This window comes from Chlorocebus sabaeus, chromosome 11 (genome assembly GCF_047675955.1).
Source record: "Chlorocebus sabaeus isolate Y175 chromosome 11, mChlSab1.0.hap1, whole genome shotgun sequence".
NCBI classification, from domain to species: domain Eukaryota; kingdom Metazoa; phylum Chordata; class Mammalia; order Primates; family Cercopithecidae; genus Chlorocebus; species Chlorocebus sabaeus.
The window spans coordinates 9102572-9218245 of NC_132914.1; the positions used below are offsets into that span (position 1 = coordinate 9102572).

Consider the following 115674-nt stretch of genomic DNA (forward strand, 5'->3'; position numbering starts at 1 on the left):
ATGCCTTAAATAGGGTGTGAACAGATAGATGACAGGAATCATGCTTTATGCTTTATTGAACTTTGTTTATTCATGGCCAAACAATATGATTGCCCTATAATAGATAAAAGCCCAATAAATAAATATAGAATGATATTATGAAAATATCAGTAATTTCCTATTTTTTACTTATTTTTGTTAAGCTTTGGTTACTTCTATGTCAAATAAAGAAGACAACATTATTACGGTGTAGAAAAACGCCAGGGCCTCTTGGCTAAGACATCAAGAGGAGCATTGTAAGATTTTAGTAGTGATTTTTATATTCTCCAAAATATAATGCAAGAGTTGTAGACTTTTAACCCCTTGCATTTTTTATGCCTCTGCACACAAATGAAGCTACTGGGGATAAAGGAAGAAGAAATAAGTCAGCTAAAATTTGAGCACCTGCTAATAGGTACGTAAGAGTGAAAAAACGTGACTTGAGACACCTTGCTTTCACTTAGATCTACAATTAATGAGCCATTTTCCTTTGGAAAAAAAAAAAGCTGTCTTATCCCTAGATCGTGTCTTTAGGCACTTGTGGTAAGTAACGTTACCAATTTAAGACATCTTCAAAATTCTAGACTTCTTTGATACTCGGAGCACTGAAGTAAACACAAAATCCATTTGAATCCAAGATGCAGAAGTCATTAAAGGCATCATTCCATTTACTAATGTGGAGATTACCACTCTAGCAGGAAATGAAAGGTTTAATGGCAAACAAATAAGCAATCAGAGAAAAGTAACCAGGATGCTAATAAAAAATATGATGTCATCTGACCTGCAAATCATGCGTGTAACTTACTTGAGAGCAATTTTTAAAAGTTACTGTTTATTTATGGCTATTTATGCACAATTATAAAGACAATACCAGAGTGGGAAAAAACACGTTTCTGTTCCATTATACTATATAGATTGCAATTAAACAAACAAAAAAATGGTGTGTCCTAGCATGAGTTAAGTTAATATAACACAAATATTTGCTAAAGATATTTCAAATGAATTGCTAAATTTTAGAATTATACAAAGTTTCAACTGAGTTGGGGCCAAAAAATCATTTAATCATTCCTGGTTTAGGAAGCTGTGCCAGAAAATACTAATTAATTGCCAAGATGATGACCTGTTTTTCCCCAAAGTATACATTCAAGATTTATGGAATCTCTGCCTTGAGTTCATATGATTACAAGACACCAGTTGATATTATATGTCAGTACGTAGCCCAGTATGTAATACCTAGCTGAATGCAAAATAGGTTCTGAAAATATATATATATATATATTTCTTAAAATGTTTGCAGACTTTTTAACTTTTACATTAGTCATCATTTCACTTCTGCTTCTGTATGCCCATGCATGTCCTGACGACACTGGGTGCACCACGGTGGTGTGGCCATAGATGCCCCTGCATATCCACAGACTCAGCTCTGTTCCTTCCACTCCCTTTTATTTTCTTTATTGTCCATGTGAATTTTAAAGATTTGTCCTTTTTGACATGTCTTTTGTCAATTCAAACACATTTACCAAAAGGTCAAGATTACAAAATTTTTGCTTGGCAATAACCGCACATTTTATGCTTTCCTATTTGGGCAAGTGTCCAGTAAACAGCTCAGACCACATCCAGTTTTAGTGTCACAGCTTGAAGCAAGCAACCTGCCAAACGCTCTGTTTCTCACCACAAACTTGCACTGCATGTTAAGTCTTTCCTGTGTACCAGAAGAGAAGGATTTTCTGAGACCACAGTGCAAGTTAGCTTACTGATCAAAAAGGCTAGTTGATTATTGACTCTTCTCAACTAATGAACGTAATTAAATAGCTTATTGTGGTGATGGATGTTCTCAAATAACTTAAGCCCAGGCTGTTTGCAAAATATTGTAACTTTTCTTCTAACAATAGTTTTTAAAAGTTATATAAATATGTCTATATGAAGTTTGTTCAGGTACTTTTATAGTCAAATTATTCTTTCTGCATAAATTCATTTGTGTGGGTTTTATTTCATTGGTTAGAAAATATTATCTCTGAAAGCTATGCTATGTCCTTTTGCAATTCCACATAGCATAAACCAGTACAAATGCCCAGCAAATCCCCAACAAGTTTACCATCATGACTATAGCAAAGAGAGTGTATGTTCAACATTGAGAAAGAAATTAGAGTTTTAACATACTATTTCTTTATCTAAGTAATTGTTTTAACTCAACATACAGGACTCCTTTTAGAATCTTCTTCTTTGAGGATCCTTTCCACACTCTGTCAGTTGGTTTAGGGTTCTTTATATATGACAGTATAAGGGCTATCCCGGTGCTTAGCTTTATCATGATATTTATTTCAAAAAACTTCTTTTAGGCATGTCTTGTGACTTCCCTGTTGGCTGTAAATTGCCATTTGAACTAAATGAAATAGGTAGGATATACAAATGTTCTTTTTTATCCTATTCCTATCCCCTTTTCTCAATTCTGTATTTAAGAGACAAATAATCTCTACTCAATTGAAAACTACATACATAAAAATAACTCTTCAGGAAACTGTGATTCAAGTTTTCCCCATAAAAAGCCAGCATTTAAACATTTATTCGTTTCCTTTCAAAAACCAAATATTTGTTAAAATGTGGTTGTAAGAAAATATCAGCCCAAATTTCCTCTATATAGATCTATTTTTACTATATAAAATAGTTAATGGAAAATGCTGATTAGCTGAAAAGAATCTTGGTATGTCAGAAAATAATATATTTTCTTCAACTTGTTTTATATTTACCTATCCTGTTTAATTTTGAATTTGTTTTGTACTTATTCATTTTCTATCACCTAAACTAAAAAGTAATTTCCAGCTGGGTGTGGTGGCTCATGCCTGTAATCTCAGCACTTTGGGAGGCCGAGGCAGGAGGACCACATGAGGTTAGGAGTTCGAGACCAGCCTGACTAACACTCGTGTCTACTCGAAATACAAAAATTAGTCACACATGCCTGTAATCCCAGTTACTCTGGAGGCTGAGACAGGAGAATTGCTTGAACCCAGGAGGCGGAGGTTGCAGTGAGCCGAGATCGCCCATTGCACTCCAGCCTGGACAACAAGAGTGAAACTCCATCTTTTTTTAAAAAAAAAAGGTAATTTCCATGTGGGCAAAAACCTTCTTTTGGATTGTTTACTTTGACATTCTCAAGACCTAGAAAAGTGTGTAGCAAATAGTATTTGCTAAATAAAAAAAAAAGTTGAATAAATTTATTGTCCAACTTTAACACATCACCACATGAAAGTTGTTTTTGAGATTAATAACTTTGGTTATTGTTAAAATTGTATAATGTGTTCATCTTATATTACTTTATATGATGTCTTATGTTAGTATTTTAAATTAATAAACAAATAAGATATATATTTAGCTATTCTTGTTCATTGGCATCAATTCATATATTCACTTATTTTTATGTATACTGAGGTATATATTTAAGTTTCTAATTCTTCTGCATATGATGTCTATATGACAGAGATGCAATTTCATGTTTTTATATTAAAATTTAACAATTCCCAGAACTAATTTTTTTAAACTTAAAGGCCAGTGTGATAGTAACCGAGGACTAATTATTGAATAGAAGCTAATTTTCCACTTTATCTGCAATGTTACCTTATATTTTTTAATCTATGTACATGACTTTTTCTTGTCTGTATTTTTTCCCTTCTCAATTTGTCTATCTATGTCCCACATGCCACTTTGCCTTTATTAATATGGTTTTAACATAGGTCTTACTATCTAATAAAACAAGGCTCCCACGTTTTCTTCATCTTCAATAGTGATTTTCCTAGTCTTGACTTTTGCAATTTAATGTATATTTAGAATTCTGCTTTGTAAGTCCCACAACAAAATCTGAGGTATTAACTGGAACTGAATTGAATCTTTAAAATATTTAGGATTAAATGGCATCATTTAAAATCATCATTTTCAAATCCTAAAATGCTATTAAAAATAATGGCAAAACTAAAATTACTTTTGCACCAACTGAACATTTATCCAACCATGGGTGGTCTTACCTCTTTTACCAAATTAACAATATTTCTATAGTGATAAGGCGGAAGTACTGTGGTTTATGTTTTTCCACAGGAAAGTGAGATTATAACATTTGTCACACCTTTCTCAAAGATAGAATTTCACTGAGTATCTCCACTTTCAATTCTAGATCAGAAACTGAGAACGTATCTAAATTTTCTAGTTTTATAGAAGACTTTTATCCACAAGAATCAAGATCTTCCCTCTCTGAGCAGGTGTGTGTATGTGTGTATGTGTGTCTGTGTGTGTGTTTATTATTCAAGATATGAGAAACTATATTTTGAACTCAAAAAAATAAAAATATTTACACTATAAGGTAATTCTAATTGTTTCTTAGATGCTTGAATAGAACTCCTGAGGATAGAGAATACTTATCATTTCTGATGTATATTCTATCACTGTATCTGATGATAGGGAATTAAGATATACCTATTGAAGAATCAGAAGTTGTAATATTACTATAAGAAGAAGCTTTGTCTCTAAGCTAAACTAGAAAAAATGAATCTTTATCTTTAGGATTAGAAGAATTGCGTTTCAATTGGAATTCTCAAATTTTTGAGTTTTCTGATGTTGTAGGGGGCACTTACTTTGATACACATCTCTACATGCAAGGTGAAACAAGTTACATCTGTGCTTTCCAACTATCATAATCAAATATGAAATAGCTTTTATTTTTAAAATCTAAGCACTATGCATATTTATTAAATAGTTTTTTTTCTGGAAGCTCTGCTGTGCATTGCTAAGATGTTACTAAATAAACATGTGAGATTAGTTTTGTTAATGATGATGGTGATGAGAATTTGTTGTTGATGATGATAATACGGGCACGTTGGATGAAAATGCACTAGAAAAGGACATTCAATAAAAGTGCATAAAACTTACCTGAGGTTAGCTAGCAGAAAGAAAACTAAATTATTGCCAGATAAAATAAACAACTACAAACACTTGGTCTTAGCTAAAAGGCCAAGAAGCAATAAATGACTATAAACACAAAACTGTGTGTGTGGTTATCTAATATCAGTAATGTAAAATATTTGTGTTAAATATCTCAATGTAGGTGAATTAATATATTCATTATATTCTTACGACATTTTGAAGTAATTGGCGATTATTTTACAACCAAAAAAAAATGTATAAAATTATTTTTGCCTGGCTTTATGTGAATTGTCATTTCTATTCTTTTCTTAGAGGCATGCACAGGGGGGAAGTTTCTGCATTTTACTTTTCTGTTCAAAATATTTTCTCTCACCACAGGAAAGAGAACAAAAAACAAACGCCCAATTTTATTTTATTCAGGAATCCTTTGTGCTTTGAAGACTTTAGATGCCTCTTTGAGGTAGACGTGCACTTACAATTATTTGATGGGGTGGATTCGTGGTCGGAGGCCTCGACACAGCTTGGGTATGGTTTTATCACATAAGTGTGTAGTTTTGTTTGTATACAATTTTAAGATACCAAGAATTTTATACAAGCATATAAGGCATAGGCAAGCAATTTACTCTGATTCTTTTCATGTTCTATTTATGTTGATTTCATGTTACGTCCGTATTGTATGTGAAATCAAGTCTTCCAAAACTTAAAAACTCTTTTTCCCTTTATTTTATTAACTATATTATGGTAAAGTCACTCACAATTTGGGCCAGCTTGAAATAGTGAAACAGATGTGGAGTCATACTTGAATTTTACTCAAACTTTTACCGCTCTCTAGATTTGAAATGGGGTCAATCTGCAACCTCTATGTAGTTTAGTTTAGTTTCTTTTTCTATCAAATACAGGCATGAAACATTCCACATTGATCTTAGTAGATTTGTGTAATATTCAAATCAAGTGACATGTATTTTAAAGCCCTTTTTATCCTAAAGGTGTTTATAAATTTATAACTTATTCACAGTTGGTAACATTATATTAAACAAGCTTTATGATTTTGGCCATCTCTAATATTCAATTTCTTCATCCATAAAGGGATACCTACTCTCTTTACTCCATATGTAAAATAACTGAGTTAGATATTACATGTGCAAACAATGTCTAAGTCTAATTTTAGCTATAAAAGATAATTCATATTATCATTTAATTTATAAAAGGCTTTTGTACAAACCCCCATGACATGAGTTTACATATGTAACAAACCTTTGCATACAGCCCTGAACCAAAAATAAAAGTTTAAAAAAAAAGCTTTTAAGAAAATATTAATCATCAGTAAATAATATTTCAAGAGAGCAAAATGATTCTTTCAGTATTTTGTTCAGAGGCAAGATTATCCGTCTTTGTTCTGAAGGGTTAGATCCTACTATTTTAGCCTATGTATGTCCTGCATTGTAAAGAAAATTAGATGGCTGGGCACAGTAGCTCACGCCTGTAATCCCAGAACTTTGGGAGGCCGAGGCAGGTGGATCACCTGAGCTCAGGAGTTCGAGACCAGCCTGGCCAATATGATGAAACCCCATCTGTACTAAAAATAAAAAAATTAGCCAGGTATGGTGGCACAAGCCTGTAATCCCAGCTACTCAGGAGGCTGAGGCAGGAGAATCGCTTGAACCCAGGAGGTGGAGGTTGCAATGAGCCAGGATCACGCCACTGCATTCCAGCCTGGGCTACAAGAGCGAAACTCTATCTCAAAAAATAATAAATAATAAATAAATAAATAAATAAATAAATAAATAAATAAAATTAGACACACTAGTATTTACTAAAAGCTTACTAAATGATTGATGTTATTGATGTTAAGTTCCTTATATTTTTATTTCATTTTTAAAATACCCATACTGGGTTGTAATAATATCCTTTTCTTTTTCATTTCTTTCTTCTTTTGCAAGTTAGGAAACTGGGATTCAAAAGCTAGATTATTTTTGAAGTTATATTAAGTTTGTATATGTGGATAGGTGATTTAAATACGTGTCTTTCTCCCTACATGTCCTTTCACTATACCAAGTCCCTTTCTGGTAATGTTAGGTTTCATTATACATTATGAATTAACTAATTTTAATAGTACATAGGATTTTGTTGAGGGTACTTTGCATGGCATAAATGTAATTTTATTTATATAGTAAAGTGTAAACATAATAATGTAGTAATATAAAGCAAAAGTAAATTCATGTTGTACTTTAAAAAGGATTATCATGAGAAGTACATAGATGGAAATGGCAAGTGGTATTTTTAAAATGTATGCCCCAAATAGCAGAAAGGTCATGACTCATATAAGCCTGAATTCTTTCTTTCTAGAGATGAGTGAATTTCATGATTATAAGTTGGGTCTAGCAAAGAGTGATTTTTCAACACGATGCCAAAAGCAAAGATGTCCAGTAATCAAAAGCAAATGTAGAGAAAACGGTAAGTCCTATGTTCCATTTGTCTGCTCTCAGTATATTCAAATGAATCTTGGAAACTATGTGATTAAATCAATGACAATCATTCAGTTTACTTTATCTTCATCAGAAAAGCAGGAATACCCCCATGAACTCTAATATAATATTAAAATATATAATACAATTATGGTATTAAAAGGTATTGAGTTTAGAATATTTTCATGGCCTAAAAAATGATTTTATTTATCATGATAATATAATCAAGGCAGGAATTTCTAAGAGATTACTGAAAAGAAAACTAAATAGAAATGAAAAACAGAAAAGATATTTTAAAAATCCTCCAGAGATATGTTCCTAAATATTATAGAAGTGATAGTTAGATTATTATTTGTAGAATTGCTTCTGAGTGCAGTGAAGAAGATGTACTCTCCAATGTCTTTTTTCAAAGCAGAATATTATTGATAATAGACCTTTATATAGTTTGTATGAAAAGCAAAACAAAATTTAATTCAATTTTGATTAAAAACTAAGAGACAAATTATTAACAAATAGCATCACTTTACAAGAATTAATTTAAGGAATGCAAAGTGCTATATGTAAAAATTCCTTTTTGGACTAAAATATTCAATTGTTACCAAAATTTAAAACATACATGCCTTTTCACTCAGCGATTATCATTGTGGGAATTTATCCCAGAGAGGGACTCAAAAATATGCACAGATGGGTATGAAATGTATCATTATTTCTAATAGCAAGACCTAAGAAACAAATTAAATATCCACTGGAAAAAAAATTCAAAGTCTGTCAAAAATTAGATTCTGTCCAGAGTTGTCAGTGAAATACAATGCAGCTATTTATAAATTTGGTATCCTTATACGCCATGAGAACTAATCACCAGGATATTGTCTTAGGTTAAAAAAAAAAAAATTCATAGGATATTTTGTATATTATAGTTTCTTTAAAATGTATTTTTAATATGTAGCTAAGGGGAATGGTAATTTTTATTTATTTTTAGTTGGCATGTAATAATTATACATATTTAAGGGATACAGTGATATTTCCATACAACTATACAATGTCTAATGACCAAATCAAGGTAATTAGCATATCCATCACCTCAAACATTTATCAGTTCTTTGTGTTGGGAACATTCAAAACCTTCTCTTCTAGCTATCTGAAAATATACAATAAATTACTCTTAACTGTACTCTCCCTACAGTGCTATAGGAACATTAGAAAAAGCCCACATGTAGCTATAATTCTGTATCCATTAACCTCTCCCAATCTTCTCCTCCTCACTACTCTTTCTAGCCTTAAATAACCACAATTCTACTCTCTAATTCTGTGAGCTAAAAGTTTGGATCTCCTACATATGAGTGAGAATATGCGGTATTTATCTTTCCATGCCTTATTTACTTTACTTAACATTATGTACTTCTGACGCATCCATGTTGGTGCAAATGATAGGATTTCATTATTTTCATTCCTTTTTTATGACTGAATGGTATTCCTCTGTGTGCGTGTGTGTGTGTGTGTGTGTGTGTGTGAGTGTACACACATTTTGTTTAGCCATTCATCTGTTAATGGACACAGGTTGATTCCATATCTTGGCTATTGTGAATAATGCTGCAATAGACATGGAGCTGCAGACATTATTTCAATATACTGATTTCCTTTCCATTGGAGAAAGACTGAGATTGCTGAATCATATGGTAGTTCTATTTTTGGTTTTTTAAGGAACCTCCATACTGTTTCCATAATGGCTATACTAATTTACATTCCCACCAACATTATATAAACATTAGCCTTTCCCTGCATCCTCACTGTCATTTGTTATTTTTTATCTTTTTAAATAATAGCTATTCTAACTTAGGGTGAGATGATACTCATTGTGGCTTTGATTTTCATCTTATTGATGATGAATGATGTTGAACTTTCAAAAAATATATCCATGGCTATTTGTTTATCTTCTCAGAAATATCTATTCAGATCCTTTTCTCATTTTCAAATCAGTCTTTGTTGTTGATGATGCTGTTGAGTTGTTTGAATTCCTTGTATATTCTGGATATTGTTCTCTTGTCAGAGGAATAATTTGCAAGTATTTTCTCTCATTCTACAAGTTGTCTCTTCACTCTGTCACTTGTTTCCTATGCAGCAAAGAAGTGTTTTAGTTTGATACAGCCTCATTTGTTTCTTTTTGCTTTTGTTGCCTGTACTTTTGAAGTCTTACCCATAAAATCTTTGCCTAGACTCATGTCCTGTGGTGTTTCTCTTATCTCTTCTAGTAGTTTTATAGATTCAGTTCTTACTTTTAAGTCATTAATCCATTTTGGTTGATTTTTGTATATAGTGTGAGATGAGGGTCTAATTTCATTCCTCTGTGTGGATATCCAGTTTTTTCAGCTCCATTTATTGAAGTGCCTGTCCTTTCCCAGTGTATGTTATTGGTGCCTTTCTGGAAAAATCAGTTGGCTGTAAATAGATGGATTTATTCCTGCATTGTCTATTCTGTTTTATTGGTCTAAATGTCTAGGTTTATGTCAATGCCATACTGTTAAAGTTATTATAGTTTTGTAGTATATATTGAAATCAGGTAATGTGATGCCACCAGTTTTCTTCATTTTTGTTCAAGATTGCTTTGACTATTCAGTCTTTTGTGGTACCATACAAATTTTAGGATATTTTTTCTATTTCTGTAGAGAATGTTATTAGTATTGTGATAGGAATTGCATTGAATCTATAGATTGCTTTGAGTCGTATAATTACTTTAACAATATTCTTTCGGTCTATGAACATGAGATGTCTTTCCATGTTTTTGCATCCTCTCTGGTTTCATTAGTCAGTATTTTATAGTTTTCACTGTAGAGATCTTCCACTTGTGTGATTAAATTTATTTCAGGGTATTTTATTATTTGTAGGTATAAATGGAATTGACTTCTTGATTTCTTTTTCAGCCAGTTTGTTATTGGTGTATAGAAACACTACTGATTTTTGTGTGTAGATTTTTGTATCCTGAAACTTTACTGAATTTGTTTATTTGTTCAAAGGCATTTTGTTTAATTTTCATGTATCTGTGCAGTTTCCAAAGTTCCTCTTGTTATAAATTTCTAGTTTTATTCCATTGTTGTCAGAAAATTTACTTGATATAATATTGAATTTTGAAAATGTGTTGAGACTTATCACCTAGCATATGGTCTATCCTGATGAATGTTCCATATGATGATAATAAGAATATGTGTTTTGCAGCAGTTGGATGAAATGTTCTGTACATTTAGTAAGGTTCATTATGTCTATATTATAGTTTTACTTGGATGTTTCTTTTCTGATTTTCTCTCTGAACGATCTGTCCATTGCTTAAAATGTGTGGTTGAACTCCTCTACCCTTATTGTATTAGTCTATTTCTCCCTTCAGATCTATTAATATTTACTTAATATATCTGAGTGCTGTAGTATTGGGTGCATATGTATACTTATAAATACAATATTATATTGCTGAAATGACCCATTTGTCATTATATAATGGTCTTCTTTGACTCTTTTTTACTCTTTTTGACTTAAAGTCTACTTTATCTAAGTATAGCTATGCCTTCTCTTTACTGGTTTTCATTTTCATGGAATATCTGTTTTCATCCTATACTGTCAGTCTATGTGTGTTTTTACGAGCAAAGTGAGTTTCTTGAAGGCAATATATTGTTCAGTTTTGTTGTTTTTAATCCATTCAGTCACTCTATGTCTTTTACTTGGAGAATTTAGCCCCCTTGCATTTAATATTTTATTGGTAAGTAAAAACTTACTATTGCCATTTTGTTCCTTGTTTTCTAGTAGTTTTGTAAGTCTTCCTTTCTTCCTGTCTTCCTTTGTGATTAAGTTGCTTTCTCTGGCAGTGTATTTTAATTCCTTGATTTTCATTTTAGTGTAATTTTAGTGTATCTATTATAGGTTTTTGTTTTGTCATTACCATGAGACTTACAAGGACATCTTATAACTATAGCAATTATTTTATACTGATGACAACTTTGAAAAACTTTGAAAAAGTTAAGTTTCTTTCTTGAAAACAAAGAAAAGAAAAACAAAACAAAACAAAAAACTAAACAACTCTACACTTTAACTCCATCTCCTCTCACATGTTGACTTATGTTTGCTTGGATTTACATCATTTTATATTGACTATCTCTTAACAAATTATAATTACTTTTATTTTGATAGAGTTGTCTTTTGATCTTTATAAGATCTGTGTGGTTGAGGTACCACAATTACAGTATTAGACTATTCTGAATTTGTCTGTGTACTTACTTTTATCAGTGAGTTTTATACCTTCAAATCTTTTCTTATTGCACATTTATGTTCTTTTTTTCTGACTGAAAAAACTCTCTTTAGCATGTCATGTAAGACAGGTCTAGTGGGAATAAATTCACTCAACTTCTGTTCGCCTGAGAAATATTTTTTCTCTCCGTCATGTTGATAGTTTTGTTGGGTACAGTATCTCAGTTGGCGTTTTTTTTTTCCTCGGGTCTTTGAATATGTCACCCCACTTCCTCTTGGCCTATAAAGTTTCTGCTAAGAAGTCTGCTAACAGATGTGTTGAAGCTTCTTTATATTTATTTTGCTTTTTAAATTTTGCTTCCTTTAAAATTCTGACTTTATCTCAAGCTTTGGACATTTAAATTTTATATGCCTTGTGGTAATCTTATTTGGGTTGAATCTGCTTGCTAATCTTTGACCTTCCTCTATGTGGTTATTCATATCTTTCTCTGGGTTTGTTAAGTTTTCTGTTTGTCCACAGCTTCCCAGACCAGTGCTGTGCCAGGGCTTGCCCAAGGGCCATGGTTGCTATGGCCTGCAACCACTGAAATTTTCCTGAGACCCAAGGCCACTTTAGTCAGCTGGTGATAAAATGGGCTGGGACTAAGGTTCCTCCTGCCTAAGCAGTGGATTCCTCTCTGGCCCACGTGGGTCAAAATGCTCCCCGTATGAGCACTGGTGTGGAATCAAAGGCCGTGGGGTCTCTGTCTTTTGCTGTGTTCCAATGTGGTGGGGCCAGGTCTAAGTTCCAACACAAAGTCTCACACTCTTATTTCCATTTACTGAGCAGGCAGTTTCTCTCCAAGCACTGCAGTATCTGGGTTTGGAAGAGGAGTGTTTAGGCAAGGCAAGACGGTCTTTTCTTACCTCTTTAATGTGTTTTTTCTTCTTATCATGCCAAAATCAGGGTACTGTGATAGCTCACCTAATTTCTTGAATTCTTTTGAAGGTACTTTCTTGCATGGATAGTTATTTAGTTTGATGTTGCTGTGAGAAGATAATAGCTAAAGGGTTCTTCACAGCCAGCTTGCTCTTCTGTCATTTTCTTCATTGTTCTCCGGTATACCTGTTGTTTTGCCTACCCATTGATTTTTTTTCTCCTCTATCATTATCTATCTTTGTGGTTTGGTGGTTCTCTGCAGTAATACGATTTGATTCCTTTCTCTTTCTTATTTGTGTATCTGCTCTACCAGTTTTATACTTCTGTGCATTTTTATGGTGATGGACATTGTCCTTTCGCTTCCAGATATAGGACTCCCTTAAGCATCTCTTGTGGGGCTAGTCTAGTGGTGATGAATTCCCTCGGTTTTTGCTTGTCTGGAAGAATATGTCTCCTTTATTTCTAAAGGATAGCTTTGCTTAATGCTTAATACAGTATTCTTATTTGGCAGAGGCCTTTTTTTTTTTTTTTTTTTTTTTTTTTTGGCATTTTGAATTTATCATCCCATGCTCTTCTGGCCTGCTGCTGGAGAAAGTGGGATTGCTGGCCGTGGTGGCCGTGGGCCCCAAGCAAGTGGCTCTGGGAATCTGGGGTGCACAAGCATGACTCTGTCTATGCTGAGGACAGACTCTCTACTTGGCTGCATCACCTGTTCCCTGGACAAAGGGCTCTGTATGGGCTTGACACAAGGGTCACGACTACACCATTGATTGGGATCACCTGGTGTTACTATGCTGCAGTCCTCTAGGTGGATTTGGTGGAATGTCAGCAGGGCCCCAGGGATGTGAAGATGCAGAAGCTATTGGGCCCCAAAGATGTGAAGATAAAGGAACTATTAGGCCCCAGGGCAGAGTGTACTTTGGCGGTGGCTACACTCTCAAAATGGTGCAGTGCTGCTGCAGCCTGTGTTCCAGAGAAGAGGAGGGACCCCAGTGTGAACCCCCACCCTGAAATAATGCAGTGATGTGGATTCCAGTCAACTCCCTATACCGGACTCAGGGATTGTGAGGAATATGGAGCTCTCCTATAACTAGGATAGCAGGTATTTATAATGGGAATGTGGACCGCGGGGGAGCTCCTGCTTACCTTTTCTCCTCAATGGAGAGTCCCTCTTGGCTCTAAGCTGATCCATGTCACCTGCTTCTCTTCCCTTTCTATGCTGTCGCCCTGAGCATTTGTGCCTCAGAGAGACTTGGTCATTTTCTTGCTGAATTCCAGCCTTCTCCCTTTAACACTCTATTCAATGTGTGGTTATCTACTTGTTGTTTTGGTCCCTTGTGGAAGTGAGTGCTAGTTGCCTGTAGTTAGCCACCTTGATGATGCTTCCTCCTTCTTTGTTTATGTTTATTATTGTATCTGCATAAAAATAATAAATCATAAGCATAATTTACTCTAGGGATGACTGGGGAACTTGCAGGGAAGTATAGAAGGAAATATTACAATGTTGTACTCCAGTTTTTGAACATTTGCAAAGTATTTATGTGCTGTTCTGGGAAAAATAATTAAGGCAGAAAAAGGATCAATACTACCTACTCATTAAAAAAAGAAAAAACCTCTAATGTTTATATTAAATACAAAGATACCCAAACCCTTTATGCTTCTTTTTCTGATCTGTTTCTTTTTTCTTTGACAGCATCTCCACTTTTTTTCTGCTGTTTCATTGCTGTAGCTATGGGAATCCGTTTCATTATTATGGTAACAATATGGAGTGCCGTATTCCTAAATTGTAAGTGATAACAGAGAAGTAGATTGCAACATGGTTAATTTAACAATTGTAATGTATTACTTTTGTTAGTATTCAGAAACACAGAAACATAAACTAGAAATATTAAATGTATCTTTGTCATATTTTTGCTATTAGTCCAGAAATTTGTAAACTATATTTGCTTATAGTATAAATTACTAATAATACAAACTTTTTAATACTTATGGTTATTTTAATAGCATTATTCAACCAAGAAGTTCAAATTCCCTTGACTGGTAAGTGAATTTTTTAAATGTTTTAGAACATATATTATATGTATCTACCTACACTATTGTGTAGGCATGTATTCAATGATGTAAGAAAAGGAAAAATTAAATAATTAATTCTAGTCTGTAATACACTATGGCTTCTGTTTTCCTTTTAACAATGAGGCAATACTTGTAAAAGTAGAGGATGCTTAGGTTTGATATCTTTCTCTCTCTCTCTCTCTTTCTCTCCAATACTTGCCAAAAGTAGAGGCTACTTAGGTGTGGTTTGACATCTTTCTCTCTCTTTTTTTTTCTTTTTCTTTTTGAGATGGAGTCTCACTCTGTCACCTAGGCTGGAGTGCAGTGGGTTGATCTCAGCACAGTGCAACCTCCACCTCCTGGTTTCAAGTGATTCTTATGCCTCAGCCTCCCAAGTACTTGGGACTGCAACCTCCACCTCCTGGGTTCGAGCAATTCTCGTGCCTCAGCTTCCCAAGTAGCTGGGACTGCAGGCATGCGCCACCACACCGGCTAATTTTTGTATTTTTAGTAGAAGCAGGTTTTCACCATGTTGGCCAGGCTGGTATCAAACTTCTAACCTCAAGTGAGTCACCTACCTTGGCCTCCCAAAGTGCTAGGATTACAGACATGAGACACCACGCCCAGCCTGGCATCTCTCTATGAATACGTAGAGATATGCCTTTGGTTATGACTATGATAATTTAATAATCTGAAATTTTAGAGTTAGAGTGAAAAAGACATTTAATTTGTCTAGATAAAGTCTGCTATAATGTTCAGATGTGTAGAATTAATAATATATTCTCCTTTTCTAGAAAGTTACTGTGGCCCATGTCCTAAAAACTGGATATGTTATAAAAATAACTGCTACCAATTTTTTAATGAGAGTAAAAACTGGTATGAGAGCCAGGCTTCTTGTATGTCTCAAAATGCCAGCCTTCTGAAAGTATACAGCAAAGAGGACCAGGTTGAGTATTTATTTTAATTTCCCATCCTATATTTAATCCTAACATCTGAGGCAAATCACTGGAATATGAACCTGGAACATATAAGGGACACTATGACTTGGTTATTCTAATACCAACCCTAAATCTTTCTTCATTGAAAATAACAAAGCATAGAAATTGCAGGTATCAGACACATGAAAAAATGCTCGTCATCACTGACCATCAGAGGAATGCAAATCAAAACCACAATGAGATACCATCTCACACCAGTTAGAATGGCAATCATTAAAAAGTCAGGAAACAACAGGTGCTGGAGAGAATGTGGAGAAATAGGAACAATTTTACACTGTTGGTGGGATTGTAAACTAGTTCAACCATTGTGGAAAACAGTATGGCTATTCCTCAAGGATCTAGAACTAGAAATACCATATGACCCAGCCATTGCATTACTGGGTATATACCCAAAGGATTCTAAATAATGCTGCTATAAAGACACATGGACACGTATGTTTATTGCGGCACTATTCACAATAGCAAAGACTTGGAATCAACATTCCACTGATGGAATATCCATCAGTGACAGACTGGATTAAGAAAATGTGGCACATATACACCATGGAATACTATGCAGCCATACAAAAGGATGAGTTTGTGTCCTTTGTAGGGACGTGGATGCAGCTGGAAACCATCATTCTCAGCAAACTATCACAAGAACAGAAAACCAAACACTGCATGTTCTCACTCATAGGTGGGAACTGAACAATGAGATCCCTTGGACACAGGAAGGGGAACATCACACACCAGGGCCTATCATGGGGAGGGGGGAGGGGGGAGGGATTGCATTGGGAGTTATACCTGATGTAAATGACGAGTTGATGGGTGCTGATGAGTTGATGAGCGCAGCACACCAACATGGCACATATATACACATGTAACAAACCTGCACGTTGTGCACATGTACCCTAGAACTTAAAGTATAATTAAAAAGAAAAAAGAAAAAAGTTGCAGGTATCATGTATGTGTGCTCAGACGGGAATTATGCCAGTTGGGGGACAGAATGCATGTTTTTACAAGTGTGAGAACAGATGAAATGGCTATGGTCTGGCATTTACTAAAATTATGAACACTGATTTCACTTATAGTGTATTTGTGATTTCAAACAGGATTTACTTAAACTGGTGAAGTCATATCACTGGATGGGATTAGTACACATTCCAACAAATGGATCTTGGCAGTGGGAAGATGGCTCCATTCTCTCACCCAACCTGTAAGTCTTTGACCCAATGGGTCTCCAGTTTTGAATTTTTTTCCTAAGCTTTCCCTGTAATAATTCTAATCACTCATGTCACAGAATCCCAAGACATTTGCACGTTCTAATAGATTTAGTAAAAAGTGCTTAGGCCCTAAATTTAGGAGAAAGTTGTATTCATTGTAGAGTAGCCAACACAAATACTAGTAAGTAATATAAATTGTTTAGTATATGCAAGGCAGGTCTAATATTATGTTCGTTTTCCAGAAAAAGAGACAGAAGCAGAGAGGTTAAGTATCACATACATTTCTTTCTGAATGTATTAGCAGACATGTTGAGATATAATTAACATATAATAAATTGCATATACATAAAGTACACAATTTAATAAGTCTCAAGAAATATATACATATACTCATGAAACCATTAAGAAATCAAGACAATTAACCTGGAAAACATTCTCTCAGCACGCACCTTTGTGATTTCTCCTCTGTGTCCCTACGTACTTACCTCTTTCTCTTTCCAGTCAATCAGTTTTCTGCCACTTAAGTTTGCAATTCATAGAATTTAATATAAATGAAGTCCTACAATATGTTTCATTTGCAAAGTCTTATTTTCACTTAGAAAAGTTATCTTGCGATTCAGCCATATCATTGCATGAGTAAAGAGTTAATTACCTTTTATCTCTTCATTTATTGATGTATATTTAGGTAATTCCCAGTTATTGATCATTACAAATAATGCTACTTGCTAATAATATTTGTATACAAGTATTTGTATCATATTAACAAAGTCTTTCTTTTCCTTAATATAAACACCTAGAAACAAAATGGCTGAATCATGTAAGTATATATTTAACCTTTTTAAAAGGGCCACACTGTTATCCAAAGTGGTGGTGATATTTTACAAATTTTACTTTCTACCTATCTGTATGTAAGAGAAAATCAGAGAGAGAAGTTGCTTCATATCCTAGTCAACACTTGCTTTGATCAGCCTCTTAAATTTTATACTGGCTGGGCGCAGTGGCTTACGCCTATAATCCCAGCACTTTGGGAGGCCGGGGCAGGCAGATCACCTGAGGTTGTGAGTTCGAGACCAACCTGGCCAATGTAGTGAAACCCTGTCTCTACTAAAAATACAAAAATTAGCTGGACGAGGTGGCAGGCACCTGTAATCCCAGCTACTCAGGAGGCTGAGGCAGGAGAATCGCTTGAAGCTGGGAGGTGGAGGTTGCAGTGAGCCGAGATTGCACCACTGCGCTCCAGCCTCAGTGACAGAGCGAGACCCTATCTCATAAATAATAAATAAATAAATAAATAAATTTTAGACACACTAAATGATGTGTTTTGGTATATGAGTGTAGTTTTAACTTGCATTTTACTAATGCAATGATGTTAAGTAGCATTTTTTTGTGCTTATTTGCCATTCAGGTAAAAATTTTCTTCTCACTGATTTCTGCTTTGATCTTTATTATTTACTGTCTTCTTATAGTAGGTTAAATTTGCTTTTTTAGTTTCTTATATTGAAAGCTGATATGTTGATTTGAAACTTTTTTTCTAATAAAAGTTATACTATTAATACGTGAGATGATTTGGGAACATCCCCACATATTTTAAGATACTATTTTTTAATTTCCATTCAGTTAAAAATAGTTTCTAAATTCTCTTTTGCATTCTTTGATTCATTGATTTTTAACATGTGTCATTTAGTTTTCAACATCTGTGAATTTTTCAGACATATTTTTATTGTTGATTTATAATTTAATTTCAATTTTATTAGAGAATTATTTTATATTGTAAGTCTGGCACTTTTTTAAAGTGCTCTTTTCGTTGATTTTTAAATTTACTTTGCTACTTTAATGATTAATTGACAATGATCAATGCACAACCTTTTACTCTCATGTATTCTTTTCAACTTTCCCCTTGTGTTTATTGTAGCAAGAACTCCTTACCTTCCTTCCTCATTATCTGTTTGTAATTTGGAAGCCCCAGTATACCTTAGAATTGATACAGAATGTCCTCATTTATGTATGGCTTGCAAGTTTATTTTTAACAGAAAAAACGTTGATTTTCTAAAAAAAAATATATATATAAGAGTTTGTATCTTATTTCTCAATATTTTCCTATCTACAAGGACAAAACTTTCTTTCAGAAGCAAAACGACTGGCATACTAACTTTCTGTTTATGCATGTAGTAATTATTTGTTGACTGCTACACGATTTCTAGGAATTATGCAGAGAAAACTACAGAGATGAGTAGAATAAAACTCATTTAGGAGCTTCAAACTCTAGTCAGAGATGTAGTTGTAAGCAAATAATCCAGTGTTGTTAGGTACTCTGGCAGAAGTGTGATGAAAGTAGTATGAAAAAACAGACACAGAAATCGAAGGAACACATGGACAAAGTGATATTAAAAAGAATGAGGCCGGGTGCAGTGGCTCATGCTTGTAATCCCAGCACTTTGGGAGGCCAAGGCAGGGAGACTACCTGAGGTCAGGAGTTCAAGACCAGCTTGGCCAACATGGTGAAACCTATCTCTACTAAAAATACAAAAAAATAGCCGGTTGTGGTGGCAGGCACCTGTAATCCCAGCTACTCAGAGGCTGAGGTAGGAGAATTGCTTGAACCCAGGAGGCGGAGGTTGTAGTGAGATGAGGTTGTGCCACTGCACGCCAGCCTGGTGACAAGAACAAAACACTGTCAAGAAGGAAGGAAGGAAGGAAGGAAGGAAGGAAGGAAGGAAGGAAGGAAGGAAGGAAGGAAGGAAGGAAGGAAAGAAGGAAGGAAGGAAGGAAGGGAGGGAGGGAGGGAGGGAGGGAGGGAGGGAAAGGGACTCTAATGTAGACTGAACCTAGTAAGAGCAGTTATTAAAAAATCTAGTCTAGGGCCAGGTGCAGTGGCTCACACCTGTAATCCCAGCACTTTGGGAGGCCAAGGTGGGTGTATTGCTTTAGGTCAGGAGTTCGTGCCCAGCCTGGCCAATATGGTGAAACCCCATCTCTACTAGAAATACAAAAATTAGCCGGATGTGGTGGCACATGCCTGTAACCCCAGCTACTCAGGAAACTGAGACAGGAGAATCACTTGAACTTGGGAGGCAGAGTTTGCAGTGAGCCAAGATTAAACCAGTGCACTCCAGCCTCGGCAGTGGAGCAAGATTCTGTCTTAAAAAACAAGCAAACAAACAAACGACAAAGCAAAAACTCTTTAAAAATAGTTTTCTTCCTACAGTGGTCGATTGTTCAATTACAGAACAGAGGTCATTACATTGTCCTTTTAAATAGGGATAGCATCAGACCATATTTCTATTTCTTGTCAGTTTTACATTGAAGTGACATCCTCACTCTTTCTTGAGCTTTCTATTTCCCATCTCTTATGAAAGAAAACAAATTATTATTAATCATGTAATTCCAAAAGATTAAAGATGCCAGAGTAAAACACATATATAGATATAGAAATCTCTACATGAAACGCCTAAACACATGCACGCATGCATACAAACACACACACTTATACACACTTGTGAATGTGTGTGTATTAGAAGATTTGAAGTTTTATTTTCATTTCCTTACCAAGTAAAATTGCATATATCTGAAGAATATGTTTTATTTTTCCACAAAACACAGTATGAAATTCTAAATTGAATTCTGAATTGATTTCTCACTTAAATATTTGTTTTAAAATAAACATTTTAAAGTTTTCATTTAACTTGGGTATACATATGAACAGATTTTATACTTCAGAATTGACTAGTTTCCAATGTATGATAAAAAGAGTGGCACATTATTTACAATTTTTACTTTTATTATCTGAGTTGGCTATATTTTGTTTATAAATTAGGACTAGGCATGGTCCTAAAATCTCCTAAAATGGCATTAAGTTCCTATATTTGAAGTTCAATAGGTATGATTCATTTTTATTTTCCTGCATTAATAAAATCATGTTTGTGATTTTTAATTGTCTCTCCTCTAGACTAACAATAATTGAAATGCAGAAGGGAGAGTGTGCACTCTATGCCTCAAGCTTTAAAGGCTACATAGAAAACTGTTCAATTCCAAATACATACATCTGCATGCGGAGGACTGTGTAAAGATGATCAACCATCTCCATAAAAGCCAGGAACAGAGAAGGGATTACACCAGCGGAAACACTGCCAACTGAGACTAAAGGAAACAAACAAAACGGGACAAAATGACCAACGACTGTCAGATTTCTTAGAGTTCACAGGACCAGACCATAGAACAATTTCATTGCAAACATGCATGATTCTCCAAGACAAAGGAAGAGAGATCCCAAAGGCAATTCAGATATCCCCAACACTGCCTCTCCCACCATAAGCCCAGAGTGAATGGGCTGGGGGAGGGGTGCTGTTTTAATTTCTAAAGGTAGGACCGACACCCGCGGGATCAGTGAAGGGCAAGAAGCCCAGCAGATCCCTGAGAGTGCAACCCCCACCTCCACAGGAAATTGCCTCATGGGCAGGGCCATAGCAGAGAGACACAGCATGGGCAGTGCCTTCCCTGCCTCTGGGGATCATGCTGCCACTTTTAATGGGTCCTCTACCATCCCCCGTCACTCTGGGTTGGATTAGTGGTCGGTCCCTGGGAGGTGATCAAGCTCCTCTTCGTCCCTATGGCACGGGCTTTCCTGCCTTGGGCCTTTACTCCTTACCTCAGTTCCTGAAGTGCTGGTATTGTCCTGCAGCCCCGTCCTGTTGCACTGCCAGGCAAGGTGCCAGCACACAGGGAGAGCCGGTCTCCATCCCGGTGAAGCTCACCTGCAGCACACCTTGCATGCCGGCTCTCCCCTGGCCCTGGGGCTCTGGTACCACAGGCAAAGGGGACAGTAAATCTGTCATCTCCAATCCTGGGTGAGCCCCCCAGAAATGTAGTGCAATAGATAAGAAATCAGAAAGACCAAGGGGTTGAGGAGGATATTTATTATTTAGGTGCACTGGACCAGTCAGGTTAACATCCAAAGGACTGAGCCCTGAACAAAGAGTCAAGTTACCTTTTAAGCATTTCGTGGGTGGGAGAAGATTTGTGCGGGGGAAGCATATTACAGAAACAAGAAACAAAGACAGTTATTCATTTGAGACTTGCATCACATCATTTCTTACTTTTCAAGGAAAAGCATGTTTTGCGACTTGAGTTTATCTGTCTAGTGACCTTGCAGCTGCACAGCTAGAGAAACAGGGTCTTCACAATGCCTGGGAAAGGGAGAGAGAAGGCTCATTAGCTACAGAAAAACAGGCAGTTAATTTTAAAGGACTCCAACTCTTTCTCTTCCTCAGGGGGAATTGGATTTTCTTACATACAACTCAGTTTTTGCTTACACATTCTTTAATTTATTTTGATTCCTGTTCCATGCCAACCACTTATGCTGCTGTTTTCCCCTCTCCTTCCCCTTCCACTAGGGGAGGGACCCGCAGCAGTTGAGCTATTCTTTCTTCCCCCAAGAAGAAAGGAAAGGGGGGTTCTGAATATTTTTCTTACTACCAGAGGTTTGTGTGAGGTTCAAGCCCCCTTATGGGGATTCCTCGCCTCTTTCTGAGGTTCAACAGCCCCCATGGGGATTTCTCACCTATTTTTAACCTCCAAGACATCCTGACTAAGGAATACTTTACCACCCCTGCGGTTTCTCTCTCTTTGGTATGTCCTAACTAAGGAATGCTTTACTGTCCTGAGGCCTTTTTTTTTTTTTTAAGTCCCGATCACCGAGGAAATACTTTACCGGCTCCCGGCTCCCGCAGCTTCTTCTTTCTTGGTCTGTGCACAGAGTCATCACCGCAGTATGTAAGGATCCTTTAAGCTAGATTGCTGGCCAGTTTCTTTCTTTCTGTTTTTTTTTTCTCTCTCTCTCTCTGTGTTGCTGAGAGTCCGGGTTTATTCTTCACACCGGGTGGGTCTCAATTTCTCATACCTGAGGGCCCCTTCAATGAGGTAGGGGAGCGCGTTCCCTCATGAGAGAGGACTGGAGACCACCCCTGGAAGAGAATGTATTCCCATAGGGTTTGCCTCCAAATTGTTTGAAATGCTTGTTCCCGGTGCTATAAAGAAACAGCACTTGAACATAAATTTAATTTATTTAGTAAGGCCATTTTTTACTTCCTGCAGAAAGGGTACACTCGCCAGCAGTTTTGCCACGAGTGTACACCGAACGAAGGAGACAGGGTCATTTATAACCTGTCGCATCCACCCTACTGCTGTATCCGGTTTCCACTGGCTGGAGCAGGACCTCGCATTCTGTATTTGTCCGGACTGGCTAGCAACTTAAGAACTTTTTAAAAGAGGCAAAGGTAGAGGAGAACAAAGGAAGGAGGAAGTAACTTGTGGAATGCTGAGAAAGGTAAAAACACTTTTAAATAAGGAAGAGAAACAGGCTATGACCTAATGCTTGCTTGGACCAGTATAAGGACGCCAGGACAAATATTTAGGAGCACAGGTCTTGGAATAAATTTTGCTTCTAAGAGAAGTTACTATTTATTCCTAATTAGATAGGGAGGAAAGTCTTTGAAGAGCAACCTCTACTTTACTTTTAGCAGAATAAATGCAGGTGAAAAGAACATAAACTTTGCCAGGGGCAGATTATTATGGACAGAATGTTTCTGTTCCCCTAAAATTCATATTTGAAATCCTAACTCCCAGTGGTATGGTATTGGGAGGTGGCCTTTGGGAGGTAATTTAGGTGTGAAAGTTGATTATAAGAATTGAGTAATTCTGTTTTTATGTCTACTTCTTCTTTGTCTAGCATCAGGATTGCAATCCCTTTCTTATTGCTACCAATTTGTCTTGTAAATCTTTGTTCATTATTTTACTGTGGTATACTATTACCTCTCACAGTTCAATTCCTATTTCATACCAACTTTATTTATTTATTTATTTTTGGCATTTGTGCTCTTATTTTTATGATTGTGTTAGAATGTCCAATTCAATTTGTGGCATTTATTACACTTTTCATCTGCTTAGTGATTGTTTCCTTTTTTGAGTGAGTGACTTTTCATAAGAAAAATATTTTATTTACATTATTTGAACTTTTGAGGTTTCATATAAATATGGTTTGATTTTTCCTGTTCCTGTTTGGTGGACAAGGATCCTAGTTAGAGAGCTCCCTCTTCTGTCAGTTCTGTCCTATTCAGCACAGCGTCTTCTATGGGTGGTGGTGATGATGGGAATAGGAAGGGCAAATGATAGTCATGTCTTTTATCTCTTTCTTTTCTGCAGGATTCTTAAGTTCCTCAAATTACTTATTTACTTTGATAGTCATATTTGTAAGAAGTGTCACCCCTTCTTTATTTTCCACTTCTCTCCCAGAAACCATTGCTTTCCTTTCCAAGTTTCCCACTTCTGGTCTTGCGTTTCAAGCCTTTTCCCAGTACTATGAACTACCAAGTCCCAAATTGTGTTAAGTACTCTGACATTTATTGTTGAAGTTGTATCTTTCAGGGTTTATTATATCTGTGATTCATTTACGTCCTCTAGTATTCTCTTCTGAGTATGTTAAAGACTAATCTCCCTACCCTCCACCGCAGGTGTTCAGAGGTAGGCAGGAGCAAGTGTTCTTCTGCAATTATTTTTCTCTATTTATAGGTAATTTGAAGGTTGTGGTACTCTATGTCTCCTAGAGATGTTGGAAGAGTAAGGTATTATGTGGTTTTATTTGCTTTTCTTATTGATTTTATGAGTTTGGGGGAGAGATGGGGGATATTTGGGATTAGGCAACCGTCTCTGCAATGTGAGAAACTGAGGATTTACTACTGTTATTTGTTAAAGTGCCCTTTCTCTTAGATCCTTACTCTGAAATCTATTTCACACTTCAAACCAGTCAAAGGCTGTATGGAAGACTTATTATAAGCTCTCAATAAATAAGAATTCTAAAGTGTTAACCTCATTAAGAACTGTGTTCTTAATGTACATGCGTACTTTCTTGTAGCCTGTCTATGTAATTTATTTAGTGTTTTAACAAACAGCTGTCACCTATGTTGGCTGAAAAAAAATGCAAGTCTAACCATTTTCATGTCGGAGCAATTAAAACCATGTATGAAAAAATATTACATTGGATTTTACAATATATGTGCGTCATAGCTAGAAACACTTCTGAGAATCAAGAAAACCTCAGTAGGTGAGTAGAAAATATCAGAAAGCCTACTTAGTACTATATGGGATTGTGTTATCATAGCTCCTACAGGATGTTTGATGGCATTGTGTACAATAGTATTTGTTCTCTCCATCATGAGATAACTCCAGCCACAATTTTTTCCATTTATGCATGGTAATGTTTTGTCCATTTAAGATGCAATTACATTTCATTGTGTTGTATTCTAATTTAGAAATACAGCAAATGTTTTTATATATACATTAAATTTAAAATATATATATACATACACATAAATTATAAATACGTATCTTATTTTTATATATGTAAATTATTTACAAAATGGTGGAGTAAAATTAGCAAGATAACAGAATGGGAAGCCCACCAATTCAACTAAAAATTCATAGACAAATTTTCTTTGTGAGACATTAAGAAACCACTTGAGATGCTCCGATGCTGTTGGTGAAACTACTCATGTTGAAGCTTTAGGGAAATCTAAGGCACACTCCTTCCCTAATTCTTATCTTTTCTTTATAAATTACCCAGTCTCTCAGGTATGTCTTTATCAACAGTGTGAAAATGGACTAATGAGTATCCCAAGGAACTAGAAAAGTAAAAAAGAACAAACAAAATTCAAATTTAGAAGAATAAAGAAAATAACAAAGATTATTTCAGAAATAATATAGTGAATGGAAAGGAAATATAAAAAGTAAACAAAACCAAGAGTTAGGTTTTGGAAAATATAAATAACTTGACAAACCTTTAGCTAGACTAAGAAAAAGAAGAGAGGCCTCAAATAAATGAAATCAGAAATAATAAGAGGCATTGCAACTGAAGCCACAGAAATATAAAAGATGGTAAGAGAAAACTAAGAACAATTATAGGCCAACAAATTGGATAACCTAGAAGAAATGAGAAAATTCACAAAAACAAGGACCTACCAAGACTTAATTATGAAGAAATAGAAAATATGAGCATATCTATAACTAGAATGAAGGTTGAATCAGTAATCAAGAAACTTACAACAAAAACTTTCCCAGGACAAGATGGCTTTTCTGGTGAAGTCACCAAATATTTAAGGAGGAATTAATGCACATCTTTCCCAAGCTATTATATAAAAATTTAAAAAGAATAAATACTTTCAAACTAATTTTATATGGCCAGCATTAACATTACACCAAAGCTCGTCAAAGATACCACAAGAAAACTGTAAGCCAATGTCTCTAGTAAATGTAGATGCAAAACTCCTCCACAAAGTAGTAGCAAAATTAATTCAACAATACACTAAAAGGAGTATATGCCATGAGCAAATGGAATTTATCCCTGGGATGCAAGGATAGCCTAACATATACAATCAATTGATGTAATATACCACATTAATAGAATGAAGGATAAATGTCACCTGAGCAATAGATTCAGAAAAAAAAGTTTTCACAAAATTTAACACCCATTTTGTGATAATGACTCCTGCCAACCTAGAATTTGAGAAAAATATTTCAACATTTTGAAGGCCCTATATGTAAACTGTATAGCTAATATTATGCTATGGAAAAAGCTGAACTTTTCCTCTGATATCAGAAACATGGCAAGGATGTTTGCCTTTGCCGTTTCTATTTAACCCTTGTCCTACTTAAAGCTCTTAGACAAGAAAAAGAAATAAACAGCATACAGATTGTAAAAGAAGAAGTAAAATGGTGCCTGTTTGCCCATGGCACGCTCTAAAGAATCCACAAAAAAGCCTCCTAAAACCAAGTAAAGTTGCAGGGTACAAAATCAACATGTGAAAATTCTCCTATATTCATTTCTTAGAAGACTTCATATAGTTAAAATGTTTGTATTTCACAATGTGATCTACAGATTTAGTGCAATTCCTATGAAGACCTCAATGGCATTTTAGAATTAGAAAAGCAATGAAACTAAAATGTACATGGAACCAAAAAACCCTAAATAACCAAACAAATCTTGAGCAAGAAGCAAAAGGCCAGAGGCCTCAAATTTCCCGATATCAAAATATATTACAAAGCTACAATAGTTGAAACAAAATGGCACTGGCATAAAGGTGAACATATAGACCAATTAAACAGATTGGAGAACTTGGAAATAAACTTTGCAAATATGGTTAAACAGTCTTTGGATGGCCGGAATACTTAAAAGGGGAAATGACAGTTTCTTCAACAAATAGTGATGGGAAAAATGAATATCCATATTGCAAAGAAATTGCTCATCTTACACCATATGCAAAAATAAATTCCAAATGGATTAAAAGCCTAAATGTAAGCAATGAAAATGTAAAGCCCTTCGAAGAAAGCGTAGAGGAAAACCTTTTGACATTGGTTTTGGCAATGAGTTCATCAATTTGATACCAAAAGCACAGGCAACAAAAGCAAGAATAGACAAGTAGGACTATAGCAAACAAATAGCTTGTTCACATCAAAGGTGTGAAAGGAAATTATCTTGGGCCCCCAAAATCACTAAACAAAAGGGAAAATTCAAGCTGGGAACTGCTTAGGGCAAAACTGCCTCCCATTCTATTCAAAGTTATCTCTTTGCTCACTGAGATAAATGCGTATCTGATTGCCTCCTTTGGAAATGCTAATCAGAAACAAAAAGATGCAGCCATTTGTCTCTTACATGTGACCTGGAAGCCCCCTCCTAGCTTCCAGTTGTTCCACTTTTGTTTTGAGTTGTCCCACCTTTCTAGACCAAACCAATATTCATTTTACATATATTGATTGATGTCTCATGTCTCTCTAAAATGTATAAAACCAAACTGTGCCCTGACCACCTTGGGCACATGTCAGCAGGACCTCCTGAGGTGAGGCTGTGTCATGGGCATGTGTTCTCAACCTTTGCAAAATAAACTTTCTAAATTAACTGAGACCTGTCTCAAATTTTCAGGGTTCACAAAGAAAACAACCAATGGAATGAAAAGATGATCTACAGAATGGGAGAAAATAATTGCAAATCATATATCAGAAAAGGAGTCAATATCCAAAACATATAAAGAATTCCTACAACTCAATATGAAAAACACAAGTAACCCAATTAAAAAATGTATCAAAGACTTGAATGGTCATTTCTCCATAAAAAACATACAAAGGGTCAATGGGTATATGAAATGATGCTCAATATCACTAATCATCAGGGAAATGCGAATTATAAGCAGCAAATATCATATTTCGCTTATAAGGATGGTTATTATCAAACAAACAAAAGACAAGTGTTAGGAAGTATGTAGGGTAATTAGACCTCTTGAACACTTTGGTGGGAATGAAAAATTGTGCTGCTTCTGTGGAAAACAGGATGGTGATTTCTCAAAAAAATAAAAATAGAACTACCATATGATCCACCAATCCCCCTTCCAGGTAATTATGCAAAAGAATTGAAATAAGAATCTCAAAGAAATATTAGTATACTACTGTCCATTGTTATACTAGTCACAGTAGCCAACATGTACATACAAATACAATAGAATATTATCCAGCCTTAAAAATGAAATCCTGCAATATGTAACAATGTGGATGAAACTTGAGGACATTATGCTAAATGAAGTAAGCGAGTCACAGGATAAATACTATATGATTCCACTTATGTGAAATATCTAAAGTGGTCAAGCTTATAAAATCAGAGAATAGAATGGTGGTTGCCAGCAATGGAGAGAGGAAAAAATGGGACATCGTTAATCAGAGGACATAAAGCCTCAATTATGCAAGATGAATAAATTATAGAGATCTACTATATAACATTTTATCTATTGTTAATAATACTGTACTGTAGACTTGAAAATTTGTTAAGAGGGTAGATCTTGTGTTTACCTCAATAAAATAGAATTTTAAAAAATTAGCAAATAGATGCAAAGATATGTAAAAAAGATGAACAACTGAGGTTTATAGCTGAGAAATAAAAACTATCTGATTTCAATAGAGGCAGAATAAAACATTTAATAAAAGCGTATGTCATATGTACTCCTTATAAAAATTATCATCAGACTAGGAATAAGAGGGAACTTTCTCAACCTAGTAAAGGTCATTTATGAAAATCCTACAGCTAAAATCAAGTGTAAAGATAAAAAAGTGAATATTCATCCTCTAAGATCAATAGCAAACCAAGGGTGTTTACTCGCCACTTGTATTCAACTTTGTGTTGAATGTTCCGGCCACTGTGACAAGGCTATAAAAAGAATTCAAGGCACACAGTTTTCAAAAGAAATAGGCAAAACTGTCTTTATTCATCTATGCAGATAATACAATGAAATCTACAGAAATGCTGCTAGGATAAGTGAGTTTAGGCAGGTTGAACAATAAAAGATACACTTAGAATCAACTGTGTAAATGAATATATATATATATATACACTTACAATTTTAAAAATAAAAAACTTGAGATTAGAAAATAAAATGTATAATAGCATTAAAAACAATAGACTACTTTGGGGAAATCTCATAAAAACATAAAAGGCCTGAATATTAAAAACTACAAAACATTACTGAGTATAATTTAAGTATATTGAGACGATGGACTAGGTAAAGAAAATGTGGTACATATACAACATGAAATACTATGCAGACATGAAAAAGAACCAAATCATGTCCTTTGCAGCAACATGGATGGAACTAGAGGCCATTATCCTAAGCAAATCAACGGAAGAAAAGAAAACCAAAAACCATATGTTCTCCCTTATAAGTAGGAGCTAAACATGGAGTACACAGGCACACACAAAAAAGGAAACAATAGACACTGAGGCCTACTTGAGGGTGGAGAGTGGGAGAAGGATGAGGATTGAAAAACTGCCTGTCAAGTACTATGCCGATTACAAGGATGACAAAATTATCTGTACACCAAACCACTGCAGCATGCAATGTACTCATATAAGAAGGCTACATATGTACCCCTGAACCTAAAACAAAAGCCAGAAGGAAAAAATTAAGCATATTGAAGTACAAGAAACATACTTTATTCAAGGATCAGAAGACTCTCAGAAATAAAAAGGAATTGGCTGGACATGGTGGCTTATGCCTGTAATCCCAGCACTTTGGGAGGCCAAGGCAGGTGGGTCGCTTGAGGTCAGGAGTTCAAGACAAGACTGGTCAACATGGTGAAACCCCGTCTCTACTAAAAATACAAAAATTAGCTGGGTGTTGTGGTGGGCATCTGTAATCCCAGCTACCAGTGAGGCTGAGGCACGAGAATCACTTGAACCTGGGTGGTGGAGGCTGCAGTGAGCCGAGATCGCACCACCGCCCTCTAACCTGGGTGATAGAGCAAGAGTCAGTCTCAAAAAAAAAAAAAGAAAGAAAGAAAGAAAAGGGAATTAACTATTGATACATGTATCAACATAGATGAGTATAAAAACTGTTATGCTGAATGAAAAATCCTGACAACAGATGTACATATTATATGACTCTATATAAAACATAGAACGGCAAATCTATAGTAACAGAATACAGTACAATACTCATCGGTGAGGGAAGAAGCAGATTTTTTATATATAGGGAAAAGGATACTTTTGAGGGTAGTATGTGTTTCATATATTGCTGAGGTGATGGTTTCACAGATGCATAGATATGGAAATGCATCAAATGTCATACTTTAAGCATATAAACTTTATTGTATCTCAATTATACTGCAACAGCGCTGTTAAAAATAAATAATGGCTAAAAGCTTAAATAAGCACTACATAGAAAAGGTTATAAAAATGAAAACTAAAAGATGTGAAGTAAGCATCATTATTCATTTAGAAAATGGAAATTAAATGTACAATTGTATGCAAATGCATAGTATCCAGAAGGTCCTTAGACTAAAATAATTCATAATACTATGTGTTTGTCAAGAACATAGAGTAACACTCACATAAACTGCCAGTGAAATTATAAATAAACTTTATAAATAAATTTTTACAAGTTTTTAAAGCATGAACTAAAGGGCCTAAATACACGACAGCTTATGACTTAGAAATTCAACTCCTAGGCATACACTCAAAAGATATGAAGCCACATGTCCCACAAGAGATATATTAAAATGTTTATAGTAATTTTACTCATAATAGTGAAAAGTGGAAATGACTCAAATGTTGAACAATATTAGAATAAATAAGCAAATTGTGATACATTCTTATGAATTCTACATGACAATAAAAGTAAGGAGCTACTGCTGCACAAATATATGGATGTATCTCACAGATGTAATGCTTAGCAACAGAAGCCACCAAGATCATATTTGCTAAGCTTCCATTTATATGAAATTCAAGAACAGGCTAAACAAACCTATATTTTCAAAAATCAGAGTAGTGGTTTTCTTGGAACAGGGGAGACAGTATCAATTAGCAAACAGAAAGAGAGTCTTGGTGGTGGTAGATAGTCTCTATTGCAATCTGGTAGTAATTGTGTAAGCGTAGACATAGCTTAAAGATTTACATGTAAATTTAAGATAGATATTCTTTATTGTGTTTTTGCTCAATTAAAAATATATACAGAGGTAAACCGTAATCAATGAAGTATTTAGTGTAAATGAGAAAATTAGTGAAGAAAAATTTCATGATGGCAGTTTGTGGAGCAGGTCTAGTAAGGTGCCAGTCCAAACAAAAGCAGGTGGGTAAGGCCTCTTGGAGGGTTAATTCCAATGAGAACAAAGTGACACTCATGGGTTATATAACATAACTGAGAACTAACACAACAAAAAACAAAAAACAAACAAACAAAAAATTTTAATCTGGCAGAAGAGTTGTTTTTTATTGTATAAGGGTTGTAACAATAGAACCTCAAAGAAGGAAATATAATCCTAGCTTACTATTGGGCTCTAAAATGTCCTCTATTTGACCGGATGCTATGGGTCATGCCTGTAATCCGAGCACTTCAGGAGGCCGAGGCAGGTGGATCACTTGAGGCCAGGAGTTGGAGACCAGCCCGGCCAACATGGCAAAACCCCATGTCTACTGAAAATACAAAAATTAGCCCGGCGTAATGGTGGGTGCCTGTAATCCCAGCTAGTGGGGAGGCTGAGGCGTGAGAATTGCTGGAACCAGGGAGGCAGAGGTTGCAGTGAGCCGAGATTGTGCCCCTGCACTCCAGCCTGGGTGACAGAGTGAGACTCCATCTCAATCAATAAATAAATGTTTTCTATACCTGAGGTCATGATGATGAAACACACTGTATTAGCTAACTACTATAAAGAACAAGTTATCCTCAAACTTGTGAGCTTAAAACAACAGAATATTTCACTTCACAGTTTGTGAGGTCAGGAATCAAGAGCAATTGTGCTAGCTGGTTCTAGCTCAAGATCCCTCATGAGGCTGCAGTTAAAATGTAGGTTGGGTTGTATTTTCTAAGGCTTGACACTGGCTGAAGAGTTGAACCAAGGAGGCTGACGCACATGGCTGTCTACAAGATGGCTGCAGTTCCTTGCTCGCTGTTTATAGGAGGCCTCGGTTCTTTGCCACATGGAACACTTCCAAAAGTTGCTCATGACGAGGTAGCTGGCTTCCTCCAAATCAAATGATATGAGAGAGGACAATGCCAAAGACATACTGTCTTTTATAATCTAGCCTCAAAAGTGACATGCCATAACTTCTGCCTTATTCTCTTGGTCACACTGATCAACCCGTATACAATGTAATTGATTATATCAAAAGTGTTAAATTCCAAGAAACAGGGATCATTAGGACATATAGGAAGCTGTTTACAAGAGTCTAATCTTTGGTCCCAAATGATTTATGTCCCTCCCACATACAAAATCCACACCAACTGCTAAATCTCATCCCGTTACAATGTCAGCTCAAAGTCCAGAAATTTGTCACACCCAAGTGTGAGTGAAACTCATCAGGTGAAGTTCCTTAAGTTTAGCTTCTTGAGTATAAGTTTTCTCTATCTGAAAGCTTGTGAAATTAACAATACTAGAGATTTGCTTCCCTTATACACTCAGCATCCAAAAGAACAAACTCTATACACATCCTTGTTCAAAAGAGGGAGGGGCATGAGAATTACAAAGGAGTCACTGATGCATAATAATGTAAAATCTAGCATAGCAAATGTTGGGACTCATTTGATTAGGACTCAGTCCTGTTTCTGCTATAAAATGACTCTTCATAACTCTTGGATCCACCTTACAGGCTCTTAGTTCTGTCCTTTGAATCATTCTTACTTTTTAATAAAAGGAAGCACTTCATTGTCATTTTTCTACTGACATAGTCATCTCAAAAATGTTTTGAGGTTTTCTATGAATTCTATTTGTAAAAACCACACACATAAATCTCTTCAATCTTCTCTCTACCTGGAGCTTCTGCTGAGATACCTGAGGGACAATGCCCTAGGGCTTCCTAGAAGCCCTGTTATTTGACCTTTATAGATCCTTTGTCTGATTGAATTGAGGCACTACCTGTGTTCTTTCTATGACATTTACAGGAAATTTTAGTCACACGCACACCTTCTTCTTTAGAATCATGCTTTCCTCAGAGCACCCTAGATTGGACCTTTGCTCAGAATCTATTTCTCAATTTTAGCATTTTTGACATGCTAACACTTGAGAGTCCAGGAATCTCAAAACTATCAAGTTCTGACTTCTTTTGCTCAACGGCCCTTCCATGAGGTTATGTGTCTTCTATAGCATTGTCATATAAGTAGTAGGAAGAAATCAGACAGTATCTTCAACACTCTGACTAGAAATCACTTTAGAGCATTCTCTTAATTCATTAAGTACATTTTCTACCCTCCACCATACTACAGACAAAAGTGTTGCTAAACTTTCTGGTACTAAATAGAAAGATTTTTACTTTCTCCAGTTTCTAATGTTTTCCCTTCCCTACTATAAGCTTGTGCTAGAAGGTTTCAGTCTTTCCTGTCCTTTTAGCCTCCATCCACTGCCTGTTTTCAAGCACTCCAAAATTTTAGTGTCTTTTTTTTTTTCTTTATAACAGTAACTTCATTCTGGGTACCAAAATATATATTGCTTATCTATTGCTGTGTGACACATTAATACGTAGCGACAGTTTCCAGAGGCTTCTCCAGCCCTGCAGAACTGTGAGTCAATTAAACCTCTTTATTTTATAAATTTCCCAGTCTTGGGTATATCTTTCTTAGCAGCATAAGAATGGACTAATACACTAATGTTGTGGGTTAGCAACAGCTATCTGGGCAGGTAGCATTGAGGTAAAAGAATTTACCAAGACAGTTGTAGGTAAAGAAAGGCAGATTTATTAAAGAAAAGTAGGAAAATATGTTTCCAGGGAGGTAACAGGCAGCATCAGGAGAAGAAAAACTGACTGCAAAGAAACAAGGCGTGCTGAAGATTTTATGGAATAGTGTTTATACTGTATGCTGCAGAGGGCTTTGTCCAGTACTGATAACGCCAAGGTTGCAGTGAGCTGACTTGCAGGTGTCTGGTGATAGGTTAGCACATGGCCCATATCCTGGACCTGAAGAAAGGCAGACTCATAGCTTATCTGCTTTCTCTTTCTGCTTTCCCTTGCTCCCACCATTCTAACTCCTTTTCCCTAATTTGAACTTCACAACTAATGGAAGAACCAATAATTAATGTATTGAGAAAAACAGAAAATAATTACTTGTCCTAGCATACGTGAATTAAGGAACCAAAAGGCAGTGTTTAAATTATATAAACTGGCCAGATACATTATGCCTGTAATTCCAGCACTTTGGGAGGCCAAGGTGGGCAGAACCCTTGAGCCCAACAGTTCGAGACCAGCCTGGGCAACAATGTGAAACCCCATCTCTACAAACGATACAAAAAATTAGCTAGGCATGATGGCTTGTACCTTAGTCCCAAGTACTCAGAAGGCTGAGGTGGGAGGATCACCTGAGCCTGGGAAGTTGAAGCTGCGGTGAACCATGATGGCATCACTACACTACAGCCTGGGCTGCAGTGGGAATGAAACTGTGTCTCAAAAAAATAATAATAATAAATAAATTAAATAAATGGCATAAACTATGAAGTAGCAGTTGTAACATATTTTTAGGATCATGGGGGTACAGTAGGCATAACTCTAAAGTGGTTTCTAATTGGTACACCAGTGGCCTAGCATACACCTGCATAGTCCCTTCCCCTTTAGTTTGAGTAGAATTTGGGATTATGATGGGATGTTACTCTGTGGTTAGAGTACACTAAATAACAAAGGTGAGGCAGTTTTTCAGATGCAATTAAAGTTCCAAATCCTTCCATCTGTTTTTTTTTTTGTTTTTTTTTTTTTTTGGAGAGGAGTCTTGCTCTGTCGACCAGGCTGGAGTGCAGTGGTACAATCTCGGCTCACTGCAACCTCCGCCTCCCAGGTTCAAGAGATCCTCTCACCTCAGCCTCCCAAATAGCTGGGATTACAGGCGCGCACTACCATGCCCAGCTAATTTTTGTATTTTTAGTAGAGAGAGTGTTTCACTATGTTGGCCAAGCTGGTCTCAAATTCCTGACCTCAAGTGATCCACCCACCTTGGCCTCCCAAAGTGCTGGGATTACAGGCATAAACTACCGGTCCCAGTTCAAATCCTTCCATCCTAAGTCAATCAAAATGAATTTTTTCATCCCGAAAATGATGAAAATAGACCAGCTTTGATTCATAACAGAGAAAACCACTCTAAGTGTTAAAATCAATACAGAAATGCCTAATGAGAGGAGGTCAGGGAGACAGGAGAGTTGGTGCAAAAAAAAAAAATTTATAATCGTTACATGCTTGCCTGTATTATTTTAAATTTTTTAATTAAAAATATATTATTTTGTAATCACATGGACAACAAATCCAAAACATTACAAATCTCCAGAAAGTGCAATGCATAAGCTCTTAGTTCAAATTAAACATTTGAAAGATATTACATTTCATCCTACATATTTTGTCAGTTAACTGAAGTGCATTTTTCCTAAATCAATCTTCATACAAGAATGTGAAGAGGGCCAGGGATGGTGGTTCACACCTGCAATCTTAGCACTTTGGGAATCCAAGGTGGCAGAATCCCTTGAGGCCAGGAGATCAAGACCAGCCTGGGCAACACAGTGAGACCTTGTCTTCACAAAAACTAAAAGTTAGCTGGGCATAGTGGTGTGGAGCCTGTAGTCCTAGCTACCTGGGAGGCTGAATCAGGAGGATCACTTGAGCCCAGGGGTTGAGGTTGCAATGAGCTATGATCTGGCCACTGCACTCCAGCCTGGGCAATGTGAGTTAAATTTTATTTTGTAAATTTTATTTGACGTGAATTAAATTTTATTGAAATTTGTGCCGAGAATTTGCAAGAATGTAAATAAAATTACATAAACGTGCAATAAAATGACATCGAATTTAACATTAGATACATTAAATCAAAATACTCATAAAATTCTTCATATTAATTTTATAATTTCAAATGTAGATATACAAATTTCATCAATTTTAAAACACATTGTTTCACATCTATGACAATTGTGTAAGACACTGTTTGAAAACATTTTATAGACTCCAGAAGTAGACAATTAGTAACAATATAACAGGTAACTGTGTCATTATTAGTAATGCTGGGTCTTTACTCTCCACCTTCTCTGCCCCAAGAAACATTTAAATGAGCTGTTGCTTACAGATATAACGATTTTTAGTTTCACAGGATTCGTCTAAAGCATTTCCCTTTGAATTATATGCTATGCAGTTCTTTGGATTAAAAGTTGCAAACGATGGAAATCTGTAATGAAGAAGAAAATGTTAATATGCACAAAAAGAAGTGAGAATGTTCAGATAATTTTTCAATTAAATGATATAACTTTTAAAAGCATTTGAGTGAGATATTAACATATTGAGTCCTTTTTTTCTTTCAGTAACCACAATTTTCATGATTCTCTAGTGTAATGCTACAAAATACCCAGTTGTTTTCTTACTAATCAATAGCATTGAGGCCAGGAGCTTTTCCTTGCTGTTTTCTGTTGTCATTAATGGTTTAAATATGTGATATGCTTTTCTTCTATTTTATTTAAGATGTATTATCTGATCTAGTCTAGGAAAACAAACAAGAGCATAAACTTTGTCCCTGTGTCATGCTGCAAATCTCATGTTTTTAAATGAAAATGAGATTCAAAAAGTACACACATACAGAAAATGAGCCTACAGCATATAAAACATAAGACAATGCTGAGAATATTGGGATCTACCAGAATAGATAAAATAATCAATATATTACTTTTTCTGGACTGCCTCTGTGGATATGAGTATCTGTACATGCACATATACTTCCAAGTGCTTGTACTAAGGCAAAAACAACGCATATGTTAAAAGTTCTTTTATGGCCGCAAATACACTAACTTTCACGTCACCTGACCATTAACTTGGATGTTCTAGGCAGATCTAAAATTGTCATTTTGTTGTACCTTTTCCTTTTTCTGTATTCTCATGCCCTAGACCAGGTCATTTCAGCTACAGTGCTCCTGGATGTTACCTTTACTAATCACATCTAACGACACATTCGTAAAGAGCAAACAAGGCCATGATTGCCAGAAACTCACAGATACTGGGAGAGTGCAGAGCCATTCTCCCACAACCAGGCGGTGTGCTCCTCACTGTAAGAGAGTCCAATCCAGTAAAAATGTTGACTGGAGCTCATAAAATCCTGCTTCGAGTAAAAGACAATCACATTAATCTATTTTTAATCTACTCTGGGAATAACATATTTTGAGGGCAAGTCAGTGTTTACAATAAGATTCAGCCTGTCCATTACACAAACGGAAATTATTTTTAACTTCCTCTTTAAAAGGTATAGTCACATAACTCAGAGTTCTCATTTATCAGGCCCATTCATATATGGAGAAAAAATACTACAAAATCTCACTTCTTGAAGAATTAGAAACCTTATAAAGGGAGATAGAGTCTTTATGGAACACTTTCTTCACAGGGGATCAATGATTAAATTTGATTCCAAAATAATGGTATTGTGAAGGATGAATCCCATAGGTATAATCTGCTCAACATATAATCGGCAAAGGTGGCTCATGCAGCAGGAGAATTTTTTTCACTTTTTCTTAAGAATTGGGTAATTAGGGGCCGGGCACGGTGGCACAAGCCTGTAATCCCAGCACTTTGGGAGGCCAAGGTGGGAGGATCACGAGGTCAGGAAATCGAGACCATCTTGGCATTATAGTGAAAACCCGTCTCTACTAAAAATACAAAAAAATTAGCCGGGCGTGGTGGCGGGCGCCTGTAGTCCCAGCTACTCAGGAGGCTGAGGCAGGAGAATGGCGTGAATCTGGGAGGCGGAGCTTCCAGTGAGCCAAGATGGCGCCACCGCACTCCAGCGACAGAGCAAGACTCCTTCTAAAAAAAAAAAAAAAAGAATTGGGTAATTAGGGCCAGGCGCAGGCTTGGTGGCTCATGCCTGTAATCCTAGCACTTTGGGAGGCCAAGGCGGGTGGATCACCCGAGGCCGGGAGTTCAAGACCAGCCTGGCCAACATGGCAAAACCCTGTCTCTACTAAAAATACAAAATGTGTTAGGCCTGGTGGCGAGTGCCTGAAATCCCAGCTACGCAGGAGGCTGAGGCAGAAGAATCACTTGAACCCAGGAGGCGGAGGTCGCAGTGAGCCAAGATCGCACCAGTGCACTCCAGCCTGGGCAACAGAGTAAAACTCTGTCTAAAAAAAAAAGAATTGGGTACTTTTTCTTACCATATTTTCCATGCTAGTTTATATCCCAGAAAGATGACAAAAACTATAAAATTATCAAAGAAATTATAAATTCAATTAAAAGAGCTAAAAATAACAGTCATGTAGTTGGTTCTTCAAATAAAATGGGTAAATGTAATGACCTATTATCTTCTTTGAATTCTTTCTGAAAAGTTTCTTTCACTTTATTTGGCACCTAGCTTGATTTGTATTCTCATGATATAAATCACTGAGGAATTTAATGTAGATTTTACAATGACTAAGGTACACAGAACAGATAACTCAATTCCAATGTAACCGTCCACTTACTATGTGATTAATGACTTAAAGTATTTAACTTGTTCAGATAGTATATTTTTTCTAGATCAAAGAAAATGTAGAAAATCAGACTTAGCACATGCCAGCTCATCTCTGTTTTGAAGCTGAAGCAGACTGGATTTCTGAGAAGCGCAGAAATGCCTACTTTCGTTCCATGTTTTCTCTTCACTGGAAATGAAGTAACAGTTGCATCGGTACCCAACCCATTTTTCGTGGCAAGAACAGCAGTCAGAGTCTGACAGAAAAGATAAAGCATGACTAATGACACTGGAGACTAGACATTTCTTTCAATGCTATTTAATTATTCAAAAATTATTTGCTGTGTATTCTTTTAACATTCTTTCAGAATCTACTGTATACACCACACTTCAGGGGCTACTAATGTGAACTAATTAGACATGAACATGATGCTTTTTCCTCATGGAGATTATATTCTAAAGATAGAATCACAATTATATAATTTTCAATAATTTATTAACGATATTTAGTGATGATTTGGATAAGTGCAAAAAAATTAAGTATGTTAGGCCGGGCGCGGTGGCTCAAGCTTGTAATCCCAGCACTTTGGGAGGCCGAGACGGGCGGATCACGAGGTCAGGAGATGGAGACCATCCTGGCTAACCCAGTGAAACCCCGTCTCTACTAAAAAATACAATAAACTAGCCAGGCGAGGTGGTGGGCGCCTGTAGTCCCAGCTACTCGGGAGGCTGAGGCAGGAGAATGGCGTAAACCCGGGAGGCGGAGCTTGCAGTGAGCTGAGATCCGGCCACTGCACTCCAGCCTGGGCGACAGAGCAAGACTAAAAAAAAAATTAAGTATGTTAAAACAGCATGTAGCAGAGTCTAAGATGAGGGCCAGTTACAAGAACCTCTTTTTGAGGAAGTGACCCAAAACTAAGTACTGTAGCATAAATAGGAGTTAATTAGATGAAAAAGATTTAAAGGAGGAAAACATTTTAGCATACTTTCTGAGTCAGAAAAGAATACGGTACATTTGGAGAATTGTTTGGATATGTTATTTTTGAAAAGGGAATATAAATAAACCAATTGTCTTGAGGCTTACTTATACATTTTATCAATAATAGTGTCTTCAACATTTGTTATTCACAGTAATAAAAAGCATGACACATCATAGGCACTCAAATCTTTGCCATATATGTGGTGCTGAAGATGTTGCACTATATTTTTATATTTTTTAATTGTTTTTGAGACAGAGTCTTGCTCTATTGCCCAGGCTGGAGTGCAGTGGCACCATCTCAGCTCACTGCAACCTCCACCTCCCAGGTTCAAGTGATTCTTGTGCCTCAGCCTCCTGAGTAACTGATACTACAGGTGCGTGCCTCCATGTCTGGCTAATTTTTGTATTTTTAGTACAGACGGGGTTGGCCCGTCTCAAACTTCTGACCTCAAGTAATATGCCTATCTCAGCCTCCCAAACTGCTGGGATTACAGGCATGAGCCACTGTGCCTGGCCAAGATGTTGCACTGTAAATGAAGCACTATATAATCACAGATGATGGTGAGACAACTTGGGGTGCATTCTGAAAAAAATATATTCAGAAAATCGCGGCCGGGTGCAGTGGCTCTGCCGGGTACGGTGGCTCATGCCTATAATCCCAACACTTTGGAAGCCCAGGCAGGTGGATGACCTGAGGTCAGGAGTTCGAGACCAGCCTGCCAACATGGCGAAACCCCGACTCTACTAATAACACAAAAATTAGCGGGGCATGGTGGCGGGCACATGTAGTCCCAGCTACTTGGGAGGCTGAGACAGGAAGGTGGGAGAATCGCTTGAACCTGGGAGGTGGATGTGGCAGTGAGCCAAGTTCACGCCACTACACTTCAGCTTGGACGACAAGAGCAAACTCTGTCTCCAAAAACAAAAATTGGACTTTGAGTTGGCTTTCACTGGATAAGTAAGGTTTAGAAATCTGTGCACTGTATTCTGGATTATAGAAGGTGCAAAAGGAAAAGTAATGAGATGCAAAAGTATAGGTTATAAGCATATTCAGGCAGGTAATAAGGATTAACTGTAACATTTCCTGTGGTTTATTTTTTGTTTCTTATTTATGAGCACTCATATAGGAAACATATCTTTCATTTCAGGCTACTATTTTCCTGATTAGTTAAATGTAAACATGATACACATTCAATGTAATTTAATCATTTTTACATTAGATTGAGTAATGTAAAATGAGACTATCCTACACTGGTAGGCAAATTTCTATTACTACGTATAATATTCCATCATGACTTTCTGTGTGAAAAACAAGAAACTGCTTGTGTAATCCCTTATCAATGCTAAGTTTTCCAAAAAATGTGACGTACCTTTCTGGAGTTCTATGTTGGGTCCTGGAGTATATGCTGGCTCAACACCCAGTTTAGTAAAAGCTATAAGACATGTTTAAAAATTTGTTTAATTAGGTATGGGTTTACAAAATAATAAAATATTACACATTAGTAAGATGAAGCCTTTATTATTAAATGATGTCATCACAGTTTTGATTTTTATGGAGACTTGCTTAGAAAAACTTACAATTTTTCAACAAAATTCCCAACGTAGCCATCAACGAAAGGCATATTATCCCTAAGGTCCCAGAAATTAACCTCCACAGAGTGGTCTTAAACACTGTAGAGAAAGACAGACAGAGTAATGACCTAAAGAGCAAACACAGGAGCTGAGTTCTTAAAAGCAGAAACTAGTGAGGGAGAATCCACAACATTCTTTCATTTGATAATAGAGTCATCTTGCCAATAAAACACTGAAGACTTTCCAATCAGGACTTCACCCAATACCAACATTTTTATGTGATGTATCTTATTCTTCAGGAAGATTATTCAAACATTTTCTTCTCTACCAGCTCTGTCGCAGTAAAGTAAATTTACCATTTATGTTTTAAATTGGCAGAGATGCTTAAAGAGCTGGAGGAAGAAGATGTTAACGGGCACCACGTTGTGTTTTATGGACTTACCTAACAGACATTTATTTTTATTCTCTCAACAAAATCACAAGAGAGATAGTATGATTCTCATTACATAGGTGAGAAAACATAAGGTCCAATAATGATGTTATTTTCTCAAGGTAGCAAAGCGAGTAAGTATCCAAGTCAGAAATCAAATGAAAGTGTGTCTAGCTCAAGAATCTTTCATTTAACATAGTCTACCATTGTCACAATAATACTACCGAGAGTATGTCGTCCCCTCATCTCAATGCAGGTTTTGCTCTGATAAATGTCTAGCTGCTCATGGGTTCGTAGAGATATTATAGGGAAAAGAAGACATAGGAACGTTCTGGACTTGGTGTGATAACTGATAACGACAAATATATGGGTAACACCTTGGAGGCCTGGCTTCATTTCACAGTACATTGAACATACATGAATAATCTTTTTTCCCCAAGAACATTACGTTTGTTCATACCCAAAATTACTTGCTTCTAGGCTTTTCACCTAAAACAGTTCCACATTAGGAGATTCTAACATGAACACACTCTCAAAGAGTGATGTTGTCATTAACAACAGTACAATGTGTCAAACCGTTCATTTGTGTAATTTTTGGATGTCACGACATAAATAGTAAATTTAAAACTTTTCAGCATTGTGTCATTAATATTTGGCATTTTCTCTTGCTATGCTAGAATACTGTTGCTCACAATTTAACTAGGTTAAAGTTCAGTTCTCATTCAGAATTTAAAGGTAGACCTGTCAGAAGTCACTCTTTAAACCTGTGAGAAAAACTTCCTGAAATCATGTCTAAGTTACACAATGAAGAATCAGGAAAATAAAATGAACGTGGAAAGTGCTAATGCATGAAAATCCTAAAAACATCCACTGTTAATCATGTCCTTTTCTCTTAAAGCATTACCCCAAAATTAGCCAATCCAAGAAATAGCTTTTCTGGTTATTTTTAATTTGTGACTGAAATCACACGTACCTGCCATGAGAAATTATGTTCCAAGAGCGAAGTAGAGAAGGCACGATGTGTACTTTTTCAGATAGAACAGCGTTGAATTGTTGGAGCTGAGCTGGAGATTAAAGAATCTGAAAGTTGAGTATGAAGAAATTTAGCCAAAAAAGAGAATGAAAAATTGTGCATTTAAATGATGTTCTTGAATCATCTATTGGTGAGACATGTATTTTAGTGTGAATAAGAAGCAGTAGAATCACAAGCCTCTGAAGTGTTCCAGGAACCACAACACAGGAAATTCTCACAGTACTTCTGTAATATTAACACTTTGGCAAGGACTAAAGAAGGTGAGAGGAGGTGAGAGGGAGTTTTATTGCTGTTTTGTTTTTTATTGTTTGAAAATCAAATTCATTTTAAAGAGTTATCTGGAACATGAAGGAAATGATGGTCAAACCAAAGGTAAATTTACTTAGTATAACAAAATTACTCATGGAATTTTCCTTTTTTAATAACAATAAACATTTATTACTTACCTTGTGCTTTACACAATTTAAAGCGCTTGGCATATGTTAGCTCATTTATTTCTGTAAATGCCTTGATAGTAAAGATATATAAATATTCTCAATCTGTCAATGAGAAAACTGAGGCATACAGAGCGAAGTAATTTGCCCAAGGTCACATAAATTGGGATGTCCATTTCTCACTCTGTTCTTCTGATCTCTACCTAATTATCCTGGCCATGACAGGCAAAGTTCAAAAAGGTAGAACTGGATGGGTTTCCCACTTGAATGCCTCATTCACGTTAGCCTTAAAAGCTTTTTCCAAACGTCAATTTTCATTTTCTTAAAGTTCTTTAAGCATGACTTCAGCTTCTTTATTTTCCTTATTTTTACTAATACATTATTATATTGTTTAGTGTGTTATCTACTTCAGATACTATACTGATACTTCAATATACACTTGTTTGTCTACAGAAGAGTAACCTTGTTAATGGGAATATCAAATGTGGAGCAGGTCAAATTTTCAATGTGGAAGGGATTGGCTATAATAAGAATCTTGAAAGGAGAGATTTTGATCCATGATGTAGTATCTGGAAATACAATCTACCATGCATCCCCAAACAAAAGCAGACACTCAAATAAACGTTTTGTGTATTGTATTTTGTATACTGTTTATGTTCAAGCATTATAACATTACTATAGATAAACCTTTTTGTAAAAGATGGGCTTTCAACCAACAACAGAAAAAAATGAAAAAAAAGACTACTTTGATTTCTCAGTTTTTATGAAATCTAAACTTTCCATCTTTTCAGTTTGCATTGTGTGCATAGAGCTGCTTTCATTGCACCACCAAATTTGTTGAGCTATAAATCCTCACTGAGGAATATAAGCATAAAAGCTACTTCATCCAGATGATATGCAAATCTTAATTGAAGTGATTTATTTAAAAATCCTTTGCTTACTTGAAATCTATTCATTTTTAGTTTTAGTGTTAGAAAAAGCTGATCCAGAAGAAACCTATCTGATATTGATTATTTTCTCCCCATGTAAAATTGCCTTAAACTATTGGAGATTAGGGGTTTGCTTTTAGTTTTTCTCTTGAGACAGTATAAATTTATGACAGAATGTGCAATAGGGATTATTACTACATTTTCAGTACTAAGAGAAACACCTTTATTTGGAAGTTATTCTAAGTTTTTAGAACCATGTTTGGTGAGAATACATCCATCGGTCATTGTCCTTTTTTTTTCATCTTAGTTCACTGACTTAGAAATAAAAATCCAACAAATATAAGTTTACTTCAAGAACTCCAGGCTTAAATATTTAAAATACGTAAACACACAGACACACACACACAGAGTTAAAAAAAAATTTTTTTATATATATGTATATATCTCCTTCCTTTAACTCTTTCTGAGCTGCCAACTCTTATTGTTCTTTTTTCTTCTTCTTCTTCTTCTTTTTTTTTTTTTTTTTTTGAGACGGAGTCTGGCTCTGTCTCCCAGGCTGGAGTGCAGTGGCGCGATCTCTGCTCACTGCAAGCTCCGCCTCGTGGATTCACGCCATTCTCCTGCCTCAGCCTCCCGAGTAGCTGGGGCTACAGGTGCCTGGCTAATTTTTTGTATTTTTTGTATTTTTTTTTTTTTTTAGTAGAGACGGGGTTTCACTGTGTTAGCCAGGAAGGTCCCGATCTCCTGACCTCGTGATCCTCCTGCCTCAGCCTCCCAAAGTGCTGAGATTACAGGCGTGAGCCACTGCGCCCGCTCTCTGTTCTTTTTACTTATTTTTGTACGTAGGCAGGTGAATGGTTTCCATGTACTGTATCTCTCCCACTCATCTCCACTTTTTCCTGAGGCCTGAGGTTATCATTGCCTCGCCTTTGTCCCTTGGAATATTTGGGGAACTATGGCCAACTAGTTATCGGTATAGCTGTATCTACGGGCTCTTTTTTCTCCTATAACTGCTGAAAGCCTTGCTGCTCTCAGACATGCTAATCCGGAAGTGCTGAATAATCATCACCAGAATGGGCCTCGACAAATGAATCTCGTGATTTGCTATATAGTCTAGCAGTCTCAGCCCTAAAGTCAGGTAATTCTGAACACTGTGTTTTGCCCCATTTCCCAGAATTACTCTATAGTGTTATGCTCTAGTCACCACCTCTAGAAGCTGGATTAAGAAAATAACCTTTATTGTGTTCCACCTGCCCTTTCCTATTGCACTTCCTTTCCTACCTTTATTCCATACACAATTCCAAATAAAGTTTCCACTCAAAGTATTCTCTGGATGTGCTGCCAAGAGAACCCAGACTAAATTCCGCTGACATATCCAACTTCACTTATATAAATTTGCTTTAGAAAAGTTAGGTATCCTGCCAAAAGAACATCTCTTTTTGCAGGATCTCCCATTCCCTAGTATCCGCTGCAGGAAGATGCCCTCTTCCTCCCCTGCAGTTTACTAGTGCCCGTGTTCAGAGCAAGTGATGACTTCAATAGCTAAGTCAACTTTTAAACCTTAGTCAAAAGCCGGAGAAAAGAAGCTAATGTTCACTTAACATATAAACAGTGATGTCTTTTCCCCACCTAAAAATTTATAACTAAAATGCAGAACACAATAATAGTATACATTCTAGTATCCCCAAGGGAAAAATTTATTTTGATCTCACTGCTTTTAGAAAATGCATTCTTTGAGCGGAAAGAAAATTGCTCACATCAGGCTGCAAATCATTCTTTTAACAGGGAGAGAGGGCTCCCTGAGAAAAAACAAAAGACGTTACTGACCTGGTAAAATCTCATTGTAAACATGCTAATAACAAACCTACTAGCTATAGTGGTTTTTTATATATAGTGGGTTTTGCTTGCAAAATCCTTATCAATGGAATGATTTTAGCAGGATGTATTAGATTGTCTAAAATTGTTAGTGGTAAAATCAAATAAAAACATAAAACGAAAGCCGGGCGTGGTGGCTCACACCTGTAATCCCAGCATTTTGGGAGACGGAGGCAGGTGGATCACCTGAGGTCAGGAGTTCGAGGCCAGCCTGGCCAATATGGAGAAACCCTGTCTCTACTAAAAATACAAAATTAGCCGAGCATGGTGGTACATACCTGTAACCCCTGCTACTTGGGAGGCTGAGGCATGAGAGTCTCTTGAACTCGATGAGCTGAGATCACACCACTGCACTCCAGCCAGGGTGACAAGAGCAAAACACACTGTAAAAAAAAAAAAAAAAAAAAAAAAAAGCGTAAAACTAGAAATTGTGGGTTCATGGAGGCTGGCTTCCTGGAAAAATGTCACATAAACTATGGGTAACCATAACCATGTAACCATCTGAACCATCTGAGTATAAAATGGAGATGTGACATGACCAAAACATCTCCTTTTGTGTAAATGGTACAGCCACAAACATCTTTAAGAGACCTCATATGTTTATCTGTTTCTCTGGGCCACAGTGTGTCCTAAGGGGAAAGTAAGAATGAGTAGGTGCTTTTGCAGGCCTGGGTTTTCCACTGTTTTGTCTGCATCTCACAATTATAACTAAAATTATGAGTAAAGCATGATACTGGGTGAAATCTCCGAGGATGCTTGTGATACTGATTTGACAATCCACTCCTTTGTGTTACCTTCTTGAAGAACTGGTTAAGTTTTGTCCACATAGATAATGAGAAATATACATACAATTACATGTATAGAAGCAAACACTCCTTGCCTTTCATCTTATAGCCCAAGTTATCATTGTCCCTCTCACATATCTAGGAACGTTTGTTGTACTTGAGCAGACTTTTGCATCTTTAGGCCTTGGGCCTTCTTTTCCCACTAGATCTGCTCAAAGCTTCGCCACCCTCATACCAATGGATCTCAGGACTCAATATATAAATATCCCAAATTATTCTGCTTATCTTATACGCAGGGGCTATTTGGGGATGCATGTCAGAAAAAGAAATGTGGTGTTGGGGCTCAGGACACATCACCCCAAAATATGATAGCAGGAGACTAGAATATGTCCCCTCAAAATATTTTTCTTTGTTGGCATGTTTCAGACTGATTATTTTGAGAAACTGCAGACACAGGAGTAGCTCATGTGAAAAGCTACCCTTTTGTAAAGGAAAATTACATCTGTAAAGGAAATTTATATTAGTAAAATTATCTATATCATGAAAAGAGCTGCTCCTAAACAATTTTTCCCCTGAAGGACTCTTATTTACATAGCAAGAAAATCTTTATTCAACATGTATTTCCTCACCTTCACCCTCCCACAACGTGTCCCTATTCCAGAAACCGCCTCCAGAAGCCCCGGTCCCTACTCTTTTATGCAGTTCAGGATGCCATTCAAGTGTCAATCATGCAGCCCTTCAATGAGTTGCATATTTTTGTGGAACCCAAGACTAAGGAAACTTCCCTAATATGAAGGAAAAGAGGATAAGCACAAAGGTAAAATGGTAAATGAGAGTAGGAAGATAAAAGAGGTCAGAGAAGCAGGACAGAGTGCTTCTGACACGAAGGTTCTCATGCCATGAGTGAAGCCACCTCTGCAAAATTATGACAGTGAAAGAAATCTGACATAGTTGATTTGATCTTGCTTCTGACTTCCAAGCTGTCCTTGGTCATTACTGGGTGTAGGTCAAGCGAACTTTGGGAGGAATTTAGTTTATAGTTTAACCTTAAGGCAAGAATGATAATAGCTCTTCTCAAAACTCAACTGCTTTTGATAAACTAATAAAAAGGTCACAAGGTTAGGGTTATGACAGGGGCCTGAGCTCTGCTAAAGTGTGGGTGGTTTCTATAATCACTTACTGCTCAGGTGTCATGTGTCTAGTGACCTTCCCAATTGCCTCTATAGATAGCATCAATACTGTAGAAGTTAAGGTTGGTTTTTTTGAGGTGATTTTTCAGACCAACCCCACCTGGACTCCTGGCTCATGACTCGACTAATCCTGTGGCCTAACCCAGAGGCAGACTGAACTCATGAGGACCATTTTCTATACCCTTATGGTTTCACCCCGCTCCAACCAATCAGCAACATCCATGCCCTAACCCCCTGCCCACCAAATTGTTCATAAAAATACTAGCCTTCAAGCCTTCATGGAGACTTTCAGTGATAACTCCAGTTCTCCCAAGTAGGACAGCCTTGTGTCAATTAATTTCTTTCTCTGCTACAATACCGGCATCTCAGTGGATGGATTTTGTCTGTGCAGTGGGCAGGAAGAACCCGTTGGGCGATTGCACGAGAAGGGAGGCTGCATTGGGTGACATTTACCTGCCACTGACGTCGTCACTTCCCTGCATCAATATCCTGAATTTTTATGGGAGTTGAGTAAATGTCTTGAAAACAACGCATGCTCTGCATAGATGAGAACAGTCACATCTTGCTTTATTGCAGCCTACTTTATTACATTTTGGAGAAATTGCATTTTTTACAAATTGAATGCTTATGGCAACTTTATGGCAGGTAAGTCTATCAACACCATTTTTCCAACAGCATGTGTTCAATTCATGTCTCTCTGTCACATTTTGCAACTGTCAAATTAATTTAAAATATTTTCATTAATATTATATATCTTGTGACAATCTGTGAGCAGTGCTTGTTGATGTCAATTTTGTAATTGTTTTGGGGCACCAGGAACCATGCCCATATAAGATGGTGAACCTATTAGTAAATGTTCTGTGTGTTCTGCTCCACTGACCAGCTGTTCTCCATCTCTTCCCCCCTCTTCTCAAGCCTGACTATTACCTGAGTTACAACAATAACAAAATTTGGCTAGTTAATAACCCTAAAATGGTCTCATGTGTTCAAGTGAAAGGAAGAGTCTCACGTCTGTCACTTTAAATCAAAAGCTAGGAGGACATGTCCAAAACTGAGATTAGGCTGAAACCTAGGCTTCTTACACAAAAGAGTTAGCCAAGTTGTAAATGCAAAAGAAATGTCTTAGAAGGCAATTTTAGAAGTGCTACCCCAAATGAACACACAAATGATAAGAAAGCCAAAAAGCCTTGTTGTAATAGGACCACCAGGTTGCTATGCCCTCTGTGCAGCAACAGACCAATACACTGACAGCAGGTTTGCAGCAGAGAAAGAGTTTGACAATCGCAAGGCACAGAACAAGAAAATGAGAAGAATTTTCAAGCCCAGATATTTTTGTGGAGGTGTTCTGGGCCAGAATTTTTAAAGGATTGTGGAGGGCAGGGGTTGGAACATTTAGGGTCATCTACTGGTCAGGGTAAGGGAGATGAAATCATCAGAATGTGGTAACTGCATTCTATCATGTGTCCGTTTCTCATCGGGCCCCACCTACTGACTGGCATCGGTGGTTTTGTTGGTATGTAGAACCTAAAGAACAAGCTCAAACAAAAGTTTATCTTCTTCTCACAATGTCTTAGATTTTATCTATGGAACAGAAAAAGAAAAAAAGTCTTGTGACAAGGCTTGCATTGTCCTAGGGTACTAAGCTACAATTGGCTATGCAGAAATGAGTCAAAGGACAAGCTGGCTTAATCGTTGCTGCTATTGTGCTGCAAGCCTAGTTGGATTTTTCCCCCTTCATTCATTTTATAAAATTTGGGGGTGGGGGCCATTTTCATTATTGTGGATATGGAGAAAGTTGTAGTGGTCTGCATAAAAGATCAAACTAGTCACAACATTCCCTTAAACCTAAGTCTAATCTAGAACTCTAACTCTTTTTAATTCTATGAAAGCTGAGAATGGTGAGGAAGCTGCAGAAGAAAACTTGAAAGCTAGTAGAGTTTGGGTCATGAAGTTTAAGGAAAGAGATTGTTTCCATAACATACAAGTGCAAGGTGAAGGAGCAAGTGGTGATGTAGAAGCTGTAGCGAGTTATTCAGAAGATCTAGCAAAACTCATTGATGAAAGTGTCTACACTAAGTAAAATATTTTTAATGCAGACTTCTTCCTTATATTGAAAGAAGATGCCATCTAGAATTTTCATAGCTAGAGCAGAGTAGGTGATGCCTAGTTTCAAAACTTCTAAGGAGAAGCTGTCTCTCTTCAGAGGTGCTAATGCAGTTGGTAACTTTATAGAGCTTTTACGTGACCAGGTCAATAAGCAGTAATATTTTAAAATGTGTAAGTTTTTTTCAGAGTAGTAGGTCTCAATAGTGGGTTTAAAATATTTACTAAACCGTGATATAAATAGATGTACTACCATCCAGACTTTGTTTATTCACCTGTAGAACTTGGACAGGTAGATATATTGTTTTTTAAGACATAATGCTATTGTACATTTAACAGACTACAGTATAGTAGAAACATAACTTTTATATACATTAGAAAACCAAACAAATTTATGTGATTTATTTTATTGTGGTGCTGTAATCAAACCCACAATATCTCCAAGGTTTGCGTATATTATGCATTTCCTGTACCCAAAGAACATTGTAGCTAGTTTTCTTATCATTATCTGGAGATAACTTTCACTTAAAAGAGATAGCATCCATATTATTTAACTTCATCTAGATACCTCTGTTCCTTGTCAAGGTCAAGAATCCTTGCACGTTTTTAGGAAAAACAAAACAAAACATAATTAAAAAAAAAAAAAAAGCGCAGAATGGAACCCTAATGGTAACATGGAAGAGACTATCTCTGAACCTTGGTTTGTTTGGACAAAGGAAATCCTAGATTGATTCTTGGCTGGAAAAGTAATAAAGCACCTTTCTGTACCTTTAGAGAGAAATCTGATAAAAATAGAAGAACCAGAATGAAAAATCATTTCCCCTTGGGGCAGACCAGGGTGAGCACCAGTGAGAAATAAAACTGTTAATTTTCATAATGAGTCCTTCTGTACTATGGATTTTTAAAGCATATGTGTGTTTTACTTTGGTTAAAAAATAATTAAGAAAAAAATTTAAATCTCTAAGAAGCATAATTACTAACTCATTTTATTTAGAGTTCGAATGTTTTGAAAGATGGTATTCTGTAATCTGTATCAATCACCAAAAACTTAAGTTCATTTTCCTAATTATTTCTTTATTCAATTGTGGAAATGGTTCTGGTTTGATAGTCACAGTGTCTTTGTAACTCCGGGCTTTCTTGACTCTTGGCATGTTGTGTGCTGAAACGATGAAGCCTAGTTAAGTGTTCCTCAGTTATATCATTAGCACTTGAAATATACTATTAGATGTGAAATAAGACTATCAATTTAAGTTTCTTAAGATATATATGTACCATTATCATAAAAGTGTGTTGCACAATATTAGACACATGATATTTGGAGAAAGTGTTTTCTGGATTGATCAGGGAGAAAAAAAGTTCAAGTAAGTGACTCTTTCGGTGATGAAAAAACAAAGGAAAACCCTTCCAGAGAAAAAGTAAAAAGTGCTAAGTTAGTGGACAGGGCATAGGTTATATTTCATTTGGAAAAGTCTGGAAGCAATCACTGAGTTAATCACTGTGTCAAAGCAGAGGCAAAGGACTTTCACTTGGTTTGCAGAACTCAGAAACATTCAGAGTAGATCACCCTATATCACTCCCCTTTGTGAATGAGTAATACATAGAAAGAGTCTCCAGTGTTTGGTTAGAAGAGAGCAAGACAAAGACCCAGAAATAATTTGCAATTTGTGAAGGAAGAAGAAGGAAACCCCAATTTAGTAAAACATAGTAACAACCCTGAAAGTGTGTTAGGGTTGTTGAAACCGAGGCATGGGGGAAAATGCAATACTTAGTTTATAAAATACATTAAAATAAGAAAATGTATAAAATTATTTTTATTGTTTTTTTAATATTCTCAGGTAAAGACAGAAATTTAACCAATAATAGTCTAAATGTTTTAAAAATATTTATAACATTTATTTTAATGAAATAAAATACACATCGACACATTTAACTATCTTCCAGAGGTACAGAAAGGAGTGTGATTTGTTAAAATTTAAGAGGTTTTGCTTTTAATCAGAATAGACTTGGAGCTTTCCGAAGAAAACAATTATAAAAGTGATTGCATACAAATATAATAATTTTAATTTCAACGTTTCTCTTTCCCTGTGTTCCATAGAATGATCAAAAAGAGATAGTGTCCGCACACCAGGAAACAAATGAGCACAAGTTTACAATTTGCATGAGCACAGGAACACTTTCATCCTGTGAGCTATCAGGATAACCTGGGTGAAGATGAATTGTTGTCCTGTTTCCTTCCTTCTCTTGTCTCAAAATTTCACACCTTTAGATATTACCTTTAGTGCAGTTCTTTAAAATGTGAATTGCATTGGGCAGCTCATAGATTAAACTTGAAAAAACAGCAGAAAAACACCATAACTACCACATACTTAACAAGTTATGGGAGAAAGTAGAGCCATCTTCCCACAACCAAGTGCCAATTGCTCTCTGAAACAGCATCTGACCCAGTACAAAGAGAGTAGAGAATTTATAAACTCCTGGTTGGAAACCGAGTCAAACATATGTATGATCCCAATTCTGTCAATCCCAGTACTGCAGGGGCTGTGGGGGTAAGTTTCCCTTGGCCCTCCGAAGGTTCATTGAAAAATCCATTTACAAAAGGCAGAGTAGTAGGAGAGAAAGCATACACATTTATTTAACATGTGTACACGGGTGCCTTCAGAATGAAGACCCAAAGATACAGGGGGAATTGTCTATTTTTATGCTTAGGTTCAACAAAATATGAACAGCCATGTAGAACCATGAGTGCACAAGATGAATATGATCTAATGCAAGTAGATTGAGCAGGAAACCCCAGCAAGGTCTGTCTGTCTAGATGCTTCTCGGACTCTCTGAGCATGCATTTATTCCTTCTGGGCATAGGGGCAAGACCCTTTCTGGAATGGAGTCTTATGACCCACAGTCAAACGAGGTACGTCAGATAATTTCTTTATGGCCAATTTTTACACAGAAGGTGGGGGACATTAGAGTAATCTTTTTAGTTTTTATGACTGGCTTCGAAGAAAAGGGGTTCTGGTTTGTGTGACCTGCCTTGGGTGAGAGGGATTTATGGCTAGCCTAAAAAAGAATGGGACTGAGATACAGGAAAGCAGGAGAAAGTCAGAGAAAAACTTTTGCTACCAAGGTTGCTTCTGAGGCCTTCATTTTAAGGTGTTGTTTTTTGAGTCACAATAATACAAAGGTTCTTATAGTTACCTTTGTCTGTTTGACTTTAGGCACCTTGCATTTTGAATAAAGCATCAGACTCAGCCATTCAACTCCACATTTCCAAAATTATATTCTTTTAAAATTATATAATTATATTCAAAATTATAATAGTCACATGACTCCTCTTTCTCTCTCTTTTCTAACCCATTTACTCATGGAGTATAAATTATTACCAAACTGCACTCATTTTAGGAGGTATCAAAACATAAATGTTCTAGAAACTTAGATGATTAGATCTGCCTTGCACTTCCTTTGTATGTTTTTTTTTTTTTTTTTTTTGAGACGGAGTCTTTGCTCTGTCGCCCAGGCTGGAGTGCAGTGGCACGAACTCGGCTCACTGCAAGCTCCACCTCCCGGGTTCACGCCATTCTCTTGCCTCAGCCTCCCGAGTAGCTGGGACTACAGGCTCCTGCCACCACGCCCGGCTAATCTTTTGTATTTTTAGTGGAGACGGGGTTTCACCGTGTTAGCCAGGATGATCTCAATCTCCTGACCTCGTGATCCACCCGCCTCGGCCTCCCAAAGTGCTGTGATTACAGGCGTGAGCCACCGCGTCCGGCCTCCTTTGTATGTTATTAGAGATTCTACCTCATGATACCTCATTTCATGGACATTCTGTATGTCCTACAGTCTGTAGTCAGTCAGCAAAGGTTCTAAGTGCGGCCGTGGCAAGATGCTCTTTCTTGAAATAATGGACCCATTTATGTATTATCTCTAACATTACTCTACATGTTATATGACAAATAGGGAAAAAAGCTACATAATTTAAAAATAAATTATAAAGAGGAGTTAAAATCCTTATGATTCAAAGCAGTTTAATTGGTCATTGGCTAAAACAATTGATAAGACTGAAATCTCACTCTACATTGAAACACGGTATTAGAATTATGATTGCCTATTTTATCTCTAATCCCCTAAAGGGCAAAACATGAACCTAATACGTTTCTTTAAATGACATGTCTCACTATAAGAATGTTGAATAAGTATGCAATATTCATTATTAAGACCACTTTATTTCACAGAAACATGGATGTCTATATTTTAATGTATTAATAATGATACATTTTGATTTATTGTAAACGTTTCTCTTTTATTTACTTTTTCTGAACCCTTGAATGTTTTGCTCTTCATGTAATATGTTAAGGCATCTTATGTCCATTTTATCACCTGTATTTTAAAGTACAAGTATTGACCAGATAATTTGTTCAAAATTCTATTCAATGTGTAAAAATCAAATTCAAAATATTTAGCATAAATTTGAGGGGTTTCTTTATTTCCAAACAAAAAAAAAATATTGGGATATGTGACTTAAGAAAGTATTGACTTCTCTCTACTCTCTAACTGAAATAGAATGGAATTCTGAGAATCACAAGAAAAATGGCTTTCTAGGAAATTTTCTGCTTCATTAGAAATCAGATACTTGAATCTGTTCCCAATCCACTCAGGATTAGAACGGTGTCACAAGGGAGACAGAGACAAGTTTAAAGAAAAATGAAGAACTAACTCAAAATAAAATCGAAATTTCGGCGTCATCTTGTAGGATAAATAGGACTTGAAAAATACAGATACGTGGTTACAATAAAATAAGAAATAGGCAGCAGCCATGGTTCATATCAGAATCTAAAAGGACAGAAAAAATTCAACATATTCTCTCTTCCTGCTCTTTTAAAATAAAATATAGTATACATATTGAAAAATAATAGAAACACAAAATTTAGTAATTAATGAGAGGCAGCACTCTTGCAACTATGATCCGAGTCAAGAAATAGAACATTTCCAGAATCTTCAAAAGCTCTCCTAATTTAACCTTCCAATTACCACGCTCTTTCTCTTTCTAGATGTTAGCACTGTCTTGATCTCTAACCCTGTATAGTTCAGATTTGCCTGGTTTGAGAATTTATGTTACTATAACATACATAGTTGCATAATATAAATTATTTTGTGTCAAGCTTCATCCAAGAACTCATTTTCATGACCTTGACACTAACTAGGCAGGATGCAAATTACCTTGGGCAGTGGATATGATACACTGATTGGCTCAGTTGGGACCCAATTTGGATATCAGAGTGGGTCCAACTTCAGTCAAAACAAAATGAGGGCCGGGCGCAGTGGCTCATACCTATAATCCCAGCACTTCGGGAGGCTGAAGCAGGTGGATCACCTGAGGTCAGGAGTTTGAGACTAGCCTGGTCAACATGGTGAAACTCCGTCTCTACTAAAAATACAAAAAAAATTAGCTGGGCATCGTGGCATGACCCTGTAGCAGGAGAATCGCTTGAACCTGGGAGGCGGAGGTTGCAGTGAGCTGAGATCACGCCCCTGCACTCCTGCCTGGGCTAAAGAGTGAGACTCCTTCTCAAACAAACAAACAACAAAATGGGTAGGAATGATTATCTAGAGGACATTTTGAGGTACTAAACTTCTAGGAGGATTCACTCGGCCAAACTGGTAACTCCTTTTCATACTTGTTTTTATTTTGTTTTTTGTTTTTCTTAAGATGGATCTTTCTGAATGAGTCTACCATTGATTCACATGTGCAGGTTCATGTTAAAATACAGTATCTGGGAAAAGACAAGAGTAAAGAACACATTCGGGTGTGTTGTGTAGAGAAATCTTCAAGTCCGTATGCACCAAGAAAGAAAGAGTAGCAACGACTCTCACAAGCTTTCATTTGGAAGCGGCACATCCACCGTCTCTGAATTTACCATCTTCGATGTGGAGTGACCATTTATTAAGTAGGAGTGGGAGAATCAACAATGTGGCTGAGACATAAGAAAAAAAGGAAAGTGAGGATAACTAGCATTAATACCAAGGGAATAAAAATACTGCCTGTAAACCCCCGAGATTTTTTTTTTTCAGTTTTTATTTTCAAATGAATATAGATTGACGAAAAAGTTACAAAAATAGCATAGGGACCTACCTTGTCCCTGCTGCTGGGTTTCCCCAGTGATAACACAGACACACCTCATTTTATTGCACTTCACTTTATGGTGCTCCACAGGCGTGGCATTTTTTACAAATTGAGGTTTTGTGGCAACCCTACCTCTGGCAAGTCTATCAGTGCCTTTTTTTTTTTTTTAATACCATGTGCTCACTTCCTGTCTCTGCCTCACATCTTGGTAATTCTTGCAATATTTAAAACTTTTTGGCCGGGCACAGTGGCTCACGCCTGTAATCCCAGCACTTTGGGAGGCCGAGGCCGGCGGATCACGAGGTCAGGAGATTGAGACCACGGTGAAACCCCATCTCTACTAAAAATACCAAAAAAACTAGCCGGGCGTGGTGGCGGCTGCCTGTAATCCCAGCTACTCGGGAGGCTGAGGCAGGAGAATGGCGTGAACCCGGGAGGCGGAGCTTGCAGTGAGCCGAGATCACGCCACTGCACTACAGCCTGGGCAACAGAGCGAGACTCCGTCTCAAAAAAAATAAAATTAAAAAATTAAAAAATTAAAAATAAAATAAATAAATAAAAACTTTTTTTAACATTATTGCAATATCTTTTATGATGATTTGTGATCAGTGATGTTTGATGTTACTATTGAAATGGTTTTGTGGTACAACAAACAATGCCCATATAACACAGTGAAATTAACTGATGAATGTATGTTATGACTGCTTCATTGGCCAGCGATTGTCCATCTCTCTTTCTTTCCTTAGGCCTCCCAGTTCCCTGAAACACAACAATACTGAAATTAGGCCAGCTAATAACATTACAATGACCTCTAAGAGTAAAAGTGAAAGGAAGAGTCACACATCTCTTACTTTAAATCAAAAGCCAGAAATGATTAAGCTTAGTGAGGAAGGCATTTTGAAAGCACACATAGGCCAAAAACCCTGTTGAGTCAAACGTTTAGCCAAATAGTGAATGCAAAGAAAGAGTACTTGAAGAAAATCAAAATTACTATGCCAATGAACACGCAAATTTTATATATATAATATATATATAATATTTATTTTTATATATATATATATCAGCCTTATTGCTAATATGGAGAAAGTTTTACTGGTCTGTATCAAAGATCAAACCAGCTACACAATGTTCCTTTAAGCCAAAGCCTAAGGCGCTAACTCTTCCATTCTATGAAGACTGTGAGAGATAAGAAAGCTACAGAAAAAAAAAAAAAAAAAAAATTGGAAACTAGCAGAGGTTGCTTCATGAGATTTAAGGAAAGAAGCCATCTAAATAATATAAATTACAAGGTGAAGCAGTAAGTGCTGATGAAGAAGCTACAGCAATACAGCAAGTTATCCAGAAGATCTAACTAAGATAATTAATAAAGGTGGCTACACTAAACAACAGATTTTCAGTGTACATGAAACAACCTTCTGGAAAATCCATCTAGGACTTTTATAACTAGAGAGGAAAAGTCAACGTCTTGCTTCAAAGCTTCAAAGGACAGGCTGGCTCTTTTGTTAGGGGCTAACTGGTGACTTAAGTTGAAGCCAATGCTCATTTACCTTTCCAAACAATGTAAGACCCTTGGGAATTATGGTCATCTACTCTACCTGTGCTGTCCATACAGAACAGCAAAGTGCAGATGGCAGCATATCTGTTTACACCATGGTTTGCTAAATATTTTAAGCCCATTGTTGAGACATAGTGCTCAGAGAAAAAGATTTCTTTAAAAATGTTACGGCTCATTGAGAATGAGCCTGGTCACCCAAGAGCTCTGATAAAGATGTACAAGGAGATTCATGTCATTTTCAAGCCTGCTAACACAGCATCCATTCTGCAGTCCGTGAATCAAGGGATCATTTCAACTTTTAAGTCATATTGTTTAAGAAATACATTTTGTATTTAGTACATAAATAGTGATCCCTCAGATGAAACTGGGCAATGTAAATTCAATTAAGCGTTTAGGAACATTTGTGGTTCATGGGAGGACATCAAGTATAGCATTAACAAGAGTTTGGAATAAGTTGGTTCCAACCCTCATGGATGACTTTGAGGTGTTCGAGACTTCAGTGGAGAAAGTAGCTGCAGATGTAGTAGAAATAGCAAGAGAACTAGAATGAGAAGTGAAGCCTGAAGATGTGGCTGAATTCACTATTTACAATAGCAAAGACCTGGAACCAACCCAAATGTCCATCAATGATAGACTGAATAAAGAAAATGTGGTACATATACACCATGGAATACTATGCAGCCATAAAAAAGAATGAGATTATATCCTTTGCAGGGACATGGATGAAGCTGGAAGCCATCATCCTCAGCAAACTAACACAGGAACAGAAAATCAAACACCGCATGTTCTCACTCACAAGTGGGAGTGGAACAGTGAGAACACATGGATACAGGGAGGGGAACACACATACCACAGCCTATCGGGGGTAGGGGGTGAGGGGAGGGAGAGCATTAGAACAAATACCTAATGCATGTGGGGCTTAAAACCTAGACGATGGGTTGATAGGTGTAGCAAACCACCATGACACATGTATACCTATGTAACAAACCTACACATTCTGCATGTGTATCCTGGAACTCAGAACAGGATTTAAAAAAAAAAAAAAAAAAGATGTGGCTGAATTGATGCAATCTCATGACAGAGCTTTCATGGGTGAGGAACTGCTTTGTATAGATGAGGAATGAGACATGTCTTGGGATGGAATCTACTCCTGGTGAAGATGTTGTGAACATTGTTGAAATGACAACAAAGAATTTAGAATATTGCAAAAAACGTAGTTAATAAAGCAGTGGCAGGGTCTGAAAGGATTGATTCCAATTTTGAAAGTTCTACTGTGGGTACAACACAATGAAACAGCATCATAGACTACAGAGAAATCTTTTGTGAAAAGAAGAGTCAGTCAATGCAGCAAACTTCATTGTTGTCTTATTTTTAGAAATTGCCACTGTCACCCCAGCCTTCAACAACCACCACCCTGATCAGTCAGTAGCCATCAATGAGGCAAGATCCACCAGAAACAGAAACAGACTAGGGCTCTCTGAAATCTTAGCTGGTTGTTAATATTTTCTGGCAATAAAGTATTTTTAATCAAGGTATATACATTGTTTTTTAGATATAATGATTTTGAACACTTAGATTGCAGTATAGCATAAACATAACTTTTATATGCACTGGGCAACAAAAAAATCATGTGACTTGCTTTATTGCAATAATTTCTTTTTTGTGGTTGTCTGGATCAGAGTGCACAGTATCTCTGAGGTATGCCTGTATTTTACATAAGTAGAGTACAATGTCAAAACCAGGAAATTGACATTGGCACAATCCATAGACCTTATTCCGATTTTAGTAGTTTTATATATGCGTTCATTTGCTTGTGTGTATTTGTGTGTATGTACGTATGTCATTTTATGCAATTTTATCATGTGTAAATTCGTGTAACCATCATCACATAACCTCTGATTTTATATTCCAGAAAATACTGGTCACCAATTATTTTGTTACTCTGCAGTATGGTTATTAAAGAAGAGACAAATACTGAAACTTTTCCTTTATTCAGCAATTTTCATTTTAATAAGTTTGTTTATTAGGGGAGAGTTGCAAACATTTATTGAGCACACATTACATTGCAATTTTAGTGCTCAATATGTATGCCGCATTTCTTTTTTTTTTTTTTTTGAGACAGAGTCTCGCTCTGTCGCTCAGGCTGAAGTGCAGTGGCCGGATCTCAGCTCACTGCAAGCTCCGCCTCCCGGGTTCCCGCCATTCTCCTGCCTCGGCCTCCCGAGTAGCTGGGACTACAGGCGCCCGCCAACTCGCCCGGCTAGTTTTTTGTACTTTTTAGTAGAGACGGGGTTTCACCGTGTTAGCCAAGATGGTCTTGATCTCCTGACCTCGTGATCTGCCCGTCTCGGCCCCCCAAAGTGCTGGGATTACAGGCTTGAGCCACCGCGCCCGGCCAACCGCATTTCAATGTGTGTGTGTGTGTGTGTGTGTGTGTGTGTGCGCGCGCGTGCATGTATCAGGAATTCTATTACATCTAATGCTTTCTTTAATATAAACAAGATCACACAAATTTTCCCAGCAATATGAAATCATTTTAAATTCCTTCTACCTCTGATTATTCTAAATTCCTCTACCTCTGATTATTCCTAGAGTTAAAGATCCTAACATCATTTTAAATTAAATAGCCAGCTTCTTATTGGTCATTCATTTTATCCATGGAACTTTTCTAAGAGTTGACTTTATAGGTCTTGCTCTGGCCTTTCCCAAGGAGTAGAGATGACCATTTCGTAGCTACAATCCAAGTAACAAAATATTTGCCATGGTAGATGTTTGCTATGTTGACTTTCAGTTCTCATTCAACATACCATTTTAATCTATGTTGTCCAATGCCTTTGCAGTTATATTTTGGGCATTGGAAACTGCCTTGTTGTTGTTCCTTCAAATATGGCATCATTTTACAGTTTCAATTTTAACTAAAGATTGCAAATTCAGCCAGGCGGAGTGGCTCACGCCTGTAATCCCAGCACTTTGGGAAGCCGAGGTGGGTGGATCACCTGAGGTCGGGAGTTCGAGACCAGCCTGACAAACATGGAGAAACGCCATCTCCACTAAAAATACAAAACTAGTTGGGCGTGGTGGTGTGTGCCTGTAATCCCAGCTACTCCACAGGAGAATCGCTTGAACCTGGGAGGCGGAGGTTGCAGTGAGCCGAGATTGCACCATTGCACTCCAGCCTGGGCAACAAGAGCAAAACTCCATCTGAAAAAAAAAATATAAATCCAATTATGGATATTGACCACATACATTACACAAACATTTCCCCTTTTTGCATCTGCATCAAGTTAAAAGAATCCAGAAAACTGCTTCCCACTAAAAGAAATAAGGAAATAAACAAACCAAACCAAAGCAACTACCAATTCCACATGTGGTTTGGGAATAGGCAGGATCCAAAAGAAACAAAATAATGTTCAAGTTATGCATGCAAGTAAATCTACACTGCCCAGTAGCTATTTACAAAGTGACATGTTTATGTAGTAAAAGAAGTGTGCAAATAGTGATCACAGAATTAGTAATACATATTTTGAATAAAACATTGACAGTCTCCCTGATTGTTTAGCATAGAAAGAAGTTCATGAAGCCAGAGTGAAGAAAACATAACTTGTTTCAAAATTTCTTAATTAGAGTCCTTAATATGTATCTTTTCTAAATAATAGATTAGTGCCTCATATGGGACCTAGCAAGGCGTAAGAACCTCCTGAAAGAGTTGCAAAGAGCTCAGCTGCAGCTGCAGCTTGTCAACTCCTATGTGGCTGGAAACAAGTTTCTCTGTGGTGAACTGTTGGGTGGCCCTTAGGGTTCTCATTCTGAAAGAACAAACCGAAGTCGACATATTGGTCGCTTACTAAAGTCCAAAGCCTGCGTAATGTCACTAAGTGTCAGTGAAGTGGAACCGAGCCTCTGTCTTAGCCTTTCGGCAAAACTGTCTACATTGCAAAGCTCTGTGGTCAGTGTCTGCTGATGGAACTTTGGCATAGAGAAAAAGAGACATGGGAAGTAAAAGGATTCCCTAACTCAGAATAGTAAGACACATAAATACACAAACAGGAAATGAAGAATCAGACCAGTAAAACTCTATCAGACTAACCAACTCACCTTCTAACATTTTGTGACTAAACACTTACTTGGTACGCATTAAACAATTTATACATTCTCAAGTTCCAGTAGCCTGAAATGAATCTTAGAAAAAGAGTCTTATAAAGGATTATGAGTAATATTTTATAATCTACCTCTAATTCTTTCATAGTGATGTATGTAGTCTATAATTGATTATATTTAATGATTATCTATAAAACCATCAACAATTTTTGAGTTTACTTTATGCCAGGCTCTGTGTTTGATTATTTTGTAACATTTACTTCATCTAATCTTCATAAATCCTATGATATTGATAGTACTAGTTCTTAAATTTCATAGTTGAAGACACAGGAGATTATCAAGGAAACATGCTCAAAGTCAGCCCAAGCAGTGGTCAAGCTGAGTCTCACTAACCTTTGTCTACCTCTACCTCTAACGGATTAAAATCTAGAGAGTCATTTTTCATAACTGTAAGAAAATTATATTTTATTTTGCCTCAATTGTGCTGGGAATTTTTAGTTTTTGTTCAAATTTAGGTAGATAAGTCACCACAGATATATTGAATGTAGGTTTATTATATAATAATAACATATATTTACATAATGTACACATATGCATATATGTGCATGCACACACACTTGACTATGTACCGACTGATCTTTTGTTTTTTTGTTTGTTTTTTTGTTTTTTTTGAGATGGAGTCTTGCTCTGTTGCCCAGACTGGAGTGCAGTGGTGTAATCTTGGCTCACTGCAATTTCCACCTCCTGGGTTCCAGTGATTCTCCTCCATCAGCCTCCTGAGTAGCTGGGATTACAGGCACGCAACACCATGCCCGGCTAATTTTTGTACTTTTAATAGAGACGGAGTTTTACCACGTTGCTCAGGTTGGTCTCGAACTCCTGACTTCATGATCCACCTGCCTCAGCCTTCCAAAGTGCTGAGATTATAGGCATAACCCACCGCACCTGGCCTGATCTTTCTTATAGAGGTAAAATCCATATTTAGACAGATAATTAAACTAACTTATCCCCATAGTTTTGTATAACCTAGGGGTGATTTTTAAAGTTCTAGTGAGTTTTTAGTTACCTGTTTTATTTCCTAGTTTCACTATTTTCATGCCTCTGTCTTCTAAGAAGCATAATTTAATTCATAAAAGTATCTGTCTATATATAGCAATATCTAACTATGGGTTTTATAATACTTCAGTATATGAATAATTCACTTGAAAAGGATGTTGGCACTAAAATGGGTGGTCTTTTTTAAAACTTAAAATTTATTTGGATTTGTTTGAAGTTAGGTTTCATGGGAGGAAACGCTCTCATTATTTATATAACATTTTTTTGCAACCTATCTGTGAGAGGTCCGAGTGTTAAATAAAAAAAAATTTTCAGAGTTATTTGTATGTATGCATGTATTTGTGTATGAAACAAATAATGACAAATACTTATTGATCATGCCAATCTCATAGATACCTTTGCACTCTCCCATGGCTGTCTAACTTCAAACCTGTGCCATACAATGCATATTCATCTTTGCTTTAGGTATAGTTTCACCATGGTTTTTAATTATCAAAAAAACACAACAAACAATTTTTAAAAAGAGGGTTTTTTTTTCGTTTTTGTTTTGAGACAGAGTGCTGCTCTGTCTCCCAGGCTGGAGTACAGTGGTGCAATCTCAGCTCACTGCAACCTCCGCCTCCCAAGCCATTCTCCTGCCTCAGCCTCCCCAGTAGCTGGGACTATAGGAGTGCCACCATGCCCATCTAATTGTTGTATTCTTAGTAGAAATGGGGTTTTGCCACATTGGCCAGGCTGGTCTCAAACTCCTGACCTCAGGTGATCCACCTACCTCTCCTCCCAGAGTGCTGGGATTACAGGTGTGAGCCACTGCGCCCGGTGCCCAATGAGGTTCTTTATAAGAACAAAACTGTATATAAACAGTTACAGGACCAGGTGCAGTGGCTTATGCCTGTAATTCCAACACTTTGGCAGGCCAAGGTGGGAGCATGACTTGATCTCAGAAGTTCAGGACCAGCCTGGGCAACAAAGTGAGATCCTGTCTCCGCAAAAAAAAAAAAAAAAAAAAAAAAAGCGCCACAAGCAAAATGAAATGATGATTCAAAGACCATTTTGCATTCCAAACTAATTTCTAATCAGTCCTTATCAGGTAATTGTTCTGTCTGTTTCTTCAATCTGCTAAATACAAGATGTCAAACGTGAATAGTTTCAAGTGCTTGATTCTGCTTTTGGTAGCTTGTAAACTCGAGTAGGTTACATAATCCCTTTAAGATTCTTTTCCATCCTCTGTAAAACGTAAAATGCAACTAAATAATTTATTGGCAATATGTTCTGAGAATGGTTTAATGTATAAACATATAGGGTATTTAACACCTAATTTGTGCTCAAAACCATTAAGAAACATATTGATAGGACATAAGGTATTCATTATTAGTTACAGTGAGTTTGCAGACTGAACTTTAAACTTTCATAGAAATCTCTGGATTCTGATAGGACCCTGGCCCCCTATGAGACCTCAGTCATCAGTACACTTTATGTGTAACAGGTGTGGCTGACACATCACACTATACGGTACAGAATGTTTCCAACCACAGAGTAGCTGCTGCCTGAAATGACAGTTAACACCTACACTGGTCTTGGTGTGACCGCAGGAGGTAGGGGATAAAGTGGATGGGTAATGGGTAGAGGAAATGGCGTGTCTGGCGAAAACAATAAGAGGCTGTTTCATACAATATTGAGAGTTGAAGTAATTTACCTGCGCAAAAAACAGAAGACATAGCTTAGGGAGGAGAGAAGAGACCAGAACTGAGGTTTACAAGCATAGATGCGGCTGATCACTACCACTATAACTGCACTGTTTTTGTTATTCCAGCAAGTGTAACCATAGGAAACATTACTAAACTTAGAACTACAACACTATTCACCTGTTAAGAGAAGAGGAGGGAATAGGAAGGAGTCAGTCACAAAGAAAAAAATAACATAAGAATCATAAAGCATCGATTGGACTATAAATACTAGTCATATTTTCAATGAGATGATTTTTAACTGGAAATTTTCTTCTGATAATGTGCTTAGACATAGCATGTTTTGTAGGTGGAAATAATGGGCAGGTAAAGAGAAACACACACAAAAAAACTTTAAGGTACCATGAAGAAAGATGTTAAATAATACCTTGTGAAAAATTATCATGGTGACTATTGATACACAAAGGACTTATTTAATATTGGAAGCTTAATGACAGGAATGGTTTGTCCCTGAGTTATTTCTGAACCCTTATCATGACAGAATGGTGACTGTAACAGAAATTTTTGAGACTAGACATAAAAATGGTTCACGCGAGAAGAAAAGAAAAATTGCGTATGGCAAAAATAATTCCTGGAATAAAAGTGACTTGACCAGCTACGATTTTACAGACTGTTTTTTTTTTTTTTTTTTTAGCCAAGATGGTCTCAATCTCCTGACCTCGTGATCTGCCCGTCTCGGCCTCCCAAAGTGCTGGGACTACAGGCGTGAACCACCGCATCTGGCCAGAGTGTTTTTAAAAGAAGCCAACCATTTCTATCAGTCACAAGACTCTCTACTTAAATTTCAATTTTAGCAACAACACAATCTAAAGGTAAGAATTTGTTTTATTAATAGAAGTAAAGTATTTTGAAAATACGGAAATGGTATTTTACTCCAGGTTAATATACAACTTTGCTAGCGCGGTACACTGGCAACATCAGTAGAGCCGGATAATGAAGAGAACTCTCACAGGAATAGGCCAGAGATTATTCTTTTATATACAGTTTTCTCACCATACATTTAAAAACTTTTAGGAGGAAACTAAATGATGTGTAGGATTCAGAGACCCTAATTTCTTTTTTTTTTTTTTTTTTTTTTGAGACTGAGTTTTGCCCTTGCTGCCCAGGCTGGAATGCAATGACGCCATCTCAGCTCACCACAACCTCTGCCTCCCAGGTTCAAGCGATTCTCCTGCCTCAGCTTCCCAAGTAGCTGGGATTACAGGCATGCACCACCACGCCTGGCTAATTTTGTATTTTTAGTAGAGATGGGGGTTTCTCCATGTTGAGGCTGGTCTCGAACTCCTGACCTCAGGTGATCCACCTGCCTCGGCCTCCCAAAGTGCTGGGATTACAGGCATGAGCCACCGCGCCTGGCCCAGAGACCCTAATTTCTTATCTGGAATTTATGGATAGAAATGTATTTTAAAATTTATTAGTTTGTATTTTAAAATAAATGTGTTTATACATACATGAATTAACAGCCCCATTGGCATTTGATGATTCACCCTGTAACCAAACACATTAATATTTCCACAGCAAAATGTATAAAACAAAAACTACGATTAGCTAAGTTCAGGTTTTGGAACCAAACTAATGAAAACATTTTGTTTATAGATATTTGGTTTTTAGCTTTATGGATAAGGAATTGGAGACTTATCTCCTGTGTCAGTATGTGGATTAAAGTATACTCAATTCTTTGTTCAAAACGCCTATTCCCCCCTTACTGAGCCCCTCCACATGTGGTTTCTTAATGGTAATTTATCTGAGTGATTTTACACACATGTTATAGTAAACCTATGTATAGATTGGACATGATAAGTTGAATCTCTTCACAGAATATTGTGTTAACAGGTCTTTTGTTGCTGTTGTTCTTGTTTTTTGAGACAGAGTTTCACTCTTGTCACCCAGGCTGGAGTGCACTGGCGCCATCTGGGCTCACTGCAACCTCCACCTCCCTGTTCAAGTGATTCTCCTGCCTCAGCCTCCCAAGTAGCTGGGATTAAAAGCGCCTGCCACCGTGCCCAGCTAATTTTTTTTTTTTTTGGTATTTTTGGTACAGATGAGATTTCACCATGTTGGCCAGGATGGTCTCAAACTCCTGACCTCAGGTGATCCACCCACCTCAGCTTCCCAAAGTGTTGGGATTAAAGGCGTGAGTCACCGCGCCCAGCCAACAAGTCTTACTTTTGATTATGAAAAGTATCTTTCCCAAAATATTATGGTTCTGTGCTTTGATAGATTTGGTTTCCCCCCCCCCCCCCCCCCCGTCAGTCATTTTTCTCTTTGTCCTGCCTGGATTTCCTCTGTTCTGCTTCTTTCTTAGGGTGCTGATTCCTGCAACACATGTTTCAGCACCTCCATGGCTAACCAGCTTCCAGGTAGGTGCAGTCACTGGAGCCACTGGGTTGAGATTTGGAAGGTGGGAAGAGGGGAGAAGCCTGTTACTTTGTCTTTCCCCTCTCTGCTTCAGGCTTTGTCTCCAGCAGTGGCCACAGATGCTATGTACTATTCTGTTTTGTTTAATTTTAATATTTATTTTATTGTGATAGGAATACAACATGAGATCTACTCTATTAACAAATTTTGAAATGTACAATACAATATTGTTAACTCTAGGCACAATGTTGTACAGCAGATCCCTAGAGCTTACTCATTTTGCTTTACTAAAACCTTATCCCCATTTTCCGCTCCTCACTGTCCCTGGTAACGACTATTCTGCTCCTTGCTTCTATGAAGCTATTTGAGACACCTCATACAAGTGGAATTGTGTTTTTGTCCTTCCTTCATGCTATGTGGTTTGAACTGCTGCCAAATAGCAACTTCCTCCTGGCAGGCACCAGCCACTGTGGTGCCAGTCCCATCAAGTGGTTCTGGTGAGCCCACCTGCTCCCTTGTTTCTCTAGCTCTGGGAATAGTACCAACTTTCTGTTTTGCCCGTATCTGAATTGTCTTCTTTCTCCTGACTGACTCTTGGAGTTCTCCAACTGTTTGGTAAATACCCTCCTGTGTTAACTTCCCTCTATGTAATGACTTGGCACAGAGTTTGTTTTCCTGCCTGGACATTCACGAATACATCAACCTACCTTGAATAATATCTACTACACTCGTGTTCCCCTGACAATTTCTCTGTCTTTATGTCTGCCTATTTCTGCTCAGTCCCTCCCTCTGATCTAGCCCTAATGCTATTTCTCAAACAAACCATTCGGTTTTATGTTTTAGAGACTGTCCACTATTTGAACAGTTCCTTTCTCAAATATTTTAGAAGCTCTCTACTGTCCAATGTCACTCATTTGACATTACTCAAATGACACCTCCTTTGGGATGCCTTCCTTGAACACATCTTCTAACTTTGTACCCACATCATTATGTATGCTCCACAATATTTCTTACAACAGAGCAAGAAGCCAAAGGTCGGTCACAGGACCAGCAACTTAAAGCCAAAATATAAAGTGGCATACCATTTTAAACATAATACTATATATGAACGTTAGAGTAATTATATTTTTATTTGCCAGGCGCAGTGGCTCATGCCTATAATCCCAGCACTTTGGGAGGCCGAGGCGGGCAGATCATCTGAGGTCAGGAGTTCGAGACCAGCCTGACCAACATGGAGAAACCCCGTCTCTACTAAAAATACAAAATTAGCCGGGCATGGTGGTGCATGCCTGTAATCCCAGCTACTCAGGAAGGCTGAGGCAAGTGAATCACTTTGAACCTGGGAAGCAGAGGTTGCAGTGAGCCGAGATCACACCATTACACTCCTGCCTGGGCAATAAGAGCGAAACTCGGTCTCAAAAAATATATATATATATATATGTGTGTGTGTGTGTGTGTGTGCGCTTTCATATTTGATATTTGTAACTTTATGGAGAAAGTATTTTATTATGTAATGCTGACATTAAACAAAATTATAGGCAATGTTAGAGAAATCAAATATTTATATTTTTATACAAATAATAGAAGAGTGACATATAACCATCAGAGTATTTTATTCTCAAATTCACAAAAACGATAAACCAGAAGATTAAAGCTAGAAGAGATTAGTGGTTATTGGTATATTTAACAGAATTCAGATTAAAAGGCTTACATTTGTATGAGAATTATTGTTTCTCAAGATTTCGGAATTCTATTTATGTAACCAAAACAATTACAATAATTCAGATACTGCCTGTGTAAGTTTACGGCCAAGGTTTCCCTCAATTTCCCTCTAAACTGGATATGTAGTCTTGCTCTTCACCTGCTTCCCTGGAGTCTCCAACTATGTAAGTAATTCTCAGATAATTGTCTCTCAGTCATTTTCAGTCATAGGAATATGTCATTTCAGGAATTCAAATTCCTAAATCCATATACTAACAAAATTTTTGAATTTTATGCAAAGTTAAAGTTTTTCTTTTTCCTTTGGCTCCAACTGAACTCAGATGAGAAAATCAGCACAGAAAAAGGTAGTGTAGATTTCTTCTCTCTTTGTCTCGGGAGAGAATCTCAGGGAGTTCTTGGATACATCCCTACAGAGCCCTGCAGCTACAGCTCCTGACATGGGTAATGAACCTGCACTGGTGTGTTGTGTGGTTTTGATTCTGCCTCACCCTCAAACCAGGTGTCTCGTATTTTCTGTTAGTGCTCTATATCCCACCCATCACTCTTCATGCATGGCAGCTGTCTAATTATGCTATTGCTGCTGTAACAAATAAGCACAAATTTAGTGGATAAAAACAACAAAAATTATTCTCTTACAGTTTAGAGGGTTGGAGTCTGAAAAGTCTTATGGAGCTAATACCAAGGTTACAGCAGGGCTGAATCTGTTCCTCTCCTCACCCAGCTTCTCGTGTCTGCCAGTATTCCCTCACTTGTGGTTTTGTCATTCCAGCTTCTGCTCCCATGATTGCACTGCCTCCTCCTTTTCTTTACTCAAATCTCCCTCTGCATCCCTTTTGTAAGGATACTTGGGATACATTTTAAGCTTACTTTGATCATCCAAAATAATCCTTCAATCTCAAGATCCTCAATCTTTTCTCACTTGTGCTGTGTATTTTTTGCCCTATAAGGTAGCATTCACAGCTTCCAATGATTTTGACCTGGATATACTGGGCGCCATTATTCAGCCTACTACAGAATCTAGGATGAGTCCAGGTTATTCCCTGCTCTCATTTGGACACCTTTTACCCACAAGAAACATTCACACATAGTTTATTTCCTATGGATGGGGTCCCAGTGGATCTTTCACAACTCTACCACCACAGGCTTCGGGAAGCATGATTCTCAACACCTGTTTTTCAAACCACACCTCACCTCCATTCTCCACGCTTTTTTGCTGCATTCTGTGCAGCTGAGTTCTAACAACTGCATCACACAGTCTTCCTCACCCTCTGGCTTCTGTCTGTTTTCAACCACTGGGAGACATTGGTAGGAGAAGAGAAGCTAGGAGAAGAAAGTGGAAAAAGTACATAATTCTCTAGCTCCTTCCTCATTTTCAGGTCCTGGAAATGGCTAGAATCTGTCCTGAACTCTTGGCATCTTCTGATACTCAACAATGGAGAATGGCATGAACGTCATCCTGCTGCTCTACACAATATTGTCTAGACTATGGGTAGCTAAAAAATCTATTTGCAATTAATAGCAAAAAAATAAAAACTAGGTTCTGATTAAGTATTCTGCTGTATTTTGCTAGAATATTGGCTACTTAAATGTTTTCCATATAATTATTCAATAAATATTTATTCTGATATGGCCCATCTCCATTCTGATATACCCCGTGTTGAATTTTTTCTTCAGAAAGGAAAAGAGATTTTTCTCCTTCATTTAATCCAGTGATTACTTTTCATTTAAACATCAGCCATCTGGTTAATATACTGTAGGTGTGCAAAAAGTGTCACTGACACATCCTTTCATGGTGCGTTCCTCTGTACAAACACTTCCAACCACAGTGTTGCTAGCCCTTGAAAGGACATTTAGCACCTAGACCACTGATGTTATTGTAATGATTCTCGGTAATTCTAACTTGGGTCATGAGAAAGGAGAAAGACATTTCTGATGAAAAATAATAAAATTCTACTGCAAGAGATGTTGAAAGTCAAATCTGTGTATCTGGCCCAGAAGCAGTAGGTTTTGCTTAACAGAGGAGAAGGAAATCAAAACTGAGATTTGCAAGCCTGGATGTGGGTGACCGCTATTAACTATCACATTAGCATCGTTATCATTTGGACAAGCATGACCACAGGTAACAACATTAGCTTCAGAATCATGAAAGGATTTTTTGTTGGAAGAGGAAAGAGGGAGGAATGTAGAGATAGATAATAATGTGAAATAACATGAGGCAGGAAAAATTTTGATGCAATGAGAATAAGAAATAATGTGAGGATGGAAAAATTATTGATACAAGTTACACATATGATTATGTAAGTGTTATAATCATGTTCTGAACATGCATTCTTTGAGATTTTGTCTCAATTGGATGTATTTAGGTAAGGTAATTTGTAAACAGAAATAATGGGCAAGTGCATGCACATAAAGAAAACTCCTGAATATCTGTCATACTGCCCATTTATATAAATCAGAATCCTTCAAAATCTTGAACTCATTCTGCTTAGAAAAATAAAATGTGATTTGATAATAAGATTTCCAGAAAACACATTCAGGCATTTATGTTAGAGAAACAAGAAGCTAGACCATTTTAAAAATCATTTTTCTAAAATTGTAAGTGACTAAAACATCCATGAATACTACGCAGCCATATAAAACAATTAGATCATGTCTCTGCAGCAACATGGTTGGAGCTGGAAGACATGATCCGAAGCAAACTAACACAGACACAAACAGAAAATCAAGTACTGCATGTTTTCACTTATAAGTGGTAGCTAAACTTTGAATACACATGGACACAAAGAAGGGAACAACAGACCCTGGGGCCTGCTTGAGGGTGGAGAGTAGGAGGAGGGTGAGGATCAAAAAACTACCTATTGGGTACTATGCTTATTACCTGGGTAATAAAATAACCTGTAAACCAAACCTTTGGAATACTCAATTTACCTATGTAACAAACCTGCACAGGTACCTCCTAAAGCTAAAATAAAAAAATAAATAAAAATTAAAAAATTAAAACTGATGCTAACATGTTTTACAAAAAAAAAAATGGATTGTAAAGCACAATGAAAATAGCATACGTATCTGAGAAGCCATTTAACGTATTAAACATTCCCTTTAAGAATGAGTATGCATCTGTGCAAATCTGCTATATCTAATTCTCCCAGACAAGAAGGTTGTTCATACAGAAAAAAAAAAAAAAAAAAAAGCCATGATTTGCATAACATGTTAGAAGAAGCAACTTATTCTTAGCAATCAGGAGCAAAAAACTACTTAAGCGGCAGTTTTTGGAAGAATATAATTTAAAACTAAGGACTTATTTTGCACATAGTGGTGCTTTTAAAATCAGTGGTTACCATTAAACATAGCTTATATAACATACACAAGATAAGCAATAGTGTCAGAAAATAAATAGAAATCAAGACAGCACTAGTTCAGGGACTGTTCTTGAATTCATAATATGTGGACCAAGAAGAGATGAGGAAAGTAGAGTCAGAAATTGCTTTTGTGTAATTTTGAGGAGGCCATACCAAAGCTTAACAATACCAGATGCCTATAGATTGTAGTGAGCATGGAAGTCCATCAAATACTTTAAATTTTAGCTTCATACGTGGCTCTTTTGATAAGACGGGTGCCATTTTCAGACTGTAAATGGCTTGGGAACCTGAAAACCTGACACGGATTATTTTCACAGGTCAAATGGAATGGCTTGAGTTGGCTGATAAGATTGGAATAGGAATACTGTTACCCAGGAAAGTGCTCACAAAGTGAGGTTCAACTGATAGCTACAAGAGAGGATCAAACATCCATTGTAGTCAATCTGCCAAAAGTGGTAGGGGCAATGCCCTGTGCAATGGGGTCTCCTCCTCCAGAAAACAATAGGATCATCTTAGGCAGGAACCACAAGTCTGGCATGCGGCGGAAGCGTCTGCATCGGAAACAGCCCGTCACTCTGTGCCAATCTATGATGATTGCTGTGTTGTCATGTCCAGCATAACAATAGATCCAGGCAGCAGTGGTAGAGATCAGATAGTGTGCAGACTTTAAACCTTCCACAAAATTGAATCTGAAATGAATCACAGATGTGTACATAAAAGGTAGATGTCCGCATTCTCTAATGAGACCAGTTGGAATCAAGTTGTTGATTATAGTCTACACTGTATGATCAATATTTTCTGAAATCTAAAACTTTTCTAAAACCCAAAGTCTATTAACACGTTTACAAAGCACAGGGACTAATTGAAGGAAAATCATAAAATAAACAAAAACATAATTTCAAAACAGTATATTACAGTTAAGATTGTATTCAAATATATTGTAACCATGATTCTCACATTCACCTGTGAAATATTTTTACACAATTTTAGAAAATAAGTAAAATTTAAAAAATCGTTTTTTCCATAGGCTGTTTATATCATAACATAATCAATTAATGGCAGAACTGAGTCCCAAATTCACAGATTCAGCTTCCAAATTCTACTCTCCTTCATTCTTTCTTTCTTTCTTCTTTTTTTTTTTTTTTTTGAGTCGGAGTCTCGCTGTGTCGCCCAGGCTAGAGTGCAGTGGCTTGATCTCGGCTCACTGCAGCCTCTGCGTCCCGGGTTCCAGCAATTCTCCTCCCCCCAGCTCCTGAGTAGACTAGCTGGGATTACAGGCGCCTGCCACCATGCCTGGCTAATTTTTGTATGTTTAGTAGAGATGGGGTTTCACCATGTTGGCCAGGCTGGTCTCGAACTCCTGACCTCAGGTGATCCACCTGCCTTGGCCTTCCAAAGTGCTGGGATTACAGGTGTGAGCCACCACGCCCGGCCTGCTCTCCTTCATTCTTTTCCACCATGAAGTGGGGAAATAATAATAAACTCAGTAAAAAACAACAACACCTGTCAGGTGCAGTGGCTCGCGCCTGTAATCCCAGTATTTTGGGAGGCTGAGGTGGGTGGATCACCTGAGGTCAAGAGTTCGAGAGCACCCTGACCAATATGGTGAAACCCCGTCTCTACTAAAAATACAAAAATTAGCCAGGTGTGGTGGTACACCTGTAGTCCCAGCTACTCGGGAGGCTGAGACAGGAGAATTGCTCAAACCTGGGCGTCAGAGGTTGCAGTGAGCTGAGATCATGCCACTGCACTCCAGCCTGGGTGACAGAGCAAGACTCTGTCTCAAAAAAACAAACAAACAAACATACGACAACAACGTCTATCCAAAACCAAAATGGCAATTGATTTATTGAGGGACTAAGTCATCCCCTATAATAAAAATTAAAATGACTATTAATTAGAGAGTTAACAACATTTGTTTCTATTTTTCCCTTTTCCACTTCCTCCTTGCCTTTCTTATCTCAGTGAATGTATTAAAGGTCTAAATATTTCATGCAAGAATTAGAACCAGTAGTGGGGATACAGTTAAATGGGTGAGTCTCAGTGAGTCTACAGTTCCATGTACAGGGCATGTCTGAGACAGATCAGAAGCATCTCTACCTTTGGAACATCAAATATCTTTAATGAAGATGTTAAAAAAAAAAAAAAAAAAAACCCTGTGAGGCCAACATTTGCCTTTGTATTTATTTCATTCACTCTGCTTAATTTCTTCCTCAGGCTTGACTTAAAATTTCTCATTTGTTACTACTGCCATGCCCTAACCACACAAAACTAGACTTAATGATGAGTCACCTGACTGATTTTATTGCCGCTGATTTCTTATTTTCTATCACATATGCCTAATTAACTGTGGCATGCAGCTAAGTTAAATTTCATCTTCTCTTGTCACTAAGTGTGCAGAAAAAAATTATTAAAATTTTTAAAACAAAACTTCATCTTCTCTTTTTCTGTATCCAGATTGTATACTCTGATGATAGAGGTCAAGCTGCCTGGTGCTAATTCATATCAGGCTCTCAGATTTCACCTTGATTATCACTGGAAATTGACCATTATTTTACCTTTTTTTTTTTTTTTTTTTTTGGTCAAATTTTATGGTGGTGCTCACCTGTAATCCCAGCAACTTGGGAGGCTGAGGCAGGAGAGTTCCTTGAACCTAGGAGGGGGAGGTTGCAGTGAGCCGAGATCACACCACTGCACTCCAGCCTGGACAACAAGAGTGAAACTCTATCTCAAAAGAAAAAAAAAAAAGAAAGAAAAAGAAAAATTTCTTACTTTCAATACCAAGATGTTTTGTTGTTATTTTCAAATTTTCACCACTGCCCTGAAACCATCTCTCTTACAGGAAGTGAGCAAAGGCCAAAAGGATAAAGAGACTAAAAGGCTGTGATAAACAGAAAATGTCAAAGGCTACCCTAGAGAAATTTATAACCATTTGTACCCATATACCCACCTAGTCACTAAATATCCAAACAAAGCACAAGAACAGAAAACATATTACAATTTTAAATATAGATTACAAGTGTTGTGAAATGATAATTTACAAAATACAGACAACATCCAAGGCAACATTATTTATAATACTCCTAAAAAGAAAGCAATTAAATGTCCATCAAAGGCAGAGTAAGTAAACTGATTGAGAGTATATCATACAAAGAAACCACATACAAAAGTAAACCACAGCTGTCCACAGCAACACAGATAACTCTAATAAACACAGAATAAAACAATGCAAAAAATGTACAATTTCATTCTATTCACATAAATAAAATGAAAATAAGCCAAAAAGCTACTGTCTAAGAATATGTGCATAAGAAGCAAGAAAATCAGAAGAATGGTTAATTCTAGGAGGAAGCATTGTAATAAGGAGGATCAATTCAGGAAACACTCGGGGTGTGGTAATATCTATTTTGACCTAACTTTTATTATTATTCATTAATCTCTACATATGTTTTCTGTCCTTTCAGAAAATGTTTGTCATATTTCAGAGGGAAAAATATTAATTGATTTATTTATCTAATTGGTAATTTTTATTATCATAAAAGTTTATCTTAAAAGGATTGGAGGATATACAAATGCAGTTTTGCGTATTATCTCACTTGATATTAGAGGTATGACTAAAATAACATTCCATTGTAACTATGAACTTCGAATACCTGGTTTCTCATGTAACTTAACAATTCCCACAACACCTAATCCTAACTACATGCTTCGGATCAGGTAAACTTAAATTAAATCAGCTTTCCCCTGATGGTTGAAAGGAATATTTTCTTCCTGAAATAGTATCTCCGGAGCCAGACATCATGTGGATTTGCAGGCTGCATTAACACCACCACTGGTTAAAAAGATCAGCAAGTCAAGATTTCATTTTAAAATCGTCTAAATTAGTAATATTCCTTGTCACCTAGCAGAAAAAAATACAAACTTAATTTGTAGTGTTCTCTAGAACAACCCATTTCATCCTAAGCTTAATGATTTACCATGAATAAATTAGTAAGAAAGATGAGACACTCAGAGCTAGAAACAAATAAAAAACTAAGCACACAAGCAAGGTACCTTAAAAAGAACCAGTAGGAACAAAAAAAGACAGAAGATACAAAATAACGGCTAGGCTTGGTGGCTCATGCTCGTAATCTCAGCATTTTGGGAGGCTGAGGCAGGCAGATCACCTGAGGTCAGGAGTTGGAGACCAGCCTGATCAACATGGTGAAACCCCACTCTACTAAAAATACAAAAATTAGCTAGGTGTGGTGGCAGGCATCTGTAATCCCAGCTATTCAGGAGGCTGAGCAAGAGAATCGCTTGAACCCAGGATATGGAGTTTGAGGTGAGCCGAGATCACACCATTGCACTCCAGCCTGGGGGACAGAGCAAGACTCCATCTCCAATTAAAAAAAAGAAAAAGATACAAAGCAATGATTACGTCAATAATCAGACACATGGTATAAATTAATTATATTTACCATGGTTAAGGGAACATAAGACAAATTTGGAAATGTGTTTAGAAAACAAAAAACTCTTTAAAATACATAAATGTATGGATTTGTAAAAGAACTAAATATAATTTTTCGAAAGACAAAATAATATATTGGATATATTTAATGTCTACTTAGATATGGATGAAGAGAGAATTAATGAATTGAATGACATTTCTGAAGTCATTTTTCAAAATACAGCCCGTAGAGACAAAAAGATAGCATGAAAAAAAAATCACACGGCAGTTTAGACAAATGCCTCCAGGTAGCACAATTTAATCTAATTGTGTTAAAGGATTATATTAGAATTGTGAATACTACTGTTGAATTGAAACTTTTATTATTATTAAAAGACCCATCTTTTTACTACATTTTTCCTTAAAGTGTGTTTTGTCAGATATCAGGAGCTATGATACTTTAGTTTGATTAATGTTTGCATTGTATAAATGTTGATCTTCTATTTTCAACCATTTCACATCCTTATCTACTAGATGTAGTTTTTGTAAATAACCTGTAGCATTTAAAAAAAAAATTTTCTTTTTTGAAATGTAGTATCAGTCTGTTATGCAGACTGGAGTGCAAAGGTACAATCTCAGCTCACTACAACCTCCGCCTCCCAGGTTCAAGCAGTTCTCCTGTCTCAACCTCCCAAGTAGCTGGAATTAAAGACATGCACCATCACGCCCAGCTAATTTTGAGTTTTTAGTAGAGATGGGGTTTCACCATGCTGGTAAGAATGGTCTCAAACCCCTGACCTCAGATGATTCACTCACCTTGGCCTCCCAAAATGCTGGGATTACAAGTGTGAGCCACCGCGCCCGGCCAACATTTAAAATTTTTTTTTTTTTTTTTTTTTTTTTGAGAGGGAGTCTCGCTCTGTCGCCCAGGCCGGAGTGCAGTGGCCGGACGGATCTCACCTAACTGCAAGCTCCGCCTCCCAGGTTTACGCCATTCTCCTGCCTCAACCTCCCGAGTAGCTGGGACTACAGGCGCCCGCCACCTCGCCCGGCTAGTTTTTTGTATTTTTTAGTAGAGACGGGGTTTCACCGTGTTAGCCAGGATGGTCTTGATCTCCTGACCTCGTGATCCGCCCGTCTCGGCCTCCCAAAGTGCTGGGATTACAGGCTTGAGCCACCGCGCCCGGCCTTAAAAATTTTTAAGAACTCATTGTGATAATTGTTAAATGTTTTTCCTGGAACATTTACTGAGTTTACTTTTACTGTTGATACGTCTGATTTACTATAATTTACATAAATTTATGCTTTCTACTTGTCCTGCCTGATTTTACATCCTCCACTCCACCCACCTTTATAACTTCTTTTGGAGGTATTTATTTTTCTCAATCTATTTTTTCTTCTATAATTTTTGAAATTGTACTTTCTTTTCATCATTTTATTACTCACTCTAGAATTTAATCCATGTACATGTGAATTATTAATATCTGAAGTTGATCATCATCTTTGCACTCTTCCAAAACAACTTAAGACCCAACTATGCTCCATAGCCTGCCAGTCAAAATATATGCTTTTGTTATGAAGTTTATTTCTATCCATCAAAGGTGAGGGCAGTTGACCTGTGGTTACTGTGGTGTGTATGTCTCAGAGCACCCATTAGACTATAAAAGAATTTCACATATGCACACTTTAATCCTTTCAATGATAAAAATAAATTATGCTCATCAGAAACAGTAACACAAAAATAGAAAACCACATATGAAAAATACAAATTTAACAAGTTAATGTCCAAAATATTATTACATTACAATCTTATCAGGTCAGACACACAACATTATTCTATTACAAACACACATATAATTATAGAATTCTTTCTACCAAAATGTGAAGTTATATTATATAATAATTTCATTACATAGAAATGAGTAATAATTGTTTTCATTATTTAATTTGACAGTTATTTTACTTTTTAAAGTAAAACATCCATTGGTCATTTGAAAAATTAGATAAAGTTGTGAATAATTATGTTAGAGATCATATTGAGGGACTAGGGTTACATGTTGTGTTCACTGAATCATTTACAATGAACATAAACATTTATAATCACAAAAAAGTATACCTGAAAATCAGTATCTGTTACAATCATTCAAATGCAATGTCATTTATTTATATTACATTATTTAGTCTATTGTTTTCTCATTTTTTAAAAAATAGCAATTAAGTCAAGGAGGGAATCTTTATGGTTAATATTTAAAATTTTATCTTTAGAAGTAAAAAAGTAGTTCATCATACATAAAAGAAAAAACAAATTTAACCTGTAAGAGTACATTATCTTTAATTTTCTTAAGTCAAAAACAGTTTACATATTAGCATCAGTGTAAACATCCTCTCTGACGTCGCAATGTTAAGACTTCTGTTGCCTCGGTCCCATCTCATTCTGACCCTGGGCTCATTGGCCCTTACAATTTAGTCTGAACAATGGAACCAGAGACATCAGCACTGTCCAGGCTCCCTGATGATCTTCATCCTTCGCCAGCGGCAATTCATGAAATAAATACAGGTAAAACTGTTATTGCTAAATAATCTCTTCTTTTAATGAGAAAATAATATTAAAAATAATGAGTTCATAACCAAGTGCTTTTAGAGGAGGACTTCAAAATCTTTTGTCTTTATAAATGAGTTTAAGATTTTCTAATTGAAGGGGATTTAAATCTCAGAAAATTACAGTTTGGTAAGTAAATATTTACAATTGCACTGGATTTAATATATTTAGGGGAATGTTATTGACTTTTGGTGAATGTCGTTGACTTTTGGTGTCTATGAGTTCTGCTTCACTTGTACTGAAGAAATACATGCAATATGCTGTGGAGAGAATTTATTTAGTGAGAATTAGATAAAGGCTTTTCATGCTCCTTTCATTAAGATTAAATTCAACTTTAAGAAGAAGCAGAAATAGGCATTTAAATTAATTTGAATATTTCTACTCTTGCTTCTATTTCCAATTTTACTGCAGATGCCAATGCCCATTATATTCTTACAATTACTATTCTACACCACTGGTATTATTACTACTACTAAAGAAAAACACGTATTGAATGGTTAATATGTTTCAAGCATATGCTATCAATTTTGTATACATTAATCTAATCTCTACAATATATCTATAAATGATTATTGTATTGTCACCTGTATATTATATATCAAGGAACTAAGAATTTTTTTAAAACAGTAAGAATTTACCACATTTCACAAAGCAAAAAAAAAAAAATAGAGCCAATTTAAAAACTTTCTTATGATTATAAAATTTGACAATTTGTATCATGTATAATATGCCATGTAATTATATGTTCAGGTAGCATATAAATATGTGTATATACATATATTTGGATTATAGTTGTTGGATGCATTTTTTTTTTTTATATTTTTTAGAGTTTTCTGAGGAAAGTACAATATACTCAGACCTCAAAGTTCATTGTTCTTCAAATATCCAGAGCGGAAAAATAACTAAAACTTCAAAAACAAAAGGTAAAAAACATTTAAAACTCTAGATTCACTTTTTGGCTTAAATATTTTAATGAACTAATCATGAAAACAGATATTCTCAGGCTAATGTTTGAATCAGGATTTTTTTCTTTTCCCTACACTTTTTAACGCGTCATAGGAACCTACAGTGCTCTGTTAAGAGCAAATGAGAATGGTCAACGAGGCAGCGACAGACACAGTGACTTAGAGCAGTGTACCAAGGTCATGGAAAAAGAATGTTTCAGGCCTGGCGTGGTGGCTCACGCCTGTAATCCCAGCGCTTTGGAAGGCCGAGGCGGGTGGATCACGAGGTCAGGAGATCGAGACCATCCTGGCTAATATGGTGAAACCCCGTCCCTACTAAAAATACAAAAAATTAGCCGGGCGTGGTGGCGGCGCCTGTGGTTCCAGCTACTCGGGAGGCTGAGGCAGGAGAATCGCTTGAACACGGGAAGCGGAGCTTGCAGTGAGCCGAGATCACGCCACTGCACTCCAGCCTGGGGGACAGAGCAAGACTCCGTCTCAAAAACAAACAAACAAACAAAAGAATGTTTCATACACAATTTCCTGGTTTGATATTTTAATTTTGAAAAAGTTAAGTGTCTTTTTAGTGCTTCAGTATTTCTACAAATGGAGGATGTGAGATACCTCATGATGAACATGATGAATGAACTTTTATTAAAACCGTCACAGAATACCTGTCTGGCCAACAGCAAAAGTTGGAGTTTTTTTCTTAACCTACTTCTATTACAAAGATGAAAGATATAGTTTAAAAAAAAAAAATTAGGGAGGGGGGTCGGCCGTGGTGGCTCACGCCTGTAATTCCAGCACTTTGGGAAACCAAGGCAGGTGGATCACCTGAGGTCAAGAGTTCAAGACCAGTCTGGCCAACATGGTGAAACCTCGTCTCTACTAAAAATACAAAAATTAGCCGGGCATGGTGGTGTGCACCTGTAATCCCAGCTACTCGGGAGGCTGAGGCAGGAGAATCACTTGAACCCAGGAAGTGGAGCTTGCAGTGAGCCAAGATCGCACCACCGCACTCCAGCCTGGGTGACACAGCGAGACTCTGTCCCCCCCCCAAAAAAAAAAAAAAAAAAAAAAAAAAAAACTGACGGGAGAGAAATGAACTAAATCCACAGCAGGATTTCTGAAGTGCTCTTTTGTAGCCTTTGGAAGAGTTCTTTACTAGGGCAACTTGTTAGTTCATGAACAGCTCATATCTACATCAAAATGTTAATGTCTTCCCAGGTTGCACCTAAATCTGCAAAATAATTTTTAGAATTACTCCCCCACAGGCTGAGGTATTTTCCCACAGCACAGTGCTCCCATGAGCTTAGATTTCAGACTAGTTCAAGTGGGTTAAATATTCTTGGCAAAAGTTATTTTTAGTATCAACTCCTGAATCTGGTTTCCTTTGATTACATTAGCCAACTTCTCTCTTTTTGAACAGTGTCTCCGTGGTGCATTGCTGCTGTGATATTTGCCTTCCTTTATATAATCACTCTGGTAATAGTGGCAGCTATGGTAGCTAAGAGTAAGTATTTTTTAGAGCAATTTCATTAATTTTTTAATTACTAAAATATAATTTTAAATAGCCTTTAAATTTGATTCTAAGGTTTTCATCAAGATACTTTTCTCATTTGTTATTTTAGTTATTGAAGAGTAATTTCATCAATTCAGTGTTTTGAGTTATCAGCAGTGGCATAGGCCCAGGTGTCCTCATCAAAAGATGTTAGTGGACAGCTGAGTATTTTGACAGAAACGGAAAATAGTACCAGTATTCTATATTTTATTATATTGTTATTGACATTAGATTCATAAGCTGTGAGATGTAATAAAATGTGAAAATGTTTATAGATATTATTGGTTTGGCAGTTAAAAGTTAACTTATTATGATATCAAGTTCAGATCATTTGAAAGAGCAATTTAATAGAGGCAATAGAAGATGGGGGGTAGAGAATCATCAAAAAATGAAAGAAAATGATCAAGATACCAAACTGAGTCTGCATATTGCTTGCACTAAATTTGTCTTAATATTATAAAATATATAGTCTTTTAAAATAATAAATTTATAAAATAATCCGTACTATAAGAAAACTAGAAACATGAAGTTCTTTCAATATAGAAAGTTAAGATGAATTTGATTCATTAAAAAAAGAAAACCCAAAACATATGAAGGCATAAATAGATATAAAGCAATTCTAATGTCAAAGTGAACTATACTAGTACAAAAAAAAATACGTAACTTTTAGTAATAAACAAACTTTTTTGAAATGTATGATTTCCTGTGAAGATACATGCTATGATAAAATGACTCAGGAAAAAAGAGACAATTTGAATAAATATTACTATATACTGCAGAAAAAATAAGTAAGTTAATCAAAGGTGTGCCTCCAAATAGATACCTGGCTGATAATTTTTAAAGAATGAATTTGAGGTTGAGCATGGTGGCTCACACCTGTAATCCCAAGACTTTGAGAGGCCGAGGCAGGAAGATCACCTGAGGTCAGGAGTTGGAGACCAGCCTGGCCAATATGGTGAAACCCCGTCTCTACTAAAAATAGAAAAATTAGCTGGGTATGGTGGCAGCCGCCTGTAATCCCAGCTACTCGGGAGGCTGAGGCAGGAGAATTGCTTGAACCTGGGAGGTGGAGGTTGTGGTGAGCCGAAATCACAACACTGCACTCCAGCCACGGTGACAGAATGAGACTCCATCTCACACACACAAAAAAAGAACGAACTCACATATATCTTAATAACAGCAAATGACTACTAGATAAACTGTTCAGTACCTACCAGAGGATGGAAGATTCTCACGCCACCCCACCTAAAATCAGTAAAATTAGTTTAGGATTATTTCTATATACAGGAAAATATTTTAGGACAACATTCCTTACAAACAGAAAAACAAAAATTCTACATAAAAGAGCCAACATAATACATCACTGTTATAATGATAAAATTCTGGTTTAAGTTGGGGATAAAAATTTGTTCACTTATCAAGAGATGTTTCAATAGGAGAAAAGGAAATAAATACAAACATATTAAACTTGATTAAGAGTATTTGTAAGAGCCTTCAGCAAATATTATCTTTCATAGTGAAACATTATAATCATTGTCAATAAAATCAGGAAGACAAGGATGACTGCTATAACTATTAGGATTCAACATTTTTTTGCATGTCTTCGGCAAGGAAAAGTCACAATGTAGGAAAACCTAGTTAGACATAATATAAACTGGAATTGAAATTAACAACTGCAATTATATGCGGATGATGCGCTTTCTTATTCAGATGCTTTAAAAAGAAACTACTGGAAAGAAAGAAATAATCAAAATAAAAAGAACAGTTCAATAAGTAAACTCAATCCAAAATTTAAATAGCTTTCTTATATACCAGCAAGATATAATATTCAATTTCCAGGCCCACTTTTCAAGCCTCTTATTTGACATTTCTTCTTAGATAGCTTTAAAAATGCTTGGCATATTACTTTCAAGCAAATATTTTATATTCGCAGCCCTGGTCCTTACTAGGATCAAGAAAAAAATCAGATACTTTAATACTATTAACTTTCTCTGCATCTGTTGACCGAATGTCTAGTGAGGTGATGCTGGGGGCCATCTGTGTTATCTCACAGCCACTGAATATCTTGGCTCACTGAGCCAGTGTAATTCTCCACATCTGCACTCCTACCCATCTAATCTGAGGCAATAACCTCCCACTCTGTCTACTCCCTAAACCCCCAAGTGATATTACTCTACCTACCCTTGATTTTTTCTAATCGATTTCCAGAATTGTCTCTTCAAAATGCAAATTTTATAAACTCACTTACATTTAATGATTAGTTTCTTAACACTGTGGATTCAGTGTAAATTTTCAAAGCCTGAACATGGTTTACAAGGCCCTTCCACCCTTCCATACTTGGTCCACGGCTCCCTTTCCCAGCTAGAGGAACACCCTTTCTCCCGAACCAGCCTCCAGCCACAGTTGTTGTCTTTTAGTTCATGGAATGTAGCATCGGTAGTGTGACTGCGTAACTACTGTGCAAACAAGGATAACCATAAGATTGACAGCCGATCATATTAACGATTACTCTGGGACAACAGGCATAAATCAGGATTTCTCTGGGAAAATTTCTGTGAATTGTAACTTTAGCCACGATCCTTCTTGCCACAGAGCATGTGCACAGACCGCTCTTTTTTCATTCTGTGACAGGTAAAAGGATAATTCAAATTATTCGCTTATAATTAGGCGAAATTTCTCTGTTATGATATCTTATGTACCAGTCATTTGTAGCATTTTCCAGTCTCGTGTGTATAATTATTTCTGTGATTATGTACTCAATGGCTGACTTCTGCTAGATTATCTTCATGAGAACAGAGCCTTTGCCTTTATTTGCTCAACATTTTATCTTCTGCTTTTGACTAGTATGTTGACACATTGTAAATATTTAGTGAAATTTTTTTACTAAATAAACCGATGTACCTAATAATGTATTTGGCATATATATAAGAGACTATGATACTTTATTAAAAGGCATAAAGAAGGTCATTAGTGAAGACATTATTATAAATTGAATATATATTAAATGTACCTTGGTGGGAAGATGAACGCTGAGATGATAATACTTTTCTGAATTCATCCAGCACTCATGTAATTTCAATGCAAGTGTATTTTCATGATAAATCAGTTCATTAAAAACTATACATTAAAGTAAAATTTTATGAGATTAATAAAATACATATTGAAAAATATTAACACAAGAGGTAAGGATCTAGCCTTTCTAGAAATAAGGCTATAAGTGATTTCACATGATACTTTCATAAAGTAAATGTATCAAAATAAAAGAAAGGAACCTTATAATAAAGTCATATGCAAATATGTACAAATAATATATAATAAAGTAATATGCACCTGTGTACAAATAATGTGTGCATATATATATGTATGCATATAAATAAAATAAGATACAGTAGGCTCTTCAAAATGACAGATGTCTAACAATAGGTATGGAAAAATAATTTTTTTAAGAATATAAACACTAAAAAATAATTTCTAGGTAGATTACAGTGCTAAAAATAACAGACCAGGAAAAAAAATGTTGAAACAGTTTGAATATATATTCAAATCCATATAATATTATCAAAAGTATAACAGTCAAAGAAGTACAAAGAATTTTTTTAAAAGATGAGGCAAAGATACATAAGTAGGAAAAATGTCCAACTTCAAAGGTTGGACATTCTCATGGAAATGAGAATGAATTTTAAAATACATCATTTGCCCATTGAATTGACAAAAATAATACTTTTCCTCATAGATTCATGTGTGGAGAACGGACCCTCTCATACAAATTTGATGTATGAAACTGTCAAGTTATATTTTACTTACATTTTACATTTACTTATACTTTAAAAATAAGAAAAAAGTATGTATGTACACATACAAACACATACACATGTATAAATTTACCCAGTTAAGTGGGAAAGACATGCAATAATCTATTAATGTGGAAGCAAGTGTTAGTATGGAAGCAATCAATAATCTGTTTGCTATGGAAACAAGAATTAACTATTCATTCATAAGCATGCAAAAAATTGAAAATGGTCAAAAAATATATATACACGGCATTTTACACTGATTTTTGTTTTTATTTTTTTGCTGAAGTAAATAGTGTCAGAGGGACCATGAAGGGAGGTGTTATTCTCTTTTTACAGTATATATTCAATTTCTTTTGTAAAGTAAATTCATGTGTTACTTGTTTAAAAGAGAAAATAATTGAAAGGGGAAATTATACTCCAGAAGTGAAAAATCTGTTCAGGGACATGTCAACATGTCAGACACAAGGTAGTAAATAGCAAATGTAGAGGTATGGCCTAGGCCTAAGATTCTTCTTCTTTTTTTTTTTTTTTTTGAGAGGAAGTTTCGCTCTGTCACCCAGGCTGGAGTGCAGTGGCACAATCTCAGCTCATTGCAACCTCCACCTCCTGAGTTCCAGTGATTCTCCTGCCTCAACCTCCCAAGTAACTGGGCTTACAGATACGTGCCACCATGCCTGGCTAATTTTTGTATTTTTAGTGGAGAGAGGGTTTCACCTTGTTGGCCAGACTGGTCTCAAACTCTTGATTTCAGGTGCTCCATCCGCCTCGGCCTCCCAAAGTGCTGGGATTACAGGCATGAGCCATCATGCCTGTCCATATGGCCTAAGATTCTGATGGATGCTCCTCTGTAATGGTGTTGTGCTGTTACAGTCCAGATATATATATTGAAATGTATTAACAAGACACGTAGGGATGTAGCCTTTCTAGAAATAAGGCTGTGAGTAATTTCACATGATAAGTTTATAAAGTAAATATATCCAAATAAAAGAAATGAGTCTAATAATAAAGTCATATGTCTCTCTGTACAAATAGTGTGTGCATATATATGTGTATGTCTATATATAATATTATACAATAGTTTCTTCAAAATGACAAATATTTAACAATAGATTTTGAAAAATAATTTTTTAGAGTAAAAAATAATTTCTAGATAGATTATGGTGCTTAAATTAACAGGTAAAATATAAGGAAATATGCGCATGTGTGTGTTTGCATGTGTGTGTACATATAGAGAGAGAGAAGGTATTACTCGGCCTTAAAAAAAAAAAGGAAATCTTGCCATTTGGAAAACATGGATGAACTTGGAGGACATTATGCTTAGTTAAATAAGCCAGACACAGAAAATATTGCATGATATCACTTACATGTGGAATCTTTTTTATTTTTAAGTTGAACTTAGAGAAACAGAGAATAGAATGGTGGTTTCCAGAGTCTAGGCAGTAGAAGAAATGGAGAGATATTGGTCAAAGGATGCAAACTTTCAGTTAAAAGATGAATAAAGTCTAGAGATGTAATGTTCACCATGGTAATTATAGTTAACAATAATGTATTGGACTCTTGAAATTAGCTAAGAGAGTAGATGTTTAGCTCTTAAGTGTTCTCACTACACACACACACACACACACACACACACACACAAGGTAAATATGTGAGGCGATGGACATATTAAGTCGCTTGTGGGAATTATTATACAGATCTACTTATACCAAAATACCACACTGTACACCCTAAATATATACAATTTTTGTCAGTCATACTTAAATAATGCTGGAAAATAAATACAATTCAATAAAATGAATTACCACTCCATATAGAAGACTATTTTATTGCTAGAGCCAAGCTGTGTTTTATAGCAAGTGGACATACTACTTTGATAATTACACCTTGGTAATGTTTGAGAACACTAGCATAGTTTAAGTGTAGTGAATACTCAGTTTTAAATGAAATAAAATATAAATTGGTAAAATATCCTGATAAACAGATGCTTTTCCCTCTGTTTTACTATTATCAAACTTTGTCCTAATAACCAAAAGGTAAGAGAGAAGCAGTTGAACCACTAGAAGTAGTTACCTGCATCAAATGAGCTAATCCTATATGTGAATTACTAATTAGAAGGGAAACCTTCAGTGGATATTAAGGGCTTAGCATAAATGAACCAGAAATCATTAAATATATGACAGAAATAGAGGAGGAAATGGTAAATAAACAAGAATATTCTTGGGTAGAAAAATAATTCATGCATAGCTTGCTTATGCAGTGATGCCTTAAGACTTAGCTTGATTATTTGGTTTCTCCTTTGGGACAAGATAGGGAAGTGGTTGTTTCACGTTCAACTAAGATCATGTTCATGACTAGCCACATCCATCCTGTGAGAATATATCTAAAATACAGACTAACCCAATTTGGGAACAAAATGGAAAATTGCAAATTTGAGCAAATGGAAAACTGGTGACAATATTTTCCTCTTTTTCCATTAAATCATCATAAGAAAAATACTCAACTTCAGTACTCTGGGTCTGGCGAGGGAGCGATTCAGCAATACTTACATTTCTTTCCATGAGTCTAGCAATGCATCAGGTACTCAAGCTGGAATAACTTGGTTCCGATAACTTAAAATCATGGGGATATGAGTTCGTACAGGACTAAACCAAAACCTTGTGGGTAAAATATTGTAAGATTTTGTTACTGGACAGGGATCAGATCTGATCTTAGTAAAGCAGAAATGCAGACAGATTTCTTCTACAATTCATGTCAAGTCTCCCAAATCTTTTATACGTGACCATGGACCATTAAGACTGAAATTAATTCAAATTAGGGATATTCATTCTTATTTTAAAAATTCAAACTGTACCATCTCTAGTGTCAGAGTCATAAAAGTGTTATAAAACACATCAATGCAAAATCGTGTAAAGATTTTATATATGAAGATAGTTAGAAATATAACTGATAAAAAATAGTACAATTGTGTAAATGGTACAATTCTGTATAATTTTAATATTAATGAATTAGAATTTTAGCATATAAATAATTCATAGCCTCTGAAGATGACTGAAAGGTACCATTATTCAAGGTATGGTCTGGGGGTGCTTACTCTGGAGGTAATTTGTAGAAAATATTGGAAAGTAATAGTGGAAAACTAGAGAAAGAAAGTTTGTATGATACTAAAATAGCTCAGCATAAAAATAATGACAATCTGAGTAGGAAAAAGTTATGTTATGTGAAGAAGGAAACAGACATATGAAGCATTGTCATGATAAACAGTACTTTGTGACTAATCAGATGTATGCTACGTCTAAGGTGTTTGCTGCAAAAATAGCATAGGTTGTTTTTTCCTGACTGCCTAGGTTAACTAACTGCTTAGAATAACATCCATCATATATACAAACATGTGCTTATTAAGTCACCATTGACTCATAAATATATTTCATAAGTAAAAGTTCATACCTTAATATAAATTGCCAATGATAATTTACTATTTGTTCTTCATTCAATTAAAACAATGAATGCATAAATTGTGTTTAAGAAATGTTGGATATCTGTTTTATTTGCCCATCCCTTTTGAAAGTGATAAGTATTTTCTTTTGCAAATATTGTGAATTTCAGTTCATTGTCTTGAGGAGATCCTGCAAAAGGCAACCATTGAGACTGCACATTGCAACATAATATCACAAAACAAAGGTAAGTATTGGTTTACAATGGGAATGTTGGTATCTATCACACATAAGCTGTTTAAATCTAGACATATTTTGTAAATAGATGTAAATATGTATTAGGTAAATATTCACTTTGTAAATATAAGACTAAAGTTAGTTAACAATGGTGTACTTATCAGAAAAACTGTCATATATCAGGACTTCTCTTGCCTTTAGGGAGGACAATTGAAAACAATAATGCAAAAATTATAATTCACTGAATGACCGTAGGTGACAAAGTTATCTTCTTGCATGTACTTTTTGTTTGTCAAGGTAATTGGTCTTCCTCCGAAGAAAACTGACATTTTATATCTACTGAAAATAAAATCTTGGCATCAAGGAAATTTGTTCTGAAGCATTGAGCTCCAGTCCCACCAAGGCAAATAATGAAGAATTGGAAGTGTTTCATGTTTCATTCTTATATTTTCTTACATATCATATAATTATAAATAGAGAATTTTTAACATCTTGTGTTCATTTAAGCATGCTAAACTCAACATTTTGTAAATTGGAGACATCTCAATCAAACTCAAAAGATCAAAATACGACCTTAAAATGATTTTAGATTTTAAATATATGTGCATACAGAAGTAAATGCAAATATAAGAAATTTCAAATGTTGGCTAATAATGGGGGAAGAAATCACATAGACATAGAAACTAAAGGGAATCTGGTCACAAGTGGCACCTAAAAAAAGAGCTAATATTTATTGATTGCTTCAAATATTCCTGGTACTACATCAATGATTGTGGGCATTAACTCATGTATTTTCCCAGTAATCTTATGATACAAGTATTATCATTGCCATTGTTGTATTAATAAGAAAACCAAGACCCAGAGAGAATGATACTTTTTTTCTGGGTATCAGAAATAGTAACAATTAGATGCTTAAAGTATGATCTAAGCTAAAAGAGTCTAACTCTAAAGATCAGGAACATAGCCATTATGCTATGCTGACCCCAGAACAAAAAATCTTAATGAATCAAATTGTAAGAATATTGCTTCTTTGTAAATAGTCAGAGCTGCTTATACAAGCAGATTTACATTTTTCCACCCTGGATGTATCTTCTAAAGAGGAACAGTGAGAAAAAGAATAATAGCTCTTCATAAGGACTATTTTGATACGAATAATTGTTTGGAATGTGAATAAAAGACATTAACAGCAGTAATGTTTCCCCCCAGTAGATCCTAGCAAGCCAAAAGAATATAGATGTCTTTTATATTTTTGTTCTCCTCTACTGTGTGACTATTACCTCTATATTATTTCTTCTTTTTCATTGTATTGAAGTTCTGTTATTGCCTTTAATGAAGACTTCAATGCAGATCAATGACGATAAATTTACAGCATATATGCTGAAAATTTCCATACAGTGTTCTTAGAAGGCACTATTCATAATTGCAATATCCTTCCCTACTGAGCGTAGACTTCACTTTGAATAACTTTCAACAGAGCATACCAGAAAGTCTCTTCCAGTTGAATTACTCTCATCTACATATGGTGCTTCAAAGTGAACTTGCATATACACATCAGCAATGAGCTCTTTCAGCAAAAGCAAGCAAAAACTGCACATAAAGAGCAATGAATTTGCTAAGGCAATCGCTCCTATGGTCTATTACCTCAAAATTTGTGGGGTTTTTTTGTTTTTTTGTTTTGTTTTGTTTTTTGAGAAGGAGTCTCGCTCTGTCGCCCAGGCTGGAGTGCAGTGGCCGGATCTCGGCTCACTGCAAGCTCCGCCTCCCGGGTTCACGCCATTCTCCTGCCTCAACCTCCTGAGTAGCTGGAACTACAGGCGCCCGCCACCACGCCCGGCTAATTTTTCTGTATTTTTTAGTAGAGACGGGGTTTCACCATATTAGCCAAGAAGGTCTCGATCTCCTGACCTCCTGATCCGCCCGCCTTGGCCTTCCAAAGTGCTGCGATTACAGGTGTGAGCTACCGCGCCAGGCCCAAAATTTGTTTTTATAAATCACAATTTCCCCACAACCTAGAGTAGAAGAGATAATATCTGAATTTTTCACAACTGATACAAAATATCAAACTATATATTATCAAAGGCTTATGAACTCCAGTAGGGCGAATAAAATGACAAGTTAGGTGTATCATATATAACTGTTGAAAAAAAAGACAAACAGAAACTTAAAGATAGGAAGAGAAGCAAAGTTTACTTTCAAAGGAGCAACAATTATAATGGCAGCTAACCTATAAAAAGAAAAAGAAAATGAAGGCTATATGATTACTGATTGACAACAACTGCCATACTAAAATTCTATTCTCAGAGGCAACTATCTAATCAAATGTGAATGATATGAGCATCTAATTATACTCCATAGGTAAAAGAAAGATCATTTAAGTAGAACAAAAACAATGTATTACCTTTATATCTGTATTAAGAAAGTACACTAGAAGAATATCCTTTTTTTTTTTTTTTTTTTTTTTTGAGATGGATTCTCACTCTGTGGCCCAGGCTAGAGCACAGTAGCATGAACTCGGCTCACTGCAGCCTCCACCTCCTGGGTTCAAGCAATTCTCCTGCCTCAGCCTCCCAAATATCTGGGAGTACAGGCACATGCCACCACGCCTGGCTAATTTTTGTATTTCTAGTGGAGACCGGGTTTCACCATGTTGGCCAGGCTGGTCTCAAACTCCTAACTTCAGGTGATTCGTGAGAGCTGGGATTACAGGCGTGAGCCATTGCGCCTGGCCCAGAATATTCTTTTGGTTTAAGAAAATGATCTCAGATGAGACCTCAAAGACTCTGGATAAAAGACAATGAAATAGGTAAATACAGATATAAGTCTAAATGAATAGCAATTATATGAAACCATAAATAATGTCTACTATTTTAATTGCATAAAACTAAAGTTTACTACATTACATTCACTTGCGTTAAAATAAGAGTTGCATTTTAACTCAAAAGAGTAATAAATGGAACTAAAAAGCTCTAAGTTTCTTATAATGGCTGGGAAGATGTAAAGTAACTATATATATTGGACATTAGTAAGTCAAGGATGAATATTATGACTTTCAGAAAATGACCAAAATAATAGCAAAATACTCTATATAACTATGATGATGATGAAGGAATGCATCTTAAAAATGGAACAACAGTAATGTAATGGAGTAATTATCAATCACTAGAACAATATTTAATTAAGTCAATAAGAAGAATATGTATTAGAATCATTCTTAGAATTTTATGCTGAAGGCTGTGGGCATTCTAGCAAGAACTATCTACTGTGTCTTTAGTGGGGTATTCAGGAGGCCATGGGTTACTCAGGGTGGATATTACAGAACAGAATAAATGCTTTTGATCTCAAAAGTAGAAGCATCCCCAGGTACCTCAGAATCACAGTTTCCTTGTGTTCCTCTTTCCTATCAACTAAGTCTTGCTTGCAGACTAGTTCTAATTATCTCTGCTCATTGCTCCTTTTGCTACAAATGATTTAAGTTTCTTTGGCTTCCTCATAGGTCTTATGGATTTCCTTTTCCCAAGGTTTGGTGTATATATCTAGAGCTTGGGAAACCATATATATTTTTTCAACCTCTTTTTCTAATGAAAGATAGCCATGTGCATTTGTGTGAAGAAGTCATATTAAGAGTCTCATCTTCACATAATTCTTCACTTTCTATTTCTTTCAGTGACAAGCGAAGACATGAATTAAACGTTCGAAGTCCCCATTTAGCTCTATTTCTTCCCCCTGAGACATATATGTATTTGGAAGGACTACTTTGTCTCCAGGTAGACTTAGTGGTAGTTGATTCTTCCAATTTTTTCAATAGCTGAAATTTCAAACATAGTCATGATCTAAATTTCCATTTTTCAATAGATCCTTTGTTCCAGGACTTTGTAGTCCCCAGATACAATTCCTATGAACAACTTATCACTGACTATTCTATTTTGGTTGAATTCCCCATTATTGTTCCCCCAAAGAGAATGCCTCCTATCCCAAAGTGGTTGGAGAGAATATGTGAATATGTTCTACTTCCAAAAGCCTATTATTCAGAAAGAGTAGTTTATATTCCGTGTTGAACACTGTCTAGTAATGAAATAATAAAAACACCACAAATGACTCATGATACAAGATAAAAAACAGGGGTAGTGCATGGTGCCACTGAAACTTGTCAGAGCAAAAAGAGGCGAGCTTGAGCTAAGCACAACTGAACACAGTATAAATTTTACTACAGAAAAGAAATTCTGTTTCCTTTGGACTCATATGTTTATAGAGGTTTGGGGTAAGCAAGGAAAAACTGACCTAAGCTAGATACACTAGGTCATCAGCAGGCTAGCAAGTTTGTCTCCCTACAATTATTAAAATACTCAGAATGTTAAGTAAAGAAGTCAAGAAAATTTAGAATGTGACTCTCCAGGACATTAAGACATTCAAAAGTAGCCACATATATGGGAAAACAAAAAGCCACACAAAGACCCAGGAAAAATTCATGCTCCAAAAGACCTGAGAAGATCTCAAGCCTTTACCTAAGGCTAATCCCAAAGCCTAAAGTACATAGTTAATAAATAGAGAATTGCCTTGGCACAGAGCCAGTCTTCAAAGATTGGGAGACGTAGCTATTTTTTTCAAGTGCTCAATTTTCAAAAACATCACAGGGCATACAAAGAAACAGGAAAACACAACCCATTGGAAGAAACAAAATGAATCTTTAGAGATTGCTCATGAGGGAGCACAAATATCAGATTAGTAAACTAAGACTTCAAAATAACTATACTAAATATGCTCAAAAAGTTAAAGAAAAAAACAGAAAAGTAACTAAAGAAAATTGGGTGATACATAGAACAAAATGATAATATCAACAAATACAAAATGTTAATATAAAAATAAACCCAAACAAATTCTAGAGATGAAAAATTAAATAATAGAACTGAAAAATGTACTATTACCACACACACACACACAAAAAGAGAATCAGCTACCTGGAAAGTAAACCATTTGAAATTATTAAACCAGAAGACAAGAAATTTTTTAAAAGAATAGAGAAAAGTGAACAGAGACTAACAGATTTAAGGGACATTATTTAACAGACCAATATACCCATTATAAGTGTCATAGAATACGAAAAGAAACAGTATTTAAAAAATAAAGAAATTTGCCAAATTTGATTAAAAAAAAAAAAAAAAAACATGAATCTACAAATCCAAAAAGCTTAATGAATTCCAAGTAGTATAAATGCAAAGAGATCCATGAAAAGATGTAATCACACTGGCAACAGCCCCAAAGCCAAGAAGCAAATCTTGAAAGAAAGAAAGAAAGAAAGAAAGAAAGAAAGAAAGAAAGAAAGAAAGAAAGAAAGAAGAAAGAAAGAAAGAAAGAAAGAAAGAAAGAAAGAAAGAAAGAAAGAAAGAAAGAAGAAAGAAAGAAGAAAGAAGAAAGAAGAAAGAAGAAAGAAGAAAGAAGAAAGAAAGAAAGAAAGAAAGAAAGAAAGAAAGAAAGAAAGAAAAGAAAGAAAGAAAGAAAGAAAGAAAGAAAGAAAGAAAGAAGGAAAGAAAGAAAGAGAAAGAAAGAAAGAAAAGAAAAGAAAACAAGAAAATATTTGTCACAAACAAGGTCTCCTTGATAAAATTACCAGTGGAGTGTCCAGCAGAAACTTTGGAGGCTGCAAGACAGAGAGGTGGTATATCTAAACTTATGAATAAAAAAACTGTCAGTCAAAATTTTACTATCTGGCAAAACTGTCCTTAAAAAATGAGGGTGAAATTAAAGCATTTCAAGATAAAAACAAAAAAAAAATCAGAGGCAGTTTACTGCACTAAGCCTGCCCTACGAGAAAAGCTAGAGAGAGTTCTATAGAGTAAACTGAAAGGATGCAAAACAATAATTCATCATCATCATATAAAGATACAAAGATCTCTGGTAAAGATAAATGCATCAGCAAAATATAATGCTCAACATCATTAAGATTCTGGTGTGTAATATCACTTTTTATTTTTTATAAGATTTTGAAGCAATTGAGTAAATATAATAATAAATCTATGTTAATGGTTACAAAATAAATGCAGATGTAATTTGTGATATTGATATCATAAAGCAGAGGGGTGGAGCTGTGTAGGGGTAGAGTTTTAGTTTGCCACTGAAGTTGTTAGTATTCATTAAAAATAGGTTGTTAAAAAATGTAAATATTATAAATAGTCTTTTTAAGTTAACACAAATTATAGAATATACACAAAGGAAAGGAGAAGATAATAAAAATGTGTCTCTACAAAAAAAAAACAAAACAAAACAGCTAAACACAAAGAAAGACAATAATGGAAAAAATGAGTGAGAAAATAACTATAAGACACCCTGAATTAAATAGGAAAACGGAAAATATAAGTCCTTCCCCATCAGTAATTGCATTAAATATGAATGAATTGAAATTCCCAATTAAAAGGCATAGATGGACAGAATTGATAGCAAAAGCAGGATCTAACAAGAAGGTGTCTATACAAGCTCACTTCAGAGTTGAGTTGAAAACACATATAAGTTGAAAATGAAAGAATGGAAAAGATATTCCAAGCAAATAGTAACCAAAAGAAATTGGGATGGCCATACTAATGTCAGATAAAATAAATGTACATATATATATATATATAAAAGACAAATAACATCATATATTAATAAAAGTGTCAATTCATCAAGAATAAATAACAATTATAAACATATAGGCACTAAATATCAGAACCTCTAAATATATGAAACAAACATTGACATAACTGAAGAGAGAAATAGACAGCTCTCCAATAATACTTGGATAATGTAACGCCTACTTTCAATAATGCAAAAAACAACCAGGGCAATAAGAAAGTAGAGGACTTGAGCAGCACTATAGACCAACAGGACCTAAAAGACATATAAAACACTCCATCCAACAACAGCAGAATATAAATTTTTTTCAAGTGCACATAGAGAATTATTCAGGACAGACTATATGTTAGACCACAAAGCTGGTCTTAATTAATTTTAAACAACTAAACTCATAGAAAGCATTATTTCCTATCACAATGGAATGAAACTAGAATTCATTAACAGAAGTAAAACTAAAACATTGAAAATTAGGTGGAACGTAAACAACACTTTTAAATAACCAATGAGTCAAAGAAAAAAATACAAGGGAAATTAGAAAATATCTTAAGGCTAATGAAATTTAAAACACAACATATCAAAACATATGGGATGCAACAAACGTAGTGCTTAGAGGCAAATTTATATCTTTACATACATTGGAAAGAACATCTTAAACCAACAACCTAACTTCATCCCTTAAGAAACTAGAAAAAGGAAAAGAAATTAAACCCAACACCAGCCAAATGAACAATATAATAAATATTAGAAGATATGTACATAAAATAGAGTGGAAAAATAGAGAAAATTTAAAAAGCCAAAAGTTGGACTTTAGAAAAGATTAACAATATTAGTAAACTTTAGCTACAATGAATAATTTTTTAAAATCCTCAAATTACTAGTAGAATATGAGACCCTGCATTTTAGCTATTTGGTACTGCTTTCTACAAGGGTTGAACTAATTTACACTCCCACTAACAGTATATAAATACTCCCTTTTCTCCGCATCCTCACCAGCATCTCTTACTTTTTGACTTTTTAATAATAGCCATTCTGACTAGTGTGAGGCAGTATCTCATTGTGGTTTGGATTTGCATTTTTCTAATGATCAACGATACTGAGTTTTTTTCATATGCTTGTAGGCCACATGTATGTCTTCTTTTGAGAAGCGCCTGTTCATGTCCTTTCCCTCCTTTTCATGTTTTTAATTAATTAATTAATTTATTTATTTATTGAGACTGATCTCACTCTGTTGCCCAGGCTGGAGTACAGTAGCGCAATCACAGCTAACTGCAGTCTCCACCTCCTGGGTTCAAATGAGTCTCCTACCTCAGCCTCCAGAGGAGCTGGTGTTACAGGCACGCGCTACCACGCTTGGCTAATTTTTCCTTGTATTTTTAGTTGAGACGGTGTTTCACCATGTTGACCAGGCTGGTCTCAAACTCCTGACCTCAGGTGATCCGTCCTCCTTAGTCTCTCAAAGTGTTGGGATTACAGGAGTGAGCCACCACGCCCAGCCTTTTGCCTACTTTTTAATGGGATTGTTTGTTTTTCTCTGGTAAACTTGTTTAAGTTCCTTCGAGACGCTGGATATTAGTCCTTTGTCAGGTGCATAGTTTGCAAATATTTTCTCCCAGTCTGTACATTGTCTGTTTACTCTGTTGATAGTTTCTTTTCTTTTCTTTTCTTTTCTTTTCTTTTCTTTTCTTTTTTTTTGAGACGGAGTCACTGTCACCCAGGCTGGAGTGCAGTGGCACGATCTCAGCTCACTGCAATCTCCACCTCCCGGGTTCACGCCATTCTCCTGCCTCAGCCTCCTGAGTAGCTGGGACCGCAGGCGCCTGCCACCGTGCCCAGCTAATTTTTTTTTTTTTTTTTTTTTAGTTTTTTTTTTTTTTTTTTTGTATTTTTAGTAGAGACGAGGTTTCACCATATTAGCCAGGATGGTCTCGAGCTCCTGACCTCATGATCCGCCCGTCTGGGCCTCCCAAAGAGCTAGGATTACAGGCGTGAGCCACCACGCCCTGCCCTCTGTGGATTGTTTCTTTTTGCTATGCAGAAGCTCTTAAGTTTCATTAGATCCCACTTGTCAATTTTTGCTTTTGTTGCGATTGCTTTTGGTGTCTTTGTCATGAAATCTTTGCTCATTCCTGTCTGTGTCCAAGATAGTATTGCCTAGGTTGTTTTCCAGCGTTTTTATAGCTTTAGACAGAACTACCATTCAATTCAACAATCCCGTTACTGGGTATATATCCAGAAGAATATAAATCATTCTACCACAAAGACACATGCGTGTGAATGTTCACTGCAGCACTATTCACAATAGCAAAGGCATGAATTCAACCTAAATACCCATCAATGACAGACTGAAGAAAGAAAATGTGGTACATATACACCATGGAATACTATGCAGCCATAAAAAAAGAATGAAATCACGCCTTTTACAGGAACATGGATGGAGTTGGGGGCTACTATCCTTAGCAAACTAATGAAGAAACAGAAAACTAAATACCACATGTTCTCATTTATAAGTGGGAGCTAAATAATAAGAACTTATGAACACAAAAAAGGAAACCACAGACACTATGGTCTACTCAAGGGGATAGGGTGAGAGAAGGGAGAGGAACAGAAAAGATATCTGTTGGGCACTAGGCTTAATGCCTGAGTGATGAAATAATCTGTACAGCAAACCCCTGTGACAGATGTTTACCTACGTAACAAGCCTTCACAGGTGGCCCCAAACCTCAAATGAAAGTTAAAAAAAAAAAAAAAAAAAAAAAGACACTGTGGAAGAAAAGATGCCTGAATCTGAAGACATAGCAATGAAAACTAAACAAAATGAAACACATTAAAGAGCATTTAAAAAGTGTATGAACGGCCGGGCGCGGTGGCTCACGCCTGTAATCCCAGCACTTTGGGAGGCCGAGGCGGGCGGATCACAAGGTCAGGAGATCGAGACCATGGTGAAACCCCGTCTCTACTAAAAAATAGAAAAAAAAATTAGCCGGGTGCAGTGGCGGGCGCCTGTAGTCCCAGCTACTGGGGAGGCTGAGGTAGGAGAATGGCGTGAACCCGGGAGGCGGAGCTTGCAGTGAGCCGAGATTGCGCCACTGCACTCCAGCCTGGGCGACAGAGCGAGACTCCGTCTCAAAAAAAAAAAAAAAAAAAAAAAAAAAGTGTATGAACGGAGTATCAGTGACCTGTGGGACAGCTGCAAGGGGCCCAACATATGCATAAAAGCAGTCTCTGGATACATAGGAGGGGGCAAAAAGTATTCAAAGAAATTATAGTTGAAAACTGAGATTTAAATAGTGAAATTGAAATGTTTCCAAATTTCTAGAACTATAAGCATATAGATCTAGAAAGCCCATGAACCCCAAGCAAAAGAAACATGAGAAAATCTACTCAAATGTACATTATAATTAAGTTCTTCAAAACTAGTGATAAAAAGTATTTAAAGCATTAGATAGAAATGTTTTATGCAGAGGATTGTCAAACTTTGCTTATTAAAAGTTAAATTATTCATCTTTTTTTTTTTTTTTTTTTTTTAACAACTGCCCACTGACTCACTCAGGACAGCAAAGCCAGTAATGCTATGTTCAATCAAGCATTCTAGGCCCAAGTCACACCTCACACCACTGCACTCCCAACCCTGGTTCATTCCTTCCTGTGTACAGACAGCTGTGATAGTTTTACTCCCTATCACCCCACCATTCTTCTTCAGTGTCATGTCTTGGTTCACTTAAATCACTTTCCTCTGAAAGTTATTCCTCTTTCTCAAAGATGAAGAGTCTTCATGTTCTTATGTTCTCAAGACACATCCTCTCATGGAATCCACTGTCTTCCCTGTAATGATTGTTCGTTTAGTGCCTTTGCTTGTTTCAGACTACTAATGATTCTATACAATCATGAATTCAAATCATAAGTAACATGAGGGAAGAAGAACTAACTTCTTATAACTTGAGAATGTGGTGGTGTTTGTTGGTTTGTTTGTTTTTTGGAGACAAGATCTCATTTTGTTGCTCAGACTGGAGTACAGTAATGCAATCACAGCTCACTGCAGCCTCAACCTCCCAGGCTTGAGTGATTCTTCCACCTCAGCTTCCCAAGCAGCTGGGACTACAGGTGCACATCACCATGCCAGCTAATTTTTGTATTATTTATAGAACATACATAATACAGCTGCACATTACCACACACAGCTAATTTTTGTATTATTTATAGAACATATATTTATAGAACATAAATATGTTGCTGAAACTGGTCTCAGAATCCTGAGTTCAAGGGATTCACCCACATCAGCCTCCCAAAGTGCTGGGATTACAGGTATGAGCCACCATACCTGGCCTGGTGTCTTTTCAGTAACAAAACAAGCGTAAGATTATCCACTTCAATAAGTAAAAAGCAGTAATTTAATTTGATGTGATTTTTAAGAAAATCTTTGTTTCCTCGGAGGAACTGGTACGTCGTTTCACCAGAATTCAGGAGAAATGTGTAATTGACCAGACCAGAGGTCCCCAAGCCCCCGCCCACAGACCGGTACGGTGGCCTGTTAGGAACCGGGAGCACAGCAGGAGGTGAACGAGGAATGCGTGAGCAAAGCTTCACCTGTATTTACAACCACTCCCCATTGCTGGCATTAGCACCAGAGCTCTGCTTCCTGTCAGGTCAGCAGAGGCATTAGATTCTCACAGGAGCATGAACCCTGTTGTGAACTGCGCATGCGAGGGATCTAGGTTATGTGCTCCTTATGAGAATCCAATTCCTGATGACCTGTCACTGTCTCCCGTCACCCCCAGATGGGACCACCTACTTGCACGAAAATAAGCTCAGGGATGCCACTGATTCAACATTATGGTGAGTTGTAGAATTATTTCATTATATATTACAATGTAATAATAATAGAAATAAAGTGCAGAGTAAATGTAATGCGCTTGAATCATCCCAAACCATCCCCGTCTTGCTCCCATCCATGGAAAAATTATCTTTCATGAAACCAGTCGCTGGGGCCAAAGAGGTTGGGGACCACTGGACCAGACCATTCCTTTTTGTGTTTGCCAAAGAAATAGTATAAAAGGGCTGGGCACGGTGGCTCATACCTGTAATCCCAGCACTTTGGGAGGCCAAGACTGGAGGATTACCTGAGGTCAGGAGTTTGAGACCAGACTGGCCAACATGGTGAAACCCCGTCTCTACTAAAAATACAAACATTAGCCAGGCTTGGTGGTGCTTGCCTGTAATACCAGCTACTCGGGAGACTGAGGCAGGAGAATTGCTTGAACCCGGGAGGCAGTGGTTGTAGTGAGCCAAGATCACACCACTGTACTCCAGCCTGGGCAACAGAGTGAGACCCCATCTCAAAAAAAAAAAAATAGTATAATAACAAATAATCACTCACTGTCCCAAACTCCAGAATGAAAGGTTAACATATTAACATCTGTAGTTAATGCTAGCAAGGCAATATATGTTAGCTCCAGTTTATGAGACTTTAGAAATCCCCATTATAAAATTATTACTACATTAAATAAGTCATTGATAATGATGGTAAATGGATGAAACATGGCACTTGTGACTGCTTTCAGTCATCCTTTCCTTAGCCAGAAAACATGCTCTTAAATATCTGAGACTCCTGGTCTGAATCTTCTCTAGCTTCACAGACCCAAGACCCTTTATATTACCTTAATATGCTATCCATTTTTAAAGTATCATGTGACTTTGAAACCACTTTGTACTGACTTTCTTCAACATATAATGGAAGTTAATAATCAAAGGGGTGTGGCAAATGTAAATTTTAGGATGCATTTAAAAGGTAACTGATATTAATACCCAAGTTTTATCTAGGTCAAGTAGAAAACTTCGGGACAAATACAAAAATGAGCCGGGCGTGGTGGCAGGTGCCTATAGTCTCAGCTACTCTGGAGGCTGAGGCAGGAGAATCAGTTGAACCCGGGAGGTGGAGGTTGCAGTGAGCAGGAGAGTTTGCCACTGCACTCCAACCTGGGCGACAGAGTGAGACCTCCGTCTCAAAAAAAAAAAAGAAAAGAAAAAAAAGAAAAGAAAGGAAAAGTTTGGAACAATGTAACACAGAAGCAGATGTTCTTAACCTTCTCTTTGTCTAGCTACAGAACCCAAACCAAGGGGTAGGATCTTTAATAGGAATAATACACATCACTGAAAGGACTCTGGAGCCTTTGGGTATGCTAAAATGTTTGGGGCCAAATGACTCAGGGGAACTTTTTATTTGCTCATCCTTTCTTGGTTTCCAGCACAACTCATAACAGCCCCCTAAAAAAAAAGAAAAAGAAAAAGAAAAAAGCTATCACCACCTTAGGAAATGTCAAGAGAGAGAGTGGTTGAGGAGATGTGAATGTTTCCTTCTAGGTTGACAGCCTAATGCACCAGGATAGAAATAAAGACAGAGATCAGGACAGAAGTTGAATTCCTAGGAAATCTGAGCATGACGGACAAGGTATGTACAATAAGTGATCCTACCAGTTGGACTTCGAGAAAACAAAAGGACTACTATACTCCTCACTTTGTTAGAGCTGAAAACCATAAAGCTAGAGTGATGGCAGCTCCTGTGAACTCCGATGAAACCACAAAGGAAGTCATTGGGTCAAGAAATGCATTACGAGCCACCGTGAGGCACGACCACCCTTCTGCTTTGCAGAGTTCAGAGTAAGAGTCCCTTCCTGTGTGAAAGGCACTGACTGCTACAGCCTCCAGGACACCTTCTCACTGCATATGTGTGATAAATGTGAGATTCATTATTTTGTTCTTTGTAGAAAATTAAGTATGAAGTAAGTTCTTACTTTTTTGTCAAGTCTTTTCAAGGTTGCTTCTCAATAAATTCTTTTTTAAAAAATTGACGATTTCCCCAAGAGTTTCTCCACTGGTTGCAAACCACATCTTTAATTTTCTTGGAAGCATTTTGATATTATGATTAAGGACACAAGTTTGATACCAGAAAAGGCAAGATATTAGTTTGAGTTGTGTCACTTATTATATTTATAACTTTGGTCCAGTTGAATTCCCTAATCTACTTTTTCCACATCTGTAAAATGAAGGGGATAAAAGTATCCTCATCATAAGGTTTTTCTAGGGATTGAATGAGAAAACATTGTTAACTGTTGTTATTGTTTCTTGTGTCTTCTTTGTTTGAAATTCAATACTCTTTCTCCTTTGGTTCAGTTTTACGATTTCTTTTTCTTTCATGAAATACCTTATTTATAAAATCCTCATAATGTGGCAGAATCAAGGACTGCCTCAGTTGTTTACTATAAGGGATGTTAGGAACTCCCTTGTCCCCTCTTAAGCCTAATTTAGATTCCCCCCCACTGGTTGGCTGATGCCAATGACTCCATACTTGGAAATACATTTACTTTGTTTATGGGTGGAATAATAGAGTACCCATTATCCGTCACGTATAGCTTATTGTATGTGAGTTTATATCTGAATAATTATAGATGCAAATGGAATCAAAATTGGTATTTTCAAGTGTGAACGTGTTAAAATCTCCATTGTAACAGAATGGTAATGATGTTCTATCTAAGCATATGGCTCAAAGAAAACAAAAAATGCAATCATCAAGCAGAAAGTATATTTATGATCGGGCATGGTGGCTCACGCCTGTAATCCCAACACGTTGGGAGGCCGAGGTGGATGGATCACCTGAGGTCAGAAGTTCAAGACCAGCCTAGAAAACATGGTGAAACCTCATCTCTACTAAAAATACAAAAATTAGCTGGGTGTGGTGGTAGGCACCTGTAATCCCAGCTACTTGGGAGGCTGAGGCAGGAGAATCACTTGAACCCAGGTGGTGGAGGTTGCAGTGAGCCGAGAGCACAGCATTGCACTCCAGCCTGGGCTACAGAGTGAGACTCTGAAAACAAAAAAAAAAAAAGAAGGAAAAAAAAAGAAGGAAGGAAGGAAGGAAGGAAGGGAGGGAGGGAGGGAGGGAGGGAGGGAGGGAGGAAGGGAGAGAAAATACATCTAAATACAACTCATTTCACACAATAAAATACACATAAAAATAAAATTTTAGGAAGTTTATTGGTGTCAACAGAGCAGACAAAACTTACTTATCATTACCATAATTGTTTTCAACACAATATTGTTTTCTGTGCCATAAAGAACCATAGTCACGTACCATTTTTTTAAAAAGAGTGTCCCTCTAGTGTCTCCAAGATTTTCTTCGTAGCTTCTGATGCTCATTGTTCAGAGATTTTTGATACTGATTTCTTGATCTGTAAAAGTCTCATAGACTTTTTTCAAAAACAGGATTAGAAAAATTGTGGGGGACAAAAACAGGATCAGGATCAGAGAATTTCCATTCCATCCTGTGATAGTGTCTAAATGATGTGATGAGCAAAACATGCAGGACCAAAATGTACATAACTTCACTGAAGTAGTGACATTAGCACCAGTGACAATCACGGTCAGGCATATGCACATTGCGACTGTCTCCTGGACAACAGTGATTGTAAGACTTCATATATTTTGAGAGGCATGCTAATCTCAGAGACATTAAAATGTAAAAAACAATATGTATTAGTCTATACTCATGCTGCTATAGAGACATCCTCAAGACTAGGTAATTTATAAACGAAAGAGGTTTAATTGACTCACAGCTCTGCATGGCTGGAGAGGTCTGAATCGTGGCAGAAGGGGAGGCAAACACGTCCCTCTTCGCTGGGTGGCCAGGACAGAAATGCCAAGTAGAGGGAGGAAAGCCCCTTATAAAACCATCAGATGTTATGAGAATCACTCACTATCATGAGAATTGCATGGGTGTAACTGCTCCCATGATTCAATTACCTTCCCACTCAGTCCCTCCCGTGACACGTGGGGACTAGGGGAACTTCAATTCAAGATGAGATTTGCTTGGGGACAGAGTCAAACTATACCACAATGTATCTTAGACTCACTGAATTAAATAAAATAAAATATGAAAGTGAAGAAAACTCTCTTATAAAAATGAGTCAGTCTTAAAAACACGCACAAAATACTGTATCAAGCCTAAGATTGAAAGGTATTAAATTTTCTAAAAATGTTATACAGAACTTAGCACATCTACTTACACGAAAAGTGTAAGTATATAAAAATGTAATACATCTACTTGGATAAGATGTTTGCAAAAATGAATTATAAATGTTAACCAACTAATTAAATCACATTCCAATAAATTGTTCTCAGGACTTAGATGATATTAGAAATATAAAAACTCAGACAGTATGATAAAGGCTAAACAAATTACAAATGTAATTGATGTTAGCTCAGTAGAAGTATGTGGACAATGCAGCATCATGGAAAATATTATTGATATAAACAGAAATTCCCCCCTGAGGTCAGGAGTTCAAGACCAGTCTGGCCAACATGGTGAAACCCCATTTCTACTAAAAATACAAAAATAGATCAGGCATGGTGGTGCAGGCCCGTATCCAAGCTACTTGAGAGGCTAAGGCAGGAGAATCACTTGAACCCAGGAGGCGGAGGTTGCAGTGAGCCGAAATCATGCTACGGCACTCCGGACTGGGAAACAGAGCAAGACTCTATCAAAGGAAAGAAAGAAAGAAAGAAAGAGAGACAGAGAGAGAGAGAAAGAGATAAAAGAAATTCCCTACTCATTTAGACTAAGAAATATCTGCTGATTCTCCATTTAATGGGACTATGAAGGAAGACTTCAATGTGGCTCCTTATTTGAATTCAGTCCAGCAGATGTGAAATATCTAAACACAGCCAAAACAAATGAAAACATCTCACATCAACAATCCTAAAAAATAAAAATTATTTGCACATTATAGGAATGATTTGATAAACGACATGTTGTTCAATATTCCATTCGGTCAATAGTTTTTTGGTATATAATTACAGAATAAAATAGAATATGCATTTTAATTTTATCCACAGAATAATATTGTATGCTAACATATATTGCTATACACCCTAGTGTAAATTCAAATTTTGTAGATATGTCGAAGTGTTTTCTCAGCCAAGTCACAAATCATGTTTCCTACACGATCTTGTGAAGCAATTGCTCTGTTGAAGCAAGAGGATAATTCTGAACTGCATAAGAGCCTGTTATACACACTTCAACTGTGTCATTTATTACATTGCACTGTCATTGATGTTTATTAGTATGTCCAATGGAGTTCCTTAAAAAATGTAATATATATTCATACTTTTAATACCATGTAATTTTATGTTTACTAGTATATAATAAACATAAAATTTGTGTATATGGGATGAAAAAAATCCCCACAATTTCTACATTCAGACTGTAGTGACAAATTTGCACTTATCTCTTTCCAGTCAGAGGTTTCTACACACAGAGAACCAAGAAAGGAGGGAGCAATATATAATTAAGTAGGGCAACTTAATATAAATTCAACTTTACATAAATCCTAGGGAAATTATAAAATTTGCCCTCTCAATGAAAATGCTATCATGAGATGAAATGCACTATATTTTAAAATATCATAACATTTCAAACAAACAAACAAATGCTTCTTTTTAAAGTAAATTGGCCAGGCGTGGTAGCTCACATCTGTAATTCCAGCACATTGGGAGGCTGAGGCAGGAGGATCACTTGAGTCTGGAGTCCGAGGTTACAGTAACCTGTGATAATGCCACTGCACTTCAACCTGGTTGACAGAGTAAGACTTTTCCTCCAAAATAGAATAAAATAAATGTTTCTTAAGGGAAAGAAAACATGGAAAGAGAGAAACTATAATAGGAAATAAAGTACACATTGAAAGCATGGCAACACTTCCAAAAGTACTTTGACTGTCGTGGAAGTTGGCGTGTTTAATTTAATCATACATCATGATCTGCATTTTGGCTCAGTGAGGACAGGTAGACAGTACACAGAAAGACAAATACATTTACAGAAAGTAATGATTAAGTAATCAATATACATTAGTATGTACAGGTGTATTTAAATAGCTAAATTCAAACAGAGAGTTAAAAATTACTGGAAAATTGAGGTAAAAATAAACCAGATTTTCATGTATTTATATATAAGTATATATACACACAGTATTTATATATATACTGACTACTGTATATATATACACTGTGTGTGTATATATGTGTGTGTGTGTGTGTATATAGATCCATTTCAGAAAGTTAAGCTTGCAGAAAGACAGTGTATATATATATAAACTTTTCTTAGACTATTAGTTGTTCCAATTGCTGGCTAGGTGGAATTGAGCTTTTCTTGTTTTATTTTATTTATTTATTTTTTACTTTTTTGAGATGGAGTCTTGCTCTGTCACCCAGGCTGGAGTGTAGTGGTGTAATCTTGGCTCACCACAACCTCCACTTACCAGATTCAAGCGATTCTCCTGCCACAGCCTCCCACGAACTGGGATTACAAGCAGGTGTCACCATGCCCTGCTAATTTTTGTATTTTTTTGTAGAGGCAGGGTTTCACCATGTTGGTCAGGCTGGTCTTGAACTCCTGACCTCGTGTAATCCACCCCCCTTGGCCTCCCAAAGTGCTGGGATTACAGGTGTGAGCCACTGCACCCAGTAGAAATTGAGCACATTAATTGACTCAGTGTCCTCATATGCAAAACGTACATAGTAATGTTATATATCTTGCTGCATTATGACAATAATCATTTGAGCTAATGCATGCAATTGCTTTACACAAAGCTTGGTATATAGTAAACACCAATAAATATTAACCATCAATATAGATTATATTTAAATTAAACCAATGCTGCATTACCACTCTACAGTAAGAGCAAGAGCATGATTTCTTCAATGAAGTTTTTTTTTTTTTTTTTTTGAGACGGAGTTTTGCTCATGTTGCCGAGGCTGGAGTGCAGTGGTAGCATGATCTTGGCTCACCGCAACCACCGCCTCCCGGGTTCAAATGATTCTCCCGCCTCAGGCTCCTGAGTAGCTGGGGTTACAGGCGTCCAACACCACGCCAGGTAATTTTGTATTTTTAGTAGAGATGGGGTTTCACCATTTTGGCCAGGCTGGTCTTGGACTCCTGACTTCAGGGGATCCACCCGCCTTGGCCTCTCAAAGTGCTGTGGGATTACAGGCGTGAGCCACCGTGCCGGTCCTTGAAGTTTTAACAATAACTGAGTTTATTGGAAATGAGAACTTTTTCCTTTGTTTCTGGCTTTATTTCTGGTTTCTAGAGCTTGATACCCCAGACACTGACTGAAATTGAGTGAATGAGTGTATTGGTCACAAATCGTAGTTTGTGAGTACTTGAGCCTGGTGGGTAGGGGACTGATTTGATTACTGATCTCCAGTTCCCTGTCCTGAAGCTGTTCCCTGAGCTCTGTTTGGGCATTTGCTTGTCTTCTTCTTTCTCTCTTTTCTTTTATGTTCCAGTTTCAACAACAAAATCATAGGACATAGAGTTATATGATATAGACTTTTTTTTCTAAATCCCCCTAAATTGCAAGGGGCTTCAGAACTACTTTAGCAATCCTTTAAAAAATTGCCTGAGCGCTTGACCAACAAGAAGGGACCTATTTGCCGCTATTCTTGGACCATTTCAGAAGCTCATGAACTGCTCACCACTGAAACCACTGAACAACAGTTTCTAACCACATAGACGGGCAGGCTGTAGCAGTGCAGCCATCTGAAGCTCTTGCATGAGGTACTGACACCTTATTTTAGTCCCGCATACATGCAGCAATTTATTAATTAGTTATGTTTATTAAAAATAAACATGGAATCATTGTATTTTGAAATCAAACTATAGTTGTTCTTCTCTACTCTGGTTTCTAAAACCACTACCAATGAGAATCCCTAATAAGATTACTATTTCACATTATAACACTTTTATTTGCACACTTCTTTTTTTTTTTTTTTTTTGAGACGGAGTCTCGCTCTGTCGCCCAGGCTGGAGTGCAATGGCTGGATCTCAGCTCACTGCAAGCTCCGCCTCCCGGGTTCACGCCATTCCCCTGCCTCAGCCTCCCCGAGTAGCTGGGATTACAGGCACCTGCCACCACGCCCAGCTAGTTTTTTGTATTTTTTAGTAGAGACGGGGTTTCACCATGTTAGCCAGGATGGTCTCGATCTCCTGACCTCGTGATTCGCCCATCTCGGCCTCCCAAAGTGCTGGGATTACAGGCTTGAGCCACCGCGCCCGGCTATTTGCACACTTCTTATCCTAGTTAGATGTCTCATTCTGTAAAATTGTTATTAGACAGTTTTAAGCACTGATAAGGTAAATAACAATATCCAGATTTTTCACATTGTTCCATATCTTTCATTTTGGTTCCTTTTTTTTTTTTTTTTTTTTTTTTTGATGGAGTCTCACTGTGTCGCCCAGGCTGGAGTGCAGTGGCGTGACCTCGGCTCACTGCAACCGCTACCTCCTGGGTTCAAGCAGTTCTCCTGCCTCAGTCTCCTGAGTAGCTGGGATTACAGGTACCTGCCACCACAGTCGGCTAATTTTGTATTTTCAGCAGAAATGGGGTTTTGCCATGTTGGCCAGGCTGGTCTTGAATCCCTGACCTCAGGTGATCTGCCTGCCTTGGCCTCCCAAAGTGCTGGGATTACAGGAATGAGCCACTGCACCCAGCCTTCTGTTTTATTTTCTTAACTGAAAAATTATTTTACATATTTTGGGGGTTTGATGTGATGTTTTGATATATGTACACATTGTAGAATTATTAAATCAAGGTAATTAACATATTCATCGCCTCGCATACTTTTTATGCAATAGATCTCAAAAGCTTGTTCCCATTGCCTAAACTGGAATTTTGTACCATATGACCATCATCTCCCCATTCTCTTTCCCCCAGTCTCTAGTAGCAATCTACTTCTAGAAGTTTTTTTTTTCTTTTTTGAGATGGAGTCTGGCTCTGTCGCCCAGGCTGGAGTGCAGTGGCGCAATCTCGGCTCACTGCAAGCTCTGCCTCTCAGGTTCACGTCATTCTCCTGCCTCAGCCTCCTGAGTAGCTGGGACTACAGGCGCCCGCCACCGTGCCCGGCTAATTTTTTGTATTTTTAGTAGAGACAGAGTTTCACCGTGGTCTCAATCTCCTGACCTTGTGATCTGCTCGCCTCAGCCTCCCGAAGTGCTGGGATTACAGGCGTGAGCCACCGTGTCCTTCCTACTTCTAGAAGTATGACTTTTTTAGATTCCACATTTAAATGAGATCTTGCAGTATTTGTCTTTCTGTGCTTGGCTTATTTCACTTAGCCTAATGCCCCCCAGATTCATCCATATTGTCACAAGTAGCAGCATTTACGTTTCTTTTAAGGCTGAATAGTATTTCACTGTGTATATGTACCACGTTTTTAAAACTCATTCGTCTATCAATGAACACTTAGATTGATTCCATATACTGACTGTTGTAAATAACGCTGCAAAAGAAGACATGCAAATGGACAACAGGATATGAAAACATGCTCAACATCACTAATCATCAGGGAGATGCAAATTAAAACCACAGTAAGATATCACTTCACACCTGTAGACTGGCTGTTATCAAAACAACAAAAACAAAGATAAATATTAGTGAGGCTGTGGAGAAAAGGCAACACTTGACACACTGGTTGCAGTTGTGAAGTGGGATAACCATTTGTAGAAGACAGTATGAAAGCTCCTCAAAAAACTAAAAATAGAATTACTGTACGATCCCAGCAATCTCTCTTCTGGGTATATATCCAAATGAATTGAAATCAGTATGTTGAAGAGATATCTGCACTCCTATATCTTTCATGTATTTTTGAGTAAACCATTCAGTATCAACCAGATGGTACAGTGGATAACCGATTTGGATTTTTGGGGAGAGGAGGGATTGAAGATATTTTCCTGTTTATGTCCAACCTGGAGGTGGATACAAGTGAAGATGGCTTTGTGTAATGTGTTTGTTTAATATTTATTAATGATTTTGTTCATGTCACTATGAAAAGTAAAATTATAAATGTATCCCACACTAGTAAAATGAAATCAGCATGACATTGGCATGTAAATATCATGGTCAACACTTCAGAAGACAAATCAAAATGGAGTGTTGAATGAGAAATTAAAATCAGCACATATATCGCATTTTTCTCATATTGCTCTCATTTGACTAGAAGTTGTAAGACAGTCACCCTTCTCTGAAAAAAAAAAAAGAAAAGAAAAACAGTAAGAACAAGTAACAAAGAAATCCAGTCAATTATGGGAGAAGTTTCTGCAGTTCAACAACAGGAATCAAATGACATGTAACAAAACAGCAACTCAGACTGTGATGTCATGAAAACCTGCTTTCCAACACCAGAGGAAGAACTTCCAGATGCAAGCATGTTTCTGAGGAAATGCTTACATACTGAGGGATTAAGACAACATCATGTCTGCAAAGTACTTGAGTAAATAGTACAAAAATATCATTCTATATGTGAATGTGTGCAATGTATGCATATGTATACACACACACACATAAACAAATATGTACATATACACACATACTATCCAAGATCAGCCTTAACCTTCTCCTGACCTTGACTAAAATTTTAGACAAATTTAGAAAACTTGCAGTTATAAATTATTTCTCAGCCTCTTTGAGGTGTAAATCTTTTCCAATCTCTTGCCAGTTTTACAACTCAGTAATGTCTTTTTCAAGGACCCAGAAGTCTTCTCTTTGAAATATAATCAAGAAAGATTACATAAAGCAAATGTAGCACATTAGCATTGAAGAAATCTGAGTCAAAACTAGCTATCTACACATTCTTTGTCTCTTTCTCACAATTTTTTCTGTAAGTCGGAAATTATTTTTATTTTATGAAAGTAAAAAATCCCTCCCTTCCTGAGTTTATTCATTAGTTAGAAAGTTGGTAAAGAAAAGAATCAAGTACTTCTCCTACAAACTATTTGTTATACAAAATGTAACAAAGAGTAACCTAATAATTGGTGAGGTGAAGTCATTATTTATGAAAGTACTTCAGCCAATAAATGAATAGGGAATGATTGAATTAAACTTTCAACGTTTTGTGTCATGAATTAAGGGAGCTAATTAATGATCATCAGTTGCTGCTGACGTTACATAAAAGAGACACTAGATAGTAAATGCCTCTGAATGTAACTACACAACTCTTATTATGAAATAGTAGGGCTTTTTCCCCCTCATAAAATTATTCCAACTGGAATTTTATCAAGTATCTACCTTGCTATCAATACACAGAATATATAGAAAAAAGAAGATGTTGAACCACATACAGAGGTGCAATCAGTAAATCAAGACTGTGGAAAACCCTAAAAGACAAATGACTCAATTCATGCAAGCAACAAAAACAATAGCAAAAACAAAGGTAAAAAATATTACTAGTCACAATAGTGAATCACTGTATAATTTACTTAAAAATAGGAAATGTACTGACTTAAATGTACTTAAAAATCAGGGAAATATACTGACCAATGAAATCACATGATGTCTGATATTTCACCTTGATTGGGGAGTGAGTCGATACTTGTTGAAGTTGGGTGATGGGCACGTGGTAGTTCACTCACTCCCTCATGGTGGATACACACTCACTTTGATTGGGGAGTGACTTGAAGCTGGGTGATGGGCACAAGGTAATTCATTAAGCTATTGTGTCTATATTAATTAATGTTTACATTTTTTGATGACAAAAATTCAAATAATATAAAAACTCTTGTGTCTACGTTGGTCACTCGGTGCTGAGAACATAATTGAAGATCTATTCTACTAATTTCATCATGGTCAGAATAAGATCATGGCATGAAGCTGAACAATGAAAGCAAAGCAAAGAAAAGACATATAGAAAGTAGAAATGAGGGCTGGGCATGGTGACTCAGCCTGTAATTCCACCACTTTGGTGGGATTTGCCGAGACGGGCAGATCACTTGAGCTCAGGAGTTCAAGACCAGCCTGGACAACATGGCAAAATCCCATCTCTACAAAAAATAGAAAAATTAGCCCAGCGTGATGGTGCACACCTGTGTTCCCAGCTACTTGGGGGGCTGAGGCAAGAAGATAGCTTGAGCCTGGGAGTTCGAGGCTACAGTGAACCGAGATCATGCCACTGCACCCCAGCCTGGGTGACAAAGTAAGAACCTGTCTCCAAAAAAAAAAGAAAGTAGGAATGATTATCCCAGAACACCTTGATAGTCCACTTGTGGTAATTTTCTTCTAGAGCAGATTACTATGGTGAAACCAAGCAAAATAGTTTGACACTGGGCAAAATGTTTTAACAAAGAGAAGATGGGGCTGAGCATGGTAGCTCATGCCTGTAATCCCAACACTTTGGAAGGCTGAGGTAGGCGGATCACCTCAGGTCAGGAGTTCAAGTCCAGCCTGGCCAACATGATGAAACCCCATCTCTACTAAAAATACAAAAATTAGCTGGATGTGATGGTGGGCACCTGAAACCCCAGCTACTTAGGAGGCTGAGGTAGAAGAATCGCTGAACCTGGGAAGTGGAGGTTACAGTGAGCCGAGATCATGCCACTGCACTCCAGCCTGGGCAACAAAGTGCGACACTGTCTCAAAAACGAACAAAAGGAAGAAAGGAAGGAAGGAAGAAGGCAAGGAAGGGAAGGAGGGAGGGAGGGAAAGAAAGAGAGAGAGAGAGAGAGAGAGAGAGAGAGAGAGAGAGAGAGAGAGAGAAAGAAAGAAAGAAAGAAAGAAAGAAAGAAAGAAAGAAAGAAAGAAAGAAAGAAAGAAAGAAAGAAGAAAGAAGAAAGAAAGAAAGAAAGAAAGAAAGAAAGAAAGAAAGAAAGAAAGAAAGAAAGAAAGAAAGAGAAAGAAAGAAAGAAAGGAAGGAAGGAAGGAAGGAAGGAAGGAAGGGGAAGGAAGGAAAGAAAGAGAAAAGAAAGAAAAAGAAAAGAGAAAAGAAAAGAAAAAAGAAAAGAATAGAAAAGCTGGCGCCAACTTGGTATCCTCCCCAGAGAGCAAGTCACACCTTTAGTCACACCTTTTGTCTGGACAGAAGAAGCAATTCTCCTCCATCTTCATAGTACCTGGGCTTATTAGAACCTGTGCTCCTAGAGATTAATTATGCAAGTTTGTTTGTTATATAATAGATTCTCTTACTTTGGAGATTTATTCTGTCCTTGATTCTTTTCCCCATCCTTGGCCACTGGCCCATTAGAAGCCTCATCTCATGATACTATATAAATATTTTCTCATCTTTTTTGTTGAATTAAGCTAAAACAGGTAAGTGACCACATACAACAAAAGATAAAGGAAAAGTCTTTGGTGAAAGTTATCCCCTCAATACGGCTTTTTAGAATTCTTGAGCTTTTTGACCATCTTAATAACAATAAGGTAAACACCGAAGACTCCGTTCCAAGGTTTTGAAGGCCCGAGTAGCTGGACGAACTGGAAAAAACCAGGGTCCAGATAGCATAAATATGATCTTCACCCTACTCATTGCTATCCCTGGTTAGGTCAGATTCACACAACTTGAAGTGAAAGAATCATTATAATCATGTTATGGATTAAAAATCTCATAAATTTAGACCCAAATGGGCTGGCTTTGTCTCATCTCACCAACTAAATTTCAACACATCACTTTGTTTGTTGAACTAAAATATGCTAGGCTATTTTGGACGGGATGTTTCCGGTTCTGTGATACGTTCTCCACATATAATAAGTCATTAGGTCAGTGAATGTACTTTTCAAAAATATGACTCTGATTATCTCTTAATCGTCATATTTATTAAATTTCATTCTCATTGAGATTCAAATTAAATTATCTGCCAAGAATAAGTTCTAAAAATGTGGACTTTTTCTACCTGTTGCTCAATTTATATATAGAAAAACTTCAAAGGAGAAGTTCCTTCTAGAGAGGTACGGCTATTTAACAAATATTATGTGTGTGTCTGCCAGCCTAGTGCCTGACACATATTTGTAAAGTAGTGAAATTATTCAGTGAATGAAAAAGGGCTGGACACAATGACTCCCACTTGTAATCCCAGCACTTTGGGAGGCCGAGGCAGGCAGATCTCCTGACGTCAAGAGTTCGAGACCAGCCTGACCAACATGGAGAAACCCCGTCTCTACTAAAAATACAAAATCAGCTGGGTATGGCGGTGCATGCCTGTAATCCCAGCTACTCGGGAAGCTGAGGCAGGAGAATAACTTGAACCCAGGAGGTGGGAGTTGCAGTGAGCCGAGATCACACCATTGCACTCCAGCCTAGACAACAAAGAGCAAAACTCCGTCTCAAAAGAAAGAAAAGAAAAAAGAAAAAAAGAGAAACAGGCATGTTCTCTGGCCTCATGGAAACTATATTCTAATAAAAGAAATTATAAAATTTAAGTTAAAAAGCAAACTCAAAACAATACAAGTTTCAATATGTGTTGTAAATGAAACAAAAAAGTGTTTGAGATTGACAGCAACAGTGGAGGGGCCCTAGAAACTTTAACTGGATGATCAGAGATTGTAATATCGATGCAGGATTTTTCTTGGCCCTTTTGCCGGACTCCCGGCAGTGGTGCCCCATCTACTCTGCCCACCGTGCTCTGCCCGTTGAAGGAGGTAGCACATGAGCAAGTAAGTAAGGGATCTGGCCAGCCACTCCAAGCACCAACACAGGAGCAAGCTCCATGCAAAGCCCATGACCAGACCAGGCATGTCACCTTGAGGGGAACATGGCGGCACCCAGGCATGGGTGCCTGCAATCCCAAAGCCCCAGCGGGGGTGTGAGTGTGCTAATTAGCTCTTTTAGTTCTACCTCCCACAGTCTGATAAATGGCTGTGTGTTAGCAGCTCAGCTGGCCACTGAGCCTGTAGCTGCCAGTGGGGTGGCTACCCTTAACTTGCGAAGGCAAAGGGCCAGTGTGACAGCCTCCACCTGCACTTAGTGGATCACAAGCTTTTGTCCAGCGTCCAAGAAGAATGAGGTCACACTTGACAACTGAAGAATGGTAAAAGCAGAGAAGGTTATTGAGCAATGAAAACAGTTCTCAGTGGAGAGGGGAGCTGGAGAGGGGACAGGAAAAGCAGATCATCTTTCCCCAAAGTCAAGCTGTCTCCTCCCTGAAGTCAGGCTGTCTCCCCTCTACTGA

At 36.8% G+C, this 115674-nt stretch overlaps 3 protein-coding genes and 1 long non-coding RNA gene across 9 annotated transcripts; 3 read left to right on the forward strand and 1 right to left on the reverse strand.

Moving 5' to 3' along the window:
• The first annotated feature begins 4128 nt into the window (after positions 1–4128).
• On the forward strand, positions 4129–21858 carry KLRK1 (killer cell lectin like receptor K1). Of its 2 annotated transcripts, none has more exons than XM_007967620.3 (8): positions 4129–4265; positions 5305–5451; positions 7273–7380; positions 14231–14323; positions 14542–14577; positions 15384–15535; positions 16679–16782; positions 20736–21858. In XM_007967620.3, the coding sequence occupies exons 2-8, from the start codon at positions 5412–5414 to the stop codon at positions 20851–20853; spliced, it is 651 nt and encodes a 216-aa protein (XP_007965811.1). In that variant the 5' UTR covers positions 4129–4265; positions 5305–5411; the 3' UTR covers positions 20854–21858. The 2 variants fall into 2 exon arrangements, with proteins under 2 accessions (XP_007965811.1, XP_007965810.1); XM_007967619.3 differs by having other exon boundaries at positions 4130–4265; positions 5347–5451.
• Positions 21859–21965: 107 nt separating this feature from the next.
• LOC119622692 (uncharacterized) lies at positions 21966–70376 on the forward strand. Of its 3 annotated transcripts, XR_012094445.1 has the most exons (5): positions 21966–22558; positions 65294–65471; positions 66965–67019; positions 68157–69180; positions 70116–70376. It is a non-coding gene; the product is annotated as an uncharacterized lncRNA (long non-coding RNA). The 3 variants fall into 3 exon arrangements; XR_012094443.1 differs by having other exon boundaries at positions 68157–70376; XR_012094444.1 differs by having other exon boundaries at positions 21966–22554; positions 68157–70376.
• KLRD1 (killer cell lectin like receptor D1) lies at positions 36163–44106 on the reverse strand. 2 transcript variants are annotated; one of them, XM_007967615.3, is made up of 6 exons: positions 42715–44106; positions 41318–41410; positions 41110–41172; positions 38866–39017; positions 37313–37416; positions 36163–36498 (listed from the first exon to the last, which is right to left on the reverse strand). In XM_007967615.3, exons 1-6 carry the CDS (start codon positions 42719–42721, stop codon positions 36378–36380), a joined length of 540 nt encoding a protein of 179 aa, XP_007965806.1. In that variant the 5' UTR covers positions 42722–44106; the 3' UTR covers positions 36163–36377. The 2 variants fall into 2 exon arrangements, with proteins under 2 accessions (XP_007965806.1, XP_007965808.1); XM_007967617.3 differs by lacking the exon at positions 41318–41410 and having other exon boundaries at positions 42715–44105.
• An 8458-nt stretch (positions 70377–78834) lies between the features above and the next one.
• LOC140712732 (uncharacterized) lies at positions 78835–103514 on the forward strand. 2 transcript variants are annotated; one of them, XM_073020460.1, is made up of 5 exons: positions 78835–79084; positions 79954–80049; positions 81500–81583; positions 89029–89103; positions 102054–103514. In XM_073020460.1, exons 1-5 carry the CDS (start codon positions 79003–79005, stop codon positions 102056–102058), a joined length of 342 nt encoding a protein of 113 aa, XP_072876561.1. In that variant the 5' UTR covers positions 78835–79002; the 3' UTR covers positions 102059–103514. The 2 variants fall into 2 exon arrangements, with proteins under 2 accessions (XP_072876561.1, XP_072876560.1); XM_073020459.1 differs by lacking the exon at positions 102054–103514 and adding an exon at positions 89391–91490.
• The last annotated feature ends 12160 nt before the right edge of the window (positions 103515–115674 follow it).

Bases quoted from the DNA above. Each gene is read 5' to 3' on its own strand.
- KLRD1 (XM_007967615.3), bottom strand. The intron at 39,018-41,109 runs GTACGTCACATT...CTTTTCTGTCAG, and splicing joins CAACATAGAACTCCAGAAAG to ACTCTGACTGCTGTTCTTGC. The intron at 37,417-38,865 runs GCATGTGCTAAG...TACTCGAAGCAG, and splicing joins TTCAAAACAGAGATGAGCTG to GATTTTATGAGCTCCAGTCA.
- LOC140712732 (XM_073020459.1), top strand. From the start codon at position 79,003: ATGGAACCAGAGACATCAGCACTGTCCAGGCTCCCTGATGATCTTCAT. The intron at 79,085-79,953 runs GTAAAACTGTTA...TATATTTTTTAG, and splicing joins AATTCATGAAATAAATACAG to AGTTTTCTGAGGAAAGTACA. The intron at 81,584-89,028 runs GTAAGTATTTTT...TGTGAATTTCAG, and splicing joins GGCAGCTATGGTAGCTAAGA to TTCATTGTCTTGAGGAGATC.
- KLRK1 (XM_007967620.3), top strand. From the start codon at position 5,412: ATGGGGTGGATTCGTGGTCGGAGGCCTCGACACAGCTTGG. The intron at 14,324-14,541 runs GTAAGTGATAAC...TTATTTTAATAG, and splicing joins GAGTGCCGTATTCCTAAATT to CATTATTCAACCAAGAAGTT. The intron at 15,536-16,678 runs GTTGAGTATTTA...GATTTCAAACAG, and splicing joins TATACAGCAAAGAGGACCAG to GATTTACTTAAACTGGTGAA.